This window comes from Cryptomeria japonica, chromosome 8, assembly GCF_030272615.1.
Source record: "Cryptomeria japonica chromosome 8, Sugi_1.0, whole genome shotgun sequence".
NCBI classification, from domain to species: domain Eukaryota; kingdom Viridiplantae; phylum Streptophyta; class Pinopsida; order Cupressales; family Cupressaceae; genus Cryptomeria; species Cryptomeria japonica.
In genome coordinates this window covers 356,248,492-356,392,670 of record NC_081412.1, presented here as the reverse complement: position 1 = coordinate 356,392,670, position 144,179 = coordinate 356,248,492, and the positions used below count along the sequence as shown (strand labels likewise).

The 144,179-nt window shown below is 36.8% G+C and overlaps 1 protein-coding gene across 2 annotated transcripts; it reads left to right on the top strand.

The window, feature by feature from the left end:
- Window positions 1–25,225: 25,225 nt before the first annotated feature.
- Window positions 25,226–106,992, top strand: LOC131045335 (GDSL esterase/lipase At5g62930). Of its 2 annotated transcripts, XM_057978913.2 has the most exons (7): window positions 25,290–25,449; window positions 25,532–25,609; window positions 25,849–25,910; window positions 78,125–78,265; window positions 105,988–106,064; window positions 106,343–106,507; window positions 106,598–106,992. In XM_057978913.2, the coding sequence occupies exons 2-7, from the start codon at window positions 25,573–25,575 to the stop codon at window positions 106,761–106,763; spliced, it is 648 nt and encodes a 215-aa protein (XP_057834896.2). In that variant the 5' UTR covers window positions 25,290–25,449; window positions 25,532–25,572; the 3' UTR covers window positions 106,764–106,992. The 2 variants fall into 2 exon arrangements, with proteins under 2 accessions (XP_057834894.2, XP_057834896.2); XM_057978911.2 differs by lacking the exon at window positions 25,849–25,910 and having other exon boundaries at window positions 25,226–25,449.
- Window positions 106,993–144,179: the final 37,187 nt, after the last annotated feature.

Genomic DNA, 144,179 nt, shown 5'->3' with positions numbered 1-144,179 from the left:
GAGGGAAATAAGGCTAGAATGCCTTTGGGGGGCATAAGGAATAAGGGGTTGAGATTCTTGATATATTTATTGTGCCATGAGGTGGCTTCTTGTTTATTTCATACTTGCAGTTCTCCTCAGGGTATTTGGTCCACTACCACCCTTTGAAAAGATCATCACCAAAGTGTGGTGCTGTGAAGCCAAGTTGGGAGTGTGTTTGAAAATCTGTATGTATTTGTCTTCTATGTGTTTGCCTGTTTGTTACTCGTCTAGGAATTGGTTCTCTGAGCTCGGGGGTGGCTACCAGTTAGCCTAGGCTGGGAGGTGAGCACTCCGTGGTCATATTTGTGTTTTCTATTATGCAGGACAGTCAGGAGAAAGAGAATAGGAACCATGAAAAAACACAGAAGATTATTGTTGAAGATACTTAAATCCAGTTGCAAATATTTGTTTAAATTTGTTATAGAAGTATGCCTCATTCATAGAAAAGAGAAGCAAGTTGTAATTCTTGAAAATAGACTTGAGTTTTATTGTTGTAGCTAAGCAAAGAAACATCCTGTAAATATGCAGAATATCTTAGAGTTGTAAAAGCTTGTTTTATTTCTACTTTTGATTTTTTTTTTAGAAAAAGAAAAGCCACTTTGAGTTGCATGCAAAAGCTTCTTTGTATTATGAAAAAAAAATAGTTTCCAATTAAATTTTATCTATATTCTACTTGATGAAAAATAGGAGTTTATTTTTGCTGAAAGATCCTAAGTATTTAAAAAAAAAAGTTTTAAGTAATTATTTTATTAGAGGAAAAATCACTGAATCTATTTATTCTAGAGAAGTATATTGTATTTCCTAAAATGTATTTCTAAATTGTATTTCTAATTAGTGTTGATTAAAAAGCTTATCAATAGATTTTGCTTCATTCTTTTATCAGCAATTAAAACCAACTAAACAAAAAAAAAGGGCCTAATTCTATATATATATATATATATATATTTTGAATTAACATAATGCTTTTCCTTTGTTATTTTAGTATAAAATTTTTGCATGTAAATCTTATTTAATATATATATATATATATATATATTGGTATATTTTCACCCTTATAACTTTATGATTATATATATATATATATATATTTTGAATTAACATAATGCTTTTCCTTTGTTATTTTAGTATAAAATTTTTGCATGTAAATCTTATTTAAAAATATATATATATATATATATATTGGTATATTTTCACCCTTATAACTTTATGATTATAAATTTATATACATATAAATATATATATATATATATATAATATATTAAAAAAAAATTAAAAAATTAAAAAAAAAGGGGAAATTTGGGTTCCACGCGGACCCCACTGTGTGTATGCACAGTGAGGGCCGCGTGGCGCCCACTGTGTGAACACACAGTGCGGGCCGCTCGGCTCCCACTGTGTGGCCACACAGTGGTGTGAGCCGCTAGCGGTGCCCACTGTGTGGACACACAGTGGTGCCGTAGCGCCCACTGTGCGCCCACACAGTGGCGCCTCGGCCCTCCCCGTCGCCTTCTTCAAACCTGCAACAAAAATGGCCACCGCCTTGGGGTTTCGACCCTGTAAAAAAAAAAATACTCAGTGATAAACAAAAGAATGGATTAAACCCTAGCCCGGGTAGGGCTAGGGTAAATAAAATAAAATATTATGATAGTTTTCAGAGTTATTAATATGTGTAAAAAAAAGATATAAAACCCTAATTAGGGTTGGGAAGCAGATTAACTATTATCTTGGGGAGATAATTCTAAATGGATTAAAAATAATGTAAAATTATATAAATATATATATTTATATATTTAAATATAAATATATATATATATATATATATAAATATATATATTCTGGTTATAAATTGGAGTAAGTTTTTAATAAAGTTTTAAATATTTAAATGTTTTTTTAATAGAGTTTTAAATATTTAAATACCTCCGTAGGATTACTCATAGGAAGTAAAAAGCGAAGTGAAATATATAAATTATAAGGAGTAAGCCTAGCCTTTATAATTTTAAATGTATTTAATGTAATAAATACTTAATTTTGTCCCGGGTAATTTAATTAGAGTATTTAAATTTTAAATTGGATGTTTAGACTATGTGTCTTATTGGGAATTGAATTAAATTTCCTCTCCTATTTTCTTTAACGTGATGGATTTAATAAACCTAATGACTAGGTATCTCGTAGAGATAAAATTAAACCAGATAGCTTTCCGCAAATAAAATTAAACAAAATTTTGATGCTTGGTTCTTTTCAGAATTAGCTCGAGTATAATTATGGAAGTTTCAATAACGCTTGTCGTGTGAGTGAACTTGTTAATCAATTAGTATGTTTTTTTTAAAAAAAAATTGTTTCGTTTTTGCCCTAAATTTTGGGCATGACAAGAGGTTAACATTATCTCTTTGTCGAATTTACCTTTGTGGGTTTAACCCTGACAAAATTCAAAGCCTAAACCTCCGGTGTCTTTGGATTGCTTTTGTTTGCTCAACATTTTATCCAAAGCCTCAGTGTTACCTTCATACTTACTTCTTATTTTTATTTTTTCATTGCTTTCTTCAAGCTCCTTTCTAAGCTTTATTATTTCTACTTCTAGCTCTTGATGCTCCTTTTCTTTCTTTGTCAGATCAAGGGTTGTAGCTTCACTGATCCTCTTAGTTTCTTCCAGCTGCAGTTTTAAGTCACATATGATTTGACCAGACTCTTCCAGAGACTGTTTCAAGAGATCTTGTTCATCTACTGCAACAAGATTAACCCTCTTGAGTTCTCTTCTTGTTTTACTAAATTCTTCAAGTGCACTGATAAGTTCACTTTCCAAATCCACTTCAGCCTCAATATCCTCTTCTTCCTCATCTTCATCACCAGGTCTGTCGAGTGCCATGAAAAGATTTACTTTTTTGTCATTCTCATGGTCATCATCTTCTGATGGATCTTCATCATCTGTTGTGTCATCCTTAATGGTATATAGGTTGTTTTGGTTCTGGTACCCTCTTCTTCCCTGCCGGTAGTCATTCCTATCTCTATCTTTGTCGGCAGATCTTCTAAACTCTCTTGACTCATCTCCGCCGGCTTCTTTGTGAGGACAACTTGCAGCGAAGTGTCCTACTTTCCCGTAGTTGAAGTATTTAAGTGGTAGCTTTCCCTTATATCGGCTGGATTTTCTTTTGAGCTTCCTGACAAAGTTTGCTACTTTAGCATCAGACTTCACTAGATTCTTTATGAGTAATAGCTTCTTTTCCCTTTTTGGTGATGTTGAATGTTGCTTCTTTCCTTATGGAAGTCTTACTGATTGTTCGCATCTCATAGGTTGTTAGGGAGCCAAATAGTACATCCATTGTAAAAGTCTTCAGATCCTTGGCTTCTTCTATGGCTAACACCTTAGTATCATATTTGGGAGTGAGAGATCTAAGTATCTTTTTGACAAGAATCTCATCTGCGATCTCTTCTCCAAGTCCTCTAATAGTATTCACCATTTCATCAAATTTGTGAAGATAGTCTGCAATCTTTTCATCATCTTACATTTTGATGCTTTCAAGTTGGCTCCTTAGCATTTGCAGCTTGGCTTCCTTGACCTTTGCATCTCCCTCAAACAACCTCTACAATTTGTCCCATATCTCCTTTGTTGAAACACAGTGCATGACTTTGACAAATTCATTATTGGATAGTCCACTCAAGATGACATGTTTTGCCTTTGCATTATTCTCATACTCCCTTTTTACATCTGGATCAGTGGGAGGAGTATTGGGAATGACATACCCATTGCTGACCGACATCCACACATCAAAACCAAGAGATAAAATATAGGTCTCCATTTTTCTACTCCAGAAGGCATAGTTGGATCCATCAAACATGGGGGATTTTTGATGTAGAGCCCTCCTTTTTACCTTCCAAACACCTCCAAATGTATGACAATGACCCCCTAGCACATGAATGGGATCCTATCAAGGCAAGGCTCTACAACTTTAGTATAATCTTCTCACCATCTCCAAGACTCTTGCTTACTCAATTAGGGGTATCTTGTTACAACACACTCCATGATACCTCCAAGGGTTACAAATAATTTGCACACCGGTTTTGGGTCATACAAAACTCCCTAAGTTCAAACAAAGAACTGGTGGCAAGAATACATTCTCATTCCTTAAGAAACTCACTCAATTAGGCCTAGTTGCTTGTAGCTCTATTTAGCGGGTAAAGGGACCTTAAGTTCAAATTTTCCCAAACACCTTGGTAAAAAAATTATGGATTCAAACATCCTTTTAGAAGTTATACAAGTCCCCAAAAGGAAGGGTCAAGGTCTGGAAAATAAAGGTCTTTTCCGGTAGGAAGTTGACTATCCTAAAAGGGCTAATTAGGCCTCTTTTGTGAAGCAACTATGCTCAGATGAATGAACCAATGGATTAAAATCCCATGGGCATGTTGGGAAACATAAATAAATAGGGATTCCAGGGTTACATGCTTAGAAGCATTGCCATTTACACACAAGGTGTTTTTGTTTGTTCAAGGTCTAGGTAGCCACATAGAGATGTCTACCTAGGGTCACTCCAAATACTTCTCTCCCTTGCTCCTCCTACAAAAAAATCTTGGAAATATAAAATAAATTGACCATACTTTCCTTTCACCAAATCCCATGAGCCTCAAATTGGTAAAGTGCAAGATATGGCCATGAAGGAGGAAAAACCCAAGGTAAACCCTAGTTTTCCAAGTACCTACGACAAAACTTGAATATCAGGAGCAACACACACAATAAAGAATCCAAATCAAAACCAAAACAAAATAAATCTCTCCTCTCAAATAAATTCACATCATTGGGAATGGATCCCAATCCGTATAGAACCGTACCACGAACCAAAAACTCCAAAATTACAGAAAAACTTAGAATTTTATTAGTTTGTTTGCATCAAAACTCTTCTCTGTACAATAACCCCCTTGGAAATTGGATCCATGAGGTGTATAAGCCATTCCTCAACTTCTCTCAACTGAAAATCAAGAGGTTAGAGCCATTGGAGAAGTTTCAAATTACAAAATGCAAAAAGTCCATAAAAGTTGCTCATGACAACTTTTGACAACTTTTGCAAAAGTTGTCAAAATGTCATCTTTCGCCTCCTAATGTCTTGGGTCAAGTTCAACCCCTCCTAAAACATCTTAAAACACTAAAAACCAACACATTTTATCCCCTATTGTCCAAAAGTCCTAATTGGCTAATAGAAATGCCAAAATAGGAGCTTGGCTCACAAGATGGGGTTCATTATTACAAACATATAATTTATGATTGAAAACCTATATAAAATATCCTAAAGACATTGTTAATGCCTTATACTCCCTCATCAATTTCTAACTTGTCATCTTGAAGGGTTTGATGAGGTGCTCCTACACCATACTCCCCGGAAGAAGAAATCTCAAGTCCACTTGAGATGAGAGTCTGCAGGTCTGCAGCATGATCTTTGATCTATTGCTTTGTCATCCAAACTGCTTCAGTATCAGGTTGTCCTTTCCAAGCCACCAAATACTCCATGTAAACTTTACTCCTGGTTCGCTTGGCAACCTTAGTATCTAGAACCTTGTGCAACTTTGGTGGTTCATGTTTAAGAATGTCATCATCAGCAATATCTTGCATTGTGTCTTCGCCTGCATCAACACTACACTTATAAAGAGTTAAGTCACAAACATTAAAAATAGGTGACAAACCAAGATCAGATGGTAGTTGAAGTTCATAGGCATTTGAACCACATTTCTTCAAGATTTGGCAGGGTCCAATCTTTCTTTGCATCAGCTTTGTGTATCTTCCTTTTGGAAGTCTTTCCTTTTTCAAGCGAACCCACACCAAGTCTCCCACATCAAACTAAACATCTCTCTTCTTTTTGTCAGCATGAGCTTTATATCTCTCTGCAGATTGTTGAAGATGAGTCTTCACTTGGTCATGGATCTCTTGTATGGTAGTAGAAAAGGTTTCTCCATCTACACTAATGGCTTCTCCTTGAGGTATCTCTCTCAACTCCAGCACACCCCTTGGGTGGATGCCATAAAAAATATGGAAAGGTGACTTACCGATACTCCTATTCACTTTATCATTATAGGCAAATTCTACCTAAGACAATGTACTATCCCACCTTTCTCCATGTTGTCTAGTCAAACACCTTAAGAGATTCCCTAGTGATCTGTTTACAACTTCAGTCTGACCATTTGTTTGGGGATGGTAGGCTGAGGAGAAGGATAAATTTGTACCAAGCTTCTTCCAAAGGGTCCTCCAAAAGTGACTAATAAATTTTACATCCCTATCATAGACTATGGTCAAAGGCAAGTCATGTATCTGGACAATCTCCTTAAAGAACAAATCTGCTACATAAGAAGCATCACAAGTGGTTTTGCATGGCAAGAAATGTGCCATCTTATTGAACCTATCCACCACTACAAAAACACTATCATATCCTTTCCTTTTCCTAGGCAATCCTAAAACAAAATCCATACTTATGCTTTCCCATGGTCTTGAAAGTATGGGTAAAGGCTGGTATAAACCTGCATTGGTGGACTTTCCTTTTGCCTTTTGGCAGATCAGACATGTCTCCACAAATCTCTTGACATTTGCCTGTAGTTTGGGCCAAAAATAGTGTCTTTTCACCAAATCTAATGTCTTGTCAAGACCAAAATGTCCTGCCATTGCTCCATAATGTTTTTCCTTAATGATATTTAGTCTCATAGAGCATCTGGGTATGCATAGTTGTGCACCCTTAAACAATAATCCATTTTGAATCAAAAATTCAGAATACTCAACATGAAACCATTCATCAAATGAAGTACATACCTTGTAGGCCTCTCCAAAATATTCATCATCCTTATACATGGTTTTCAAAAAATTCATTCCAACACTCTCCAACTGAATTTGATTTGCAGTTAGGACTCTTCTGCTCAAAGCATCTGCCACCTTATTCTTGACTCCTTTCTTGTGCTTAAGAATGAAAGTGAAAGCTTGTAGGGTCTCTACCCATTTCATGTGATGGTGATTCAACTTGTCTTGACTGTTTATGAAGCTAAGGGCCTGATTGTATGTGAAAACTATGAATTATTTTGGTAGCAAGTAGTGTCTCCATTTTTTCAAGGATTGGACTAGAGCATACATCTCTAGGTCATAAGATGAATATCTCCTCTTTGCCTCATTCAACTTCTCACTGAAGAAAGCAATAGGTCTTCCTTCTTGACTGAGCACTGCTCTAATGGCCATATGACTAGCATCACATTCTACTTGAAAGATCTTGTTGAAGTCAGGTAGGGCAAGGACTGACTGTTGTGCAACTTCCTTTTCAGTGTTTCAAAAGAGTTATTTGCTTCTTCTATCCAACTAAACCTGCACTTTTGTCCTCCCTTTATTGTATCAAGCATAGGGGCACAAATATGACTAAAACCTCTTATAAACTTCCTATAGAAGGTAGCTAAGCCATGGAAACTCCTAACATCATTCATTGTCCTAGTTGTAGGCCAAGACAATATGGCACTCACCTTTTCTTGATCCATTTTCAATTCACCATATGAGATCACAAATCCCAAGTAAATGATCTCTTCTTGCATAAAGAAAAACTTTTCCAGGTTGATCATTAATTATTCTTCATACAATCTCCTTAGGACCAGGTCTACATGCTTTAGATGTTCTCCTTTGGTTTGACTGAAAACTAGAATATCATCTAGGTAGACTATAACAAATTTCCCTATGAAATCCCTCAAGACTTCATTCATTAACCTCATAAAGGTACTAGGTGCATTGGATAAGCCAAAGGGCATGACTTTCCACTCATACAAACCCTCATTTGTTTTAAATGTAGTCTTCCATTCATCTCCCGGCCTAATCCTAATTTGATGATAGCCACTCTTTAAATTAATTTTTGTAAAATATCTAGCACCCCCCAAACAATCTAACAAATCCTCAATCCTAGGCATGGGAAACCTATACCTGATAGTAATCTTCTTGATAAATCTTGAATCGGTGCAAAGCCTCCAAGTGCCTTCCTTTTTGGGTGCCAAGACTGCAAGCACTGCACATGGGCTCAAACTTTTTCCAACCAATTCGAATTCCAATAATTCTTCAATCTGTTTTGCCATCTCAACATTCTGATCTGGTGTGAGCTTGTATGTTGCTTTATTAGGCAATGTGGATCCAGGTATAAGGTTTATACAATGGTTTATGTCCCTCATGGGAGGTAGTGACCTTGGCATGCCATCAAAGATGACACCCTTGTATTTGTCTAGTAGCAGTTGCATTGCAGGGTCAATCAATCTCAATCTATCCTCTTTCTTATCCTCAGACCTCTCCACCTTTGTTACTGTTGGAATAGGGATAAGGACATAACAGACCATGCCTTCATTTTCCATGTTCTTCATGAATTGCTTCCCTCCTAATATCAACACCTTGGCTTCCTTTTGTTTGGTCTCCTCCTCACCCTCCATTAAAGGTAGCAACTCAATCACCTTACCATCCTTGGTAATGGAATATGTATTCCTAGCACCATCATGTTGTGCCTTCAAATCAAGCTGCCATGGTCTCCCAAATAGGAGATGGAAAGCATCCATCTTTTCAATGTCAAACGTCAACTTATCTCTATAGGTTCCAATCTGAAATTCCACCCAAGCCTTCTCTTCCACAACAGCTCGTTGTCCTTGTGTGAGCCATGAGACCTTGTAGGGGCAAGGGTGAGGTAGTCTCCTCAACTTCAGTTTCTCCACCATCTCTAGAGACACAAAGTTCTCAATTGAACCGGAATCTATTAGGACCTTGCAGACCTTTCCACCTGCTTTGCAAGTGGTCTTTAATAGAGACTTCCTCTGTGGGGGTTCTCTATCAGACATCTTCATAGTGGTTACTACTCTTTTGATCATCAAGGATTCACCTCTTTCAGGGTATCCATAAATGTCAGGGGTATTGACACTTTGGTATGTGTTTTCACTTGCCACACTTTGGCAGTCAGCCTCTAAAATCAAGTTACTTCTTCTTTCTCCTATGGAACTAGTAGGTTTCTCTGGGCATCTATTAGCCATGTGTCCTTCTTGATTGTAGTTATAACATCTGACTGGACCTCTACCTTGAGATCTCCCTCTAAATGGTGGTCTTCTTCCTCTGAAGTTACCTCTCTGATTGTATCCTCCATTGTTATTGGAACTGCTCTCTCCTTTAGTGCCTTTTTTACTGGTTTCACTTTGATTTCCAAAGCCATTTCCTTTGCTTCTGAAAAAATTTCTTCCACCCCTCTGTTGTCTTCCTCTTCCTTTATTATTCTGATCTTGTCTCCTTTTGATCTTCTCTTCCACCTTGATAGAAAGTTGATGGCATCTACCAATGGTATCTAGGATAAGAAGGTTCAATTCTTCTTGAATGTTGTACCTTAATCCATTTAGGTACCAGACAAATTTATCACTCTCTTCCTCTTTTGTTTTAGACTTCATGCATAGCCTTTGGAACTCCTCTGTATATGAGTTCACATCCATCTCTTTCTACTTGAGATTTTGTCTCCTCTTATGGAGTTGTATTTCATAGTCTTTAGGTACATAGGCCTCTTTAATTAAGGCAACCATCCTCTTCCAAGAAACAATCTTGGGCTTTTTGTCCTTCTCTCTTTCCTCTTAGACAAAGTTCCAACAAGTTAGGGTTGCTCCCTTCAACTTGGACTTAGCAATCTTCACCTTCTGGTGTCCTGGAATGTCTTCACACTCAAAGAAACTAGATAGGGAGTCTATCCAATCCATCACAACATCTGGTTCCATCTTCCCAGTGAAAGTTGGCAAATCAATCTTCTGCTCCATTGTTCTCCTCTCCATGGATTTGAGGGCATTAAGGAAGTGCCTCTGGTCAGGAGGAATTGCCTCTTCCTCTAGCATAGGGATCTCATCCTCGTCCCCTTCATCACCACTACCAGTGCCTCCATCTTCCTTCCCATCTACTCTGCCTCTCAACCTCTCTAGCTCCCTCTACATTGCCTTGCAAGCAGTGGCCTGCTCTCTCACAATCTTTGCCAATTCCATCATGATACCTCTTCTTCTTGTCCTTCTGACATCTCTCAATTTTCTATCTCCTTACCAAAGCCGTTACTAGCTCTAATACCACAAGATGTAAGGACCTCCTTGTTACCTGCCAAACACCTCTAAATGTATGACACTGACCCCCTAGCACATGAATTGGATCCTATCAAGGCAAGGCTCTACAACTTTAGTACAATCTTCTCACCATCTCCAAGACTCTTGCTTACTCAATTAGGGGTATCTTGTTACAACACACTCCATGATACCTCCAAGGGTTAAAAATCATTTGCACACTAGTTTTGGGTCATACAAAACTCCCTAAGTTCAGACAAAGAACCGGTGGCAATAATACATGCTCATTCCTTAAGAAACTCACTCAATTAGGCCTAGTTGCTTGTAGCCCTATTTAACGGGTAAAGGGACCTTAAGTTCAGATTTTCCCAAACACCTTGGTAAAAAAATTATGGATTCAAACACCCTTTTGGAAGTTATACAAGTCCGCAAAAGGAAGGGTCAAGGTCTGGAAAATAAAGGTCTTTGCCGGTAGGAAGTTGACTGTCTTAAAAGGGCTAATTAGACCTCTTTTGTGAAGCAACTATGCTCAGATGAATGAACCGGTGGATTAAAATCCAATGGGCATGTTGGGAAACATAAATCAATAGGTATTCTAGGGTTACACACCTAGAAGCATCACCATTTACACACAAGGTGCTTTTGTTTGTTCAAGGTCTAGGTAGCCACATAGAGATGTCTACCTAGGGTCGCTCCAAACACTTCTCTCCCTTGCTCCTCTTGAAAAAAACTCTTGGAAATGTTAAATAAATTGAACATAATTTCCTTTCACCAAATCCCATGAGCCTCAGATTGGTAATGTGCAAGATATGGCCATGAAGGAGGAAAAACCCAAGGTAAACCCTGGTTTTCCGAGTACCTACAACAAAAATTGAATATCAGGAGAAACATAAACAATAAAGACTCCAAATAAAAACCAAAACAGAGTCAATCTCTCCTCTCAAATAAATTCACATCATTGGGAATGGATCCCAATCCATATAGAACCGTACCACTGACCAAAAACTCCAGAATTGCAAGAAAACTCAGAATTCTATTAGTTTGTTTGCATCAAAACTCTTCTCCGTACAATCACCCCCTTGGAAATTTGATCCACGAGGTGTATAAACCATTCCTCAACTTCTCTCAACTGAAAATTTAGAGGTTAGAGCCATTGGAGAAGTTTCAAATTATAAAATGCAAAAAGTGCATAAAAGTTGCTCATGACAACTTTTGACAACTTTTGCAAAAGTTGTCAAAATGTCATCTTTCACCTCCTAATGCCTTGGGTCAAGTTCAACCCCTCCTAAAACATCTTAAAACACTTAAAACCAACACATTTGATCCCCTATTGTCCAAAAGTCCTAATTGGCTCATAGAAATGCCAAAATAGGAGTTTGCCTCACAAGATGGGGTTCATTATTACAAACATATAATGTATGATTGAAAACCTATATAGAAAATCCTAAAGACATTGTTAATGCCTTATCCTCCCTTATCAGAGTCTAAAATTTCATCTTGAAGGGTTTGATGAGGTTCTCCTGCACCACTTTTGAGGAAGCAGACTCACTTCTTGCCATTGTGCTCAAAGTCCAGAATCTACCCAAGGTTTAAAGATAATTGGGAACTTGGCTCTGATACCAATTGTTGAACACATAATACTACTGAGAGGGGGGGCAAATCAGTGGTTTCTAAGTCTTTTCTTTTACCAATCTAATTTCAGACAATCAAATATTTACTTAACCACTAAATAGTCATACTGGTAATGCAAGAGAGAAAAACAAAGAGATCATTCACACACAAGAGATTCACAACACCAGATTTACGAGGAAAACCCAACATGGGAAAAACCTTAGTGAGAAGCGTTGTTGGAGACTACTGTTCCAATCCAGCCTCACAGGTAAAACACCAATTTACAAATATTTTGGGCACCAACCCCTGCACCAAGCTTCAACTTGGCGATGTATATTGAAATACTATTCGAATACAATTAAGGCTTCTTGTTGCAAATGAATTCTGCAACTCTTGAATCAAATAACTCTATGTTATCTTTCTCTCCCTTTCACACACAGTCTCTCAACAAACTGTATCACACTAGGATGCTACCTACTCTTCCACACCTTGCCGGTTAGGTTCAACTGCCTGACTATGATACTGCTGGTAGAATCCTCTCACCACTTTGCTCGCTCTCTCACATTGCAACTTGCTCAGATCATCTTCTAAAGTTTTCTCCTTGCCCCCTCTCTCTTCTCTTCACTCCACAATCTTCACAACATTAAAAACGTTCCTGTCTAAAGCTCTCATTACTTCTTGTCTGTTTTCCCACCAAAATGCCATTCAAAAACCTAAGCAGTTAGGGTTTTCTCTTTTCGACACAATATTCATGAGATCCAATCCCACCTTTCTTGGATCAATCACCTGTCCTAGAAGACTGCACCTGCACATTGTTTTCATTATCTAATGCATGTTTTTCTCAGAGTGGCAATCACGTATTAGATCTTATGTCATGAAGTCAGACGACACATAAAGTGTTCCAGAAGTTTTCTTTATGAGAACGTCCCGAATCAGATTTCCTTTGCCTTGATTCAGGCGCCAACTGCTCCCTAATCTTCCTCTATCATTTATTCTTCCTCGATCCGCAATTAGTCAGATGCAATCCCTTGATTTGTGGTTTCTTCATTAATGGCGATTATCTGTTTCATCAACCCTGTTGATGAAGCTTCACCAACCACAACACACTTGCCACCTCAGCTCCACATGGTATCACACCGATCAAGATATGTCCTACCAACATGCAGTCGGTTCAACAAACATATATCGGTAAGACCCTTGGCCAGTAGAGTGTTCTTCTTCTATTAACCAGTAGAGAATCCGATACCAGTCGCACATCTTCACCTCCGATGGTGTGAGACAACTTTTAACATTCTGCCTCCTCATCATGAACAAGCAACCATCCTTCAAACCAATTTGTACTTTTATCCTTTATGCTCAATCTCCACCGGTTGACATCAATGCTCACTGCAATAGAAAGAAGTTGAACTGAGGAAAAAATGCATCTTCTAATGCATGGGGTCAGTTCCAGATTAAGATCAAATAACAACTCACAAAACTCACAACATATTTGGTAAAGGATCATTGTACCACTGTCCATAATCACCTGCAGCAAGTCTGGTGCACTACTTCTGCTGAACCAATCATTTGCAACAAATCCAATAAAGGATTACTGCAACACTATCTGCACTCTGAATCTTCTATATATTCCTTTTCTCATAAAACTGCTTCTCTTACTACAAGTGCTTTTCTATCCACAACCCACACTCCTCTGAATCTACTAAATCATACACATGTACTCTCATCCATCACACCTTACATCTACTAAACGCATACATATATACCAAAAATTTTATACACCAAGATAATGTGTTGGCCAAACACAAATGATTTACATAATAATAAGATACCTAGATCAACATGTTATCAAAAATATGATAACAAAGCTGACCTTCATATGATCTCCTACACGTTTCCTTCACACATTTCATTTATTGATGCATACACCTTAATTATTGGAACAAAACAGAGGTCTACCAGACCCATAGACACAAACCCACAAACTCCAAGCACAACAACTCCTAACTCCAAGATACATATACCACAAATGCCAAAACATAAATCATGATAGATACAACAAATACACAACTAATATGACTGATAGCAATGGTACCAAACCTCACACAACTGATACCGAAACACGATATAAACAAAAAATGAGCACAACATATGATTATGGAGATGAGGATCTTTCGCAAATAACTCCAGTAGATCATCTATGCCTTAATGCTTCATATCGCATACCTTTCTTCCATCGATGCTCGACCAGTAATACCAAAACTGCTTCCAACAACATACCAAATCTGGTCCTAACCAGACAACCAAGTTTGACATCAATGACAACAATGACAACAATGACAATATCCACATGTCTAACACATCTGTCTCAACTATGAACAATACGAATTAGGAAAGCTTTAGAGGTCCTCTTGCATCAACAAGTATCAAGGATTGGGGCTACTAAAATATGGCTCATAGTAGAGGAACTTTCAAGGTAAATCTAGTGGCTATACATGCGATGACTAGCTCATTTAAGAGATATCCCAACCTATAGAACATAGGTTTTTACACATCTGCCATGCAAGAAGGGGATTTTGACTTTTGTCAAGATCACAAAGGTATTTGCATGTAGATACTGAGGGAAACCATTGGTATAATGAAATTGTACCAGTTGATTATGGCTTTTGCCAAAATCATGAATATAGAAAACTGAAAGAAAGTATCACTTGGGTTGTTCCTTGTCACCTGACCTTATTGGCTACTCGGGAAGCAAACCCTCTAAAATTAAAAAAGTAAAATCAAGCATTGCTAACACTTTTCTCTTACACCTAGGACCACTAAAGCCATGGGAGAGGATAGTGTGTATTAGCAGTAGGTCCACTCTACATGCACAAGCATGCCAAACACCAAAAACACTTGTTCTTTTCCCTTATAAAATTGAAGTGTTCCACTAGATTAAACAATAAAATATGATGCAAATTAAAAAAGCATTCAAGGAAAAAATGTTTTCGAAAAGGCACCCCTCTTTGGTGAACCTACAATAAACCGTTAGTGTTTAGAAGTGTGGGGTCTTCAACAAGTGAGATAGTTGCACAAGCATCAGTGAAAATCTAATCAAACAATGAAAGTTAGAAAGTTAGAAATAATCTATTGAAATAAAGATTCAAGAAAATGACAATTAAAACACAGATACCACAAACCCGTAGAAGCATATTGCATTCCCACAGTTTTTAGTGCATTCTCACAGTTTCTATGTGCATTTTTGTGGCTTCTACAAAAAAAAATTCTTTAAATGCAAACCCGTTGGAGTTACCCTCAAACCCATTGGAGTTACCCCCGAACCCGCCGTTTCGGTTACAGAATGCAAAATTTTAATTAAACAATGCAAAAAAATGCAGACATAATGCAAACTCGCTATTTTAACACGCAAACCCACTAGAGTTACCCGCAAACCCATCATTTCAGTTATATAATGCATAATTTTAATTAAATAATGCAAAAAAATGCAGACAAAATGCAAACTCGTTTTTTTAACATGCAAACCCGCTAGAGTTACCCATAAACCCGTTGTAGGATATAGAAAAACCACTAAATTATAAAATGTAGAATGCAAACCCGAGAGCATAAACACATAATAGAATGCATTTAAAGCAAACCCGCTATAGTTACCCACAAACCTGCTATACTGCTAAAATGACTAAGAAGTAACAAAATAGGCGTGAGAGATAAAAGACCTAGAATTAAAATCACCAGTTCAAACCCATAGGAGTTACCCTCCAACCCATGGGACTATGAAAATACAAGGAATTTTATACCTGTAGACAAAATGATGGGAATGTGTTCCCGTTGGAGTTGGTAGCGAATTCGCTAGACTTGACAACATTCTCGCGAGACTGCAAAATTTGACCTGGTGATGAAATGACCTTCATCGAAGCGGAAGTCGACCTCCAAAATCATATTTTTTCCTCCAAACACCAAAAACCTACGATTAAAAATTACTAAAACAAAAAAAAAAAAGCATTAAAATGTCCCATGAAGTGGGTCCCATTGGGCATGCCAGAAATATGTGAGTGAAAATCTTGCACAAAATAAAAGATTGAAGTACTAAACTAACAATCAAAGAAAAACACAAAATCCATTCAAACACTCAAGATGAGAACACTTTAGAAAAGAAATTGGAATACCAAATAACATAAAACAAATATGAATGCTAACCTATATCCCTTTAATTTGATTATTCTTTGGTTTGATGTGTGTTCATGGTGTTGTAGATGCTTAATTTTGCTCCATGATGGTTGATGCAAGGTGTGATTGATGGAAAATGATTGTGTTGAAGTGAGTAATTATTTCTGCATTACGATGGTATGAACATGAAAAAGTGGATGAAATGCAAATAAATGGGAGGGATCAAATAGGATTTGGATAAGAGATGAGAGGGTTTGAAAATGAGACACAAGTGACAAGCCTCAAGGTGCCATGTGGAATGGGATTCCACACAAGTGGCTCAATAAGAAATGACAAGTGTCTTTGGAAAAGACCAACGTGAAAGAGGGGAGTGACAAGGGACACATGTCTATTTGGGAGATAACCACCCAAATAATAGAGATCCTTTTCCAAATATTAAAGATATTAGGAATGTGCACACACATGTGAGGGAAGAGGTTAGAAGGGATAAGGTTGGTTAGTGTAGGTGATAAAATTTGATCTGAGATCTTATGAGAGAAGATTCAGATAGATCAGTCACCCAACAATGAAGTACTTGCAATGAACACACATGCTAACCAAATATTTAAAACTGAAATACACATGCTTGTTATGAAATCTAGTCCATTTCCCTCCTATTTATCAAGATTTCATGTTCAAAATTATTGTTCTTGGACACACTTCTCTGAAAAGCTATGAGAAAATGAAGATTCAAGATGAAAGATAAACAAAATAAAGATAACAAGATCAAGATATGCAAGCCTAAAACTATCAAGATAATGGATGATAAGAAAATAGAGTGCTCAAGAATGCATAAACAACAGATGGATGCTCAAAATTCCAAGATCACAGATAGAAGAATAGAAGGGGGGCTTTGCTTTTATAAGCATTCTCCAAGTGAATCCATTTTGTAGGATGAATATGAGATAAAGCATAGGGTTTGAGGGTTTAATCCCACATGTGTGATTTAGATGAAAATAGGTAGAGGAGAAAGCATAACTGAGTAGTGTTGCATATGTGAAATATGTTTGTGAAATGGAGAATAATAATATAAACACAGAATAATATTTTTAAATGGATAAATAGAATATATGAGAAAATGATAATAAATGACAACGGATAAATGAATGATATTAATAATGGATAAATGAAATGATTTATAATAATATTAATGAATTAATGATAATATTACTAATGGATACTATTGATGATAAATGATAATAGATGGAATAATGCATGAAAAGTGAAGTGGATCCACCTAGGCTTAGGATGACAAATTTTATGTGTCTACAGTTAGAACCCATGGGTTAGGCTAGGATGAGGGTTAGATTGGGGTTTAGGTTAGGAGACATGTGACTCAATTGGATTATTTGAATTAATTAAATACAAATAAAAGGGGGAAAAAGGTGTCATGAACTAAATAAAATAATTATATTATTTTATTTTAAGGGGAATTAATTAATTAAATAAAATTAAATCACTTATAACTAATTATAATTTATTATTGATCTAATTAGATTTTAAAAGTAAAATTTTGACTTTTAATTTGAAAATTTTAGTCATTTATTCATTGATATGTTAGTTAATATATTTATCAACTATTATGTAGTAGGGGTTGAGTACTCACACTCATAGTCATTCCAAGGTGTCTTGAATGGCTAGAAAGTGGAGATCCAAGAGGTAATCGATCTTCATGATTGCGTGATGTAGAAGGATATTGTGATGTAGAAGAATTTATAGTAGTTCTCTCTATTTCCTATTTTCTTGTTTCTTGTTGGTTTGATGGTGGTTGGTGTTGGTTGACTTTACATATGTTTGAGGCAACATTTTGTTGTAATGGGTTTCAAGGTCTCTTCAAAACCTATTTTACCTTCAATCAAAATAAAAAATAACTATTATGTAGCAACTAGTTTTTGTCATTGTAATACAATTACAAGAATAGTTCTTATTAATTATTTAGAGAAGTAATAAAATTGGAATGATTGAATAATCAAATTATTCTTGATTTTGCAATATGAGCTCGAAAAACAAATTTAATCAATATATTTTTTTAAATGAATGTAAATGTATGAAATTTTTATTTTTTCTCAAATTTAATTAAAACATTTATTATATTTTAACTGATAGTTAATTATTGGATGCACTATTAGAATGAGGATGTTGTCCTTTATTATTTCTTTAAGATTGACAAAGATTAATTGACCCTTGTTTAATCTATTCATTTTAAAATAGTATAAAAATAAGAATTTTTGAATTGATATGTTTTGTCATTGCATATTTTTCCCTCCATGTGAAAGATATCACATTTGAATTTTGCATAAGCCAAACAATTCTTTCACCTTTAAATATTGTGTACAAGATCAAAACCATAAAACATGTGTGTTTTATTTGCATAGTTTATAATTGATTCTTCTAAATTTTGAAGTTGGTTCTTCTTCCTAATAATGTTATTCTTTAAAACCCAACTTAATGTAATTAATTATTTAAGAGAATTATTATTTAAGATCCATTGCATACTATCTTTAATATTATTTTATTGGCCTAACCTTGATTTTGTGTCTTGAAAATTTGACATCCTAGTGAATGCCTTTGTTTCAATTTTACTCTTCTTAGTAATCTATTTAATTATTACATCTAATGCAATTTGATGTCTTGATGTATCTTTGCTTCTTAAAGATCTATCCCAGGATATTTGAATATGTTGAAAATTGGTTTCATTTACTAGATATCAAGATTCAAATACCAATGTATCTTTGCTTCTTAAAGATCTATCCTAGGACATTTGATTATGTTGAAAATTGGTTTCTTTTACTAGATATCAAGATTAAAATACCAATAATATTGCATAAGACAGTCTCATTTCAATTAACTACAATTGATTTAGATTATATAGACATTATCTACTTCACAAATTATAATAAGTACTCTTAACAACTTAGTTGAATGACAACTTCTAATTTAACAAAATAAAAATAAAAAAAGGAAAAAGAAAAAACAATACAAAAATAACTCTAAAGTTTATCAAAAAAATATAATTACAAAAGTAGTGATGTAATACAAAAAAGTATTCACTATTGCTCTAACACAACACAAGTTAACTAACATTGTTTTTAGACAAATTTCAAGGAATGGGTGGGGTTACAACTTAACCAAAGAAGACTTTAGTTGTAAGAATATGTTTAATCAATATGTTATATTATAATTAAATGATAGATATACTAGCATTTATGTCACACAATAACCCTCTATAAATTAAATAGTTATGTTTTTATAACACAAAGATCACATGAATCAAGTTTTGCATGAAACATAGTTATGAAAAATTGGTATATGTTCTAACACAAAACATGGTTATGGAAGCACTAATACAATTCAATACTACTGTAGTTTCAAGAAACAGTAGGGTGAAAGATCTATAGTTGGATTACACTTTTTGGTTACCACCTTTATAGAAAAATAAAAAAACACGATGGTGGAGCAAATAATTGTTCACAAAGCTCAACTTTGCATTCTTAGATGAAAAATAGAAGAAGGGTACATGAATTTTCTCGAGGAGATAACTCCTACCAAGAAATAAGAAAAGCATAGGCTCCTTTCTAGTGAAGCTTAAAGAGGCTTTTAACACATACTAGTTGGATATAGTCTTATGAAGTAATTGTAGTGTAGAGGAGTAAATAGATCATAGGTATGATGGCCATAAAAGTGGCTAGAGAGCCTTGTATTTGGTTGAATCTCAAGTCAATAGTAAGAAGGTGATTAGTCCCATAATTTCTATGCACCTGAATTTAATTTAATTCATTATGTGACAAAATTAGCTATTGTAGTGACTATTGATTAAAAACATCTTTACTATAAATCACTAAAAACTTGATTATGGTTGAGGTTTGCAACTTGAATAATCTGAAGCTTTACTAAATCTAGCCATATTGTATTAGAAAATTTGGTTTTCTCAAGCTTAACTCTACTAATGACTACAAAAGGGAATTCATTATAAATTGGTGATGAAATTATCTCTAGCATCCAACAAATTGAAGCTCTAACTTCTACTAAATCCAAGGAAATCATTTCTTAATTGGTTCTCCTAAAATTCTAATATAGTTAGTTTCTTTAAATTTCCAAGTGCCCAGCAAATCAAACCTTGGAGGATGTTGTTATCGTACAATACTCTAAGTTGTGTAAAGCTCCCATCAATTCCAGAATGTTACCAAACAAATTATTGTGTGAGTGTAAGAGTGATGTAGATCAAAGACCAAGGCTCCAAAAAGGAGTGTTGGTCTTTGCAACCCCTATTTATTATGCTCAAAATTTTTGAGAAGCAAATTTTTGCTTCAAAATATATTCTTGCAAACAAAGGAATCCTTTTACAAACACTCGCATAATCAAAGATATACCATTATCTATAGTAAAACGCCTGAATAAATTTTCTAAACCAAAAACCTCTTGATTTATTTCATGCCAAAAAAGATCCTGAAATCCCAACTTGGGTGTTATGAGTGCTTTAAAATATTTTTGCAACTTCAACTTTTCACCTTTTCCATCTACCTCCTACAATCTTGCAACCAGACATTCTTTGATGCAAACAAGATTCTTTTTATTTTATTTCATCCAACCCATTCAAATCCATTGCAGAGAATGATATAAAGCAACTCACTTAAACCACTCACCATTAAAAACATAAAACTATGTCCAAACTATGTGTCTAAACTTCAAGAAACTTAACTTTTCTTCAAATTTTATTAATCAAACAAATCCGAATATGGAATAATACTCAAATAATGGTCTTAAGACCTCATTAACAATAGCTTGGACTCATATAACACATGCATCTAGATTGGGACAACAAATTTTCAAACTATGCAACTTCATTGTAATCTCCAACTAAAGTATTTAAATCGGGTGATCTTCTTGACATGTAGAAAATTGTTCTTTTCAACATAAAACTTCTATTACCCCTTGATACAACAAGATATATATATTTTGTCAATATAAATATTAGTCTTACAAAGTCTTGAATAATGCAACAACAACGAACATCAAACTATATGTTGAAAACATACAATCTGTTGCAAAAATGCATTGCTAGAACTATCCGCTTAAATTTTCTCCTTATATTTTCTTCATGCATGACCCAAATCTGTAATTAAAATAAAAAATATTTTCTTCTTCTTTTCCAAAACCCCTCTTGGTCATTCAAAAACTTTTATCTAGTTTCAATTTTGAATCAAAATTGCTAGAAATGGCTCTCCAATAATAGTCTCATGTGCCCACTTTCTAGCACACATCATTTATTAATTTTAAATACTAAAAATATAATAACAATAACCACCATTTGGACATCAAATATCTCAATTACTTCTGGTAAAAAATATTCTCTTTATTTGATGCTCACCTCTAAGTATTTATTGTAACAATGACTCTTGATTTCTCAATAATTGTAAAGTTTTTTTTTTTTCTTGCTGATGTGGGATTTCCCTTACACCCTAAGGTGCTCCTACATCAAAGAGTCAATGAAGAGATACAAAATTTGATGTAGGAGCACTTGGGATCATTGGCAATCTTCCATCACCAAAAAGAATTACTTTTACTTTTACTTTTAATTTGGTTTGTGTTGTTTGTCCACCCAAAAATTCATTGAATACATCCATCTCATTATAAAATTAATTTTTTAACTTTGGTTATTTAGTGACACTGATATTTTGAAGATAATAGATTTTATTGCACAATAATTTAAAGTTTTATCTTCAAAATGGAGGGGTGAAAATTCCAACACCCAAGCTTGGGAGTAGGCCATTTATTATTTTTTTGGTCTCATTTTCAAATTCCAATGACCTTATTTTTGGTTTGGCCCTATGTTTGGTGCCTACTTGTAGGGGTTATAAAAAATAACTCTTGTAGGGGAGTTACATTTGTTTGAGTTCTAGATTGTAGGAGAGAGTTTCTAAATGTTTTCTAATGCATAGATTGAGAGGAAAATGAGTAGGAAGACAAGATTCAAGAAGAAAAAAAATCTAATTCTTAAAGGAGGAGAATTATAGTAGCTGGAGATAGTTGAATGTTGAATATTTTTAGAGAGGATGGAGATGGAAAATTTTATTGTCTACGTTGAAAGATTCTAGCATAGAAAAACACATTAGATTGGATGTGTGTTGCCTGATTGGAAAGAACCATTTCATATTTATATTAGGTTTCTTGGTGTTTTTAACATAAAATAAAGCATGTCATTGTTATTGGGAAAATTTTATGAAAAGTTTTCATGATTGGTAATTAATTATTTTGTGGGTTCGTTTCTTTGCCTATGAAAGTTTTATCGATTAAAGAAATTTGAGTATTGTGTGATGGTTGCAAAGATCAACACTTCTTGAAATTCTTGATCTTTGATTTGCATCAAAATTTTAAAAAGAGTAATATGACTATGTCACTTATGGAGCATAAGAATTACAACATGCAACTTTCACATGATTGGGTGAAAAAAACCTTATCCTCTTCTTATGTGTTGATTACCATGAAAGGATGAGGAGGTAATTAACATGACAATTACACATTCACCTTAATGACACCAATTTTTTTCTTTCCACTCTCTATATACTTAACTTGCCTTACACATTAAAATCATACTTAAGAGAGAATAAAACTAATGCTATTCTCCAATATTTTATTTGAACAAAAATTCTTAGAACTCTAGAAATATCATCTTTGTAAGCTCATATTTACAAATTTTGATAAAGAAAAGTAAACAAGATGCTATAGATAAAATAATTAATAATATGCTCAACTCTTCATAACATCAAGAACTAAAAGGCAATACATAATAATTGAAATGAAACCAACAAAAACCTCCAATTATTGACAACCAAAGGTTCACCATTTGTGGCTATCAAAAAGCTAAATGATATGTTTTAAAGCTTGACAACTTTTTGAAGAAGCCTCATTATTTTCTAGGCATTAAATATCACTTTGTGTGGTTTGAAGAAATATTTTAATGTAGTCTATAAAAAAATAAAAGAGAAAGTAAGATGAAATAAAGTAATAGATAAAATTTTATTTAGATTTTGTATTGTAAGAGATTTTCATATTTCTTTTGTGAGATAATATGAAACGATTTTTACACAATGGTAGTACATAATTTTTCATTTAAGTTTAGGTGGATATTCTTTATGAGATTTAAAAAAAATCTATATATTAATCTTTTATTGAATCTACAACTTGATGCTTGCTAAATGCCCCCATCTTTCCAAATTAATGTTGTTGTAGTAATATCAAGATTATTGAAAGAGTCGACATTAAGGACACAACATTTATTGCACACATTTAAACTTTACAAAATCAAAAGCAATTAGAAACTCTTACATTCCATTGGTCCTTGCAAGAAAATAATTAAAATTAATAAAAATACACTCATAGAGGACCTTAAATAATCAATTATTCTATTTAAGCTGATTATATATAACCCATATTACTATTTTCCAAAATATAAATATTAGAAGATATTGTTCACACTTTAGACAAAGACAACTTTATTCATTTGATTGGCTGGTTGACTATATTTCAAAGTTGTATGGATTAAAATAGAATCCTTGTCATGATATGGACTTATAACAATTTTTTCAATAGAATCCTTGTCATGATAGGGACTAATAACAAGCTGCCACATTTATGTTTTTATTATTATTTATTAGCCTCTGTCATGACAAGGATTCAAGAATTAAAGTCAACTAGCCAATCATATAATTGTATTTTCTTCTTTTGAAGTATTGACAATATTTTAGTTAATATTAACATTCTATAAAATAACAATATGAGTTATTTCCTTCATATCTTATTGACCTATGTTGAATGGAGATACATATTTGTGTCTTCTCTTCAATCAATTTTCATTTAATCTCAATTTATTATTATCAAAGATGAATTATACGACTTTATTTTTTTTACTAAACTATACAAATTATATAGTTGTATGATTTCTCACCATATTGTATATATTTGAAATAATACTGAAAAGTACTATCATAGTCTTTTGTTTTGTGAGGTGGCAAGTTAAATTAATATGAAAACTACTATTACCATTAAAAGAGTTGTCCTTTGTGAAAACACTTAAAGTTGTTATGCTTTCCCATTATATCTATTGAAGATGACAAATATTGATTTTGTATTACTTTATGCCACATTTTATATAAATGTTAATTCATGAATAAAATTTTAACTCTCTTAATTATCCATATTAGGTTGAAATGACATTAGATATATTTATATATAGTGGTGGTACTGATAATTAATACATTTTATTTCAAGCCTCCTAATATATCTAACATAAGCAATGACATTATTGTTGACTTAGAATATGATTTGGTCCTATAGTTTTTTATCTCCATTTAATATTTAGAAAGGTTGTTGAGATCAAGCTTGAAGAACAAGTTTCTCAGCCTCTCCATCTTAGGCGACATGTCCTTGTCTTTGCTCTTCAACCTTGACATGACATCCTCCAACCTATATATTAAGTTTGGCTCCTCCTCATCTTTTATTGAGAATATTTTCTAGATAAATATTATTATAACTTAATTAAAATTGTAGAAATCAAATTAATTATACTTTCACTCTCTAAATATATTTTACACCACTTAATAAATAAATTTTAACACATCATTAACACTTAAATTTCTAAATTCATAACATATTCATTTCACTTTATTAAATTATTCAAAACTGATTTATTAATAAATATAATAATATATTTTTAAAATATGACAAAATCATATCTTTCTATTTATAAGATGTCAATTAAAAAATAATAATAATCATAAACACTATTCAAAACTGATTTATTAATAAATATAATAATATATTTTTAAAATATGACAAAATCATATCTCTCTTTATAAGAACTCAATTAAAAAATAATAATAATCATAAACACAAACCGTATGGAGAATAATCACTTCTTAACTTAATTATCATAGACCTAAAAACTGCAGGACGACTTACAACATGTTTAGATCGTAGATCAAATAATTTATCAATTAACTTAAATAAATTATCACTGCTTAACTTAATTATCAATTAACTTAAATAAATTTTAATTGATTTATGGATAAAATCTATTTGACGAAAAAAAAGATAACAGGAATTACAAATTTCCTAATATAGGAAATAATCCAAATTACAAAGGAAAAAAAGATCTTACAGTCGCTGTTTAGATTTGTTAGATTTGTTTAGGGTTTGCATTATGGTCCCATAAACTGTTTGAGCTCATAGACATTATTTAAAACATACATTCATTCACTTAATATAAACTTAATATAAAGCGCTTTCTAATTTAAAAAATAGTTAGACAAAAATTTTAAATTTAAGAAATATAAATTAAAGTCTCTAGTACGAATCGGCGCAAGTTTGTTTGAAATAATAGTCTGGACTGAATGCCTGCGTACCATCTTCTTCTCGCATAATATCTGCAGACAAAATCAGGAAAGTGGGAAGAAAGAGAGGGAGAGAATGAGGCCCCATATGGTATTGTTTGGAGACTCGATTACTCAGCAATCGTTTGCAGACGGGGGATGGGGTGCATCCCTTTCTAATCGCTACTGTCGGAAGGTAAGGTAATCACATCCCTGTTGTAAATTTTCATCGAAGGACAGACGGAGCTCATTTTGATATATGGTAATCTGCTTCACAGGCAGACGTCCTTCTGCGGGGGTACAGTGGTTACAACACACGATGGGCTTTGTTCTTGCTTCCCCACGTCTTTCCTCCAGTAAGCGTCGCGTTTACCTTATTCGCCATTCTACTTACTACATTACCCCTGCCACATTTTATTTATCAAAATTCACTCAGCAAAATTGCCACTCAGTTTCAGATTTTTTCTGTTAATGCACATTGCTTACAGTTTTTATTTCATCTTGATCATTGAGTGTGATTAAAATTTTAGACTCAATAAAATAAGGTTCTTCCTGATAAAGCAAATCGTAAGCAAATCTAGTGTTTTTCTTACAGATGATCTCTTTATATTCACTAAACACAGCTCTGGCTTGGCTTCGGATGTGGAAAAGGTCATGGTAGGTCCAAAGAGTCTCATTTCCTTTTAGCTGAAGTGTAGTGGAGATTCAGTGGAAGTATTCAGAAATTTCACCAGTTGTATGAAACCGATTTATCTCAGAATCTCCGTAGTTGTGCTATAACCTGTGGTGTCCTGCAGTAGGGGAATCAAAAATTCGATCTTAAATTTAAGGCTGTCACTATGTGTTCGGGTGGATTTTAATTGCCCTTCGAATCCCTTTCTTCAATTTTGCAGTCTTCCCCTTAAAATATGTCGAACGCCCGGAATGTGAAAGCAAGAGGAAGTTGTCTAATGGACAGATGAATAAGAGTCTCAGTGTCTTGCACGACTTTTCTAGAAATATCTTTTCTTAATTATGCATTGTGGTAGCCTTAAAACTGCTAGATAGATATATGCAATTACGTTAGGATTTATTTGTGTGTGCGTGCGGCTTGTCCATATTGTCTGTGTGCGTGCGGTATGCGTGTGCCTGTCTGTGTGTGCATGTGTTTGTGGGTGCGTGTGTATAGACTATCTGAATGCTCTTTCCCTTACAGCGTCCAACTTATTTTTGATGGTTTTGGCCTTGTTATTTCCTTATCCATCTCTCTTTTCATCGGTTTTCTTTGAGAACCTTGGATGTGAATTTTTATCCTGTTCCGAATATTCACTTTCTGAAATTCTGACAGCACTAGCTTCTAAAGCATTTAAGACTGAGTGAATGAGCAAGATAGCTCGGTGAGCTGACCTGTAGATAAAGGTTGGTGTATGTCTTCTTATGATTTATCTATAAACTTGGCAGAGTAACTGTCTAATAGAAATTAAAATTCCTAAGCAGTTAAGTTGCACACCTTTTTCTCCAGTCATGGCAAACTTTTTTTCTTTTCTTATTTTTTGTTCAGGTAGTTCAACATTCCTCCAGGGTTATCTTCCTACAGGACTAAAATCGAATTAGTGTCATCCACAAACAGGAGCCACCACTTTGGTTTTGTGGGGTAGGAATCTGTAGCCTTCCAGTCTTTACACCCTATTCCTTAAAGCCAAAAAGTGTGGACCTTAAGCACAATTCAAACAGTTTTGTGGTTTCTTGATTTGTAATGTCACTAACAACCTTAATGGCTTCGCTTATTGGGTTTTTCGTGAAAAGTGACCTCACACTGAAGATCTGCATTATCACTGTTGTACACCCTAAGGTCCCTGGTTTTGATGACAAAGTTGAACTTTATACAAACAATGGAGTCTGACCTACCGAAGCTTAAGTTTGTTGGCAAAGAAATTCGCAAGAGAGGAAGTTGGTGATCACCTGGGATTCACAATGGAACACAAAGGAATTTCTTATTGATTTTTGGCAGACCATAAATTCTTTGTAAATCGAGGCATATGAGAAGATCATTTATATTAATAGGTTCATCAATAGAAGAGATTTTAAGTGCAATTAAATCTCCTCCTTGATTTTGCCCATTCGGTTGCCTATAATCCTCCTGTAGCTGCCATTTGTCAGATGTTCAACCAATTTCAAATCATAGACTGTATTATTGGCCTCATCCACCTCTAGTAAAAGTATTTCTTTATTATACTCGAGATTCCCAAGGGATTCATATTTTTCATTTTATATTTTCTCTAGGTTGTTGCTCGTCTTAAAGTCTTTGTGCATTTTGTCTAATCTCTCGGTGAATTCCTTGGGAACATCTCTTACATAAGCTTCAATATTGCAATTGATGTCTTCAAAAGGGATTTTTATATTGGGTAATTGTAAAGGTCAAGCCCTTGAAAAATTACTTGTTTGAGTGTCAAGAACAGGATTGAAAAAGTTTAAAGCTTTTTCAATTCTCCTGCAGCTTCCTCTTTGATCCAAATTGTAGATTTGCCTTCTTTTTGATGCTCACTCCTGGTGACAGCATATGCCTATTAATTCTTGTATCTTTCATTCTGAGAATGGTTAACCACATTGTGATGGTCCCTTACTTCGAGATTCTTCTTTTATTTGACCTATAACTTCATGGACACGTTTAAATTCATTTATCTCATTGTTATGAGTGCCTGGAATTGTTCATGTATATTGTGAATATTGATATGTTGAACCATAATATCTGCACGTTGGCTGTTTTCATGACTGTAAATATTCAATCTATTACTGTCTGGAGATGTTAGCAGTTCTCATGTTTTGCTGTCTTCTATGTAAAATGTTAAGGCTATAACCCTATCCGAGAAGTTTGAGGTAACTAGGTTGCACATGGAGGGGGAGGGAAGAAAGAAGGGAATTCCAATGGAGACTATGTAGCCTAGTGCATTTACTATTGAAATCATAGATGTTAGAAGTCAAAGGGAAGAGGGTTATACCAAGGGAAAGAAAAGAACTACCAGTGTTGCAAAGTTGTTTAATGCATAATCACAATAGCTGGTTAAGTCTTCCATTGCTAATTTTTTTTATGCCCGTTCTCCCTTATTTCAAACAAATATTTAAAGATATAATATTTGTTTGTTCGTCATTTGCCCTATCTGAAGAACATAAGCTATGCACCATCCTCCTTGATACAGATATTTGAAAGTGTGTTGATGGGAGAAATGAAGTTGGATAAGGGATGATTACTCCATCATCATGGATGGGTGGACCTGGATTGATACCAAACATTGACCACTCATCAATATCATAGTCACAAGTTTAGCTGGCTCTTATTTTCTTAGAGCTATTAATTATTTAGGGAAGAGGAAAGATGCAAACGTCCAATTTTAGATCTTGAAGGATGCCATAGAAGTGGTTAGAGCCTCTAATGCTATACAAGTGGTCAATGATTTAGCCCATGCATGTTAGTTGGTTGGCTTGATGGTTGAGGGTGCTTACAAACATATTTTTTGGACCATGTGTTGTAATCATGTGTTGAACAACACATAAGACATTGAGAAGATAGATTGGGTGAATGTAGAGACATACGAATGTTCATCTACAACCATCACACTTCTTTTGCTATGTTTAGGAATTTTTTGAGGAAGATATTCCTAGAGCACGTTGATGCTAGATATGTCTACTATTCATTTTGTTAGAGGGGATTGTTGAGTTTCAAGAGCCTCTACAATTACTAGTGGTTAATTGGGAGTGGGATAGATGACTAGAGGCAAGCATAGCTGAAGGAAAAAATGTGAAACAAAAGATCCTTAATGATGATTGGTGGTCCACAATGAGGTAAGAAATTGCTGGTTTTATTATTAAATCTTTAAAAAATTAATTTATTAATGTTTGTAACTTGTAAATTATTCTCATTTTGTAGTAGCATTTAGTCTGTCATCTAAGTCATAAGTTCTTAATCTCTTTTGAAATTTCAATTTTTGTAACTTGTTTGCACTTGTAGATATGATTGCTTCTTCATCGAACCTATTGTGAAAGTCTTAAGATATGTTGATATAGACTCTCCTAGCTTGGGAGAGATTTATGCGACATTTGATGGCATGCTTTGATAGATGAAGCAAGCCATTCACAACAGGAATCTTGCTTTGGGATATTATGAGGAGCATATTATGTCCATTGTGACGTGAGGGTGGAACGCTATGAACAATCTATTTCATATGGTAACCTATGCTCTAAAATCCGAATGTCTGTAACAAGGTTTGGAAGAGTGCCTTTATCTCATGATGAAGAGGTGAAAGAAGGGCTTATGAAGGCCCTTTGAAAAATGTATGCAAATGAGGAATCTTCAATACTTCTCACACAATAGCTAGCCTTTGTCAATCTTTATGGTTCAACCTTAAACAAACTAGAGGCTGGAATGATAGAGCTGCATTAGCTTAAACCGATCTTATTGGATGGCAGATGTGGTATGGCAAGGATGTACCAAAGTTGAGGATACCTACCTCACCTTCTTTCATAGGTTGCTAGTTCCATTATTATAGAGAGGAATTGGTCCACATATAGCTTCATTTAATTAGTCAAGATGAGCAACCTTTTTTCTAGATGATTAGAGAAGTTGGTGGTCACACATAGTGCCTTGTGGCTACAAAATCAATGGATTCTTATGTATCGACATACTCTAGCCTCATGTTGGGATGTTGATCTAGAAGATGCTATATAGGTTGATGAGGAGGAGCGCATACTCTAGCCTCATGTTGGGATGTTGATCTAGAAGATGCTATATAGGTTGATGAGGAGGAGCACATGAGGGATTGGTTGGGGTTCCATTTGATGAGGCAACTCCTCATAGTGGTAGTGACTCCAATTTAGACTCCAATTTTGATGAAGACTTACTAGAGATTGATGTCGCTTAGGGGATTGATGTCGCTTAGGGACAACTATATATTTTCTAGGTTTTTGTAATTTCGTAGCTGAAACTCGTAGCCTTTGAGCATTTTGTTGTAATTCCCATATGATATGTATGCACATTGACGATGAAAGCAATTGAATTTTGTGAATTTTTTGTCAATTCTTACATGAAATCTCAAATTGGAGTCTAATGCTATGTATTAAGATTCTATAATGTCTATGATGAATCCCTTAATGATGTTATCATATAAATATTTGAAATTTCTTTTATTTAATTTTTTTTTTTAAAAGCCTAAAAAACTACCCTTAATGGAAATGTGTCCCCGCATCTCCTACCGTACCCATCTTGGAAACTTGGTGGAGCATAGATTATTTAACATTTGATCTAAAATATGATATTTGGGAGTTGTTGATAATGAATATAGAAGTCTGCTATTTTAATGTTGAATTCCATGTTTTAGATGTTTAGCGATGTGTTTAGTCAGATATTGCCATTTTAAATAGATTGAATATCTTAAAATTACTACATTGTGTTTATGTGGCTATTTATTACTTTGGAAAAAGTACACCTCTTATTTATTTCAACTAGTTATATTTTGGCCTATTTGTCCAGTATGATCATTAAAGATTAAATTATTCAAAGGAATATACATAATCTTGTATTTGGATCCTAGAAGTTGAATGCTTGACAAAGCCTTTTTTCGTTTTTTCTTAGTTTCTTGTTTTCCATCTAAGCTCTTGATGCATATACCATGAGCAATAAATAGTTTCCAAGGTGTAGTAAAAATATTGAAACCCAGCCACAAACATGTATTAGTTTCATCTAATTTGGTACATTATGTCTCATAATTCCGTTTGGGCTCTTAGATTGAATGTGCATGTGTTGCTTATAATAGCATGAAAATATCCTTTCTCCCTTGTGTATTTGCTTTTAATTAGTATCTCCAATCCTCTCAATGATTGTATATTTTGCTTGTGGGTATCCCACCATGTGGCAACATTGATGATCAAAGTCTCATCAAGTGCTTGTAGTTACATCTCTTCATATGGAAATACTTTTCATCCTCTCTAGGTACTCCCTCACAATTCAATCATTGTGAATTTGGAAAGTTTGTAGTGTAATGCTTCTGTTGTCATTCTTTTGAGGCACTTGAGGGGTGTCAGTGGTACCGTGTTGGAGCTTGCAATACCTTGAGAGGTGTGAGGTGTTTTCCCACCCACATGCATCAGCTGCTTGATTGTCTATATAACTATGTTTCAATATTTGAGTCTATTCTTGACTGTGCCTTATCAATTTCCAAAACTACTTTTCCCTCTGAGTTGGGTTCATGGTTTGTATTTACTTTGGGGACTCTCCTCACAACATAAATTGCTTTTGACTTGCTTTCATCTACTTCATCTCTTCCCATGACTCTTCCACCCAAGCTACAACCATCCCTATTTTTTGGGGGAGGTAAGTTATGATGCTTCCTTCAAAGGTGATTTTTTTTTCTTCAAAATCAAAGAATCCATTGCAATCCATGGACCATTCTAAATTTAGTAGTAGTGGTTAAGAATCTGAATTATTGTCATATATACCAACTACCGCAAAGCCCACTTTCTTCTTTATACCATAAGTTGAATTTCTGCACTAGTTATTACTCACAATGGTCTTTTGGGTGCATTATATATTGAAGCTATCATAAGATGTTGCTTATAACTCTAGTTTCCCTATCATTTCCCTTGTACAATGCAGAATAATTTTGATATCCGCACCTAAATCTTGTAGCCCATTTCTTACCCAAAAACCATCTAGTTTTGCATCCATCAATATAGCCTTCTTTTTTGATTTCTTGGATGTCTTAAATACATTTCTCTTTGTAGGTTTCCTTGTCATTTGTACCCTTCAAATCCTTTTATTCCTTTATTGCTTGTTCTAGCATCTATAAAATTGTATAATTTTTCTACCAAACCCTGTTTCTTAATTAGTTTTACCATCTCCTTTGATCCTTTGACCTCTTCATCTTCAAAGGATGCAACATTTTCTTGTTCTTTAATTTGTTTTTTTTTGTCAATTTTGTACTCTTTAACTTTCTCAAGTTAGAATATTTCTCTTCATTTGACCCTTCTTCCATTATTTGCTTACCTGTTGATGTGTGTTTTATGCACATAACATTTCAGAATAAAATACCAAGGTAATTTACCCTCTCTTGAACAAAATCACCTCAGATGCTAAGGATGAGATCGACTAAAATGATTCCAAGGTTTCTACATGTCAATTCTTGACGAGTGGGTAACTCAATGGTCGATGTGAATTGCTATGTTCACTTGGGGACTTACGCAAATGTTTGGATTATCTTTTTCGATCATGAAGATGCGGAATAGGTGTACTGACAACTTAGGATTTATCAATGAAGCTCTGGACTTAATTCTTACTAAAAAATGGGCAAAAGGAATAGGGTTCAGGAAATCTATTCTAAGCTTAGGAATGTCGGAAATGATGAACAGATCTAGTGGAATCAAACTAGGCAAGGTCTCACAAACAAGTATTGACACAAGCTTAGTGCAATCGTCTAAGGTATACTTAAAGATTTTTCAGGCTATCACCATCAAACGTTGACACCATCCAAGTTGATGCTTGTCAAGGGACACGTAATAGTTGAAGTTAAGCTTACTCAAATCTCTAGTTGACCACACAAGGCGCACTTACCAGCGGCAAGAGGCCAGTGGTATGGATTAAGGATTCCACACAAATATATTCAACAAATCTTTCACTCAATCTAACATACATGAAAATAAATTCTAATCTAAAATTTTAATCTAACTTGGAGGAATTGAGAACCATGAATGCAAAGACAACATTTGAAGAGCAAAATCACCAACAATTGAACAATGATTTAGATTCAAATAGCTGCAACATATACCAACAATTCTACAAAAATCTCCCTTACAAATGAGAGACAAGGAGGTATATATATAGTCTCTTACAAAATGGATGGCCAAGATTGATACAAGATCAACGACCAAGATCATGCCAACAAAACCCTAGAATTGCCCTAATTAGGGTTTACATAAAAAATGGTGCCACCTACATATGGTCCAATAAAAAGATACCTAGTCATCAAATAGGGAATCTTCCAGAAGATTCCTCCCTGCATCTCTCTCTCTCCTAGCAAATTCCAAGAATCTAGCCAATACTGAATCTAACTCCTCCATGGAAATGCTAGGCAAGGTATCCTGCTGCGAATCAATCACGTCCATTGAATCCGAGCATGCGTCCAAAGTGTTCTCCCAATCTGGCATGAGCTTCTGCGAACTATGAACATGAATCAACAAAGAGACCAAGTCATCTATCTGACTCTTCTTCAAAGAGTCCAATTGGCAAAAATACATAAATTTCATCTTGTCTCTTAATTCGGCTAAGTGTAAACCACTAGCATCACTAACATCAACACCCAATAACTCTTCAATTGAGGCAAGGATCTTCATTTGTCCTGAATCAATCCCTCCATCTCCATACAACTCGATTGGGCTTTCTCATAAGTTGATCTCTTCACGGCTAATGAACAATACCAGCCATGGAAATCGTATTTGTCTCCACTGTGCACAATGCTCTCGCTGACCAAGGTGGAATTAGGAATCTTCTTCAAAGCCTGGAGGCGTGGAATAGTCCTCTCCTGAATAGGCCGGAATTCTTCCCAAACTCCTTCCAAATACTGGATTCTAAACACGAGCCCTGTTGTCCTATCATATGCCTGGACAAACTGAGTAAGGAAATCATCTGCCTGCTTTCTTGTACTCTCAATCCACTTTTCCACCTCCGAGAGTGTATCTCTCGCTACCTCATAGTGTGAATGTATTCCATGGTCAACTGCAATAGGGGAAATAAGGGTGGGATTTTCACACCTTATCCCTGCAATATACTCTCTAAGTCTGATATTCTCTTCTTTGTACCCTTCCTTCTCTGCAATCTCTCTGTCTAACCTTGCGTCGATTGCCTTGAGGTTTTCACCAACCTCCTGAAATTCTTGCTCTCTTGATGTACGACCAAAGGCAACTGAAGTGATTTGGAAATCCATAGGAGTAGCAATGTCCGCTGTCACGCCTGCAATAGGAACAACAACCTGCGCAATCCGCATTCCTGTCTCATCTCTAATTATGTGCGACAAAATCTCTGCTCTCTTGGGTTCCTTCTCCTTAGCACTCCTAGCTAGGTAATCATCAATGTTATCAATAGGCTGTACCTCTATCATTTTCTTACTTTTCTCCATACTTCTCATCAGCCAATCAGGAATAGCGGCCATCTCCATACCATCATCAAGACACATTTCTCAATCAAGTCCTCTCAATGCCGAGATAACATCATCATCATCATCAGGATTATTCCTGGTCAAATCGTATATCTCATTTCCCAAACTAACTTCCAAAAGGACAGTAGGGGATCTCGGCTGATCATCATTCTCATTTGGAGGTACAGATATTGCTGTGGCATGTGACTCCTGAATATTCTCTGGTAGTATCATTGTGTTGGAACACTGTTGGGTTTCCTTGTTCTGCTCTGTTATTTCAATCACCTTAATTGATGAGACATTGAGAGGTGGTGAAGGAGTGATAGGTGGAGGAATGATAGTTTTCTGTTTCTTCTTCACCTCCTCAATCTTCTTCCCTTTGGCCTCGACTTCTCCTGACGCGTTCTTCCTTCTTTTGGGAGCTTGACTCTCTTCGTCTGCATGAATCCAGACATCACTGATAGTCCTCTGATCATCTTCGAAAGCAGACTCTTCTGGCTTCATCTTTTCATACGTGAAGGGAACACCCATATCAACTAACTTATTCATCTGTATATCTACCCATGCACGGGAGAAACTCAAGACCTCTCTCATCAATACATTCAGGTCAATCTCTTCTGACTCTGACCAATTTGGCAATAAGATTGCCTTCTTCATTTCATTCTCATACTGTGGATGCGTATGATCCCTGTCATCTAACACTTGATCAGGAATGAGGAAAAGTCCACACTTCCTCATGAAATCCACTGACATTCTGGACCACATTCGTCTCTTCACTGCTTGCTCGTCCATCAGGTTGGCCCAATAATCCTCTATGTCAACTTTTTGGATGAACTTCTCTCCCTTGATCCTTCCAACTTTCTTATCTGGATCAAATCTTTTTCTTTTCTTGAAGGTTGCAAATCGACAGAATGCAAGCTCCTCACTCGCAGTGCTGGCGGCTAGGGAAGACTGACAAACCTTTGATGTCTTCCCAACTGAAATAGGGAATGTCATGCCTGTCCTATGCTTCTCTCTTTGAATGGCATCAAACTCTAGAAGCTGTCTCACCACTTCCAACAAGATCATTCTGTCGGATGGATACCTAGGAAGCTTGTAGGGTTCGGATTGAAACCCATGAATCCTAAGGTACGTGAAAGTGGGAAACTGAATATACCACGATCCATATTTCTCTATTAGCTCTGTTGCCTCCTTGGACAATCTCTTGTGGATTCCGCCTTGCAGCATCCGCGTGATGTACATAGTGAATACATCATTCACTCTCTTATAGTCTTCAATTTTGTACATGCTCAGCTGGGGGTAGCATTCATGACTCCTGAATTGTCCTTGCCCATTCCCGACTTCACCTTTGCATATCAATTCTCTGTATGAAACGAACTGTGCAAGCAGGTATACCAGGTAGGAAGTCATGGCGAATGACCTGGACCGCTCTACATTCCTCAGCCGAAAGTCCAGATTGTCACTTATAACCGTAGACCAATTTACCAATGTTCCTCTAAGACAATCCTGGAAGAAATAGAACATCCATCCATCCATCGAATATTGCTCCCTGCGGCATCCCCATCACTCTGTTGAGCAGGAATATTAAGTCGCTATACTCCTCTTTTAAGTCTGTGCACATGAGTGTTTTGGGAGCCTTGGAATGATGAAGCTTAGGCTCAATCATCCACTCCTTGTTTATCATATTCTTGCAATCACCTATCTTCTTCGTGTACCGCGTGGAATTCCGAACACCTCAGCAATAACATCCTCAACAAGGTAGGCAATGACAACGCCCTTAGGAGTTTTGATCATTCGTGTGAGAGGATCATAACATCGTGCACACTCCAGGATAAACTCATTGCATTGTATGGACTGTGGAAATCCAGCGGCATGAAAAATACCACTCTTCATAATGTTCACATATGTCGGGGAAGGAATCTGATTTTTGATTCCGAACATCCGCTGTCGCATTTGGTTTATGTCCAGGAAATGCATGTTTGTATTTGTGATCTCCTTCCATCTAGATGAAATCTTAGGCTCTGGATAGAATCCAGTTTCCAGTATCTTCAGTAGTTCTTTCCTTTCCTTAAATTCGGACTTAGACATCGCACCTATACGAAGCTTGAAGTTAGAACTTAGGAAAATAAATAAAATTCCTGACTTTCTAAAGATATTAAGCTAATTAGAGCATAAAGTCAGGAAAATAGTCCACACTCTTGGTAGATCTTGACAATTAGATTCAAAATGTGACAACGTTAGGGCATGGAAACCCTCTATAAAACTCATTAATACCTCCTTATACTTAGAAATTATGCAAACTAAAGTGCAAAGGAGTACCGGATCAACGATGACTAAGGAAAGGTGTGAAAGGTTGTGTTTTCACACAAAGTATGTTTGAGGACACCTTCCGCAGTCAACAATGAAGGTCAACAAAATCTGAAGACAACCTGAAAATTAAACTTTTAAAACATGTTGTAATCATCTAGATATGCATAAATTGATGAGAATCAACCTTCCAATGCAAACACAAGGAAATTTGAGCTTGTATGTAGGGTTGGGAATGAAAAATTTAGTCTGAAGACAAATCTGGAAATGAAGTTTTCAGACTTACCAGCACCCTTAGGAATGATAAAATACTCAAAAATAAACTCCGGAATGAAGCAAAAATGCTTCCCAAGTGAAATCACAAGGTAGGTAGGTGGCTGGAAAAAATTGTATTTTGAGGACAGCACCCCTTCAATGGAGTTTCAGGTTTGCAACAATGGAAGATAACTCTGAAGATTGATTGAAAATGTCTGCAATCAGCTCCTTGGATAAAATCTCTTAAGGCACAAAATAGCTGGGAACAAAGTATAAGTCTGAAAATTGATTTTCCAGCCAGCTATGGAGGTTGAACAAGCTGCAACAATGGAGGACAAACTCAGATCTGCAACATATCAGCAAGCTGGGAACGATGGCAGCCACCAAGTGTGAAGGAATCTACCCCAAACAATGGCACAAACACTTGCCAAAATAAAATCGAAATTTCCAGCTATGGCGCCAGTCTTGAAAATTCTGAAAAATTAAAAAATGTCTTCAATCAAGTTCGAATCTGCAACACAATCTGCAATGAAGGTCCGGGACAACAAACAATAATGGTGGAGAAAATCGCCCAAGTCATCAAACACCAAAAATCGCCAATTTCCACCAAATCGTGATTTTCACCAAAATGGTGAACTTCACCCAAAAAATCGAAAATCTGGAAATGATCTTCAGTGGAAGCAATTGAAAGGATTTCCAAGCTGGAAAAAAAATGGAGGCCTTCAATCAAACACTTCACTTCAACACTTCGCCAAAATTCACCAACAAGAGAGAAAAATCGCCAAACATGGAGACACTTGGCAGATTTAATAATAAAATATTGCTGGAGACTCCTCTCTTATACTTGCTTTTATCTCTCACTTTCACCACACAAGCAATGTGGGATAAAACACTTGCTTATATACTTGTTTGGTAAAACCATAGTTCAAAAAATCGCGGAATCGCTGCGGACTCGCCACGGACTCGCCACGGACTCGCCACAGACTCGCGAGTCCTTGGGAGCCGCGAGTCGACTCGCTAAGGACTTGCGAAGCGAGTCTTGGCGAGTCCATTTGAAAGACTCGTGAGTCTCGTGAGTCTTTTGCATGGACTCGTGAGTCTTTCAGATGGACTTGCGTGACCCAGAAAAAACGTCATGCAACCTTTAAAAGTGAGTTTTTTTTTTTTTGTTTGCCTTCATTTGGCGTAATTGAGGGAGTGAAATATCTCATGAAGGGTTTTTTTGCCAATAGAGAAATAACACCCGACGCCTATATAAAATAATAAAAGTATTTTTGGCCTCGTGGGGTGCTGCCCCTCGACCCCGCCCCACTGCCCCTTGACCCCAAATTGGGGGCGCTGCCCCTAAACCCCCGTCGAAAAATATAGGGGGAAACTGTGCTAATGGAAGTAGTGAAAATTTAACCTCCGAGTCTGATTAGGCTCCATATAACAACATAATTAGCATCGAAGAAATCTGGGTATTTGGATTTAGTATTTCAAATTTCAGATATTGCGTGTTTGTAGATCATATGACATGTGTAATGTTTCAATTATGGCTCCTATGTTCTCTAAATGCATTAATTTCTTTATGTTTTTTTGTAAAACTACGGTTTTTTTTTTGTCGAGTCCTTGCCAAGTCTTTCACGAGTCCAAATTCTTGGTTTGCCGAGTCCGTGGCGAGTCCAAGTTTTTGAACTTTGGGTAAAACTAACTTGCTTCTAGAAGGGTAAAAACATTAAATGCTTATTGCAAGCTATTTAATTTTGTTTTTAAAATTTTTAAATAATCGTCAAACATCATTTAAAAACAATTAAAATGGGGCTCATTTATTAAACATTTCAATTTTAAGTCAAAATTGAGCCTTTGGGGGAAAATCGATATAGGTAGGGATTAAAAAATCCCATTAAAATCACCTCAAACGTCAAAATTGGGAAAATCGATATTAGTATGGATAAAAATCCATTCTAAAACTCATCAAAATGCATACAAAACAGGCCAAGGGAAAATTGATATGTGCATGGATAGAGAATCCACACAAAAATTCACTTTATTTGCAAAAAACACTCCCTGGTGGAATTTCGACCTCAATCTGGATGAAAATCTAGACTCAAAACTCATCATATTGCTCTCAGTGGAAAATCGACTTGGGCATGGGCTGCGAGTCTGCACAAAAATCCGCATTAACTTGTCACAAAACAACTTGGTGGAAAATTGACCCAGGCATGGAATCATCCTCAACTTCATCCGCACTCCAGTCTGCACTCCTGGTGGAAAAACGAAGGCAGTCAGGAAAAATCTTGACACTTAGTCAAATTTTAATGCTTCCAGGGGAAAACGACCCAGGCATGGATAAACAGTGGTGGAAAATCATAGCCAGTATGGATTTCAGGGGAAACCCATGTGTAGTGTGGATTTTGAGTGGGGGAAAAGGATGGGTAGTCTGGAATATGAGGGGAAAAGCACCTCTAGCATGAAATTTGACCTTTCAACCCTTAGAAAACGGATTTCCCTTAGGAATTTGACATTTTAACCACTCAAAATTGTTAGAAAACTTTAAAACTTGATAACTTAGGCAAATTTTCCAAAAATTGAGCGAAACACAAGGAAATTTGTCGGGATAAAAGTGCAAAATCAACTTGAATAATACCTTAGGAGTGATAAAACAACTCCCAAAGGTCTGAAAATACCTTGGCACTTTAAAATCACCGATGCGCGTGTTTAAAAACACTTTAACGCTCAAGAAGGTCAACACTCAGACAAAATTAGGATCTTTAAAATCCCAACGTTTGCAACTTGATCCTATAACCTCAAAACCCTAAACGGCACTAGGCATGATCAAAACTTTGAGACTCGGGCACGGGAAACACAAAATTGCCCACTAAGCAGCCAAAACCCTAACCTAACAACGCAGAAAGCAGGAAAAGAGGGGGTCCCCATTAGCAATGGGGCGATGTGTGAAAAGGTCACACCATTACCCATATCCATCTTTCTTGTGGTTTGTTACTGCTACTCTTTCCTTTTTTTTCTTTTTTCAAATTAACCAACTTCCTTTTCTTTGTCAACTCTTGCCAATCTCGTATCATCTTCTAGTATTGTTGCAAGCTTTTTCCGTACAAAGAGCTATTTTGGCCCGTTTTCTTTGTTTATTCTCAGCTCCGTAGGATCTTTGTCACATGGTTGACCCCTCTACTAGACCCAACACTTGCTAGTTGTTGTTCCCTTTTCTTTGCAAAACACACAAAGTACTACTTGTTCTTAAAATCTTGGGCTATATGACCTTGCTTTCCACACATATAACATGTTGGGTTGCCCTCCTATTTTAATCCTCTTTGTTAACGGGTGTTTTGTGACACTCGCCAACATAGAATAAAATAAACTAAGTATTCTATCCTCTCTTGAATAAGGAAACCTCAAATGCTAAAGATATGATCAAATGAGGTTACTACTGTTAGGTCTTGACGTTGCAATGGATAGTCTCAGTGAAATGATGTGATTTGCTGTTTACACAAAGGGACGTACGCTTCTACAAAGCTGAAACCTTGAAGATCTGTTATGGCGATTTGCGTGATGCTTTTCTCCTAAACTAACTCGAACTCTTCAAACAAAAGGACAAAAGGACAAAAGGACAAGGGTTAGAGAAACTAAGCTAAGAGCCTATGAACAATGATGATAATGGATAGTGCTTTAGATAGACGGATTCCTTTAATCAGGCTTTGCTTTGCCATGATAACAACTACACAAAACTGATGCGATCTCCGAAGGTAGTGAAAGATTTTCATATTGTAAACATCCATCCAAATACCCAATGCTGGTGCTATCCAAATGGACATCCACGATCAAACTGTTGCCAAAATGAGGTTCAGACTAACCATGCAAAGTAATTTGCAATTGACAAACTATAAATGGTATGAACCAAGGAATCTATCAAATATCTTCTCATTTCACCATTAAAAATCAATGAACTTTAACTAAATGTTGAGAAGTAGAAACCATGGAAAATGTTGAAACTTCCTACAAATTTTCACCATATGTTCAATGAAAATTATGTATTTGTTCCAGCATAGTCTTGGCAACAATTTCTAGTCTCCTCCTCCGACTACTGCTACTACTACTATTCCTGCCACTATTAGCCTTTACAAATGGAAAGGCCAAGCCTTTTATCGACTTCTTATTACAAATCAAGGGCCTAGATTGATTCTAAATCAGTGGCCAAGATTAAACGATAAATCCCTAAGGTGGGGTTAGTTATTATTAACAGCTCATACATATAATGCCAACCAATGAGAAAATTGGAAGTCTTTGAATACATATCCTTTTAGAGTAAGGACCAATAAGAAAAAAGGTTGTAATATTGCATTTATTGCCTCTCACATGTCCATCTCTTCTTTTTTGGATGAGTCAGGTTCAATGAATCTAGACATGTTGACCATGGATATATTTGATTGGTGGAGTTTAGTAGGCACCACCTCAACTTACATGTTTTGCAAAGTTTCTCCTTTCATTTCTATACCATTATAAAGAAGTCTCATTCTTTATATCTCCATCGGATGGGTTTCTGACATTGATTAACTCTTTTGAAACTATCAGCTCAAGAGCGAAAAGTGATTCCTCAAAATCTTTCCTTGGTCTTCATTATGCATTTCCATCTTCATATTCAGAATCCTCCATGATGTCTTTCATGTTGTGATGCCCTTCTTTGTCACCTTCTTGAATATCTTGTTCTTGTCTTCCCTCATGTTCTTGCCTCTTCATTCTTCATTCGCCATCATTCTATACAATCATTCCAAAAAAGAGAGAAAGTTCCTTGGATTACAATTATGAATGGATCTTAAGTCAATTTGAAAACACTTAGGTGAAATGCAAGAAGATCTTGATAAGAAAATGAAAATTCAACATCTTGCATTCCTAACTCATCTTGAAGAATTTAAAAGAAAGTTCATGACAATCAATCTTCAAAGGAAATTTGTGAAACAAATTGTATCTTATAGGAACAAACTCATTTGGATTTGCACAATATCATCAAGAATGCTTCACAAACCCTCGTTTTCACCTCTTTCATAAAATTTTCTCAAGCAAAACAAAGGGTGATGTTTGGTCCAGCAGGGTTATTTCCTCTTGGGACCTCTTGTAGTTGGAGTAAGGGTTTACATCTCTTTGGATCTCTTCTTCCTTGATTAATCTTTTATTATCTCCTTCAAGGTCTTCATTTTCTTCCTCTTTTAGTTGGGCATATGGATTGCATCTTTTCAGATCTCTTCTTCCTCTTCTAATCTTTAATTATCTCCTTTTAAGTCCTCATTATCTTTCGTTTCTTTTATCTCTATTCTTTCGTAGTATCCATCTCTTTTTTCTCTCTATCCTCTAGTTCTTGCTTTATTGTTTTCTTTATCTCTTCTACTACAATGTTTTCCTTTCTTGATATATAATTTTCTTCTCAACTTTTTAAATTGTTTCTCTTAATCTTTCTTGGCATATTTATGTTTCCACTAGTATTGCTATCACCTATCGTCCATTGTGAGCTAGGGTTCATAAAGATTTGGTCCTTCCTCTGTGTTTCTCTCCCATCATGATTTTCCTCTAAACCATTTCTAGTTGTTTGCCCTTGTCTATTGCACATAGGGATTCCAAAACTCTTGGTTGTCTCAATAATTATTCCATTTTGTCACATCTCTTGTCCTTATCACCTCTTATGAATCTATCTCTTCTTCTATTTCAAACAAAATTTATTTTCTATTTTTGCTGGTGTAGGACATATCCCATGATAGTTCAGATGTTTTGGTTTTAGGTCTTGCATCGAATTCAGTATTTGCAAAATTTTATCATTCTTTTCTTGGCACATTTCATTTTGTTAGAGGAGGCACCTTACATATATTTTTTTTTCTCCTTCGCTTCTTGCTTCTTGAATCTCTCCTTCTGTTCTTTCTTTTATCTTTCTGTCTTTTCGTCTTGTCTGATTTGTTCTTCTTGTCTCTTATTTTTTCCTCTTACCCCATTTCTATTTTCTTAATCTTTTCCTTGACACTTTGATTAATCTTTATTCCATTATATCCCCTTCCCAATCATCACACCTAATTTGTCTGTGTTCACGTATCTTTAGGATCCCCCCTTTTTCCTCATGTCATCCCTTGAGGTGTTTGGTCCTTAAGTAAGTGGGCTTTACCACACATTATTCCTTAGGTTACTGTTGGATTGCCCAGGTAATATTGAATATGTTTACAGTGTACTGAAACCAGAAGTCTATACTGTGAGTCTAGGGCTTGTCATCTAGTGAAAGGAATAAAATCAGATAAGATTGACTAAAAAGCAGAAATACTTATACAGCTAACAAGTTCAAGGGTAGCAATCAGAACAGAAAATATATATGTAATCTGCACTCATCTAAAAGGAAACAGTTAGATCAAATCATCAGAAATTATGTACAGCAATCTGGTATCCTAATCATCTTTGTGATATGCATCATGATAATGTTTTTATGCATAATTCCTCACATATTGATATAGGCAATAATATGTATGTAACATGATAATATTTGATACATAACCTCTCATATATTAGATATACATAACCTCTCATATATTAGATATAGGCATTAATGTGTAATAGCTAGATTCCTAGTCTATTGCTGCAATCAATCATGACAAGGTTAGTAAGGGAGTGCAAGGAGGGAGAGCAGAGACAGAACCTTCTTCTAAGTAGGCTACCTCATGCTGGATGTCCAAAGTGCCTGCAACTTGGGGCCAAGGGGTGCAAAGTCACGTTCTTGGGCTTAGATGAGATGTTTTGGGCACCCTCTTGCGGTTTCCTCCCCAGCCTCTACAATGATTGATTGTGGAGACACACTTATATGCAGGTTAATGAAGTGGCACGAATAGGGAAGGCAGAAATGAGCTTCCTCACTAGGTAGGCCACCCCATGTTGGATGTCCAATGTGCCTGCCACTTGGGGCCAAGGGGTGCAAAGTCACCCCCTTGGGCTTAGATGAGGGATGTTCAGGGTGCCCTATCGTGTTTCCCTCATTCAACCCTACAATATGGTTGATTACTATATTTAAGTATGTTGCCTATTTATTAAGTTCAATATAATTTAATTTTCATTAATACAATTGATTGCATATGGATTTATTTGTCATTAAACCCTAACCCTTTTAGGAATAATTGATCTTATGAATTATATGTCCAATGTTGTCCGATATGATTGCAGGACCTAAACCAGGATTTATCTTGCTTAAAGTTTTTGTTGATTGGTAAAGTTCTCTAACTATTTTATATTTCTTTTTTAAATAGAACTCGTGAATTTAGGGCAATCCCAAAAGGGGACACTACAATTGGTATCAAAGCCTTGATCCTGCCAGCCTGCAGGGAAAATAATAAGCTTGGTTTAAAAATATTAGTTCAAACTTCAAAGTCTACAATGATCGTATAAAATGATAGTGTTATATGTTTTTTTAAAGTGACAGTCACACCACGTTTATAACAGCTATTGACATGCTTTCTAAGAATCAATTGCAGTTGGTCTCTTGTATTGCAAAGTGACAAGAAAGAGAGCCAAATGATTCATGACCTGGCAGTATTGTTCCCTATTGAAGAGGACGGTGATCTCTAGGTTGAATAGGGAATGTATGAAGTAATGAAAAGAGAGTGAGGTGTTGTTCACAATCTGTTGAGACAAGGGCAGTGGGTGTGCAGAGAAGTATAGGAAGTATTTCTTTATGAATAACCATGAAAACTATGAGACATGAATACACCTCACAGACCTCATACATACGAAGGAGTGGTGGGTAGTATCAAAATGTAGTGACAACCTTATGAAGGTACATATGAATAACATACAATAAGCCTGAGATTCACCGTAAAATGTAAATGGCACTGGCAAGACACTAGCAAATCAAAATAAGAGGTTATTGAACATATCAATAATGGCATAGAAACAAGAGTAGTTTGACGTACATAATACAAATTTATGAAAGGTTCATTCACAAGATTTTTGTGCTCCTCCAAATTATGTCCAACACAATACTGCTTATCTTTAGGATGCTAATCCATCTTTGGGCTTCCGCTATTTCCATTTAAACAAATTAACATCAATTTTTCTGAAATTAAGAATATGATGTCACAATTTTTAATCTGTGAAGCCAAACTGTTAGGAGAAGCCCAAGATGAGTTAATAAGGATCGATGGGTGTTAAGGAGCACATTTAGTAGTTGCTGCACCCTTATTTCCTCAAGATCTGGAAACAATTTATCCAACCAGTAAGAACTGATCTCACAGTAAAACTTGAAATATGTCAGCTTGAAATCTCTCAATAGAAACCTTAAGGTTCCTCTGAAAAATGAAGGGAAGAAAACCTTCATAGAACCTTACATAGATGTATGTCATGCTTCTAATCCTCATCTTAATATGTGTAAGACTCCTCTTAAATTTAAAACCTTGCCAACTCTAGATCCTGTTGCGAGTTTTAGTTCAGATTTGCAACTTAAAGTAATAACAGGATTATGGAAGCTAATTATATCATATGGTTTGGGACCTTCATATTGCAAAAGATTTGGTCAACAAACTGTCATTGCTTGAGGAAAAGCAATCTTGGGAAGGGCAGACTGTCATGTCCCCGTCAATAAGTGGAATTGCAACCAGTTAAATAGGGTTGCAGCCGCAAAACTCAGGTGAGCTGAAGCAAAGGGAAAAAAGGATAATAAAAATAAAATATAATTGCAAAGGAAATGGACTAACCTGAAGTAAAGTGAATTGTATTTAGCTGACCAGAGATAAGAAAAAATAAAATAATAATTGATATTTAAATAAGGGCTGACTAGATTAAGATATCAACGATTCATTTAAAGAAGGCCGACTGGAATTATTAATGGGCCCACCCAGAACACCTAACAAACCAGTGGCTTAGTATTGAAGAGGCAACAGTTAGTTTGAGAGGACACCTCTTTCGGGAAAAGGGAAGAGTTGTGACTCATCGTGCTCCCTTGAGGACTATCTAAGGAAGAAATTCATTTAGTGAAAGGGAGAAACAAATGACATCAGATAAGATTGACAAAAAGACAGAAATACTCGTACAGTGAACAAGATCAAGGGTAGCAATCAGAACAGAAAACATTATATATAATCTGCGCTCATCTAAAAGGAAACAGTTAGATCAAATCATCACCAATCATATACAACAATCTAGTATCCTAATCATCTTTGTGGTATGCAGCATGATAATGTTTTTATGCTTTGTTCCTCACATATCAATATAGGCAATAATATGTATGCAACATGATAATATTTGATACATAACCTCTCATATATTAGACATAGGCAATAATGTACAATATCTAGATTCCTAGTCTATTGCTGCAATCAATCATGACAAGGTTAGTAAGGGAGTGCAAGGAGGGAGAGCCGAGACAGAACCTCCTTCTAAATAGGCCACCTCATGCTGGATGTCCAAAGTGCCTGCCACTTGGGGCCAAGGGGTGCAAAGTTATGCTCTTGGGCTTAGATGAGATGTTCTGGGTGCCCTCTTGTGGCTTCCTCTCCAACCTCTACAATGATTGATTGTGGACACAGACTTATATGCGGGCTAATGAAGTGGCACAAATAGGGAAGGCATAAACGAGCTTCCTCACTAAGTAGGCCACTCCATTTTGGATGTCCAATGTGCCTGCCACTTGGGGCCAAGGGGTGCAAAGTCATGTCCTTGGGCTGAGATGAGGGATGTTCAGGGCACCCTATCATGTTTCCCTCATTCAACCCTACAATATGGTTGATTACTATATTTAAGTATGTTTCCTATTTATTAAGTTCAATATAAGTTAATGTTCATTAATACAATTGATAATATATGCAATTATTTGTTATTAAACCCTAACCCTTGTAAATATAATTGATCTTATGAATTATATGTCCAATGTTGTCCAATATGATTGCAGCACCTAAACCAGGATTTATCTTGCTTAAAGTTTTTGTTAATTGGTAAAGTTACATCTGTAACTATTTTATATTTCTTATTTTAATGGAACTTGTGAATTTAGGGCAATCCCAAAAGGGGACATTACACAATCTTGTTTAGGTCCATGTGGTATTGGTCATTCTTCTGCGGTAACTTGTGTCTTCAGAACTTCAATGAAGAAATCTGCCAATAGGATTAATAGCTCATTATTGCTTACTGAGTATTGTGCGAGATAATGTTTAAATTAAAGAATGAGGTGCACTGAATCAATTTCTATTGTCTTTGGTTGAGCCAATCAAATAGTTCCTTTTCACTGTTCTTGATCTCTTATAGATGTCATTAATAACAATCAACATGATGTATTGATATTACATGAGCCTCTACAAAGCCTCTTTGTTATGAATATTCCTGTTGTTGAATGCATGTGAGTGATAGATTTGAGATTAGTTGATCTGAAACACTTGAATGTTTTTGATTTAATTGCATAGGCATGTGAATTTTCAATAGTTTTGTTTGCAGGAAATGTTTATTTGAGAAAAATATAAGCACCGTATATGATTGATAAATCAACTTATCTAGTGGAGTTTAATAAACAAATGTGATGATGATGTACTTATGAGTTGTTCTTGTTTTCTTTGAGTGGTGCTTCCAAAGAGTGTTTTCTATTAATCATCATGACTCACACCTACTTGATGGAAAATGCTTATTATATAAGTTGGATGTATTAGACTCATTATGGATTTCCATTTGTCTTCATCATAGGCTAGGCTTAAGTCTTGAAAGTTCTGAAAATTATGAATGAAGACTATATTTATCTTTGTTGTGCTCTTTATATTATATGATGCAATGATTCTATGCTACAATGCACTCCATTGGATATTTTTGCATATATTTTATTGTTGAATGTAAGGTTCATAGTTTACAACAGTTGTTTTTTACAGTTTCAAATTCCATATTTATTTGGGTGTGTTGGTTGAAAATTTTGTACACCTGGGGGATGTGCAAAATTGTGGTTTCAGCCACAGTGTGCGAGTATGATACTCTCCTAATTTAGGGAAGACTCCCCCTATCTACAAACTAAACTAATCTAATATGGGTGGGACAACAGTCTTTCTTCTTCTTTTAAGAAAAACTATACTCTTTTCTCTTCACATAAAAGTAATAGCAATTGGAAATAAATAATAGCAAATACAGAAATGAGACTTTTTTGTAGAATATTTGGAACACAAAGGGAAGCAAAGTTTCCATGAAAGCACAAAGACCTCCGTCACTTTCTCGGGATGGGAAAACAGAAAGAAAGCTCAAAGTCTTCAACTATCTATTCTCCTATCAACCTTTTTAGATGATTTTCTGCTAACCAAGCACAATATCTAGCAGCTCAAAGTCTAACTACATGAAGCACGTCACCTTACATGCACAAGTCTTAAAAATAGAAGTAGCACAAAGTCTACAAGCTATCTTCCCACTTGAGCTTTCCACACTAGTTTCAGATATGATAAGTAGCTCAAAGTCTGCAAGACCAAATCTAAAAACCAAACATATAACTCTAAATACAATTAGCAACTCAAAGTCGCAAGATTGAATTTAAATCCATCTTTCACAATAGAACAAAACTCACAATCAACTCTAGAAAATGTCATCACTTAACACCTTGAATTGGCACAAAGTCTCAACGCAACTTGCCTCTTTTATTGAAAGCAATCTGATTTACATCTAAGCTCAAAGTCTTAGAGTGCACATACAAACTGGCATAGTTTTGTTGCATTGCCAAAAGATATCCATTACAATAGACCCCCTCAAGTATTTATAGGAGAGGAGCCTCAAGAAAAAGGTGGGAGGATCCTAACTAACTTGAGAAATTCTCTCAACCACCAAGACTTATTCAACAACTAACTATGACTTATTTTAACTACATTCCTGATTGAACTCAACTTGTAGTTGCTTTACATGTAATTACAAAAGTGCAAGTGATGAGTTAACTTGCAATTAGAAAGTTATTATTATTTTTTTACATGTAACTTGTCAAAACAAAATTACAAATGCATAGTTAAAACTATTCTATGTGTCCAAAGACACGACTCTAATTGCTTCATCCTTTGTCTGTGATGATCTTCATGCTGCTTCAGGATGCCAGAACTTGAAGTACTCTGGATCAGTGAAGACATCTTGAACTGTAACGAGAATTTGCATCCTTAATGATCTTTGTGTCCTTGGCCAACGAACTTCAACCTTATCTTCTTGCTTGGGGTAGTACTAGCTTTTCAGGAGGGGAAGTGCTGCCTTCCTCTTTTCATGTCATGACCATCTCTGTCTTGAAAGCATTCTATGCTCTCAACCATGAATTGTTGTTGTATCTCTTCTTTGTATCATCCTTCAATCTTGAAATTTGCTTGCAAAATAAGGCCCATGCCTTAATCCATTGATTTGATAGATCATGTGTGCAAACCGAACTGACAAGGGAAGGGATAAATTGATGCAAAAATGGGCTCACAAGTGAATTTCGGGTTTTGGAAGCTGCATTACATGTGTGGGAGAAACAAGAGCATTAATTTGCAATTGTGGAGAACAAACATGCAACTTCATATGTGTACTGTGTAACTACAAGTTTGCACTTGTAATTGGACCTTTAAAACTCATTTTCAAGTGTTTTTTGAGTGCATTTTGGATCAATTTCGGATCTTGGGGAAAGTTTTACAAGTATATAAGTGGGCAAGAACAAATGTGCAATCGGGCTTTTGAAACTTGAATGCAAGTATACTTGGAAAAAGGAAAATGTAGTAGTGAGTGAAAAATGAGATTTTGACATATAGGAAATGGTGGGAATGGTATGTACGGATAATGGCAATGAATATGAGTGAAAATGGAAAGATTTTGGGAAGATCGTCTTTATGAAAATGGGAAGAACTTTCAACTTGTAATCCGGTTTTAAAAACTCGAAAGGATGAGTATTTTCCAACTTAAAAACTTGGAATTTCACCAAAAGATGGTTAAAATTTTCCAACCAAAGGGGAAGATCAATTATTTTCATTTTTCTTGCAATCGGGTTTTTAAATCCCGAATGCAAGTAAAGAGGGAAAATGGGGAAAGACAATGCAATTCACAAATTGCTTTGCAAATTTGGAACAAAGAGGAAAATCTCTCATAAAACCGATTTTAGGCAAGAACAAAACAAAGCATATATACAAATTGATCAAGGAAACCCAAACAAACAAGAAATAAAAACAAAGAAGAAAGGAAAGAACCATACCTTGATCAATCAAAATGCCCTCCAAGAAGCAAGAAGCAATCCTTGAAAGAGAAGACAATGAACCTCTTAAATAGATACAAGAAGGAGATTCAAACCCTAGCCACGTTTTTCCAAAACGCCTTATGCAGCAAAAACGGCTATCAAAATGGCATGAGAATTAGTCAAATCTTCATCCAAACCCCACGCCTAAGCAAGACAAGCAAAAACGATTTGGAAGAAGTAAGATTCGTGGCACTTAGATGAGGAAAATCGTGGCATTTTTCAAACACGTTTTTGCTGTTAAAACACCATAAAACCAGCGATAATGTCTTCCAAATGGTGTGAAGAGAGTTGGAAAATGCATGAAAATAGCAAGGAATCCAAAACGCCTTCCTCCTAAGATTTCTCCACAAAAATCGGTGCAAATTGTAAACAAAATCCTTCAACAATGCTGGTCGGGTTTTTGGGAAAGAACAAGTTTAAAAATGTATGCAATAAGGAAAATCGGGTTTCTTAAACCTTTTTACATGTTTAAAATGTTCACTTTTCTCGTCATACGGCAAAATCGGGTTTGTGAGAGCAAACAACAAGTTTAAAAATACTTGTAATAGGGAAATAAAACTCCCTTTACAAATTTTTAAACAAAAGACTAGTAAAGAGAAAATAAAATTCCTTTTAAGGGTCATAAAAACAACTTGTAATAGGGAAATAAAATCCCTATTACAACAAAGAGTGACTTTATATGACTTGTATTGGAGGAGAAAAACCCCTACCATAACTTAAATTCACTTAAGTGGAACTTTTTAAATGATTTACAAGTTTTATTTAAACTTTATAATTTAAAGTTCACTTGTAATATGTCTAAAAAGTTCCTACAATGACTTAAAAAGCCAAAAAACAACAAGGGGGAAATAAAAAGTAAGTTACAAGTTCTATTTTTCATAAAGTGCACTTGTAATTAACTAAAAATCTCCCTACAACACTAAAACAAAGGGAAAACATAAAACTTGCAACCTAAGGAAAACTTCCTATCTGCAGTCAGGGAGAAAAAACCCTAAATTGAAGGAAAAACATAGCAAACGAACCCATAATGCAATGAAATTTGAAACGTGGTTTGAGGATGGACTGACGATTAAGACAGTCCAAGGGCGGAGCAAAATTCTGCCTCGGGAAGCATGCCTTAGAGTAAAATTTTCATTTTTTGACAAAAATTTCTATGTTATGGTCCATCATTTTTAAAACAAAAATGAGGACAACAGGGTGAGAATTATTTTTTTCTTTTTGCTCATGCAATGGAGCATGACTTTGAGAATCGTTTGTAGTCCACATAGTTGAAGAAGTGTTAGGAAGCACTTGTTTAGGATGGATACCAAAAAATGGATGGGCTTGTGTTTTGATGATGGCCATGATTTTGTTTGGTGAGTTCTTTTGATGAAATGTTGTTTTGTAGATATTAATCATATCTAGTCTTGTCAAGAATCAAGATGTTCAACTTGGTTATAGCGTAGTCAATAATCATTGATACGTACATCAAAATTGTTGTAACTAATGGCAAAATTTTGAGTCGAGTCACAAATCACTTTCCTTGGGATCAAGTTAGCATGTGATATAATGAAATATTATCATTAGTTGGCTAGTATATTGTAGTTTCGAAAAGAATTGGAATATGACGTCTTGTCAAATCAACAAAGGCTATTATTCTAATAAGAGATTGAGTTTAACCATATTTATCATATGTTTAAGCATCTTATTTACTTGTAAGTCATACAAATATCTAGTCAAATTTAAAAATGATAAATTATGCTATAAAGTATGCACTAGAACTACCTTGACATGTCTTTGAGTGTGCAATCTACATTAAGTCTTGCACAAGAAAACATCAATCTAGATGCTTCTTGTTTTAGTGTTAGTATTTTATATTCCCAAGGATTGGGAGTGTTTGTTTACCACTAAACATTAGATCAAATGACAACTTCTTCATTTCATCATCAAGAACGATAGTCAAAGACTCAAAAGAACATCATTGTAAGGCATAGTTAATTTCTAGGATGTGCATTTGAACCCCACTCTAAACTATTCTCACTTGGATGGCGCTTGTAGGATAATGAATCCCTAACGATATCCAAGTCCAACTCATTACATGCTTGACTTTGAAATCAAGTCCATTTGCAATATAGTCACGTACATAGTCGCATTGGAAATTAGTGATATCTTTCTCAATAAGCCATATGTCTTTGATTGAGATGACATCTACAATGCTAAGCTAGAATTTTGGTCTGTCAAAGTATACAATTGGAGTCTATTAGATCATGAGAAGTTGCGTGTTGCTCATGGTTTGTGTAGAGAACCTAAGCTCTAGAGAAAATAGGCATTGGTAAGATGATTAGTTTTATGTACAACACAACTCTGGCAACTTGATAATGTATGACTATGGAGTTGTTTGTGAAAATCTTGAAGGTGTCTTATTGCATTATGTTGTAAAGATCAAGTCAACTTAATTCTAGGATTGGCTTTACCAAAGATCAAATTTGGAGGACAAGATCTTACATTAAATTCAAGAGCTCATTGGTCAGGGAAAAGATTGTGCCAAGGTTTTCACTTTGTGGCATTTTAATAGTCCTTGTACCAAGAAGATGGTAAATGGCACATATGCATCAACTATTGCATAATTAACAAAATCATAGTGGGTTGGTGTTTCAATAGCCCCACATGGATGACCTTTTGGATTAGGTGCACAATAGTTAATCAAGATCAATCTCAAGCTTGGCTATTGTGAAGTTCTTGTTAATCTTAAATATATTTGAAAGTCAATGTTCAAAACCAAAAAGGGATTGTATGATTGGTTCGATATGTGTTTTTGTTTGACAAATGCATCAACAACATTCATTTTCCATATGAATGACATGCTTAAAACCGAATATCAATTCCTTTATTAGTGTCTATGTGCATGGTATCGTAGCAAGATCAAAGATGAGTGTGACATTTTAAAACTTGCAATTGATTCTTAAAAACCCGATTTGCTCCATAAGGGAAAATAAAGGCATTTTAAACTTGCTAAAGGGTTTTTAAAACCCGATTTTGCCTTGTTGAAAGAAAAGTGAAATTTTAAACATGTAATATGAAGTCCAAAACCCGATTTTCATTGTTTCATGCAAATTGAAACTTGTCATCCACTTCCAAGAACCCGACCAAGTATTTTTCCTCTCCTAAACCAATTTTGCCACAAATTCTTCTCGATTTTTGTGGAGAAATTCATGGATCAAGGAGGCGATATGATTGCAAGGTGATTTTTGTGAGTTTGGAAACACGTTGCATTTGATTTGGTAAACGGTTTACACTTCATTTACTGCATTTTACTTCTTCAAAACCGTTTTTCACGTGATTCTTCCAAGCCACATCTTGGGGTTTTGGTGCCACGATTTCACTTCATCCTTGGGCGTTTGGCTTTTGGACTCTCCTACGTGGTATTTCCTTAGCGATTTGACCCTATTTTCTTGCATCTTCAACCACGTTTTTGCTGCTAAAGACGTTTTTCAAAAACGTGGCTAGGGTTTTCAAGTTCGTTTATTGCTTACTTAAGGGATTGTCTTCTTCATTCAAAGATTGTTTCATCCTTTGAAGAAGCATTTCGGATTGAAGCAAGGTCTGTTTTCTTTTCTTCTTGTTTCATTTTCTTGTTTTCTTGATTTTTCCATTCTAGTTGTAAATTTGTATATATGTTGGTTTTGCCCCAAAATTGGTTTTGTGAGAGAGATTTTCCCCCTTTGCAAAGCAATTAGCAAATTGCATTGTTCTTCCACATTTCCCTCTTTACTTGTATTCGGGATTTTAAATCCCGATTACAAGTTGGATGAAAATAATTGATCTTCCCTTATGATTATAAGAATTTAACCATCTTTTGTTGAAATTCTAAGTTGCAAAGATGAAAAACACCCATTCTTCCAAAATCGGGTTTTTAGAACCGGATCACATTTTGAAAGTTCTTCCCATTCTCTTGAAAATGACATTCCCAAAATCTTCCCATTTTTATCCATTCATATTGCCTATATCCGTACTTTCCGTTCACGTCATTTCCCACAAGTCTAAACCTCATTTTTCACTCATTTCTCCATTTTCCGTTTTACAAGTATACTTGCATTCCGGTTTTAAAAATCCGATTACATGTTCGTTTTTCCCCACTTGTATACTTGTCAAATTTTCCCCAAGATCCGAAATTGGTCAAAGTCAAATTTCCAGCATTCCCATTTATTTCCCATCCTTCTCTCACAAAGTCGTGAAGTGCAAGGGGTGGAGTTCTTCTCATTTGAAGAAGGAAAAATGTTAGTTGCAACTGATTTTGATGTTGCCTTAACACTTTTAAGTCTTCATCGCAGTACACCAGGTTGTCCTTCAATGTCAGATTTACCATCCTCTCCCATTCCAAAGAAGATGAAGTATAAATATGACAAGTACCAGAATGAAGTTTCACCTTCGCAAGTTTCTTCTCCTTTGGATCACATTAAGGACATGGAGATAGGGCATGTGGACATGTCAGAATTCATTAAGAGGGTGGAGGATCCGCAGGATATTAGTATGCAGTGGTTGTTGGACAGCCACATTCATCATGCATCTTCTTTTCCAGTGGCTGCCCTAGAACCTGAAGTTGTTCTCGCTTGCGCCCATCACTTTGACAAGGAGACAAGAACCATTAGAAATGATGATGGTGAGGCAATAATCCGCTTTGATGCGGATACTATTGAGAAAGTCTTCAGAATACCACCAACACCTGTCTATATGAAAATTTCAAAGGATAGTGCAGCTGAGTACTATGTCAAGAGGGAAAAGGACTGCAAACGTCATATTAACAGATGGATTCATGAGCCACGAGCCGCCTTCATGAGATGGGCTAAGTTGTACCGTTGTGACTTTAAGTGGGAAATTGGAGACATCATTACTCTCCTCAGCAGGATGATGGGTGTTGAACATTCTAATGTTTTTGATCAGTTTACCATGTTCATAAAGTAGTCCCATCATATATCATGGGGAGAGATTATCAATGATGCTTTGTGCGAACAACTTGCAGCAGTCCCTACTACCATGACTTTCTACATGAATTCATACTTAGTATATTTGGCAGCATCACTCAGACATTTCCCTGGTCTTTCTACCAAGGGTGATCGCTCGTTTATACCTGTGTGGGAATATCATGATCATTTGCCTTTGAGACCCAACAGATTACATTTATGAAGAGTTCAAGATGCATTCTTTGGTTACTTCATGTGCCAGTTTAACAAGACTCTAAAGAACAGAAGGGTGTTAGATAAGCATGGGAAAGAGTGAATGAGTATGAGTGCTTGTTTTTTCAATTCCCAACCTTTAATTATATGAGAGTCGGATGCTGCCATACATGCTTCCTAGATACCCAACCGATCATATCATTCTTATGGAGTTGGGAAGACAGCTCATGGCTGTGCACGCTCATCAATCTGTCAAACATAAGGTTGGAATGAGGATTTCTACAACAAACCCATTGAAGATTGGTCGGTATTTTCTTGTCACATCCGTTAAAGCCAAAGCTATGGAGATTGAGATGCAGGAGATTAAACTCAAAATGTTTAAGTTCACGACAGATTTTGACTACCGGGGTATGAATGAAAAGATCAAAAGGTCCTTCGTACATGTGCATCGTATTGAGGATATCTGGGTGGATCTCCGTACAGAAATGGAGGCTCTCAAGATGGACTACTGCAGGTGTACTCTTGAGCAGGTTATTGATTTGAATTTGGTGGACATTCCACAAGGAATGATTGATGATGGGAATGTACTTGATCAAGAGTATGTTTCATGAAGGGTTCAAGAAGCACCACTTCTTTTAATCCAATGGTCACATAAAGAGTGCACTTCCATTCTTGAAAGATTTCAGCCTATCTTAGCTAACACCAACACTTGGCTCAAAGGTAATGGTGTTAGACTCATCAAAATCAAGGTTGGAAAAGAAGATGACTCTACGGGGCCTCTTGGACGTAAGTCTGAGATTCAGATTGACAACAAGGAAGATGCATCATTTTCAAGCACTAGGATCAAATTGCGGGTTAGTCGGGCAATAGTACTTCCTCCCGAGGAGGCGACAGTTCGTGGGAAAAAAAGTCCCGGCTTCACGTTCATGTGATCAATCCTGATGATCCAGAAGAAGAAGAACAATCAGATGATGCTCCTAGGTCACTAGCTTCAGAGTCACCTCATGAGATTCCCTCCTCAGTTTCCATGGAGCTGCCTTTATCTCCTCTTGACATAGTAGTGGAGGAGTCTCCTCAGAATTCCGTCCCTATTTCAGCAGTTGAGCCTCCTATTGATCATCAGCAAGAGAGTTTGTTGGAAATCTTCGAGGATACTTCTGCATGCATTCATCTATCAAAGATTGATACCTCTACTTCTAGTTTTGAGGAGTTTATGAAACAGACTTCATGTCTTTTGGTTACCGAGCAAACCATGGTTGCCATCCAGACAGACACTTCCCTTAGGATGACTAGGGTTGCTCAAAGAGAAACTTCGTTTCCTTTGCTTCCAACTGCTACTGAAGGAGAGTTGATGGCTTTACCTCCATGGCTTAGTTCTTTTACCCCAAAGAGGAAGAAGTAGGAAATCTCTCCTGATGTCTTTGATTATTAGCAACTCAAGCAGTCTAGGCCCAAGGTTGCTAAAAAAAGCCAAGACAATCTCAAGAATAACTGTTGACAACAGCAAGATGAAGGTGGTTGAAATTGTTGAACCTCTAGCAGATAAGCCACATGAAGAGATGTCAGCTGTTGATTACAAAGTGACACGGGTAGAATTGGGTAAGCAAACGCATGAGGTAGTAAAGCATGATGCCTAGTATTCTGTAGCTTCACTAGTACAGCGGTATGATGAACTTCTAGCCAAAAAAGACAAGCTAGAAGAGGACAATAGGCAACTTGTTGTAGCTGTTCATAAGATCACAAAACTTGCTTGTGAAATGAGTAATCCTTCAAGTTCTACCGTGGCACGAGAATCAATTCAAGGAGTTGATAGAGCTGCTCAAAAGGTACAAGCATTGAAATCTTGGGTTGATCAGCTTCGTAATCTATGTGCAGAAATCTTGAAGGAGGTTTTCCAAATGATGGTCAAGTTAAAAACTATTGTAGAACAATTGAACCAAGTTTCTGATACTTTCAAACGGAACCTGGAAAAGGTAGAAGACAACTTGACTACTTGGCTTAAAATTCCTCAGCAGAAGTTAAGTTTTCTTCTAGAACATCAGGTAAAATCTTCAAGAGTTGTGTACTTGGAATATCAGGAGCTCTTGGAGAACAAAGCCCTTGTTCTTAAGTCACTTATTGAAGATATTGATGATGCTATGAGGCTGCGAATGGAAGTTTTTCAGGATATGATGTCTCATTGTCAGAAAGCTTCTTGCACCATCATGGGTCATGATGGGGAATTATTGGTAGAAGAAAAGGTTCTTTCTGATCTGTAGTTGAAGATCTGTCAAGAGTGGAAAAGTGAACCATTTTCAGCAACATCCATTCAAGCCTTAGTGACTTATCAAGTTTACTTGCGGGAAATTCAGTCTTCCTTTGAGAGAAATAATGCCACAATCCTTCGTTGCAGCGATGTTATCGTTGAAACCATGATTGTGGCCAAAAATACCAATGAACCGGATCCTGATGAGCTGCAAATGATTATCCAGAAGTTCGAAGGATTCATATCCTCTCACGTTGCAACTTAAGTGTTTTTCAACACTTAGTTGTATTTTTCAGAATTGTAATCTTTTTGTTGTAGTTTTTCTTTTGACAAGTTACATGTAAAAACATTTTGGAAATTTCAAGTCAAGCCTTTACTTGCACTTTTGTAATTACATGTAAAGCAACTACAAGTTGTGTTCAATTAGGACTGTATTTGGAATAAGTCATAGTTAGTTATTGAATAAGTCTTGGTGGTTGAGAGAATCTCTCAAGTTAGTTAGGATCCTCCCACCTTTTTCTCAAGACTCCTCTTCTATAAATACTTGAGGGGTCTATTGTAATCTTTATCTTTTAGAAAGCAAGCAAAAACTCTGGCAAATTTGTAATCTTTAATCTTTATCTTTTAGAAAGCAAGCAAAAACTCTGGCAAATTTGCAGCAAAGAAGTCTTTGAGCTTTTATGTGTAAATTGAAGAATTGAAAAGAATAGAAGAAAATTGCTCAATCTTTGAGTCTTTGTGCTACATTCTTGAGTTTGTGTTCCATATTACCTTTCTTGCAAGTGTTTCTTTGAGAGCTTAATCGAATCTGATTTGCAGTCTTTGAGCTGCAAGTATTGGAGATTAATTTAGTTAAAGTAGAAGTTCTATTAAGAAAAGCTGTAAGACTTTGTGCTTGCACTTGTTCTTAAGAGAGTTAAGAAGTAGATTTTGTGAGAAATAGCTGTGAGTCTTTGAGCTCACACTTGTTCTTGCTGTCTTGTGTAGAAAGAAATAAGTTATTTCAGACTTTGTGTTGTTATAATTTGTTCTTGATAGCATTAGTATAGAAAAGGGTAGATAGGACTTCACATAATCAAGACTTTGAGTTTGATATTGCTGTCCCGTCCCGAAGGAAGTGACGGAAGTCTTTGAGCTTTCAGGAAACTTCATTTCCTTTCTCCCATTTCATTTCAAAAAGTTGTTACTGCTGCTTTATGTTAAATTGCTATCACTTTTCTGTGAAGAGAAAATGATATTGGCTTTCTTGTAAGAAGAAGAAAGAATGCTGTCCCATCCCATTTTATTTTTAAGTTGTAGATAGATAGGGGGAGCCTTCCCTTAATTAGGAGAGTTTTACTCACACACTGTGGTTGAAACCACAATTTTGTATATTTCCCCAAGTGTACAAAATTTTCAACCAACAAAGATAAAGTACTATAAGATTGTTCATTCCATGCAAACTCACAAAGCTTAAAATTTGTTTGGACGTGCAAATTTCTACTTCAAGTTGGTCCATGGATTATCTCACATATCGTAGACATTGAACTAGATAATGCATGCCAAGGTCCATTGGATTTCTATGCAATACCATGCCTTGAATAGTTCAAACAATGTTATTTTTCCATTGCTAGTCCTAATTATGCAAGAGATTAATCATCCCTTTAAGATTGAGATTGATGCATTTGACTATATATTCAATATGTTACACTCTAAATGGAGATCAAGATGCAAGAGTTTTCTTGTACTTGCAAATTTCTATTGCAAGATGGTCCGTGGATTTTGTCTCATCATGTGGATATTAAACTAGATCATGCATATCAAAGATATTTCCCATTGGATTTCTGCACAATAATGTGCCTTTGAAAAGGTTATAATATTCTTTGTTCCTGTCTAGTCTTGACCATATTAGACATCATTTATCTCTTCGTGATTGAGATTATATATGTGACTATGCACTTGACACACTTCTCACTTTGCATGAAAATATGTTGCATATGATTTATAAACTAAAAGTGATATGGTGCAACGAGACACGACTTGTAAGAGAGAGTTGTATGCCATTATGTGGGGTATATAACAATGAAAACATTACATTCTAGGGAAGTGCTGGTGTCTGTTTTATCATCTACCAAACATTAGAATAAAATACCCCAAGGATACTCTATCCTCTCCTGAAAAACCACCACTTATGCTAAGATTGCAAGAGGATCATATGGCGATTCCAAGGTCTATATGTGCGAACAAGCTTCTTTAGTGGGATAGCTTCTTTGGTAGTTTATCCTAATTCTAACTAATTCTAGGAACTCAAAAGATGGTGTAGATTGGGTTGTTTCCCTCGTGGGTTGTGTTATTAATATTGCATATCAACAGTCAAATGATAACCATAGGATAGAATAGTAACCAGAAACTCAGAGCAATGCTTTCATTAATGCCAAAATGTCTAGTACAATAATCATTCTCAGCATCAGTGTATCCAACAACAAGTACAAGAGCATATATAAAGACACGATCGAGGGTTGTAGTTACCACCCGTGGGGAACCGTCGTGCAACGGACAACTACCCTTGACAACACTAACATACTTAACCAACGTAGCTTAACAAGTAGTACAAAGCCCATTTTATGACCAACATCATCCCCCCCCTAAGAAAAGTCGTCTCCGGATGACAAGGACAAAAATCCGAGACTAACAAAACAAAATGGGGATGAAGTACACTGTATACAATAAGAAAATCACTGAGACGAAGGGGCTGAGGGGGCGTCCTTGAAGGAGGTAGTTGCACCGCCGATGAAGAAGATCCTGGAACTGCTGACGCCTGTTGAGCCTGGAACTCATACACCTGTTGCGTCCTGGCCTGAAAACCCTTTTCTGCTACCATCCGATGCTCAAGTGCAGATTTCACCATTATTGCTTCCGCAAGGAGTTCTTTTTTCCTTGGCATCACAGTCCTCCTGTGCCTAAACCAGACTTGTCTGCAAAACATGCTTTTCAGTCTCAGCCTCCACCAACTGCTACTCAAATGATACTGTCTCCCTAGCCAATTTGTCCTCAATAGCCACCCGCGCTGCCCTCTCGGCATCCAACTCCTAGGTACGCTGAGCTAAGTCTCACGCTACTACTGCCTCCAACCTGGTGGTCAGCTCCTTCTGAGCCCTCTGTGCATCCACCAAGGCAACCTCACGTCCAGCCGAGACATACTTCGAGTTCCTCAAAGCGTACCATTCATGCCTGGTAGTGGCCACAACCCTCTGTCACAAAGGCTAGGAGATGCCTCAAATCCTCCATCACACGCCCCAAAGGCTGATAACTGAACTGAATAACTCCCTGGTGCCGTACGACTTCACGTGCTTGCAATGCTTTCCCTCAAACTCTGTTTGATCGCAACCTCCAAATCTATCTCCCTCTACAGCTTATGGCTTCCCTGCCAATGCTTAGCTTCAGGCTTCTTTCTTACAGTACGGAAGAACCCCAACACTTACCATGACTTCTCTGATGCCCTTCGCCCAACTCAAAAGTCTATTGTAGCTCAAAAATAAACTGGGGGTGTGGGGGCAGTGCCCCCAGCGGGGTCGAGGGGCAGCGCCCCCACCGCCAACACTAATTTACAACCTTCAGAACCACACAGAAGTCCATGGCGCACATCATTTTTGTGATATTTTAAGATGCCAAAAACCTTCTTCTTCACTCTAATTTTTTCAGTGTCCCCAGACTCCATCGAATGATTTTTCAATCTGGTCGTCGTATTTTATTTGTTTTTATATAAATTAAATGCATGCTTGTTTGAATGTCGACGCATTTTTTTTCTTTTCACGTGCCATCACCACCGTTTATCCTTGCCATGCCGTGGTATTTTTCCTTTCACCCTTTTTTTTTAATCGCCGCCACCATCGCTGTGCTCCTTCAGGCCTACGGTGGTATTCCACCGCCGGTGACCTCCGTCGACGGTGGTTTCGCCGTGGTGGTTCCACCCCCCTGACGGTGGTTCCACTATACAAGGATCCACTGTACGACGGTTCCACCTCACAACAGTTCCACCGTACGGTGGTTTCGCCGCACAGCGATTCCACTGTGGCCACCGATTTTTTATTTTTTTTTAATTGGTTATTTTTCAAATTTTTTATTTTTTTTAATTTAATTTCCTAATCTAATTGTCCAGAGAGTCTTTGGCTCAGGTCCCGTGCCTCTGGGATCACCCTTCATCCTTCTCGGTTTGCCTCGCTCGGGAGTCTCCCGCTTTGGTCCTGTGCCTCTCAAGTCGCCTGCTCGGCCTCTCGGGTCCCCTTCCATCCTCTCGGGTCCCCCTCTGGACTCTCGGGTGTCCTTCCGGCCTCTCGAGTCCCCTGCGCGCTTCTCGTGGTAGGGTTTCAATTTGGACCCGTTGATGGCAAGTCTATTTTCAATGGCCATCCGAAGACTTGGAACCATAAATTCTACAGGGACCACGGTCTCCTTCCCATACATAAGAAGAAGAAGAAGAATAAAGATTTTGAAGGCTGCGGCCTTCCACACAGGGTTCCAATCGTTGCCGACACGAATGATCTTGGGATTATCTACGTCACCGAGGTTTGTCTCCTTCAATTTTACCTCTTGATACTTGATGGGTTCTTCCTTCAAGAACTGGTGTGCGGTGATGTCACTCACATGGGCGTCTCCCTTCCAATATTCTTTGTATTCCGACAGGTACACCTCCTCTGTTACTTGCTCTGGTTCCTCTAATTCGAGCCTGTAGTTCTGGAACATTTTGTAATCCTCCATCTGCCAGTGGAAGAGCCCGTTCAATGACCTCGTCTCATCCTCAGAGCACTCTCCTAGTTTGAGAATCCCTTTGTCGTTGGGCTCCATGCAGCCCCGTCCTTCGTCCCTCAGGTCGCCTTCTCCTTCACCCTCCGATTCCAAAGATGATGCCAGTTCCTCACTAACCAATTGCGTCCCAAGGTCTATGATAAACATCCTTCCTCCATTCTCCATAGACAGAGTGTTCTTCTTCCAGTTGTGGGTGGCCTTGGCTACCACTAGCCACCCTCTCCCTAAGATCGCATCATACCCTTTTTTCTTTAGTGGGATTACCACGAAGTCCAGTATGAAGGGTTGCGCCCCGATGGTAACTTGTTGGCCCATCAGTGTCCCGATGGGTTTGATTCCATGCTGATCTGCTCCCAGTAGATTGAATGTAGATGGCCACAACGTCGGCTTCCCCAGCTTCCGCTAGGTTTCTTCTGGAAGAACATTCACTCCCGATCCACCATCGACAATGGTATCGGTTAGAATGGTGCCAAGGATACCCATCTCCACAATGGCCGAGTTCCTTCCAATGTTAACTGCCAGCAGCTTGGGGTCTATTGCAGACCCCCCAGGAACATCCGTGCGGTGGTTGGTATTGGTACGTGGTTGGGAGAGATTATTCAACAATGCCGTTTGTAATTGATGCATCGTCTGGAGGAGGTCGTGTACCTTCACAGGCACCTCCAGTTTTCAAATTTGATTTAGTATAGCCTCCTCCGCCTCCGGTTGGCTAGAAGTACCCGTCGTACCCTTCGCCTTCGTCCTCTCTTGTATCTCTTTCTCAATTTCTTCCCATGCTTCCCGTACCCATTGCTTCTCCGTCTTCGGGTCTGGGCACGTTGCTTGTCTGGCTTCTGCGTGGGTTACGGCCAACACTTCCTCTTCTTTGGTTTCCTCGATATTGAGCAAGTTGACGGAGGACTTCGAGCAGGTGGCGTCTTCGTGGTCTCCCGGTCCGCACCATTTGCACAAATATTGTGTGGCCTCTCCCTTCGGACAGTCTCGGGCGAAGTGCTCCCACTGGCTGCACGCTCTGCATTGTATCATCGGTCGGCCTTTGGAGTCGTATTGGATCCGGCTCCTTGTATTGTTATTGTTGTTTCGTCCTCCCCACCAGTTATCTCGGTAGCCTCCCAATGTTGCATTGTTGTTCGCCTGGGAGCTGCCGGTACCGCCAGATGTAGTTGGTTGTTCTTGCGTAAGCACTACTTGTTGGTTTCGTGTTTTCATATTGTAGTGGCATTCCCTGGTGGGATGCCCCATCAACTGGCATATATCACAATAAGCCTTCTTTGGGCAGGAGCCTTTCGTGTGGCTGTCCGTCTTACATTCCATGCACCAAAGCTCCCCTTCGTCGGTCTTTCTCAGACCTCCCTTCATAACCTTCAGCTCTTTCATCATCCTCAGCATGTCCTTCTGCAGGGCTTGCACCTTTTTGCCGGACTCGCCATCGTTGCTGCTTCCCTCGGAAGAGTCATCATCCTCGGACGAGCTATCCTTCTTCTTTTTCTTCTTGGATGTCTTGGTCTCGCTCTCAAGATCCATCACTCTATTATATGCATCTTCGTACGAGGTTGGTGGAACAATTTTCATCTTCTTCCGGAGGGAGTGTTTCAGTCCCTCCACGAACCATCTCTTTTTCAACCCATCCGTTGGTTGACTCTCCATTTTCCTCAATAGTTCCTTGAGCCGTCGACTATAGGCTCGGACCGTCTCGTTCTTGTTCTGCTTTGTGCCATAGATTTCGGCTACTATTTCATTGTCGTCTTTGAGGAGGCCGAACTCTATCTTGAACTCCTTCAGGCTGGGCCATGTGCCGACTTTGACCTTATCCGTATCGGAGTACCAGTTGATGGCCACTCCCCTTAAGGTTGCTGGAAATTGTGTTACCCATTCGTCCTGGTCGGTAACACCGTTCGCTGACCATATGGTTTCGCAAGTGCGGCAATGGCAGATGGGATCTTCCTTCGCGTCGCCGTTGAGCTTCGGCAACTTCTGTTTACTGGCCATTGATGGGGGTCGTGTCGCCTATCGTACACCTGCACCACTCCCACTCGCGCCGGTGGTGTTTCCTGTTTGAGTGACTGGGGGTACGGTGGTTTGTACTCGCGTGCTTGGTGTGATGGGTCCCAAGAGGGGGTCCTGCTTGCCGTGTGCCTGTGCCTCCTCCGCACCTATGGTCGTATGGTTGCCCTCCCCTCCATTCTCACCCTCGTCGTCTGTTCGCTCCCTTTGGTGGTCCTTTGTGCATGGTGTAAGGGATAAATTCTTGAACTGATCTCGGGTCTCTTCGACCAAATTTCTTCGTAGCCTTGTTTCCTCCAAAAATTCTTTGTTGCTTCTCACCCTACGGTGTTCTGGCGACACGTAGAAATCTCCTTCGGCTTCTGCTCCTGCACCCTCCGTGACACCTCTTTGGTCCCCTTCGGGCAACCCTTCGGCAGGTCGTCCTTCGGCAAGTTGCCTCAGCCTCCGTCTACGTTCTACTTGTTGTTCTAGAATCAGGGCTCTCTGTGCAGCCTCCCACTCCTCACTTTGTGCCTTCTTATTTCTATCCTTATTTGATAAGCTAGGCATTAATTCCCGTACATAATGTAGGAGTGTTCTTTATTTTGCCCCTGAGGCTCAAGGTTCAAGTTTCCCGTCGTCGCTTGCCATTATGCTCCTCTTCCCAGCGATGGTTGTTTTCTTTGTACTCCCGGATGACCTATTGGCGTCGCTCCTCACGCTGGGTTTCCTTCCTTCGGTGCTGGTGGGCAAGGGTTGCTTGGGCTAGGAGACGTGGGAGTTGGTGCAACAACCTATTTGCCGCTGGACTGACGTTGAGAGCGTCCCAGACTACACCCTCGGGTACCTCTTCCTGTGTAGCCTCCCCTCGTACGAAAGTCTCTATAGCTGCCTGGAACTGGATCACGAAGTCGCTTGTCAATGCGTTCTCCCCTTTGTAAAGTTCTCTTAGTCGGCTATCATCCCCCTCGATGCTATTGCCAATGGGCTGACCCATTATCCTCCGTAGGCCATTCACGCTCCGTGGCTACCCAGATTCAGACGGCAACGATGCTGGATGTTTCCCCCGTGGGGTGTGTTATTAATATTGAATATCAACAGTCAGATGATAACCAAAGGATAGAATAGTAACCAGAAACTCAGAGCAATGCTTTCATTAATGCCAAAATGTCTAGTACAATAATCATTCTGTGCATCAGTGTATCTAACAACAAGTACAAGAGCATATATAAAGACACGGTTGAGGGTTGCGGTTACCACCCCTGGGGAACCGTCGTGCAATGGACAACTACCCTCGACTACACTGACATACTTAACCAACGTAGCTTAACAAGTAGTACAAAGCCCATTTTACGACCAACATGGGTGAGACTAATAACGATACTCTATTTCGCCACACTTGGGACAACTACACAAAGTATGTGCAATGTGCAATCTTCTAGGATTGTGCTTATGATTTTCACACTTAGGAATAGTACCAACAATTGAACAATATTATTCCAAGTAGAAGTTAAACATCCACATTAAAGGCCCAGGCTAACTTTACACATTGAATGGAAATCATCCATCCAAGGAAAGTATGAGCAAAATCTCACCAATCTATACTATCAAATCTATCATTCATCTAACAACTTCAAAGCAAATAACTTAATTAAATTTAATCTAAGTGTTGAAGGGAATATGCAACCATGCAACCATTTAGCAATAAAAAGATTTCAAGACAATATTGATAATGAACTTTTATTACTCAAATAGCTCTAAGCAACAATTTCATAAATCTCTCCACACTGAAATGAAATGAGAGAATGAGTTTATATAGAGTTTCTGAAAACAAATGAATGGCCGAGATCAATCTAAGATCAACGATCAAGATCAAGACAACCTAACCCTAATTAGAGTTTCCCAAAATAAGATCTAAGGTCAACTTCAAATGAGACAAGTGGCACAAGATGCTATCTTTTAGGATTGTGCCCCCTTCTTTTGATATTTGATGAACCTAGACACAATCTAGTCATTGTGACATGTGGCAACATGTTGATCCTGAATTCTAATCCTTCCAAGTCATCTACACGTAGAGCAAACGAGATTTCCTAGTCTAGTTCTTGCTTATGAAAAGCATCTTTGATGGACAGGAAGTTCGATGTTTGAGCCAAATTGCTCTTCAAGACTAGTCCTGTGATGGTAAAGAAGATGTCTTGTTTTTTGATCTTCAGATTCTTCAACTGCATATCCCTTTCTCGGATAGTTTCTTTCCCAAGTATCTCTGTGACTATAAGGAAAATCTTGTCCTGAATTGCCTTTATTTGTTCTTCTATTCTATCAGCATCAACCTTTACCTTTTCCAAGACTTCATTTCGTGCAACCAGTGTCCAGTGCCAACTATTAAAGTCATAGGCAACTCTTGCTTCAATTATCTTTCCCTTAACCAATTCTTGTGGTGGGACTCCTTTCAGCTCTCTAAGGCATGGTATAATTCTATCTTGGATGTCCTAGAAATCAGCCCACGCTTCTGTCGTGATCACAATTTTGGAAAGTAAAGAAGAGGTTTGTTCATATGTCGATGATATTCCTTCCATAAACGTGGCTGCTTCTTTTCTTTTACTTTCCATCCAATCTTTAGTCTCTTTGGCTGTCACTGCTTTTTCCTCAAAACCTTTGACTACCTGCTGTGAATTCAAGAGTGGAAGAGCTTCCAAATTTGCTTGATCAAGTGGCTTAGCTGTCAAATGTTGAATGTAATCTCTCAGGCTCTCAACTTCCCTTTTATACTTATTCTTCTTTCCTACTTCCCTATCCAGTCTTGCTTTCATGTAAGCAATTGAATTGTCCAGGTCTTCTTTTACTTGGGTCTTCGTGCTTGGCCCTAAGTCAAAGGTAGTAATTTCATAATCATGGGGACCAATATCTCCCTTTGGCTTGCCTACCTTTGGCACTGCAATCTGTACTGTTCTGCATCCTGTTTCATCTCTCTGGATGGTGGAAAACCTTTTGGCTGGCTTCTTTACTGCAGTTTGCTCTAATCTGGCCAAGAAATCAATCATGCCATCTTCTTTTTGTTCTTCTACTACTTGTGTTTTTATTTTCAATCTCTCCCTCAGCCAATCAGGAGTAGTGGGCTGCCCAATGCGTTCTACTTCTTGGCCGCCTTCTATTTCTTGGTTGCTTTCTATACGTGCAATACCCCGAAGAGTGGAAATCATTCCCTCTTGAAACTCTCCTTCAATATCCATTTTATTATCTGATTCTAGAATTTTTGTGCCAGTAGGAGACGGTGGTTGTTCATCTTCTTGATGGACTGATTATGCATTCTCCTCATGGAATGGGGAAGGAATTTCCATATCTGCCAAAGATTGATCAATGGCCAATATATCTATGTTTGCGGATGCGGTAGAACGAGATAGTCCCACCCTTTGTTTCTTTTGAACAGGTCCTTCAATCATAATTGCCTTTCTTTTTGATCTTTGAAGAACTTCCTACTTTTTGTTTTGTATTTTCAATTTGCCCGACACTTTGAGAAGCTTCAGCATTTGAGGAACATTCCTCTGCTTCTCCAATAAAGTCATACGTCAAGTTCACTTTTCTTCTTCTCAGTCTTTGGATCTGCTAATCAACCCACCACCTGGAATAGTTTTCTATTGGTCACATTAGGGTAGCTGGGTCAGCATGTTTAGTTTCTGACCATCTGATAGGAGGGAGAGGCGCATCCTCATCAAAGCGTGGCTGAGTGCACTCTTCACTTTCTTCCACTTGATCAAGCACAGAGAAAAGTTTAGTTATCCTAAATAAACAAATTGGTAACCTAGACCACATCCTTTTCTTGACAGTATACTCATCATCAACATCTGCCCAGTAGTCTTCTATCTACACTCTATGTCTAAATCTTTCTCCATTCACTGATTCAATATTGCCGCAAGGATCAAAGTTTGCCTTGGATTGGTAAAAGGTAAAAGAGTACCACTGCATCTCCAATCTAGCTACTTGTGCTGAAGGACAACATTCTAGCATGTTTCCAATAAAGAATGGAAAAGAGATAGCAGCCTTTTGCCTTATTCTCTTGAAGCTCTGATATGTTTCTAACTGTCTGAGAACTTCCAACATGACCATCTTGTTGGTTGGATAAATTGGCAATCGTTAAAGACAGCCAGTGAAACCTTGGATTCTGATATAAGTAAACTTTGGAAATTGGATAAACCAGGATCTGTACTTGCTGATTAGACTTATTGATTTAGGAGAAAGTCTTTTATGAGTACCTTCTTGCAATGTTCTTGTGATATACATGAGGAACGCATCATTCGGCCATTTGAAATGACTTTTCTCCTTGAGCTGCAATTGAGGATAACAATCATATGACCGGAATTCATTCTCATCACCTCCAACCGTGCCTTTGCAAATCAGTCCTGAATATGTATATGTTGCAGCCAGTAGATAGACTATGTAAGAACTCATGTAAAATGTCTTTGTTCTCTCCAAGTTCATCAACTGTTCATGAAGTTTGTTGCTGATCATGCGGGACCAATTGAATAACTTGGTTCTTGAGGTGATTTCATCTATCAAATAATACATCCATGCGTGGAATAGTGCACCTTCAGGGCTGCCCATTATTCTGTTCAGTGGTAGGATGATATCACCATATTCTTCCTTGAAGTAAGGATGCAACAAATGCTTTGGCACTTTCCCTTGAGGTCTTTTCTTCTCTAACAAAGACTTGTTAACATTCGCAACACAGAGTTCAGACTGACTGTCATAGACCCTCTTGGTTTGCTCCTTAGTCTTGTATGTGGCCTTACTATGGATTGGTATGCCAAATGTCTCTTGAATGGATGATTTTGAAAGATTAGCGAGGACTCTTCCATTTGGTGCAATTATCTCTCTTGATTGTGCGTTATAGTGCAAGGCACATTCAACTATCAGCTCAACACACTCCCTGGCTGGGGGGAATCCAGCTGCCTGGACAATTCCATTGTGCATCATTTTGCGAGCAATAGGCATAGGAATGTGTCCATCGTGCCTGTACATTCTTTTCTTAAATTCCTCCAGATCAACATGTCCGAGGTCTGTGTCAGTGACGTTCTTCCATTTGGATTTGATCTTGGATTTCAATTGTGCTCCCTTGCTGGCGAACTTCATTGGTGCTTCCTTGGTTATCCACCTGAAAAACACATGAAAAATTAATATTATGTTCAGATTTTAATTCTGATTTTTTAATCCTCTTTTCTGAAAATTTCACTTTCAGCCTGTTAAAAGGTTAAGTTTCTGCGAAAAATCAGACTGAAAGTGATGGGTTTTGGCAAGAAATTGATAAAATTGAGGAAAATATGACAGAAAGGTAAGAAAATTCAGTTAAATTGAATCTTTGAATGACTGAAATTTCCCTTTTACTCTAAAAATCTGTCTTAAAATCAGAGAAAGCACTCAATTTCTTGACCTCTTAACACTCAAAAGATTTTCACTTCTTGAAAAATTTCTCTTGAAAAAATTCAAAAATCACAAATTTTGAGAGAACTTCCTTCCAAAATGGAAAGTTTTTTATTTTATTTCTCTCAAAATTTCATCCTTTACAAAAAAGCAAAGAATCTTCTAGAACTTTATTTTAATTTCCAAAATTCTTGAAGTTTTTTGACAATAATTTCAAGTGTTGAAAAATAATCCTTGAAAATAATCTTAATATTGAAAAATAATAAAAAATTTACTTCACGTGTCAAAATTATTTTCCAACTTGCTGGCCTGATTTCATGTGTAATTTGTGAAAATTTGTCTTCTTTTAGGTATGATGAATTTTTATCTTTTGTTAGGCATCTTCACATATTCCATTTATGCCTAGATGAACGAATTTGCGTCTGTGCTTGATTAAATTTGTTTGGACAATTTTTTAGTTTTGTCTTATGTCTTGATTGCTGATATGTCATGCTTTAGGGTTTGTGTCTTGGAAGGAATTTGTTTCAATCTGTACCTTCCATGCCTTGGCATGCTTCATGTCAATTGGTTTTGCTCTTGGATTTGGAATGTTCTTGGATAGTGATGTTCCTTTGTGTTTTATTTGGCAAAACATCTTGCTTTTCTTCCTTGGGTGGAGTTTGGAGGTGTTTGGACAGTCATCCTCATGATAGGCGAACTTCATGCCCTATTATCCTTTGCTCTTATTTGTTTTCTGCTGTTTATTGCGAACTTGGAAGAAGTTTGGATAATCTTTGGATAACTTTGCTTTATTTCCTTGCTGAGATCATGTCTAGCCAAGGACGGACTTGGATGAGGTCCAGCCAACTTTGTTTTGGCTTTGGTTTTGCTTTGTTTTACTCCTTCATCTCTTTGTGTTTAGCGAATTCTAAGTGTCATGTCTTTATGCTTTATCAACCCTAAGCGAACTTTCCTAAACGTATGCCATCCTTGCCAACATGTTTTGCTTTTATTCCTCTCCTTGTGGCGGACTTGGAGTCTTCTTAGACAAGGCAGAGTTCAAGGTTCTCTTACCATGATTTTATGCTTTCATACTTGGCTGAGAAGAGTTCACACAAGTCTAGACATCTTTCTTTATGCCTTGGCTGAGTTTGAGGGTCTCATGACATGGGTGGACTTGGAAGAAGTCCTGCCAACTTTGCCTTGATCATGCTTAGGCGGGGTTCAAGTCATGTTTGCCAATCTTCACATATGCCTAGGCGGACTTGGCACAAGTGTGGACATGTCTTCCTTACTATGCTGTTGCCTTAACCTGATCCTTTTCAACTGCAGATCGAAGTTTGAGTGTTTGATGCCAAAGCGGAATTGGACTTTGTCTTGCCATGCTCATGCCAACCTTTAGTAGGCGGACTTTAGGCTTTCTTAGACAAGGTGGAGTTGGAAGATGGTTTGCCAACTTTGAAATTTGGCTTTGCTTTAATCCTTGCGAACTTGGAAAGCTCTATTTCCTACCTCCATACGAACTTTGCTGTCTCTGTTTGAAGTCTGATAATTTGATCAAGCTCTTTAATGCTTGGAAGCTGTTACTTTGCTCAATTTTGGCGAATTCTGACATAGGCTTAGGCTTCGAACCTTGCTTGGAAGCTGTTTGGCAAATAAAGAAATCTTCAATGAAGTAAAAACTATGTTTTATAGCTCCTTGGTGGAATCTAGAAGCTTTATTCGAACTTTAGAAAGTTCCCTCAATCTTAGCGAACTGTTGAAACTTTATTAAGTCTTACCTAGAAAGCGAACTTGATCTTGTGTTTGTTTGGCATTGCTTTTTTTGTTTTAATTGCTTTCTTCTAGAGAGCGATTTTGGAAAACTCTTGCTTTCTTCTAGAATGTGAATTGGAGAAAGCTTTATTTTTGTTCTAGAAGGCGATGTCATAATGTTTTTAATTCAAAACCCAAGTGAACTTTCTTTATTAGCTTTATTGGCTAATATCTTTGATTTACATTTTGTTATCTTTTTGTGAATGCCATGTCACTAAAACCATTACCAACTTGGCAATTCTCACGCCAACTTTGCTTTATTCCAACATGGCGAGTTTGGGTGATTGCTTGACATATGCATACCAACTTGGAAGGCCCCTAGGCGGATTTGGATGAGCCTTAGGAAAGGTGGTGTTGGATAGAGTCTTGTCATGTCTTGGCGGACTTGACAAAGACTTCGCCATCTTCCTATCTTCCTTCACATTTACATGCCTTAGCTTACTTTCAACTTGATTTTTCTTGCTTGACCTCGAGTAGGAGTTTAACTAACTCTTGCCAAGAATTAATTAACCATTGGTAGGAGTTTACACATCCTTGGACATTTTTGCTTGATCATGAGGCGGACCTTGAAGACTGTTAGACATCTCTGTCTGTGAATGAGCTTAACCTCTGGTAGGAGTTTGATTCACCACTGCCATAAGTTAGTTAACCCTTGATAGGAGTTTACCAACTGTTGGACAACTTCATTGTGCCTAGGCGGATTTTGAGCATGCTTGGACAAGATTCATCTTCTCGTGGTCATGTCTATTTGGAAGACTCTATGCCAGGGCGGACTTGGATCAGTCTTAGCCATTTTTTGAATGCTCGACTTCAATAGGCGAAATTTTCATTTTGACTGCCATGTGCCATCTCCCAATGTTACCTTTATACTTGATCAGTAGTTTATCTGGAATGAAACCCTAATTAGGGTTTCCACTTTGCTTTTTGCACTTGGAGACCTAATTTTCGAAATTTGAGAACATGGGCATTGATAATATGGTTGATCTTCTGGATCAAAAACCTAATTAGGGTTTGCATTTCATTTTTTACCCATAAAGACATAATTTTTCAAATTTGAGAACATGGGTAGTAATAATTTGGCATGAAGATCAAAACCCTAATCTCGGAAAAAAGAAAAAAAAGAAAAACCCTTGCTTTTTATACTTAGAAGCAAAATTTCTCGAATCTGAAGACATGGGAAAGACTGATATGACCTAAAGAACAAAACCCTAATCTCAGAAAAAAAGCAAAAATTTCGAAGCTCTGCTTTTTATATGTAGAGACAAGATTTTCAAATTCCGACAACATGGGCAGAGTTGAAATGACCTAAGGAACAAAACCCATATGCCACTTTCAAAAAAGCAGAAAAAAGAAAAAAAAAGGCAAAAATTTCTAAAAATAGAAAGTTGTCAGAAATGACCCAAAGCAATTGCGATCCTCGTCCTTAAGACCTTCTAAGCACTTTGACAACATTCATACATGATTTTGAGCATGATTTCTCAACTTGGCTTGGGATGACCTTAGAAACTCAAACTCAAAATTCTCTCCGAAAATGGACTTATGAAATTGCAGAGCTAAAACCCTAAAAAGCAAAAAATAGGGGTCCCCATCTGCGATCAGGCGATGTGTGTAATAGGTCACAACAGGGAGGAGATTTTTGTTCTCTTTTATCATAAACTAATATAAACTACTTCAAGTCTTGCATTCACAAATCCAAGTTGGAGAATTTGTGCCATATGAAGTGGATGACATATGCATCATTTCTATCTAGTGATCAAACAAAGAAGGGAAAAATGAATAAGGTTATAGATTGCCGTAGCTGTCCTCATAGCCAAATGCTTATCATTGTGCTTGATACCAAAGATTGCAACTTCTTTCACTAGGTTTCTTTGTATTTAAGACTCGAGAGATACAAATTTGTGCACACTTATACTACTAGCGCATAATGTGAACAAGTTGCCAATTAGAACTTGTTAGACCATCTCATCTAAAATCTTAGACATCTTCATTTTCGAGGTGTAGCATCTCTCCAATGAATCTTTTGGGAATCAAACTATCCCAAGTTGGCGAGATGCTTTGGGATATGCAAGACATTGTCTACACTCCAACAATGCTTTTTTGGGGCTTACATTGGCTAAGACATAGTGCACCATGTCAAATCATACATTACTTGTTGCATTGCAAAATCAACAGACATGAGTTTTGGGATTTTTATACCATTTTTGGTTCTATCCAAGCCTTGAGAATCTAGTAACATAGATTTCTTGTTTGGACTACACATGGCAAAGTACATAAATGATATAGTTTTTTTCATAGAGGAAATATTTTCAAAGATAGTCGTCATGGTTGCTTGTAAGAAAAGTTTTAGTGCACCAAACACTGCATGCCTATTCTTCAACCATTTTCATGTTCACATTTGGATTTCATAATTGTTTTTTTAATATGAGTTAAGGTTTGTCAACAAATATTGGCTCGTGGGAAATGTTGGATGTGCAGTTAGTTTGGTTTAATGTGTTCCTCCCTCAAAACATACAGCTGTCCATTTGTTGTGTGTACAACAGTTCACATCTGCACTCATGGTATGTCAATTTGCCATACTTTTAAGATGCTAAAGAGAGAGCTCTTTGCAGTCCTATGGTCCATAGTACATTCCCAACATGTCCTGGTTTCGAGATAGCTACACTCCTTAGAATTGCTTTCTAGTACTCACCAACATGCACTCTCACATAGTTGAGGTGGACAAAGCAGAGAAATTTCTGCTGCATGTTGAATATGTGCACTAGTAAGTTCAATAGATTCTAACACACCAACATAAGTACAAAGGATGCCATCAGACATCACTCACCTCTTGACTTCACAGTGGGTGACAAGATTTGGTTGGATCTACAGCAAGCACTGTATGAGTATACACTAAAAGTGCACCATTGTCTATATGCCATATTCCTTGCAACTACAGGGAATTCTTTTTTCATTGATCTTCCACCATACTTGAGCCCCTCATCTAGTATTTAATGTGGAAAATCTGAAATCATACTTTTCACGTTTGCTTGGGGCAGCAATGACTAAACTTCCTTAAGAATTGTATCTTAAACATTCGTAAACGAAGTCAAGAGATCAGAGCATTGAATTAATGAGTGCAAACACATGCCATGGCATATATCAATCTTTCTAATTTGCAATGGTAAGGTAATATGTTAATTGGGCTGAGTGCTATAAGTTTGAGCAAGATTAGGTTTGATTTCCTTAGCTAACCACAGACTAGATGGAGACTATTGTTTTTAAAGAAAGGACATGGTCTCAGCCAAGCGTTGATGCCCACTTCCATTTGGTCACATGCCATGACATCATCAACTTTCCAACTTGTCAAAGTAGGGTAGTATAATGATTAAGCAAATGGCATAACTTTCAGCAATTTCAAATTCAGTTTCCATAGCAAGACAAATATGCGATGGGGGTCATTGGTTTTGAGGAAAGAGCATATGATTTGAGCGAAAAAGAGCACAGGATTTGAGTGAAGTTTTTATCCCTGCTTTCACCTTGGTCATGCAGGTAGATGTGCACAGGCCACCACCAAATTCCAGTGCCATCATTCCAGCACATCTGCACTCCTTCAATCAACACTTAAGCTGGCACTGCTCTGGTGTTCATGTTCATATTGAATAGAAGAGCATTATTCTGCAATCTGTCTTCATGATTATACAATTTTTTTAATTTTTAACATCATATTGTTTAGCAAGTTCATTATTATACTACTTGCTTGGTTATTTTATTGCCCTATGTGCCACTGTTTTGGGCTCCAAGGTGCTGATGACTGGATCTCTCATTAAATAGTAAATACATAAACAAAGTAGAAAACACCAGAATTGGTTCATTGCTGCTCGATGGATGCTGCACCAAGACTGACACAAAATATTAAACAAGAGTCTGCTGATTGTCTTCCTCCAGTCCATACCAAAGAGAGAGCTGCAATTATCACTACTGCCATTTCAGAAATGAACGTTCCTTAAAGCCTTCTTATTTTTTCAGAGTTTCATCATTTATTTGATTTCTGCTGTTTTGCAGATATTTCCTACTAATATTTTTTCACAGTTTCATCATTTATTTGATTTCTGCTCTCTTGCAGATATTTCCTCCTAATGTTTTTTGAGGAAACTAGATAGCTTTTTTTTAAGCTGACTGTTTTACAGTTAGTCTTTAAGTCCAATTTTTTTTGGTTATCAAAAAGCGGAGAGATGTTTAAGGTTTGACAATTGAGTTGATGCTGGGTTATGTTAAGTTTACCTTATCATGGTCTAAAGACTCTAAGCATAAGGTTTCTATTTAGGGGAGGCTGGAGTTGGTCAGCCTGAGAATAATCGACATTGGCAAGGGTTAGTGTTGGAACGGAAACCTAATTTAGATTTTTTGTTGGGTAAAGATAACATTGCCTGGAAAGAGAGTTAACTACTCTTTTTAAATTAGATTTGAATAAGTAAAGAAGATCCATTCCCACTCATCTACCAAAAAGTTAGAAAGATGACATCCTCTGTCAGTCAATAATGCTTTTACTGACTTTAATCTTTTACCTCTAATATTTTTTGTCTTTCAGATAGTCTTCTTGTATCCTTAATTTATCTCCAAGAAATTTGTAAAAGTTTGAGGGTTTTAGACAATTACACAGACAAACATATGTGCATTTTCATATATGACTATTTGGTTGTGATTTTAGATCATGATTGCAAACTTGGTTGATACTAGGAGATGCCATAATACATTACATGAGATGTTTTTGTGAGTTTGATCTTTCTGTAGCATGACTACATGGGTCATTAAACTCTGTTGTTGTATTGGGGGAGATTCTTTGTCATTATTGTGATTATTGTTGTTGTAACTGATAATAGGAGAGATTTTCATGTTGCAGTTCCATCAGTTGTCATATATTGCAATTACTATGATAAAATAGTTTCATATAACATGCTCTTGCAAAATCTTAATTTTTGCCAAAGGTTGAAGGCATCCATGGAATGGTTGATGAAATATCTCATTATTTTTCCCATAGTTTAAAACTCGTGGGACTCGCCACGGACTCGCCAATACTCGCGAGTCCATTGGCGGGCTGAGTTGACTCGCTAAGGACTCGCGAGTTTTTTGAGTGGACTCGCGCGAGTCTTTCACTTGGACTCGCGCCATTCACTGAACACGCCCAACCACAATTTTAAGTGTTTTTTTTACTCTTTTCACTCATTTGGCATTGTCGCTTGCTGAAAACAGGTTTGTAGGGTTTGAAGGAGGAGAGGAAACAAGATTAAAACAGCCTCATTCTCTTCATCAGAATATATACATGAAATATAACATTTAAGTATAAGTCCTGACTTATACTTTAAGTTGTATTTCATGTATATATTGGCAGGATGTTGGAGAGTGGTTTCAGATCTCTAGGAGTTATAATGCAAATTCTAGGTTTTAGAAGATCTTTTAAATTTTCAAACAATCAAATTTCAGTAATCAGTAGGCTCCTATTAGCATTCTCTCGCTCTCTCTCTATCTCACTCACTTTATCTGCCCCGAATTTAAGACCTATGTATCTCCCTATCACTCTTCCTCTATCCCCTCTCTCTACCACTCTCTATCTTACTCTCTCCTCTCTCCCCCAAGATCTAGACCTATCTCTCTACCCCTCTCTCTCTCACCCTCAGACCCCAGTAAGTGGTGCTACCCTCAACCTAATTTTGGCGAGCTGGAGAACCCACATCGGACTCCTAGAACTAGACCCTCCCTCTAGTTCTATCTCTCCCTTGGTTTTCACTAGAGCTCGAAAGAGGAAGATGTAGTCTTCTCTTTAGTTTGTTCATTGTTGTTTTTCACATTTGGACATATCATTATATGTAATTTTGTAAACATTTATGAACTTATGCTGCTATTATACATTTTAAAGTTTGAAACTAGGAGTATGAATGATGGAATTTCAAATATTGAGTGTTTGTAGATCATATGACGTGTAATTTTTCAATTATGGCTCTTATGTTCTCTAAATGCATTAATTTCTTTATGTTTTTTTGTAAAACTACGGTTTCTTTTTTTTGCTTAGTTCTTGCCGAGTTTTTGCGAGTCTTTCACGAGTCCGAGTCTGAGTCCAATTTTTTGGTTTGCCATGTCCGTGGCGAGTCCAAGTTTTAAAACTTTTATTTTTCCTCTATGCAGGCATGGATGTTTTATCATTGCTGACATTTCAAAAGCCAGTCTGAAAAATTCCTATGGCTATCAAGTTACATGACTGAATTCAATCTTGCAAAAAGTACCTTGGGCATGATTGACTCATCTAGCTCAACTGAACCTCAAATATCTCCTCCAGCTTGATTGTTATTTTATTACTTTTAACTATTTTGTTTATGCACAACTTGGAAATATGGTAATTTTGATACATCAGAGAATAAAATTCTACTATAGTTTATGTTCGTCACTCTATATGAGGCCTGAACTTCAGGTAGTCATTCTTGATATTCTTTTTTCAATAACAAATGAAGATAAATATATTTATATTTCTTGTTCTTTTTTTCGGACGTTACTACCAAGAGCCTATGTAATGCATTTTCCTTTCTGTGCAGGAGGGTTCAAAGCAACCATCAGTGGTGACAGTATTTTTTGGAGCTAATGATGCAGCTCTACTAGGGAGGAGCAGTGAGCGGCAGCATGTGCCTCTTACAGAGTACAAGTCAAATCTTCACCAGATCATAACCCATTTGAAGGTTTAGTAAAGGAGATTTGAGTGGAATGTCTGAGAATCAAATTTTAAAGGATTATTGGTAGCCTGTATTTGCCTTTCAAATTTCAATACTACATGATAACTTTTGTTCTTAAAGAATGTACGCGCATGATAATTTGCTAGCAGAAAGAATTCAGTAATGTACATGAATGTTACGGCATCACAGAATTCAACAGAACCAATTTTGCATTGGAACATATTCATGGCAATCCTCTTGATGTAAAAATTGGGAAGCTGATTCCTCTTTTAATTAAACTTTAGAATGTTAGGACAGCTTACAAAAATTACTCCATAGCTCTGCAATTTGTAGAACTATTGGAGGTACATGTTTTCAGCTCAACTATATCTGGCTTTGCTGCTGCAAGCCTTAAGAAGGATCTCTAGACCATGGGTCTCAAACTTGATCTGAATTCAATTTTGTTTTTGAAACTGTTTAAAACATATGGAAATTAATAATTGCCGCATTCTAGATATTTGTTAACGGAAATAATAAAATTGAAAATGACCAACAAAAGTGAAAATCTTAGCTTTTCACTTTTCTGTCGTTTGTGGAAACTGCAAACAGAACATAAGTTTACAGAAATGTATTCACCAAATATATAACGACTGAAACAATTATTCATAATCACTTAATGAAATATGAAATTAATGTATAATAAAACGTAATAATAACTCAAAGTCAAGGAGTCAAATCTTTTTTCTCTTTAAATATATAATTGATTCTACATTCATCATAATTAGACTATTTCCCTATAAAAATTGATATTGTCAGAGTTCCACTGTCAATAATCTTGGGTTCCTTAATTGACAAGAAATCCTTAGGTTTTTTGCCCTAGCACTAGTATTTAGCAAATGGAAAATGACAGGGTATTATGTTGCTGTTTAAACACAATCAAAACTGCTGGTTTCACACAAACGATGGTTTCATAAACATAATGGTGGCTTCCACTTTGTCAAGGCGGTTTTGGCTGATGGAAAGTGGCAGTTTCTCCATGACATAGGGAACAATTGTGGGAAATAAATAGTTATGTCTTTTGGCAATTCAGTTCATTTGAGGAGGCTTCCAGTGCACATGAAAGGCTTCCAACATTCTTCTTAAGGGTGTGGAAGTGATATTGATAAGATTTGGAGGTTGTAACACTAGATTGTACACAATTTCACAAGAACTCAATTATTGTTCAGAGGAAGCTTGATAGAGAGCAAGGAGCAACTGCATTCTTCTAGTTCACTCGTTGAAAATATTATTAGGTAGACAAGCTATTGGCTACCACCAGCTGTTTTTTCTTCATTTTGGAGGTTTTTCAAGTTAAAATCTAAGTGTCATCAATGTGTATGCATTTTGGATATCGTTTATTGTTTTTTGTGCAGTCAAACTTGTTTCTAGGACAGTCTTAGACCATTTGAGGTAGATCAAGCACTGAAATTTCAGTATTTCTTCGTTTTGGTTAATTGTGGGATGATATTACAGATCAAGGATAAGTTGCTTTCATTTTAATTGGCATTTGATTAGCACTCTAGCTTGTTCCCACGGATTGAGTTGTGTTCAAGTTTCTAACTCAACTTTTAGCACAAGCAGGGAGTTTGTTGCACTCACTATGGGTGACTAGGTTATGCATATCTAGCAAGGACTAACATGAATAAAGTGTATGGGGTAATGAGTAAAATTCAGCCTTCACATTTCTTGCAAAATCACCATATCTCTTGTTGTTTGAAAGCAAGAAAGGGTAGTGTGATGCTTGTTGTGTGAGGGTTTGAGTTTTCTAGCAATGAATAAATTTAGCAACATGGACAACTTGATTTTTTTCTTTTTCATAATTGTAGACATGTATGTTTTGGCAATGTGTTATTGCAAAAGTGCAGTTTTGGTTCACTTGTATAGGTAGGAAGGGGTGAAATATTAAAAAATGGGTAAACTGGTAACACAGTAAACACTATGGTGTCTTTCTGGGTGTATGCTTCCATTGGTTAAGTATGGGCAGCACTATGAAGTATATTTGGGTGTTGTAGGCATCTAAACTTTCATTGATTGAATGAGGACAGGAGGCTTCTAGCAAGATTGACAATTTTTTTGGGTAGCATGGACAACACTACGAATATGATTTTTGGGTGTTACAAGGATCCATATTTCTATTTTATGGCAATGCAAACATGTTAGCATGTACTTTGTTTCACTTCTTGTTTAATTTGGTGAGAAGAGGAAACTTTTTCCACTTATATAGGCGAGTAAGGGAGGCATTTTGTTTTCAATAGATGAGCATAGGGACAACTAAGAGTATATCAATGATGGATTGCATTATTGTATTGTGCACAAAACTCTTGTCACAGCTGTAGCATGTGCATAGTTGTAGCAAAAGAACTCATCTTTCTATAGTTGTAAACATTGTAAATGTATGGCCTTCATTGTACTTTGATGCAATAAGGACCCTTTGTATCATCTTTCATGGGATTGTAAATTGACCTTAAAATGCAAGAAGGATTATTCATGGCAGAAGGCTATGCTGTAGCGTGGTCCATAGCAATCACTATAGCACAAATATATGTAGCATAGGGGTTGAAAAATTGGTCACCATAATTTAATCATGAGAAGGACACAAATTTAGATTTCAATACAAGATAGAGCATCACCACCTTCTACCTTAACATTCCTTATCTTAAGCATCACTTTGTAGATGTGAAGGGGTTTGTTCCAATCAAGAACAACTGATCCATATGCATAGAGCACTAATACCTTCTACCTAAGGCACTTCAGTGTATAGCATCACTTAGTTTACCCAAGAAGCATGTGAGAGGGTTTTGTTTGAATCAGTTGGACACAAATGTTTGATAGATGGAGGTATAAATTCTTATAATTTTGTAAGTTTCGTGGGACCAAAAACTTTTCAAGAAGGGTGGTGTGATCTATTATTTAATCTAGGGGGAAGTTCCATCATTAGTTGAAGACACAAACAAGTTTTAGGACCAAAAGATATACTTTGATGGTACAAAAAGTTGAATATGTAAATTCTTACATATTCACGTTCATCTCAAAAAGTTATGTAGTTTCAAAACAAACGATTTCTTGTTTAGAGTCCCTATGCAAAATTATGTCTTTTGGAAGGTGGAGTACAAATTGAACATCGAAGAAGCAGTTTTGTTTCTAACAATGGTCATTATGCAATTATCAAGGTGAATAGAAAATCACCACATGTTGAAAACGGTCATTTCATCTTGACAAAAAATAAAGAAAATTTGAAACAAAAACGCAGCCTCATCTCTTCAAATTCCTTGCAATAAGGGTTCCAATGTGTGTATGGAGACTTCCAACAATCTATAAGATTTTTCATACAATTATCCATAGCTAAGGTACTTTGGTCCAGTGCCTTAAGGTTTTGTGCAATAGTGTTATCATGTCAAGTTTTTTGAGAATCTTATATTTAAGAGGTTAATTGTTGTAAGGAAAAGGAGTGGGGTGGTGCCAAGCCCTAGTTTGGAAATTGCCATTATACACGTTTTGGTGGGGATGGCCTATGTAATTTGCCTACCCCTTTATATACACCATATACTTGAATGCTGTATGGTTGAGTTAGTTGTTGTGCTTGTTTTGAAGGCCATGACAATATGGCCATAAAATTGCATTTTGGTGATAAAATGATAATTAAAGGAGTAGAAGGATAGTATAGTACATTGATCAATTCTATTTTTGTTAATATAGCACTTGAAGGTCTTTTGAATGAAAGATATAGTAGTATCAAGTATCAACTATTAAATTAGGAAGTTAATTTGAATCACTCAAAGATGGATCTAGTAAACTTTGAGTTACTAGAGTTTGATCATTAATGCTCTCTTTGGCGGCGCATAGGTGTCTACCTCAGGTTTATTAATTAGAAAAAAATTATATATTAGAACGATTTACATACTAAATACACACACACACACACTAGTATTGTTTTTTCAAAGGGGTAAACGCTTTTGACTTGGAGCAATGAACCAGTAAGGTAACGGGGGACTTCATCCCTACACCAATGGTGTTTGAACCTTGGTGGCAAGAACAACACCACATTTAAACCATTACATTATGTCAATACCAGCAGCACACACACTACTATACACACACACATACGTATGTGTATATATATAATTTTGTATAATAGTGTGGGGTTATCCATATCTATATATATAACAACTCATTATATAATTATATTAAGTATAAATCATAAAGCAATAGCAACATATAATTTTATTAATATTATTTTTCTATTTCTAGTATGCTCTCTTGTAGCCTTGGATTTGGGTTAAAGTTCAATTCATTGTGGGTTTGATTAGGGCAATTTTAGAATGGATTCATCTGGGTATGTCCATGGACTTGGGTAAATTTGGGCAGCAAATATAGAACCAAGAATGTATCCATAGAGAATTCATGGGTTTTTCCATTGTATGACTACCAGTTTTATCATAGTGGCTTGGTATTGTCTAGTTACTATATTAGACTATTTTCCTGACATTGTCGATCCAAATATTTATAAAAGAGTGATTTATATATTTAGTGACATTAGATATATAAAGTACTCTTTTCTAAATGTGATGTTAATCGTTATAACAAAGTATGGCATAGTTTGGTGGTGTGCCATCTTGGGGTGGTGGAGTTCATGGGTTCAAAGCCTATTGATTTGGACAGTGAATATGTAAATGTGATGTTGATCTATATAATTGAGCATGACATAATTTGATAGCATGTCATCTTGGGATGGTGAGGTCTCAGGTTCAAATCTTGCTGCTTTGAAATGAATGGTGAACATGATCATGTAGATCTAATATGTTTTGTAATTGAACACTATTCTTATCCATTTTGAAGGTTTCTATGGGAGATATATTATTTGCATATTTCCATGGAATCAACAGTACTAATTAATTTTTTTTTGGAAAACTAACTTAAGTAACTTAAGTAACACTGTGTGTGTGTGTGTGTGTAAAAGGAACTTAATGACTAAATATCTTTTTATAGTTTATAGAGTTTGACAATAGAAAATTAGATGTTTACACAATTTAGTGAGATTTTTCTTCAATTTTTCTATTTTTACTATCAATATGTCTTGAAACTTAATTTTAAACAAGGGTTCACATAGAGCTTTTGGTAACTAATTAAATGGCCTTTGGAAGCCACTTTATTATGCAGAAAATGATATTGTATGTATAATTATATATGATTATATGTAGGCTTTATCCACTTCAGAAAGGGTTCATTTTGTATCCTTGACCTCATTAATAGTTTCATTTCACCCAAAAATTGGCAAATGTTTCCTACCCAAGAAACTTTTGGTATGATTTCTTAGATCTTGAAGAATATCCCTTACTGAAATAATAGTATGTTTTGAAAAACGCAAACTATATTGAATATGTTCCCAATGATACATTTTGGATACATAAATAACCTCAACATAGTAGATTGACTACCATTATTGGTATTCCATGAACATTTTTCATGCAAATAAGATCTTCTAATCGATAACAAGGACAATGAAACATCTTATCTCTTTCCTGTTTATCTATGATAATATGTTTGCCTTTTTCCATGAGACTTTTGTTGTTTTGTATGCTTTTACTATTTGGCAATCTTGCACTTTTATTGAATTGTTTTTCCGAATTCAAACAATTCCAAATTTGAAATTCTTCATGACGTCTTGGAAGAAAAATTTCTTCGAAAATGAGGACTTGAAATTTTTTCATTTACATCCTCAATAGCTTTTTTAAGCATCATTCAGATTTACATCAACCTCTATCATCTTTAATTTTAAGAAAAGATTCACAGTTTTATGCATGAAGGATGAGTTATTAAAGTACCCTAGTAGAAGTGGCACAAAATATTGTGTTTTATTTCCAATTTTTCAGAAATATAGAAAAGCTGTTCTCATTAGTATAAAAAAACTTTTCAGATACAACATAATCTCCAATAATTTGAAGTCAAGTTCTTTGTTTTCCAATTATGGTGTAATTAGTTGGAAGACAATGGCTTTGTTACCTAGTTTATTTTTGTCTGAGAAACAGGACACATTTCTACCTTTGGAAAGGTTGCTAATGGAGAAATACCTCCTAGAGAAAGCAGACATAAAGATAAAGACAAAGATGAAAAAGGGCCTTTCATATATAATCTTATATAAACCTGGATATTATTTGTTCCTGTACATAGACTAAATAATACAATATAAACAAAAGTTCCTAAATTCATACAAATATAGAACAACCTACAAGTTATCATACTTGCATATTCATTATTTGAGTCTCTATCAATTATTCCAATAAGGCTAATATAATTTGATCAATGGATGAATATGCAAGCATACCTTCTATTCTTTTTTGAGTAGTAGTGATTACATTTCTTAATATCATGCTAAGAATAACTAATATTTCCAAAAGAAAATGCCATTTATTTGATGAAAAATAGAAAATAATATAAAAAGTTCTAGTGGCTAAAGCTGAAGTAACTACCTTTGAAATAATAGAAATAAAAGCAACGACTAGAGTAGTGTAATGTCCCCTTTTGTAAAATACCCTATTTTGCCCTAGATTACAATTCTCAGCCAATAAGGGGGGGTTAGAGAGGGAATACCTTTATCTCTTTAATAGAAAAACCCAGAGTATCGCCTTGTCTTAATGATAATTGCAGACTCGATATTTCCTTTTATGCTCTCTTCTTCAAGGACTGTTCGATGTCCATTACCAATTCATAGATATAGATATAGAGCCTTTTACACAATCACTATGAATATCTAAACTTATCGAAACATAAACATGTTCATTCTGTATTTGTGTTTATTATATTATGGATATGTAAATTTTGCATATTGTTCTATTATGTATTGATATTCATCGTAAAAATTGTTGGTTGAAAATTTTGTACACTTGGGGGAAATATACAAAATTGTGGTTTCAACCACAGTGTATGAGTAAAACTCTCCTAATTAAGGGAAGGCCCCCTATCTATCTACAACTTAAAAATAAAATGGGATGGGACAGCAGTCTTTCTTCTTCTTACAAGAAAGCCAATATCCTTTTCTCTTCACAGAAAAGTGATAGCAATTTAACATAAAACAACAGTAACAACTTTTTGAAACGAAATGAGAGAAAGGAAATGAAGTTTCCTGAACGCTCAAAGACTTCCGTCACTTCCTTCGGGACGGGACAGCAATATCAAGCTCAAAGTCTTGATTCTGTGAAGTCCTATCTACCATTTTCTATACTAATGCTATCAAGAACAAATTATAACAGCACAAAGTTTGAAATAACTTATTTCTTTCTACACAAGACAACAAGAACAAGAGTGAGCTCAAAGACTCACATCTATTTCTCACAAAATCTACTTCTTAACTCTCTTAAGAACAAGTGCAAGCACAAAGTCTTACAACTTTTCTCAATAGAACTTCTACTTCAACTAAATTAATCTCCAATACTTGCAGCTCAAAGACTGCAAATCAGATTCGATTAAGCTCTCAAAGAAACACTTGCAAGAAAGGTAATATGGAACACAAACTCAGGAATGTAGCACAAAGACTCAAAGCTTGAGCAATTTTCTTCTATTCCTTTCAATTCTTCAATTTATACATAAAAGCTCAAAGACTTTTTTGCTACAAATTTGGCAGAGTTTTTGCTTGCTTTCTAAAAGATAAAGATTACAATAGACCCCTCAAGTATTTATAGAAGAGGAGTCTTGAGAAAAAGGTGGGAGGATCCTAACTAACTTGAAAGATTCTCTCAACCACCAAGACTTATTCAATAACTAACTATGACTTATTCCAACTACAGTCCTAAATTAATTGAACACAATTTGTTGTTGCTTTACATGTAATTACAAAAGTGCAAGTAAAGGCTTGACTTGCAATTTACAAAATGTTTTTACATGTAACTTGTCAAAAGAAAAACTACAACTAAAAGATTACAATTCTAAAAAATACAACTAAGTGTTGAAAAACACTTAAGTTGCAATGTGAGAAAATATGAATCCTTCGAACTTTTGGATAATCATTTGCAGCTCATCAGGATCCGGTTCATTGGTATTTTTGGCCACGATCATGGTTTGCACGATAACATCGCTGCAATGAAGGATTGTGGCATTATTTCTCTCAAAGGAAGACTGAATTTCCCGCAAGTAAGCTTGATAAGTCACTAAGGCTTGAATGGATGCTGCTGAAAATGGTTCACTTTTCCACTCTTGACGGATCTTCAACTGCAGATCAGAAAGAACCTTTTCTTCTACCAATAATTCCCCATCATGACCCATGATGGTGCAAGAAGCTTTCTGACAATGAGAGATCATATTCTTAAAAACTTCCATTCGCAGCCTCATAGCATCATCAATGTCTTCAATAAGTAACTTAAGAACAAGGGCTTTGTTCTCCAAGAGCTCCTGATATTCCAAGTACACAACTCTTGAAGGAATTACCCGATGTTCTAGAAGAACACTTAACTTTTGCTAAGCAATTTTAAGCCAAGTAGTCAAGCTGTCTTCTACCTTTTCCATGTTCCGTTTGAAAGTATCAGAAACTTGGTTCAATTGTTCTTCAATGGTCTTTAACTTGACCATCATTTGGAATACCTCCTTCAAGATTTGTGCACATAGATTATGAAGTTGATGAACCCAAGATTCCAATGCTTGTACCTTTTGAGCAGCTCTCTCAGCCTTGGTAGAACTTGAATGATTACTCACTTCACCAACAGGTTTTGTGATTTTGCGAACTGCTGCAACAAGTTGCCTATTATCCTCTTCTAGCTTGTCTTTTTTGGGTAGAAGCTCATCATACCGCTGTACTAGTGAAGTTGCAGAATACTGGGCATCATGCTTTACTACCTCATGCGTTTGCTTACCCAATTCTACCCTTATGACTTTGTAATCAAAAGCTGACATCTCTTCATGTGGCTTATCTGCTAGAGGTTCAACAATTTCAGCCACCTTCATCTTGTTGTTGTCAATAGTTACTCTTGAGATTGTCTTGACTTTTTTAGCAACCTTGGGCCTAGACTGCTCGAGTTGCTGATAATCAAAGACATCGGGAGAGATTTCCCGCTTCTTCCTCTTTGGGGTAAAAGAACTAAGCCATGGAGGTAAAGCCATCAACTCTCCTTCAGTAGCAGTTGCAAGCAAAGGAGAAGCAGTTTCTGTTTGAGCAACCGTGGTCATCCTGTTGGAAGTATCTGTCTGGATGGCAACCATGGCTTGCTCGGTAACCAGAGGACATGAAGTTTGTTTCATGAACTCCTCAAATCTAGAAGTGGAGGTATCAATCTCTGATAGATGAATGCATGCAGGAGTATCCTTGAAGATTTGCAGCAAACTCTCTTGTTGATGATCAATAGGAGGCTCAACTGATGAAATAGGGACGATATTCTGAGGAGACTCCTCCACTACTATGTTAGGAGGAGATAGAGGCATCTCCATGGAAACTGAGGAGGGAATCTCGTGAGGTGAGTCCGAAGCTAGTGACTTAGGAGCATTATGAGATCTGTCCTTCTTCTGGATCATCAGGATCGATCGCATGAACGTGAAGCCGAGACTTTTCTTTCCCACGAGTTGTCTCGTCCTCAGAAGGAAGTACTATTGCCTGACTAACCTGCAATTTGATCCTAGTGCCTGAAGATGATGCACCTTCCTTGTTGTCAATCTGAATCTCAGACTTACGTCCAAGAGGCCCCGTAGAGTCATCTTCTTTTCCAACCTTGATCTTGATAAGTCTAACACCGTTACCTTTGAACTAAGTGTTGGTGTTAGCTAAGATAGTCTGAAATCTTTCAAAAATTTAAGTGCATTCTTTATGTGACCATTGGATTAAAGGAAGTGGGGCTTCCTCAACCCTTCGTGAGACAACTTCTGGATCGAGCATATTCTCATCATCAATCATTCCTTGTGGAATGTCCACCAGGTTTAGATCAATAACCCGTTCAACAGTAAGCCTGCAATATTCCATCTTGAGAACCTCCATTTCTGTAGGGAGATCTATCCAGATATCCTCAATACGATGCACATGTACGAAGGAGTTTTTGATCTTCTCCTTCATAGCCCGGTAGTCAAAATCTGCCTTGGATTTAAACCTTTTGAGTTTAATCTCCTGCATCTTAGTCTCCATAGCTTTCGCTTTAACGGATGTGACAAGAGAATACCGGCCAATCTTCAATGGGTTTGTTGTAGAAATTCCCATTCCAACCTTATGTGTGACAGATTGATGAGCGTGCACATCCATGATCTGTCTTCCCAACTCCATAAAAATGATCTTATCGGTCGGGTATCTAGGAAGCATGTATGGCTGCCCACTATAGCATTCGACTCTCATATAAGTAAAGGTCGGGAATTGAAGAAACAAGCACCCATACCCATTCACTCTTTCCCATGCTTCATCTGACACCCTTCTGTTCTTTAGAGTCTTGTTTAACTGGCACATGAAGTAACCAAAGAATGCATCTTGAACTCTTTTGAAATGTAATCTGCTAGGTCTCAAAGGCAGCTGATCATAATATTCCCACACAGGTATAAGCGAGCGATCACCCTTGGTAGAAAGACCAAGGAAATGTCCGAGTGATGCTGCCAAATACACTAAGTATGAATTCATGTAGAAAGTCATGGTAGTAGGGACTGCTGCAAGTTGTTCGCACAAAGCATCACTGATAATCTCTTCCCATGATATATGATGGGACTGCTTTATGAACATGGTAAACTGATACATCCAGGGCTCAAAAACATTAGAATGTTCAAGACCCATCATCTTGCTAAGGAGAGTAATGATGTTTGCAATTTCCCACTTAAAGTCACAATGGTACAACTTAGCCCATCTTGTGAAGGCGGCTCGTGGCTCATGAATCCATCTGTTAATATGACGTTTGCTGTCCTTTTCCCTCTTGACATAGTACTCAGCTGCACTATCCTTTGAAATTTCCATATAGACAGGTGCTAGTGGTATTCTGAAGACTTTCTCAATAGTATCCGCATCAAGGCGGATTATTGCCTCACCGTCATCATTTTTAATGGTTCTTGTCTCCTTGTCAAAGTGATGGGCACAAGCGAGAACAAATTCAAGTTATAGGGCAGCCACTAGAAAAGAAGGTGCATGATGAATGTGGCTGTCCAACAACCGTTGCATATTACTATCCTGTGGATCCTCCACCCTCTTAATGAATTTTGACATGTCCACATGCCCTATCTCCGTGTCCTTAATGTGATCCAAAGGAGAAAAAACTTGCGAAGGTGAAACTTCATTCTGGTACTTGTCATATTTATACTTCATCTTCTTCGGAATGGGAGAGGATGGTAAATCTGACATTGAAGGACAACCTGGTGTACTGCGATGAAGATTTAAAAGTGTCAAGGCAACATCATTATCAGCTGCAACTAACATTTTTCCTTCTTCAAATGGGAAGAACTCCAACCCTTGTACTTCACAACTTTGTGAGAGAAAGATGGGAAATAAATGGGAATGCTGGAAATTTGACTTTGACCAATTTCGGATTTAAATTTGACAAGTATACAAGTGGGGAAGAATGAACATGCAATCGGGTTTTTAAAACCTGAATGCAAGTATACTTGTAAAACGGAAAATGGAGAAATGAGTGAAAAATGAGATTTAGACTTGTAGGAAATGGTGTGAACGGAAAGAACGGATATAGGCAATAGGGATGGATAAAAATGGAAGATTTTGTGAATGTCATTTTCAAGAGAATGGGAAGAACTTTCAACCTGCAATCTGGTTCTAAAAACCCGATTTTGTAAGACTGGGTGTTTTTCATCTTTGCAACTTAGAATTTCAACAAAAGATGGTTAAATTCTTATAACCATAAGGGAAGATCAATAATTTTCATCCAACTTGTAATCGAGATTTAAAATCCTGAATACAAGCAAAGAGGGAAAATGGGGAAGAACAATGCAATTCGGAAATTACTTTGCAAAGGGGAAAATCTCTCACAAAATTGATTTTGGGGCAAAACCAACATATACACATATTTACGACTAGAATGGAAAAACAAGAAAACAAGAAAATGAAACAAGAAGAAAATAAAACATACCTTGCTTCAATCCGAAATGCTTCTTCAAAGGATGAAACAATCTTTGAATGAAGAAGACAATCCATTAAGTAAGCAATAAACGAACTTGAAAACCCTAGCCACGTTTTTGAAAAACGTCTTTAGCAGCAAAAACATGGTTGAAGATGCAAGAAAATAGGGTCAAATCGTTAAGGAAATACCATGTAGGAGAGTCCCAAAGCCAAATGCCCAACGATGAAGTGAAATCGTGGTACCAAAACCCCAAGATGTGGCTTGGAAGAATCACGTGAAAAACGGTTTTGAAGAAGTAAAATGCAGTAAATGAAGTGTAAACCGTTTACCAAATCAAATGCAACGTGTTTCCAAACTCAAAAAAATCACCTTGCAATTATATCGCTTCCTTGATCCATGAATTTCTCCACAAAAATCGGGAAGAATTTGTGGGAAAGTCGGTTTAGGAGAGGAAAAATACTTGGTCGCGTTCTTGGAAGTGAATAACAAGTTTCAATTTGCATGAAACAATGAAAATCGGGTTTTGGACTTCATATTACAAGTTTAAAATTTCACTTTTCTTTCAACATGGCAAAATCGGGTTTTAAAAACCCTTCAGCAAGTTTAAAATGCCTTTATTTTCTCTTATGGAGCAAATCGGGTTTTTAAGAATCAATTGCAAGTTTTAAAATGTCACTTTTTCTCCATTCTAGGCAAACTCGGGTTTTTAAGAGAGATTTACAAGTTATAATAACTTGTAAAGGGGAAAATAAAATCCCCTCAACAAGTTTTAATAACTTAATACATGTAATAGGGGAATAAAATTCCCATTACAAGTAAAAAGACTAAAATAAGAACTTTATAAAAGAATTACAAGTGAGTTTTTAAATTTGCAATTTAAAATTAACTTGTAACTTATCCCAAAAATCCCTATTATGACTTAAAAAGCCAAAAAGCATCAAGGGGGAAATAAAAAGCATGTTACAAGTTCTTTTTCAATAAAGTGCACTTGTAATTAGCTAAAAATTTCCCTACAAAGACTAAAACAAAGGAAATCATTAAAACTTGCAATTTAAGGAAAATTTTCCACCTATAGTCAAGGAGAAAAAACCCGAAATTGAAGGAAAGGCATAGCAAACGAACCCAAAATGTGATGAAATTTGAAACGTGGTTCGAGGATGGACTGAGGATTAAGCCAGTCCAAAGGCGAAGAAAAATTATGCCTCGGGAAGCGTGCCATAGAGTAAATTTTTGATTTTTTGACAAATTATTTATGTAATGGTCCATTTTTGAAAACAAAAATGAGGACAACAAAAATATATATAGATGTCTGCATATTAAAACTGTTATATTTATTTCAGATGTGCACAAAACTTTGTTAAATATTCATACCACTTGCTGTAGCTGCTTATTGAAGAACCTGCCTGTAATACTAGTGTACTCCTTGCGGTCACTTCATTAATCGAATCCCCATGCATACCACCAAGAACAAGAATGTTACTGCCTGTAAATAACAGTTCTGATCTGATCTGATCAATGGTGTTCTCATTGGATGCTTTGATTCCTTCCCTTTATATCTCTCAATGTGAGGGAGGGGTCACACCTCTTCATCATGTATGCCCTTTGGCTAGAGACACACCTTTTCACCATTAGCACCCTTTGAAAGAGTGCAACTCTTCATTATTTCTGCCCTTTGAAAGGGACACGACCTTTCACAATCAGATCTGCACTTCTTATTTAAATATGATCTGCACTTCTGATTCCCAAATTATCCCCCTCAAATGAGGTTCTCTTCTCCCTTTTATATCTCATGTTTGAGGGAGTCACAACTTTTCATCTCATGCCTTTGACCATTCATTAACTTAATTAAAAATATAATTATATTAAATTATATTTTTTTATATTTTAATTTTAATTTTATTATTATCCTTTATCATTAAATTGTATTTCAAATTGGGGACATTACATTTAGGACAATTAAGAGTCAAAAAGAAGAATTCTTCCTCCTTTCTCTTATTCAAAACCATGGATTAGATGGCTCCTAAGGGTTAAAAAAGATTAGCATAATTGTTTGATTCTCTCTTTTTCATTACCTTATGTATGGATAGGATCGAATCTATTCAATCAACAGGAAAGAGTCATTAATCCTTAACTATTTGAGGAATCATTACTCAGTGGTTCTATGAAAAATTGTTGATTTTTCTTATTTTTAAACTTCAGTTATGAAATAGTCAAAAGGTGAAAATAAAACCATTTGATTTAATGTGTTCTGAATGGTCATGAAGTGCTTATCTTAGGGTAATCTTGCTGTCAACATATGCTTTTTTCAATGTATCTTGGGGACGCATCTCCCCTGTTTTTTCACTCCAAGAAACCGAAACACCTCAGGGACACAGACTAATCACTAAACATGCCTCTGCCGTCCTATTTTTTTATTTTATTTAAATGGTGATGTGAATGTCACCTGGGAACGACCCCCTATTTAGGAACAACAAACCTTCCTTGTCCCTGGTGGTGAACAAAAAATTGTAGTCAAACAAAAATATTTCTTTGATTATTTTGAAACACTCAAAAACCCTAACGTGTCCTTTGGACCCTAACACATCCTTTGGACTTTGAAAGTCCTCTCAGCACATTAGGTTTTTGTTTAGTCTTTATATGGTTTGTTATTTTTCATTTTTCTGATTTCATTCAGTATACACTGTATAGCAGCAATGTGGCAACATTAACAACTTCAGAGACAGTTGTGTACAGGGTTAGCAACTTAGCAGTAGTACTCTGCAACTTTAACAGTTATAAGTTAGCATAGTCAGCAGTCTACAGCAGAAAAGGAAAGCGAAATGTATGCAACATTTTATTCTCAAATTTGTATGATTTTCATTTTTCATTTATAATTTTTCCATTTTTATTTTTGTAGCTGTCTTCATAAAATCCTACAAGATTTATCATTTATGGTTAAAAAATGGTGCATAAAGTAAGATATTCATGTTAGAGTTAGATCTTAGAATCCTATACACAAATTATAAATTTCTATTTGACAGGCACAAGCTACTGAAGAACATGCAAGATCTATCTATAGATCATATCTAAGGATTTGGACTATACTGTAGAATTCTTCTGACTACTTTCACCTTTATGGATTCTCACCAAGCATGAGATAGAAAAGGATCTTGGTGTGAATTTTACTTGGTCCTTAAGAACATAGACTTTGCTACAATCATCTTAATAAAATTGAACCAGTGCACCGCTCAAACAATTCCAGTGTTATAATGAAAATGTCACATTCCTTAAAAACAAGATCACAATCTACGTGCATATAGATAAGACAAACAAATTTCCAAGCACTAACGTATTAAACTACAGTAAAAAATGCTTCATTGAAACTATGATATTCATATTAGAGTTAGAACAAAGAATCTCACACACATAATGACGAATTTCAAACTCTTAAGGATTAAGTATGGTAAACAATAAATATGGCACTAGTGACTATAGTGAGAGAGCCTGTGTCTTCCCAAAACCAACTTAGGTAACAGCATGAAGACATGACTTCAGTGTAGTTAGCATGGTGATATAACAGGTCAAGCCAGAGCAGATAGAAGAGATCTAACTATGCAGCTTCTTGTTTTCCTACTGGAATTTCTATCATTACTATTAATTATAAATTATAAGTCAGTAGCTGAGATCTCATTCACCAAATTTGTGAGCTAAACTCACGTCTCTTTCCCCACATTTATCAGGTTATCAACTAACATCATACCCAACAACTTCACATAATAGCCAATACAAGTTTTTTCATATTCATCAATGACCATATTGAAACCACATAAACGGTAATAGAACAATTATGAGCTGGTTGTTGAGACATTTATTTTTTGAAATTTAATATTTGTTGTGCTTGTTTTTTATTTTTTATATTTATTACATAATTTTCATAGTGTATATTGTTATATTATATTGCATCTGTTGGCACTCCATTTTGTTGTGTCTTATTTTCGCTCTCTTTTGCTCTAATGGTCTATTCTGTCTTTTTGCTTCCCATTTCTGATAATCAATCTGAGAAAACATAAGTGGACGGTATTGAGTGCTTTTGTGCCTTTGGCTATTATACCTAGACCCCATGTTGTTGCCTTGGTCAAAAACCCCAAACTCAAAACCCAAAAATTGCATAAGTAAAAAAAAGGGAAGAAGCTGTTAGCAGTTCATAGTGTATTAGGAACCTTAAGAACCCCCAATGGGTTCCTAATTCCTATTCCAACCTGTTGTGACCATTTCACACATCGCCCCATTAAAATGGGGACCCCCTCTTTTTGTTTTTGTTTTGCCTGTTCTTCTCTCTGCTTTTAGGGTTTTGAGTAAGTGAGTGAGTTGTCTGGACTAGGGTTAAGCCTTAGGGGTTTCTTTTGGATATTTTCAAGCCGAGTCCAGTCAAATTTTGAAAGATTATTAAGCATCCTCCCGAAGATTGCAAATTTTTGAAATAGGATGAGCCTGTCAGAAAGTCAGGTATGTCTCAGGTTAGGTCTAATCAGGATTTTGGGGAAAATTCAAGCTATGTCTAAGTGTTAGCATTTTAATGATGGAATTGTACATTTTTTGTCTGGATAAATTTTGACCAAATTTTTGAAGGTTTGCTAACTGGTCCCTGGCCTTAAAGATGACCTAACCCTGCTTGGTGAAGTGATTGAAGACCTAAATTTTGGATATTTTGGCTTATAAAGGTGAAATCGCTCCTGTCCCTCTCCCAGGGACCAAGGCGAAAATGTCATTTGGTGCATCTTGGTTACTGACTTGTTTAATTGTTTTGTGCAGGGTCTCCAGGGGGGATGATTGGACGAGAATTGAAGATTTTGAGGATTTTGAAGGTTTGAAAAATGATGAAATTTGAAGGATTAAGACAAATCGCTCCTGTCCTCCACTGAAGGACCAGGGCGAAATGATTTGTTTTAGTCAAATTTGGCCTTGGTTGATCAAATTGAAGCATTAAGGACACAATGATGGATGAAATCAACATGATAGAACACCCAAACTTAGTCAAAAGCATTGAAAGGTTGAACTTTTTGTCCAGCAAGATGAATTCGCTCCTGTCCCTCACCAAGGGACTAGAGCGATTTTCTTTGTACACACCTTCTTGGACCTTTTTTGGATTTAGGCTCTCGTTCATGGGTTGTAAAAAGATGATATCTTCCCCAACAAAAGAAATTTGAGATGAAAATTGTAATGATTTGGCCTTGAGGACAAAAATCGCTCCTGTCCCTCACTGAAGGACCAGAGCTTGAATTCCGAATTTGCATTATCCTCACAAGATTTAAGTGATTTCGCGATTTGAAGAGGTCAAGAGAAGTATGTTTTATTCGTTGAATATAACTTGAGTGGCCTACAAAGGAGAGAATCAACCCAAGTTGCAATAGGCGCTCCTGTCCCTCTCCAGGGGACCAGAGCGATTTTCTCACAAGACAAACTTCGGGCAAAGGAAAAGCAAGTTTCATGTTTGAGATGAATGAAGGAGGACGTAATCAATCCATTGAAGATAATTTTGAAAGTTAGCAAAGCATAAGTAAGCTCATAATTGCCAAGGCGCTCCTGTCCCTCTCCAAGGGACCAGGGCGAAAAACACATTATCTAGCCTCCCCCTCCAAATTTGGACGAATCCAGGCCAAGGCACAAGATTGGAATGATATTTAAAGTGCTTCAAGGAAGAATGAAGTTGCAAAGACCACGAAATTCGATGAAAAATGGCTAGGGCGCTCCTGTCCCTCACCAAGGGACCAGAGCGAAATCTTCAAATTTGCCTAATAGCCTAACATTTTGGAATGCTACTTTCGTTTCCAAGACTCAAGATGGAATAAGGAATGATGTTTTACGCCTTGAAGGTAATTAGATATTGATGTGGTTAGGAGATTGTGCAATAAACTAAAAGGCGCTCCTGTCCTTCACTGGAGGACCAGGGTGATTTCTATGAAACCAACAATTTTCCTCCAAAGCCACGCCAAGACAAGGTGATACAAGATGGGAAATGTCTTTCGAAAAATGATGAACAAGGAATTGACCCCAAGAATCAACGATCCTAGGCTCAAATGTAAAAATCGCTCCTGTCCTTCACTGGAGGACCAGGGCGAAAATCCTTGGAAGAGCTCATTTTGCCTTGAGAAAGTGAGTGAAACATGCACTGAAAGGATGAATGAGGATCATTGTTTGCCTCCAAACTTGAATTGGCGACTGGAAAGACAAAGACCAAGGACAAAGGGTAAAAATCGCTCCTGTCCCTCTCCAAGGGACTAGGGCGAAAATGCTTTAAGGCAAGCTCCTTCCAAAGATCACATGGATTAAACTCAAAATTCCAAACAAAAATGCCATTTTGGACGCCAAAGGTGAGGTTTTGAACGTAAAAACGAGAAATGCAAGGTCTAAAGTGCATGATCGCTCCTGTCCCTCTCCAAGGGACCAGAGCGATGTTATTGATGTCCATTATTTTCCCATGCTTGAGCACTTACTTCAAACAACTCGCATTAAATGCCAAATTCGCTAAAACCTTGAAATATTTTAATTAAATTGGCATTTAATAAGGGTGCGTTGATATTTAATAATTAATTTAAGCCTTAGGAAATCGTTTTTTATTATTATTAAGGCCTTTTGAAATTAATTATTATTAATTTAAAATAAAAGATAGAGCGCTTGGGGTATCATTTTAATACTTTTTATAAAGTCGGCCTCTTCTTTTATTAAATTTTTGTTTATTTTTGGTCTATTTTCACCAAGTCGGCCTATAAGGAATGAGGTGGTGAGCGCCTCTATAGTAGGGTTATTTTGAGCGATGTTAATCCATCATTCATCCATTCATTCAAAGTGCGATTTGGAAGAACAAGAAGGAGTGCGAAATTTGATTTAAGAGGAGCGAATTTTATTAAAGGCTAGAGGTGGTGAAGTTGATAAAGGAAGCGCATTTTGAAGACTTCGACCCACATTTTGCCTAGCGAACTTGCCTAATTTTGCATCATTTCTTAGAGTTAGTTCTCAAGTGGAGGTATGGTGAGATCTTCCTAGTTTAATGTTGAAATTTTGAATTTTGAATTTCAAATTGCATAGTTATATTTAGGAAATGATAATTCAAAGATTTATCATGAAGTTTCCTAAATTTAAAACTTAAAATCTAGTCTATATTTCTACGTTGCAAAGTATATTGCTCATTATGAAAGGTTATGTAGGTATCAAGATGGCGACCCCAAAGGGAGGAGCATCCACTAGTCATCCAGCTCTCATGAAGGAAGAACAAAAGAATGAAGAATTGGAGACCAAGATCGTGTCAAAGTGGAGCAACATTGGAGATACCAACTTGGGAAACTTCAGTGTGAAGAAGTTTCGAGAGGTCCCTTACATTGGAAAGCCATCACCTATCGCAAGGAGAATAATTGAAAGTGGCATTATCAAGGCAGCCGGTTTCCCTCCAGCAGTCCAGTGCCATGAGCTGATGATCGAGTGCGCCCGCCATTATAACCCACAATCAAGATCGATCGTGTCCAAGGAGGGAAACACTTTGGCTTACCTTTCAGAGGAGGCTATAAGTGAGGCTCTTCATCTACCAGAACATAAAGATATGATTTACAAAAGCTTGGAAGGAGCTAGATCCATGTACGAAGATGATCCAGACACTTGCTTGAGCATCATCAATAAGAATTGGTTACTCAAAAGTCGTCCTAACCTGAGCAAGATTCCCAACACACCACATAGGATCGACTTCCAGGAGGAGTACAGAGATTTGATAACTTTGCTCAATCGATTTATAGGGGCTCCTCAAGCCTTCTATTTTGAGAAGTGGATGTTCTACTTCATCCAAGTGATAGTTCAAGGGAAAGGAACAATTCATTGGGCTAGAATTATTAGCCATTGCTTGGATGTGCAGTTAAGAAGACTGAAGGCTACCAAATCCTTCCACATGAGCTCGTACATCATATATGCCTTGATCAGGAGTTTTGAATATGCAGGACTACCTCACAGAGGAGTGATCGGAAGAGGACCTGGAGAAGTCAGAGTTTGTGATTCTTATGTCCATTTGCATCATCCACCTGGAAGTGACTACAAGTTAGTCAATGATACCTTCACGATGAACATCACCAGGACATTGCAAGGCGGGATTCACAATCGGCTATCTCAAGATGCCCAGGAGCTTGTGAAGAGGTATGGTGCTTGGTTTATCCAATTCCAAAAGTTTACATATATTAGAGTTCATGGGTGTTCTTCACCTCCATATATGTTGCCAAGATATCCGACAGACAGGATAGTGTTACTTGAGGTGACTAGGCAGTTGGCAGCTTATGCAAAGGCATTCAGACACAGGCATGGAAATGGAATTCCTGTGCCTATCATACTAGGGAATTCAGTTGAGGTATGTCCTAATGCTCTAGCCATGGATGATGCAGAGAAAGAGTTGGCCTTATATTCATTTTCGTTCTTTGCCTTGAGAGAGAACTTTGATCCTTATGGATATATAGAAGAAACAGTTGGTAGAAAGTACAAGCACGAATTTCAGATAGAGGACTTTTTGATGAATCTCTCAGATGATTTAGAAGTGAAAAGAAAGATGCATTCCAGGTTACCTTTGGATTTCATCAGGAAATGCAAAGTTTACAGAGTGGCTGATCAAGCTCAAGACAGTGGCAGACATCTCCAATCATCTTATGACCGAGAAGACAAAGCAGTGAAGATAGATTGGAATGAACCTGAGGTTTTTGACTTAAAAGCTTTGATGGCTCTAGTTTTGTCTTGTACTCGCAGATGGGTTGATGTGCAACATCAAAAGCTGAGAGAACAGAACATACCTATGACTTTTACTTTGGAGGAAAGACCAGGGGAAGGAGGAGCAAGTGTAAGTGAAGGCAATCCTCATCCTAGAAGCACAAGTGAAGGTAATCTTCGAAGTGTAAGTGAAGGCAATCCCCATCCTAGAGGTGCGAAGAGGAAAGAAAGACCTGAGAAAAGAGAGCCCTCCAAGAAGAAACAAGAGGCCAATCGAGATCGCTCATCCGGTACATCTTCTCGACATGAAAAAAAGACAAGTCAGAATGTAGGACAAGAGAAGAGGGTACCTGAAGTTGAGGAATCTATGGAATCAATGGTACAGAATGATACACACGAAGAAGGGCAGGCGTCTCAACGTTCATCAAGTCAATCTCCTCAAGTTAATGAGCTACACGAAGACAAGAATAATGATGAAGTGACATCTCCTCTCCGAGAAGAAGAACCATTGCCTAAAGAGATACAAGTTAGAGAGACAAGATCCGCCATTCCAGATTGGTTGAAGTAGAGGCTAACAAGGGTGATTGTGATCGAAGATGAAGATAATGTAATTGACTTAGAGAGCCTTGTAGGAAATTCTCAGGAAGTAACAGAAAGGAAGAAGGCCACCAACATGTCCAAGATGATCAGAGATAAGACAGGGTCCAGGAAGTTACAGATAGCTACACCGGCAATGGACAAGTATGAAGGTGAAATCCTTGCAGAGGAATATGATGTAGAAACATTTGAGCTTGGTCCACTCACGGCCGAGCAGACACTGGATGAGGCAACTGATTCATTTGAGGCACTTAAAGACAAGCTTAGAGAAGAAATGGAAAAGAATAGAAAGCTTGAGCGAGAGGTCGGTGCTTGGAGAGGCTACTTTAGCCATCTCAATCAGCCTTTGGGATGTCAGGATCCAGCAGTATCTCCTGTGCAAGCACTTCCCCTTGAATCAGTTGGTGAGGCAGAAAGAGTTAAGAGCTTGGTCCAGCTTATGAGCTCTTGGATTGACAAATCCCATACCGTTGCCATTGAGTTCGCAACAAGAATGATGCAGACCACCCATCGAGCTATCCAGGTCCTTGAGATCATTCACAACCTAATGATAACAGTAGCCGCCTTTGCCCACACTAGAGATGTTATCATTCCTGTTCTGCAAGTAATCAGGCAAACACCAAGGAAGATCTTAGCACAAGAAAAGATAATGGATGGAGGAGCTCATAATTTACTCCAATGGTCAACTCTACTTCAGATGAAGGAAGTTCTTTTCGAAGACATTAGTACCAAATGCAATCAAGTTGAGGAGGTCATCCATCTGATTCAGGACAGGGTGTTTGAGGTGTTATGTTCTATTCTTGGCAGAAGGATTGAAGATGAGACAGATGTGAATCTTCAAGAGTTGGAGGAGAAGGTCAAGGTCATCTTTTGCAAAGATGAGAATATTATCAGAGATGAGCAAAGGGATCAAATGTTCGCTACTATGCTCCTGATTGAGAAAATCAAAGAACTCGAACCTGGATGGGATGCAGCTCTTCTCAAGGCTTTTGATCAGGTCATCCACTTGGAGGAACGAATGAGGAATCTTCCAGAGATTCCTATTGCTGAGATCGAAGGAATTGTGTCTAGATTCACTGCATATGCTAAGAAGGAGCATTGGAAAGGGAACAAGGTTCTAGAAGAGAGGTTGTTATAGATGATGTGGCACCTTAATTATCATTGGTCTATGTTTCCTAGATTTTTGTGCCAATTAAATATTTGGCTATGCATTTAATATTGTTCAATAAAAGGGGAACTTTTTGTAATAAACCCTAATTAGGGTTTAGGTGTCAGAATCTCAGTCGTTGATCTTCTTTTGATCTGGGCTGTTCATTGTAATTGAGGATGCTATATATACCCTCATTCATTTTCATTTTGTCATTAGAAAATTAGAAAAGGAGAGATTAGAGAGAGTAAGTTGGAAAGTTATTTTGTAGCAAGATTGAGCATTGAAGAGAGAATTTAAAGCAATTGTTGTCTATTTTGGCTTTGAGATCAATAAAATATTGAAGTTATGGTGTTTTATTGCAATTCTTGTGGCTACTTTCATGGTTGCTTACTTTCTTGAATCATTCTTGGTCGAAGTAGTACTTAAATTTGAAGGACTAAGTGTTGGGCTTGATCTTTGGTGAGATTCACGTTCCAAACCACTAGCTTCTTATTGATTGTAAGAACGCCTTGTGTGGTCAACTGGAGATATTTGGATTACTTAAACCTTCAATCATCATTGAACTATTGATATGTACCTTCATGGTAGTGTCTACGATCCTTGATGAATTGGAAAATCATTAGTCACCTTAGAAGATCGCATCAATTTCAGTTGAGTTGTTATGTTTTGGCAATATTGAAATTGGTAGAATCTTGCCAAGACTAGCCTACATTGAGTCATTCTTAGGATTAGATTAGAATTCATCCCTTGCAAACCCTGCCTTTTGATCCTTTTGAGAACTTGTTAGTTTTAGGAAATCCTGTTCCTGCAATAACGGAAACGTAAGGCCCCTTGATGAAACAGCATTCACAACGACCACTGGTGCTTATCCACACGTAGAGACCCTACATCGAAGAACCTTGGAGTCATCCTGATTGATCCTTTTTTGTGACATCTTCAGCAATCAGAGGCTTTATTCAAGAGAGGATAAGGTACCCTTGGGTATTTTATTCTGTGTTTGATTGTGTACAAAATACACGTCAACACAACCTTGACACACAAGCAACAATTGGCTAAGGCAAAGGAACAGTGGGCGTTTAAGGTAAAGTGAACGTGAGGAAAGAAGCTAAAGCATGTGTCAGGTCTAAATCCCACCTCTGATAGAATAGAGTGGTGGGGTTGCAATTTTTTTTATATTGCTTTCTTCAGCACATGGTAACTAGAATGCTTGACCCTCAATGATTTGTAGGCGGCCAAGTAAGTGTTAATTGTTAAGCACACAAATTAACTGAGAAGGGGTGGGGGTGAATCAATATATACCAAATTCAACTTATTCAACTTCAAATCCAATGCAACATTAAAACCACTACCGGATCTTACTTTATCATCTAATCAATTATGCAAGCAATAAACACATCAACACATAAGAACACCAGATTTACGTGGAAACCCAAAAGGGAAAAACCACGGTGAGAATAGCTGCTTGGATCTATTGCCCAAATCTAGCCTCACAAAGATAATATGCAACTTATAGTATTTTTTAGGTACCAACTGTTAGACAGTTCAAATAACCAGAGGACAACTGAGGGGGGGTGAATCAATTGTCACCAGATTACCGGAATACATAAACCAATTACTGAAATAGCAGATATACCAATTAAGCACAAGCAACAATTAGAGAATAGATACCATCCACATGACACCAAGATTTGTACGTGGAAAACCCGCTAAAGGGAAAAACCACGTGTGGGAAGCCTACCCACAGTCAGATAATACTTCTGCAGTAACTATGTGATTACAAATTGAGGTGCCTGCACTTGCGCACTTGCAGGAAGGCCAACAACCTAGAGCACACTGCTCATTACAAAAAGAGTCTCATTGACTACATAAAAATCCAGACTACAATCCGGAAGGAAGAATGAACTGCAATAATAGCATCTCCTATGCCTGAGTACAGTTCCGGTTAAGCTCAATACTGGAGGTCTTAAACCTCTTGCATAAACCCAACTCGATCACCTATGATCGACCAAATCCTCTGCATGAATGATTATTACATTATTCGCTTGCATACCTTAATCTACAATGAGATCATACACATATATACAAACCCTAGACCTTAAACAATTAGGTCGGCCACCTAGACAATAAAACTTATTACATAATTATAAAACATGTCGGCCTGAGACCAAACAAATATCATCCAACCCATAAGTCATCCCGAAAACACATTGAGAAGACCCAACAACACGTTACATTAAGTCGGTCCATAACCTAGATAGTACCAGACCCAATTTAGGCTCACACACGCTAAAGCAATGATCCCAATCAGTCAAGGCTCGAACACGATCATCATCAGCATCCTGAATCCCTACTAGAAGCCACACCAACACCACTTATGCACAACATCAAAAGATCTTCAACAAAGCTCTGCCGGTGAAACCCTCATCGGATCAACAAACCAGGCTTACCAGCATATAAGATAGCATCCGATCACCAAGTCAATACCAACTGACTGAACATATATCTGAGTAGCATGAATAGCAGATCTAAGCCAATTCCATAAGCCAAAGCATACCGGAGTATACCGGATCAACATGATCATAACAACTAGAAACCAATCAACCTACCGGGACCAAAAGGATACCGGTAAACAACCAAAGCAGCTAGTGTTGACATCAATGCAACACATAATCAATTCCTCCAAATTGCCAACATCAACCCACAGGCACCAACCCACAGGAATTACAACCTCAGATGGAGACACCAATCCCCAATTACATTTGTAGGCACCAACCTGGAAACACCAATCCCTTAATCAAATGAATTGAGCACCAACTTAGATATGAGGCACCAACCTCAATATAGATAAGAGATACAAAGGAGAATATGCGAACCTTCACAATTCAACCTTCAACATCTGTTTGACATGATCTGCATCAGAACATTCTCTCAATGTGTATAACCTGCAGACTCTTTGTTTCTTCTTAAGATTTATTAATGCATGCTAATACTTAGAACTTTAGCGCTCAACGCATATGAACATTTTCTTTTATAGATTCTAAGCTTTCTCTTTGCCCTTGCTCATGATTTAAGGCTTTGCATTTTGCATGATATATATTTTTATGGTAGTTTTGTTAATTATATGAATGGTATGTGGTTATAACATTCTCTCAGTGTGTATAACCTTCAGACTCTTTGTTTCTTCTTAAGATTTATTAATGCATGCTAATACTTAGAACTTTAGTTCTTGGTCTTTAGCACTCAACGCATATGAACATTTTCTTTTATAGAGTCTAAGCTTTCACTTTGCCCTTGCTCATGGTTTAAGACTTTGCATTTTGCATGATATATATTTTTATTGTAGTTTTGTTAATTATATGAATGGTATGTGGTTATTTGAAGTTAATTCATATTTTAGGCTAAAATATGTATTATTCATGTTTTTTTGTATATTTTGTGTATGGATGTACTCAAAACATGTCCAACTCCTCCTCCCCCCACCAAAAATTGTTGTGCTAGTGTACTCAAATCTCTGAACATTTTTATATACTATATATTTTTTGTATTGATGTACTTAAAACATATCCAATCTCTCCCTCCCCCACCACAAATGTTGTACCAGTGTATCCCCAGCCATACCGAACCTTGGATGACATACTGCCAAATTAAAACAGTGAAACCATAACTCACCCTGTACCTGAATCAGTAACTTAGAAAAAAACCTAAATGTTTGACTAACCTCCATGTTTTCAGGTAAAAAACATCATTAGTGGTGACTTCTTGTCCATGGTGCTTACGCTTGTCAGAATTGCATTTGGCATTGCAGGATTTCTAATTTGAGACTTGACTATTGTCAAAGGTTTGATGATGATCCATCTCAAAATCCAAGTTTGGTGGATGCATACGCACTACACAAGTCTTAAGTTTAATTTTTCCTACCCAAGGGAAGAATTCCAAAACAATAAATCCTTGAGTACTCATATTTTCCCTTCTTTCTAATTAGAGTAATATATTGTCACGTTTAAGTCACTTTAATGTTGAGCTATCACATTGCTATCATACAACATTTAAAGAAGAGAGCCATCAAGGAGTATGATTTCATAGCTCTTAAGGTTTTCTTTTGTCCTTTCATGTTTTCTCAATTTCTAACAGGTTAATGAGCCCACACAAGCTGACCAAATTAGGTAGGTATATGATAGTAATATATACTATTCATTATTTACGTTACAAAAAAGTCTGATACATGTGGTACATCAGAGGTAGCATCTTCTTTTAGCTTTATAAGTGGTAAGTAGATCTTCAACTTTAATGTATTTTAAGTGGGACTTTGTGCCCTTGCACACGAACCATTTTAATAGTATGCATATAGCCAATTTATATTTTTAAGTTCTTGTGATACATGGTAACACTCTTAAGTGCACTTCCGTTAGTCTTGTATTTTTTTAATATTAATATCAAAGTAAAAAGTATTTTTACTTTTTGACTAGTTTAAACTTCTGGCTCAATTTTTTTGACATATAAAAAATCCATCATATATTTCATTAGAAATAGAGAAGATTTGAACTGCTCATTTGTGAAACCACATGGATGTTTTCTCATTCTTAGAAACCGCTTAATGTGCCTTACGAATCGAAAACCAACTTGTTTTCATACATTTACTCATAGAAGACTGCACATCCTACTTTGGTAGGCACATGATAAGTATGACACATTTGAAAATGGATATCAGATCTAGTTTTCGTGAACATTATATTAATTGTTAAGAATGTTGACATATATAATGTAAGGTAAGATATAGGTGCAACCTGTATGTAGATATAGGTATACAAGTATTTATGGGAATATATATGGCTAAACACCTGTCTGGCCAAGCGTGCAAATATAAGTGTACGTAAAAATATATACAGAGAAATATGTTTTCTTGTGTATATGCATACAAATATATCTCTATTATAAGTGTTTATAAACAAGTATATGTACCACTTTAATTAAGTAATGTTTTGTGTGAATTTTATTTTTTTTGGCAGCAGCCTCAACCATTCCTTGTAACTGTAATAATAACAATCCAGCAGTAGAGTCAATGAAAATTTGTTGAGCTTTGAAGGGAGCACTTTTCATTTGATAGTATACAAAACTCTTCAACCGGTTTTCAGGGCTTTAATTTCAATTTATTAATTTCCATAAAGATATGTAGTGTTTGAAGATGGGTCTATTGTCAAACTGTAATATGCTAATTTCTACTTTTACTCTTAGCGCAGAATTGTTCACACTCTATGCTGGTAGTGCTGATCACTCCTCCCCCAATTGATGAAAACGGGCGCATGCAGTATGCAAGGTAACTGTTTATGGCTCTTCATCTAGGATTGTGTGTATTCTATTGTTTGGTTTGTGTGAATTTAGGAAAAAAACAGTAATTCTGATGGGAACAATTGGCCAAGATGATCAGGATTTTTCATTTCTCACCTTGTATGATCTGAACATGAAACTAAACCCTTTAAATGTTTGTGCTGAACTAGTTTTATTGCTATGAGGATTCAAATTCTAAGTGGACTCATGAAATTTTCTGAATCTATGTTTTTTATGTATATATAACGGTTTTATTCATTTTCACAGAGCTACTTGCGGGAAGAATGTTGTTGAATTACCAGAACGAACAAATGAATTTGCAGGAACTTATGCCAAATCTTGTCTTGAAGTTGCAAGCGAGTCTGGCGTTCCAGCAATTGATTTATGGTCAAGAATGCAAGAAACCCCTGGTTGGCAAGAAACATATTTGAGGTAGGCAATTAAGTAACAACTAATATCATTATATGGACTAAAAACATATTCCTTGTTGTTGACATTCTGTATTCTGCTGTTTTTATACAGTGATGGTTTACACCTTACTCCAAATGGTAATGCATTCGTCTTTGAAGAGGTTCTCAAAGTTCTCAATGCAAGAGGTTGGAATGTCAGTGAAATTCCAGATGATTTTCCAGATTATTCTATTATTGATACCAGTGATCCCCAAAAGGCATTCAATGGCAGAAAATGATGTACCATTCTTGTTGCACACGAGTCAGAAAACTTTGGTGCAATCACCGTGATTTATTTTCTTCCCTGCTGTTAATGGTTATTTATATTCTGTTCTAAATGGAACTTACTGTGTAAGTAATCAATATTGAGTAAATATTTCTATTGATTGTGAACGATGTCTGACATTTTCCAACTGCTATTACTTTCTATGCTGGCTGTTCTTATCAAGATGTGAATTTTATGTTTCAGACAGACTTTCTATGTTCCCAGTCCTTGAATTGTATACGCCCTAACTTGTTTTCTGTGTCAGGCTATATATAATGATGCATTTATGTAGGTGGAGCAACTAACAATTTATTTGTATTTAGTATACGCAAATTATTTGCATTATCTACTTTTCTAGATGTCAAAAGCAACTGCCATTAACTAGTCAAAGGATTTACATATGAGCTGTGTTATTTTAAAGTTTAAAATGTTGCACTTCTTGGTGGGATAACTTCTAATAACATCAATCTAAAATTGTTTTGAAGCTTGAATAAATACGATTGAATCACAGAGACTTTGCCATGGCCTAAAACTCCTCACTTTCCCCTGAAGCGGTTGGTCAGAGCATAGTTTGAAAACTTGGCTAGGACTCGCAGGACTCACTAATCCATTGGCTCGCTGAGTCGACTCGCCATGGACTCGCGAGCCGCGAGCCGCATCCTGTTGAGTCGCCCCAAAAAACGGCTGAGTTTTTGCAAAGGACTCACACGTGTCCTAGGGTCAGACTTGCGAGTCCCGACCTAGGACTCTTGCACCTGCCTGAAAACATCTAGATGGCTAAAAAAGACATTTTTTTTTTTTTTTTGTTTTCATTTCATTCTGCTGTTTAGTGCCCAAAATAGGTCAGGAGTCCATTTCTTCATATTTTGTTTCAAACTCGTCCATTTTCAATCATCCAAAAAAAACCCACTTCCGGCCCACGGGGAAATGCAAGTGCCTTTCCCCGCACCCCTTCTATCATTGGGTTTTCCTCATATCTAAGACCTTGTGCAGCTTATCATTGCTGCCCCTCAAACCCATTAGGGTCTCCACTCCCAACCCCCCACTAGTTATTGAGTATGAATTATGAATTTCAAATACAAGTGTTTAAAGATCATGACATATGCAATGTTTGAATTATGACAAATTGATAGTCAAAATAGGCTTTTATGTTCTCTAAATGCATTAATTTCTTTTTGCTTTCTGTAAAACTACGGTTTTTTCTTTTGTTGAGTCCTAGCTGAGTTTTTTGCCAAGTCCCGAGTCTGAGTCCTATTTTGGGCTGCCGAGTCTGCGCTCAGTCCGAGTTTTCAAACTTTGGGTCAGATTATATTTTAGAAATACCAGAAATGATCAGTGACAATGGACAATGGGATTGGTGTTTGAATATTTGAATTATAGATGCTTGATTCAGGGACATGCTTGACATGTATTGCTGAAATGATATTTGATTTTTCCATTGATATTTGTGGGCATCAACAAGTGTTACCATTCAAAATAGTGCCTTGAAGATTAAAATCTTTATTAAGGAACTGAAAGAAACGGTAGATGAACCTGATGTTCAATGTGTGGGTGGTAAGAATGTCAATGTGGTCCTAGTGCTGGGACTAAGAGTAGTAAGAAGAAATACTAGGAGCAGAAAAGAGATGTTGAATATTTTGTGTATCTGCACGAGAAAGCTTCTACCAGTAGGAGGTTGAGGCATCTAAGATATTGAAGAAACCTTAAGCCAAGTGTTTTATTTCTTTTTGCTTGTTTCTTGTTTCTGTTTGTTGGTTGTGTTGGGATAGCTGTTTTGTTGTAATCTTGTTGTTTATTAAGTGGTTGTAAAGGGTTCTAGGGCCCCTTCAAATCCTAATTTGCCTATAAAATAAAAAGCAAACAAGTAAGGTGTCAATAAGAAGATTAACGGGCAATGTAGATTTAATATTTTTGGAAGTTTGAGAAAATCTTGATCATCAGGAGTAAGAAATCTGAGGGCAGTAAGAGATGATTATGCAGCCTAAACCAGCCAATCAAATTTGATGACTTTGAGTAGGAAGGAGAAACACGATAAATAAGAGATGTGGAAAGAGGAAGTATGTTTTTTGATATTATCTCAAAGTTAATTAATATCTTCATACTTAGAGAAGGGCCAAGGTATAGAAGTGAAATGGAGACTCAAGGGGAGGAGAAAGTAAAGTGCCCCTGATCTAGGGAAAGAGCACATAGAAAAGAAAGAGAAGGGTAGAAAGCACATGAGAAAGTTGGTAGAGAAGTTAGTGATGAATATTTCATTAAGTTTGGCCAATTCTTAAGTCTTATTTGGTTGTGCATTTGTGTATAACAAACAAATCATAGCCTTCAATCTTGGAACACTATATTGGTTTTCAATGGATTATATGATGTTTTGTGACATTTAAAATTTATAAACATGGCTAGCACTCTAAGCTACTTTGTCATAGGGGATCTCTATGATTAAATTTTTTGAATTAATGGATTATATATGAATATATGTAAGCCAAAAACATGGACTTCGAATACGTACCTTGCAATTCCAGAGGCAAAAACATGGACTTTGAATATGTACCTTGCAATTCCAGAGGCAAAGGTGTATTCACATATATTGTTGTACAATCATGAGGCCTTGGTTGAAAAGGTGGAGGCCTCAACCATACTTGGGATTAGAGCTTTGATACTTTAGTGGGTTCTAGGTGACCATCTAAGTAGATGCTAGATGGGTACTTTTGGTGTCCTTATTTCCTAATTTATTTGAGTTTGGGACCATGTGTTGAAAAAGAGCTTCACTTTCTTTTGTTTGATTTTCATTGTGATTGAAAATGGTCACTAATCTTGCTACATAGTGTTACCGTAAAGGTTGTCTAGTTCTATGTTGGGGTGAAGGCCATTGTTGTGAAATTACATGCGGTAAGGTGTTGCACGGTACTAGAAGTTGGTAGATGACTTTAAAGATACATTAGAGAAATCACATAGGTTACACCATTCAACCTCATGCACATTGTTATTGTTACCCACTTTGGAATGAGATACTCTTTATGAGCATGTTCAGGTTGGACAATAGCATCGTGCATTTTGTTTGGACAATCAAACGAGCACAATAATGTATCAAATGATAACTACAGTGTAGCTTGTATGTTAATGTTGAAATAAGATGTGTGATCTTTTTGGTAACTTTTTGTAATTGTCTACAATTTAGAGTGTCATTGGTTACTAGAAACTAACTTGGATTAGGCACAAAGATTTGGGATTTGCGTACAAGGGGAGAATTCATAAGGAGGATGTACACCATAGAAGTCTAGTGCAGAAGAGAGAAAAGTTTACTAGGATGAGAATATAAATTTTTACCTTGGTGTAAGGAAGACAAACGATTTTGTCTTTGAAGTTTTATCAACTTTCATAGTTAACTATGACATCAACACATCGTGTTACAAGGGCTTTTTACTAGTAATTTATCATAGTGGACATGCTAGACCTTTAAGAGTATTCAATACATGACACATGTCTTTTCAAGTCGCAGGGGAACCTAAGATGAAGTTGCCTAGGTTTAGGTGGAGTAATGCCAAGTTGCACACAATTCTAATAACAAAGAATTTAATCAGTCCTTAACAAAATGGGTGTCAAGTTGTGTGCAATTGCTTAAAGCAAAAAATCTATCAATATTTAGAAATTTTTGTGCTTGAATCCCTTGAGAAACATAAATGTGTATAGGATGCCGAGTTGGAGTAGTGCAAGGTGAATAAGTGCACAATTGATTAATGCAAGTGTTAAGCCAACCGTTGATAGATTTTTACCCTAGCAAGGAGAATCACGTGGATGGAGTTGTGTCAAGTGTAGTTAACTTGTATTCTCGCACAATTGCCAGCTTCAAGTAATCTCTTGGGTATGCAATGATCTTTTGCACATAATATGCCAAGTATTACCATCCCCCTTGCCCACTTGGAAGGAATGCATATGCAATTTGTAACAAAATATCCCTTAGTATCATACAAAGGCACTAGGGAGAAACTCGAAATTGTTGAACCTTTACTTTGCTACAATGATATTTAGATCTTCACAATTTTAATAATTAAACCATAATTTATAAAGTAGGTCACAACAATCTTTAAAACATTCATAACACACCAATCCATGAAAATAAAGAAAATATAGATGGGCTAAAAATAAACAAGCAACAAGAGAGGAGGAACATTTCAAAACCCATAAATAAGGCACATAAACACTTTTTGCCCTAAAGATTGTACATGTTTTGATTGTTGGAAATAATGTCTTCCTATATGTTAAAAAAAGGACTACGAAAAACCTTTCTAAAATAAATAGTCGCAATAAAGTTAACCATAGGGGAATAAGTTGGAAGGGAGCCACTTTTCCAAACCCCTATAACTTACCAAGAGTGCACTCTTTCTCTCTTTACTCTTCCTACCAATGTTGCGCATGGTCATTAATGCTTAGAATGTTCTATGCCAAAAAATCTTGAAATATCTACAAGGATGAAGAAACGGTTTGGAGCAAAACCCTTCGTTGCAAACCTTGGCGCTAAGGGAAAACAGGTGCATTGGAATTAGAGGCCAAGAGAATAGAGAGGAAAGGTGTTGCCAAGGTATTTAAGGGAGTTGGGATGAGTGAACAAAAGTGGTTGCCAAGGCAGAAGAAATAAGAGAGCGTTTGCAATTTGGGAGGCTTTAGTCCCTCCTCCATTGACGTTTTGTATCCCTTTCTTTTTGGTGTTCTTTGCTCTAGTTATGATGCCATTTCTAGTTTCTTTTGGCATGCTTTGTTTATATGTTTTAAGGCTTATTTTAAAGTTTAAAATTCAAATTTATTTCCTTTGTGTTGGGACTAATTAAAACTGAGTCAAGTTTATAGGCCCATTTCAAAAATTTGCCCAACATTTTCGAATGATTAAAATAAGTCAGTTTGAATGGCCTAGTTAGCAAGGGGGTAAAATGGAGCCAGTTGATTTTCAGAGGGTAAGGCTCGGGATTCATGTCCCACACCTTTCATTTGGCCTATTCAGTGATGTGCAAATTTCAGAATTCAATTTGGATAAGTTTATGAGGTACCCAGTTTGAGGGGTGAGCTGAAAGTGCCTTTTAGGCACAAATGCAGTTTTTATTGAGTAGCCTACTTTGAGTGATTACATCTTTTGCCTTGTTGATCTTCATGGAGAAATTCAAAATGGATTCAATTGTATGCATAAATTTGAGTCAGTCTGCAAAATTTCAAGTTCTAACGAATCCATTTGCTCAGTTTTCAAAGCCAAATCTGTTTGCAGTTTGTGTGGTTTGGCAAGTCCCTGTTTCGACAGCTAGTCAGAGCCCTGTTTCGCATAAGTGTAAAAGTTGCCTCAGTAAGCGTCATGCCAAAGTGTTTCTTCCAGGTTGATGTCAGTATAAATGATGAACTACGTTTCAAATTTCAAGCCTCTATCAATCCGTTTGATCGGTTTTCAAAAGAGCTCATTTTGCCATCAAATTCAGTTATCCGCACTCCAGTGTTATATCAGTTAATGTAGCCGTTTTGGTGAGTGCACCATTTGCATCCTGTCAGTCTGGTGATCGAACTGAGAATTCAAAGATTTAATATGTACTTAAAGGTACTTGTGTTCCAAATTTGAGGGCCTACGGAGGTCGTTTGATATTTTTGAGAAAGGCGTCATGTGTTGCCAGGACATTGACTTCATCAGGTCCGCAGTGTCGACAAAGCCAGTTTGTCATTTTCGGAAATTAATATCTCTTCGCTCGGGATTCGTCTTGAGAAACCATTTGGTAGAAGTCATCCTTGTATATCAGAGTACATGCCTGTCAGATGGCGAGCTCCAGAAAGGTGTTTTGACAGGTTTGAAAATTATGTCTTCGCGATTAAATACGAAAATTGTGGCATAATTGCCTGAAGGTTGTAAAATGCAATTTTATGATCCGAAAACGATGTCGATCGTTTCCAGAGGTATGTTTGAGGTTCGTGAAGCATTTTAGGGGTCAATTGCATGAAAACGAAATTTTTTTTTAGTCGGACCCATTTTGGGGCCCGACCTGGCTCATGCCCGCACATTAATTTTGTGGCGGAATGCTTTACTTTCGCGACATTTTTAACCCCTAGATATTTTCAGAGTGGTACAAATGAAGCAAATGAGATAAATATTGGGATATGCTCAGATGAGAGGGAAACATAAAAAAAAATTTAACAGTGAGGAGGCCAGCCGAAAAGACTCTGAAAACACTTGGAGAAAGACTTCCAGGACACGGTGGATTGATGAGTTTGAGGAGGAGGCTGGAGGATATCAAAGTGAGTATGAAGACAATGGAACTAACTCCAAATATGATGTTGATTTAATTCAGATTAAAAGATTTCATTTCGAAAAGAAATCTCAAGAGAGAAGCCAAACTCTCCTTCGTGTGGCTGTTGAGAGGGCTTTCACAGCAAATATAAATGATTTAACAGATGTATTTAAATGCCAGAAACCTTCTACCATGAGCAAATAGGCAGGTTTAATGTCCATTCTCCTATAGCGTGGCATGGGCAAAAAGCTTATTGAAGCATTAAGCAAATGGAAGAAGAGGAGTGACCTTTCTCTCCACATGGAGAACAATGGTGGCAGCCAACATGGGTTTAGTTTTCAAACAAAAGACAACAGCAGTCCAGCATCTCTCCTTTCCTTCACGTGCCATGGCTGGGTGTTGAAGTTTGGAGACAGCGTTTGAAGCTTGCAACAAATTTAGTTTGGCATAAACTTCAGGTGGCATGGTGGTAGGGTCAGCTTCCCTTCTCCAGCAAGCATCTCCACTCCTTTTGCCTCCTCCCTCCTGTGCATGTTTGAAGGAGCATTAAATTCCCAGCAAATGCAAACAAAAACAGCATCCTCTCCTCCTTGTCTTCTGCGTGGATGATGATATGAAGTGTCTTTTTTAGCAATTGGTCGGTTTTCAAAGTATTTTCTTCCTGGGGGCAGCGTTGAAAGGATAATGTAAGCAATTAAGATTTCAGCAAATGAAGATAATAGTAAATGTATCCATTTTCCATCCTCCCTGTGGCACATGGTGTTGAAAGAGGGCAATAAAACTTTCTGTGAATGCAATGTTGTAGGTGTGAGTGGTTTTCATAACCATGCCAGCAAACCCCCTCCCACATGACAGGTTCAAAGCCAAAATCCTCTTCCTGCACAGTGGCAAATATAAAAAAGCATTAGAATCTCTCAAGCAAAGACAATGAACTTTAAACAACAAATGGAAATTGGCATGTGTTTTCCCTCTGCCAAGCAAAGTTGGAAATGGTGGCATTGGCATTTAAAAGGCAGCAGAAATTTGTAAATGAATTGCAACGCAATCTGCAGTTGTTAGACTTACAAATTCCCCCTTATGTCATGGAAGTAAAATGAATTTTTTTTAAAAATGTTTAAAGCCAATGTAATTGGCAGGCTTGAGGCCAGCTCTCCCTCCACGTGAAGTCTCCCAAGTCTGAAGCCAACGTCCTGCGTGGTAGAAGGAGATTGAAGGAGACAATGTGGAATTTTCCATAGCAAATGCAAATAGCAGGAAATTGTGATAGAATGGGCAATGTTCAGCAGAAGCAAAAAAATCAAGCAAATACAAAGTCTTTAGCAGCCCCCTCCCTCACGTGCCCTCCAAGCATCCTCCCTCTGCGGCGTGGTGGAATATATTGAGAGTTTTTAGAAATATTTTGCAAAGGCGCCATTAAAAAGCAATAAAAACCTTCAAAAGTTGCAGCTCCAGGCATAAGCCTTAATCCCACATTGGCTGGGAAATGGTCTTTTTAAATATTTATATGCTAATCCACACAATACTAATATGTCTAAGCCATAAAGGCTTTTGACAGATGGTGCCTATGGGCGCCCAAGGCGGGCCCACGCGTGAGCACGCTTCCCGAGGCGACAGAGGAGTTGACTGGATGGTGACTAGGTGGACCCCACGTAGGCACGCTTCCCGAGGCAGACAGGCGAAATTTTGCAGAGAAAGGCGGGTTAATGAGTGAGCAAGTTCGAGATGGATCGACGGTGCGTGCTATTTCGTGAAAGGAAGATGCACGCGAGTTACACCCTGCGAAATAGCGAAAGTGAACGAGAGCCGTCCACGTGTCGTGATAGGTGGTAGTCCAGCAGGCGGGTCCTGGTGAGGTGGCACACAGTTGGTGCACAGGTGGCAGTCCAGTGGCGATGACATGGCGGCCAAGTGGCAGTGACGAAGCAGATGACGTGGCGGTGATGAGGTGTCATCCCAGGGGGCGTCCGATCAACCCCATCGACCAATCAGAGGCCGCCACGTGGCAAGGCGTTAGAGCACAAATGGAGGCAAAAATCAAAATTAAAATGAATAAATGATATAGTTTTGACTATATTAAAATTCGAAATATTTAAATGACTGAGCACAAATGGGAATTAATTCGCCCAGGGTCTAAATTTTGGCCAAAATATAAAGTATTATATATCGCCAGAAAGCTCTCGGAGTGAGGAATTTGATTATGAGGTTAATTTTGACAAATGTGGGATATTTTGGAGGCAGTTTCCACGGGAACAAAATTCAGTTAGAAAGGAGACATTTGGCAATTCAGTTGCAGATTTGATTTTCTTCCCTCCTCTTTTTATTCCGAATTCTTCTCAGTTGTAAGGGTTCCAAAAATTTGGAAAATGCTCCAGATTTGATGGCTTCCATTTTCTGAAGATCTTGACCCAAGTTTGTAAATGCTTCTGTTTGGTTTTAGGGTATAGAGATTGCAGTGCACTGTTGTAAATATGGTTTTAATTACAGGTCTTACTTGTGTCAGGCATGAGTAATTTCCCACAAGATTGTCTCTGTGATATGTTTTTTCATTATTATGAATTCAATCCTCAAGGAGGATGAAATTTGTCATCTCAAGGAGATTGTATGATTGTTTGTAGGCATTCTTCAATGAAGAGTTTAAATTCTATAGTCAGTCATAAATAATGAAATATGTATCCAGATCTGATGAATTTGTGAATGAATCAAATAGTGCATTAATATACGGTATTGATGCATGAATATCTTGTTTAAGGAAAACAAACTTGCATCTATGATTCATATTTGTAGTTCTGTGAGTGACTCTGCTGTCCAATGAACAAGGCACTAGTCTTTGACAGATTTGGGAATGGTCTCAGATATACATTTTAAAAGACAAATCTATTTCCCTTTATGTTTAGGGGTTAATGTTCTATCCTTCCAAAGCTCTATTTCACCTATTATTTGTATAAGATCCAACCCATCTGTACATGTTACCTAATTTGGTGAGCTTGTGGAATGGTTTGTCTGCTCATTGTTGATGCAGTCTTATATTTGTGATTGTTGTATTCAATGCATCAAAAGGGTGTCCCCCCCTAGGTCTAGCAGAACTTGAAGTGCAGGAGGATCATTAGGATCCTATGTTATGTTGTCCTAGCCCTGAAGTGTTTCATTGATTGAGATTGGCTATCTCATAGATAGATTTACAAGTGTCTTGGGTTATCACTTTTGGTGAACAACACTTTTTTTTTCGCTCTAGATTTCTTTCTTGTCGTCCCCTATTTGTTTGCATTTATTGATACCTATAGTGGGTACTTGGTAGTACAAGGATGGAATGAAGGAGGGTGACATTGCACCCGGTGATCCTCTCGATGGCCCAGAAGGAGCAAATGGTAGTAACTGCGAAAGTGTTGGGATAGATCACTCCTTTCAATACATTGTTGTAGATAGTGTGGTGTTAGAGTTTTGCCCTTTGCTAAGTTCATAATGGTTAATAATGTAAAAGCCAGTGGATAGGAGTAGGCTACTTGTGAAGAAGGTAAGTTCTCTTCGTGTAGCCTTAAAGAAAGATTTTAGTTTCCCCAAACATTGAGATCAAAGTTGCCATGACTTGTGAAGAAAATAGGTTAAGTAATGTGGCTATTTTTCTCCCCGCTTTGTATTGCAATAAAATTCCTACAAGAAAGTATGTGAATGAATGGTTTGAAAAACTAGGGTGTCAAATTTTGTTTTGCATAATTATTGAATGTGGACTTTTACTATTTTTCTTCAAACAACACTCGAGAGAAGAAAAAGTTGTATAGAGGCAATATTGGAACATTGGCAACACCATGTTTAGGGCACTTGCCTAGTCCCCAGGTTCCTTAAATGAGGATATTCTAGCCCTTTCTTACCTTAGATGGGTAATTGTAAAGGATGTCCCTCCTTAATCATGGGCATTTCTACAACAATTTCTATCCTCGATAGAAAATGTTATGAGGATTGAGGAAACCAAAATCACACTCTACATATGGATGCAAGACTATGAGTATTTTTATCCTTGGGAATAGATATTCCAAAGGAGAGAAAGTCTTCTTTTGCAAAATCGAAATCCTTAGGGGGTCTAAATGCATGCAAAAAGGAAGGTCACATTAGAAGAAATTGTCTAATCTTAAAAACTAAATCAACAGTGTCCAAACTCAACCAAAAACTTGTAAACTCTAACGCTAGGGACATCATAGGAGGTAAGGCTAATGTTGATATTGTCAAAGATCCTATTTTAACCTCTTCTATAACAAAAAACGAGGCTATTCAAAGGACTAATGTGGTTAACGCTATTTAAATTGTTCTAGACCCTAATTTGGAGGACCCTTAAAAAAAGATGCAAGCTTTAGCACTAAAAAAGATTTGCTACGAATCAATAGTATAAACCCTAATGGGAATCCCAATGAAATAGCTCTAAACCCTAATCTAGAAAGCCCTAGCAAAAATGATGCAAACTTTAATTAAGAGAAATTATTGCTAGGAGTCCCTATGAATAGTCCTAAAAGTGTAACTAAAATTGCTAATATCAATGTGGTCAAAGATAAGTTAGAGAATCTAACTATTGATACCATATTAAAAAAAGCTGATGATGCTAATAAGCACATTAAAGATATCTCTCCCTGAATGGAGTAGGAAACAATTCTATTATCAGTCCCTAATACTAGTCCTGAATGGAGTAGGAAACAATTCTATTATCAGTCCCTAATACTAGTCTTGGACATAAGAAAAATGTCCAAGAACTAGCCTTAGACAAGATTAAACAAAGAATTTTGTAAAACAACAAAAATAGAAATTGCAAAAATATGGTGGAACCTTTAAAAGATGAAAATCCCTTATCTAGTAAGGAGGCTCATATAAAAGTAAGAATGGAAAATTGGCAATGAAGTAGTGAAGGAGGAAAATAGCCCTCACGGGACCAAAGTGAGGTCCTCTAAAATTATGAATATTATACAAAATTTTGAAGTTAAAGATGCAAAGGCCAAAAGAAAAAAGCTATTCATGTTTCTCCAAACAAAAGAAGCCTCAACTTGGAACACAATTTTGATTCTAGCTCCTCTATGCTCCCCTTGCCTAATTCTAATCATGGGCATAATGATGCCCATTGGTTAGTCTTAGACATGAGTAAGCATAGTAGGGAAGCTAACTATAGTGAGTTTAAAGGAGACAACATTGAGGAACTTACAAATCACAATGTTGCCTTCAAACCTAATATGATCCCCTTGTCTATTTCTAACCATGGAAACGATGATAATGCCCAATTGATCGTTTTGGACAATCTCAATCAAAGGATTGGTAATAAAATTGATAATAAATGATGGAACAAAAAGGAGGGTCCAACAAGGAATACATGGTGGTTGGACAATGATAAGATAATAGAAAGGGAAGTAATTCTTGAATTAGTTCTCCACAATCTAGTGGACATACCTTCCCAAGTGAAAATGTAACTTTACACATAGGGAATGTATGGATAAGAGTAGAAAAGAAAAAGAGAAAACAAAGTACAAAAGACCTAGAACCCTACGCCAAAAGAAAATAAAAAAATGATAGACTTCCTAAATGCTTTGATTCATTTAGGATCTCTAAATAATACCTTCATATGATGGGTTTTGATGATTTTTAGTTGCACTTGTTGGAATGTTAGGGGAATCGAGTCCGAGATAGAAAGTACATTGTGAGGAGATGCCTGAACCTTGATAAGCACAAATATGCCATCCTTCTACAAGAGGTAAAGGCTGTCAATTTCACTCTTGAAACCAACTTCAAATTCATATGGAAAGAATCTTCTCATTATTTTTGTGAACATGGTAAAGGTAAAGGAGGCTCGACCATTTCGTTTTCTAACAAATGAGCTCAATATATGTCTATTTCTAGAATGCCTCCATGCAATAGAGCTATATGGATTACTATTGAAAAAGGCAATAAAATTTTTGGACTGTTTTCAATCCATGCTCCTAATGAGTATAGGGAGAGATCATATCTTTAAAAATGGGTGTGTAATCTTCAATATATCTCTTGGATTGTAGGGGGAGATTTTAATATGATTGAGAACAAAGATGATAAATTTGGGGGTATGGAGATGGATTGGAAAATAAATGAACAGTATATCTGATATAAAATAAATAATAATCTTAATCTTTTTTATCCTCTTGAGGGATTGAAAACAGAAAACAAAAACATATGGTCGAGCTTCCTTTACCTTTACCATGCTCACAAAATAATGAGAAGATTCTTTCCATATGAACTTGAAGTTGGTTTCAAGAGTGAAATTGACAGCCTTTACCTCTTGTAGAAGGATGGCATCTTTGTGCTTATCAAGGTTCAGCCATCTCCTCACAAGGTACTTTCTATCTCGGACTCGATTCCCCTAACATTCCCACAAGTGCAACTAAAAGAATTTATTGTAGACTAGACAAATTCTATACCCATATGGATTTTTTAGTTTTGACCAGACTGAGGATGGGGGTATAGTAAGAGTATACCCCTTCTCTCTATATGATCACCATCCTATCAAAGCTAAAATCTTGATATCTAATGAGAGGCTTAAGGTTTGTAAGAGAGATGAAAAATTCATTCTTAACACGAACCTGTTAAACGATGAGGACTGTAACGAGGTTGTGTTTACTCTTAGAGAGATTAGCATATGGATGTTAAAAGATATGCACAATAGGAGGACTAAAAACATTCTTCAAGAGGAACTGCTCAGAAAGGAATATGAATTACAAAATGATCCAAATAACATAGAAATGAATGATACATTAATCTTGATAAAAAACTCAATGAGGAATCTGCAAGCTACCAAGACCCAAGGACTAACGATAAGAGCTCAGATGAACTGTAATGTAATCGAGAAAAAGGTTTAAAATTCTTCTTTAAGTATATTAAGGAGAAAGGAATAAAATAAAAAATACGTAATGTTTGGGCTGGAAGCAATCTCACAAGTGAACCAGAAGAAATCAAGTTTCGATTCTACTGCGTTTACAAAAATCTATTCACTGCTGAAGGCGACAACACTTAATGTCATAATATCCCTGAAGTTTTTGAAAAAAATTAATACGTAAAAAAATATCTAAGGAGATACATAAATGTTGAATAGAGAGATCTCTAAAGAGGAAATTACAAAGGCCGTTTATCGGTATTAAATAATGATAAATCTCCAAGGGCAGATGGTCTACCTATAAAATTCTACAAGAAAAATGTTGAGTGGGTAAGTGATAATTTATTGCAGATTTACCAAAAAGTATTGAAAAAGGCTTTGAAGTTAGTAACATCAACAAAGGGATAATCAAATTATTATCTAAAGAAGGTGATAAGTCTCTAATTAAAAACTAGAGACCTATTACACTTCTCAATGTTTCATACATGATTTTTGCAAAAATTTTTAGTGATGAGATTGGTGGATATTTTTCTGTCTTTCATCAGTTGCATTCAAACCCAAACCTATTTCATTAAAGATAGATACATCTTGGAAAATCACCTAACCAGGTTGGAAGCCATGCTTTGGGCAATGCTTTGGGCAAGGTGCTCTATGCATAATATTGGCATACTCCTCTTGGATTTTTTAAAGGGTTGTGATAGAGTAGAATGACCCTTCCTTATGATGACTCTTGAAGCCTTTGGATTCCCATAATAGGTTATGTCAAATGTTGAACACCTTAATTGTCATGTCCCCTAATAAATGATTGACAAAAGTATAAAAATATATTAATTATTTTATATAAATCTTCCCATTCATTTATATAAATAACTAATATTTAAAAAACTGTCTTTTAATTACATGTATTTGTTTAACATCGTAATCAATCCTAACTATTACGGGATTCTTAACCAACTGATGATAATAAAAGGATGGGCAACACCCGAGATGAAAACATGGAGTTTTGATAAAACAAATCATGGAAGAGTTTATTGGAAGTCTGCATATGTTAATACACATCCCAGAATTTCTTTGCCTTTCGTCAGTCTCTTAGACTGACCTATTGGTCATACGTTACAAGAGGAGAAACCATTGGTTATTCCATAATAAAGTCACTGTGAAACCTGCGGAGGACGTAAAATTGCAAACTCAAATCGCACAGTGTAGCAGAATGCATAAATGGTAAAATCACAGAGAGTGGTGTCCATGGTATTGTCCACACGAAGCTACTGGAACACGGGAACTCCTCACGTCGACGATCCTCTGCAACCCGAACACAAGACTCACCATAGCATAACAAAGATTCATTTTATCGGGCATAGCAGATACATACGAACCATTCCCGCTCATGTAAAACAAGACCCGATATCGGGTGTTCTTCTGACTTCCCCTGCAATCGCGTAGGCAGCGTCACCAATGGGTAGGAGACGTGACATATTTCAGTATAGCGGAAGTATCGGTAGAAGGAGAATATTGATGTAGCGGAGATATCATACCGTGGAGCAGTAGAATCGAGAGTATTGTGAACGTGGTAGGAAATGTGCAAGCAACACATGATTAAGGAGGTCTGTTTCCTTATGCTCACAGCGAATCCATTCTTTGATGATCAACAACACAAGCATAGCATCAACAGTTACAGAGCAGTTACAGGTGCACTACGCATATATATTTTGATTTTTGAATACCTAGTTTTGTCAATTACTGAAGTAACAACAAGTAGGAAGGAAATTGAATTTATGTGAATGAGAAATATCCCTGCCTGAATGCTATTCATTGTTCTGCCATATCTCACTGGCTATAATGGAAAAGACGTTGCTAATAAAAAGGATAAATGTCTAATAAATAATTAAGGAATTTTACAGTGGTATCAGAGCTTTTGAATCCTGCTAGCCTGTAGGGTATTGAATCTTCACAAAAACTTAATGCACAGTTGAGTATGCACTAGGGAAATTATAATTTCCGAAGTACTAGGGCCCGTCAAAACAGATTTCCAAACTCTCCTTTAGCACAGAGTAGTTCATCTATTCCGTTTGAAATTGAGGATAGCCACACAAAAACCGACGAGGAATTTATTTTTGAAACCAACATGGGAGACCTGGATAACAATAGGGACCTATTGGCTGCATTGATCAGAAGTCAGCAAGATATGCAAGATAATGTTAACAAAATGACCAACTTGATGACCCAGTTTATGGCTAATAATATAAATCAACACCAAAATAATGGAAGATAGAATAATCAACATCAAAATAATGGGGGAAACAATGGGGGTAGAGATGAACAACCGGTCAATAATCAGCTAGAAAGAACAGGAACATCTAGACCATTTATGCCCACATTTACTGCTAGAAACCAACCACCTGAAAATGAACCTACAATAAGAGAAATACAAGAAGAAATACATCAGGATTGGTTAGGTTATGGAGAAGAATTCAGATCAACAATGACATTTAGAGAATATTTAGATGTCAGAATGAAACATAGGCCAAGAGGACAGTGACGAAACAATAGTGAATTGCAAAGGAAAATTGAAAAAATGTCCATTCCTTATTTTGATGGATCAAGTAAGACAACTGCTCGGGCTTGGGTGCAAAAATTAGACACATACTTCCAATTAAACCCTATGATGGAAGAGGAGGCAATTAAATATGCTGCGTTACATCTTGACGGTGTAGCACATGAATGGTGGCATCATGGACAAATAACCTTGGGTCATAATTTAATAGGCACTTATGTTGAGTTCACTGAGAAACTTATTGATAGATTTGATTCTAAAGATCTTGAATTACATCTTAAGGATTTGACTCAGCTTAAGCAAACTGGAACTGTTGAACAATATATTTCTGAATTTGAAAAATTGGCTGTCTTAGTTACTGAAATTTTAGAAAGACACAAGCTTGTAATATTTATAGATGGATTGTCTGATTCCCTCAAAGGTTGGGTTAAGTCCTTAAATCCTCTGACCTTACAAACCGCTGTCAAAAGAGCAAGAGAATTAGAACCATCTTCAAAGGGAATCTTTTTTAACAAAGGACCACCCCCTAGACTAGAAAAAGACAAACAACCTCTCAACAAAGATAATTTCCCTAAAAACAGGTTAGATAAAGAGGAAAGGGAAGAGCTCAGAAGGAAAAAACTATGTTTCAGTTGTAGAGAAGCATGACAGTCTGGACATAGATGTTTAGGGAAGGGAAAAAATCATTATATTAAGGTTATGTCTGACAGCGAGGATGAAGAGAATGCTGATCCTAACATAGAACGGGCACCACAGAACACAGAGTCAGAAACATGTACCAAACAAGGAGGAGTAATAGCATCCATGATAGGAACTCCCCATTATAATATTTTCAGAGTTAGAGGAGTTTTGAATGGACAACGTGTGATTGTTATGCTGGATAGTGGTTCAACACATAATTTTATAGATGCAACATTTGTGGAAAGACGTGGCTTGTAGACTGAAAAACATGAGGGATTTGATGTTAGAGTAGCAGGTGGAACTAATTTATCTAGCACTCATAAAGTTCCTAAATTGAATATTACTCTTGGCAATTACACTATTACTGATAATTTTTATGTGATCGATTTGGCTGACACTAATGTTGTCTTGGGCATACAGTGGATGGAAACATTAGACAAATATACACAGAGTTTTAAAAGAGTGGAATTCTCTTTTAAAATTGATGATAAGAAGGTAGTCCTTCGTGGTATGTCTAACAGTGGTTCCAGGATCGTCAGTGCTAAAAGAATGGAGGCTATTTTCAAACATGGAGATGTGGCATGGTCAACACAATGTTTAATCTCCAACAAGGTATCGGGATTTGAATCTAAATCTTATCAAGGTGATTTTTTAACAGTATTAGATTCACATCACTTGGTTTTTAGTGATATTCCTCCAGGAGTCCCACCTGATAGAGGATTTGAACATACTATTGAATTAGAAGAAGGTGCTAAACCAGTTATCACTGTTCCTTATAGACACCCTAAAACATTCAGGGATGAAATAGAAAAAGCAATTAAGGAATTATTGGATATGGGGCACATCAGACCTAGTTCTAGTCCCTTTGTATCATCTGTAGTATTGGTAAAAAAGAAGGATGGAACTCTTCGTATGTGCATTGATTATTGAGCTCTTAATAAGAAAACAATCAAAAACAAGTATCCAATTCCTCGAATTGATGAATTGTTAGATGAATTTTATGGTGCTGTTTATTTTTCTAAAATTGATTTGAGATCAGGGTATCATTAGATTAAGTTAAGAGAACAAGACATTCATAAAACTGCTTTCCACTGTCATTATGGTCATTATGAATTTTTGGTTATGCCGTTTGGTCTAACAAATGCCCCGACAACATTTCAGTCCTGTATGAATCATATTTTTAACAAACAGTTAAGGAAATTTTTGCTAGTATTCTTTGATGATATATTGATTTATAGAAAAACTTGGGAAGAGCATTTGAAACATATTGATATAGTTCTTGGTATTATGGAATCACAATCACTGTATGCAAAGGCGTCTAAATGTGAATTTGGAATGACTGGAATTTTATATTTAGGGCATATGATCAGTGCAACAGGGGTACGAGTTCATCAAGAAAAGATAAGAGCCATTTTGGATTGGCCACCACCACAGAACCTTACAGAATTAAGGGGATTCTTTGGTTTATGCAATTATTACAGGAGGTTTGTCAAAGGTTTTTCACATCTTGGGGCACCCTTGACAGATCTTACCAAAAAGGGGGCATTCCGATGGACTTAGGAAGCTCAACAGGTATTTGAGAAACTTAAAGAGGTAATGAGTTCTTGCCCAGTACTTGCCCTTCCAGATTTTAATCAGCCTTTTGTGTTGGAATGTGATGCTTCTGGGGATGGAATAGGGGCAGTTTTAATGCAAAACAAACATCCTATAGTTTATGAAAGCAGGAAACTTAATAAGCTTGAGAAATTGTATTCTCTATGATAAAGAAATGTTGGCAATCATGCATGCACTGACAAAATTTAGGCAATATTTAGTTGGTAGCAGATTTGTAGTGAAAAATGACCATAATAGTCTGAGATATTTCTTGGGACAAAAAGATTTAAATGACAGGCAATAGAAATGGATCAATAAGATTCAAGCTTATGACTTTGAGATTGAATATGTAAAGGGTAAAAATAATGTTGTTGCAAATGCTTTATCTAGAAGGCCTGAAATCAATGCGATATCTGTAGTAATAGCTTATTGGAAATCTTTATTGCTGGTCGAGTATTCAAAGGATTCTTTTGCATGTGATTTGCTAGATGGTAATATACAAGATGATAAATATAAAGTTGTTAATGATATTATTTATTACAAGGACAAGATTTATTTAATCCCAGAATCAAAGTTGAAAGAGAAAATTCTCCAATCTATGCATGATATTCCTCTAGTAGGGCATCCTGGATACTTCAAAACGTATTGTCAGGTAAGAGAAAGGTTCATTTGGAAAGGATTAAAAAATGATGTCCTACGTTATGTCAAAGAATGCACCACCTGCCAACAAAATAAAGCAGAGTAAACTTATCCTGCAGGGTTATTGCAGCCACTACCTATACCAGATCAGAAATGGGAAAGTATATCAATGGATTTTATCACAGGTTTACCGAAATCCCAAGGTAAAGATTGTATTTTTGTTGTGGTTTATAGATTAACTAAATTTGCACACTTCTTTTCTATCACTACAAAATTTACAATAGTTCAGATTGCAGAGTTATTCTTCAGAGAGGTTTTCCATTTACATGGTTTACCAAAAACTATAATCAGTGATAGAGATAGCAGATTTTTGAGCCTATTTTGGGGGGACCTTTTCAGATTGTCAGGTATAGAGTTGAATCATAGCACCAACTATCATCCGCAAACCGATGGACAGACGAAAATAGTAAATAAGTGGATCGAAGGTTATCTTCGTAACTATGTAGCCAGTCATTAGAAGGCTTGGGTTCATTGGTTATATTTGGGTGAATATTGTTATAGTACTACCTTTCATATGTCAATTGGTATGTCCCCTTTCAAAGCATTATATAGCTATGATGTACTCTCTTTTCTTGACCTTGCTTTTGAACAGAGCAATGTACCTAAAACTCATGATTGGCTTCAAGAAAGCCAAGACATTTTGTCAGCTCTTAAGGAGAATTTGCAATGTGCTCAGAATCAACAGAAAATCTATGTAGATAAAAAGCGAGTTGAACGCCATTTTGAAGTGGGAGATTTGGTATTTCTCAGGTTGCAACCTTATCGGCAATCTTCTCTCAAACGTAGTGGGTCTGAAAAATTAAAACCTCGGTTTTATGGTCTCTATCAAGTAGCCCGGAAGGTTGGTACAGTTGCCTATGAACTTGATTTACCTGTGGATAGTAAGATACACAATGTATTCCATGTGTCTTGTCTCAAGAAAGCTTTGGGACAACAAGTGTTAGTGTCCAAAGATTTACCTCCTTTGAATGATGAAGGGAAGCTCGAAATGATACCAAAAGTAATTTGGGAAACACGGGACAGGCAACTGCGGAACAAAACTATCAGAGAATATCTCATCAAATGGAAAAATCTGCCTCAGGATGATGCCACCTGGAAAAATGAAACAGTTTTGGAGTTGCTTGAGGGCAAGCAACACGAGGCAGGGGAGACTATCATGTCCCCTAATAAATGATTGATGAAAGTATAAAAATATATTAATTATTTTATATAAATCTTCCCATTCATTTATATAAATAATTAATATTTACAAAAATATGTTTTAATTACATGTATTTGTTTAACACCGTAATTAATCCTAACTATTACGAGATTCTTAACCAACTGATGATAATAAAAGGATGGGCAACACCCAAGATGAAAACATGGAGTTTTGATAAAACAAATCATGGAAGAGTTTATTGGAAGTATGCGTGTGTTAATACACATCCCAAAATTTCTTTGCCTTTTGTCAGTCTCTTAGACTGACCTATTGGTCATATGTTATAGGAGGATAAACCATTGGTTATTCCATAATAAAGTCACTTGAAACCTGCAGAAAACATAAAATTGCAAACTCAAATCGCGCAGTGTAGCGAAATGCATAAATGGTGAAATCGCAGAGAGTGGTGTCCATGGTATTGTCCACACGAAGCTACTGGAACACAGGAAATCCTCACGTCAATGGTCCTCTATAACCCGAACACAAGACTCACCGTAGCATAGTAGAGATTCATTTTATCGAGCATAGCAGATACATACGAACCATTCCCGCTCATGTAAAACAAGACCCAATATCGGGTGTTCTTCTGACTTCCCCTGCAATCGCGTAGGCAATGTCATTAATGGGTAGGAGACGTGACATATTTCAGTATAGCGGAAGTATCAGTAGAAGGAGAATATTGGTGTAGCAGAGATATCATACCGTGGAGCAGCAAAATCGAGAGTATTGTGAATGTAGTAGGAACTGTGCAAGCAACACATGATTAAGGAGGTCTGTTTCCTTATGATCACAACGAATCCATTCTTTGATGATCAACAACACAAGCATAGCATCAAAAGTTACAGAGCAGTTGCAGGTGCACTACGCATATATATTTTGATTATTGAATACCTAGTTCTGTCAATTACTGAAGTAACAACAAGTAGGAAGGAAATTGAATTTATGTGAATGAGAAATATCCTTGCCTGAATGCTATTCATTGTTCTACCATATCCGACTAGCTATAATGGAAAAGACGTTGCTAATAAAAAGGATAAATGTCTAATAAATAATTAAGGAATTTTACATTAATAAACGATGCTATTGCACAAATAGATGTAATGGTTCATTATTAGAACAATTCCCTTTGCAAAGATCTATAAGATAGGGATGTCCTCTTTCCCTAGCCTTGTTTGTGTTTGTTGTAGATGCTATTTTCTGTTTTCTAAGGGACTCATCCATGAACCCTAAGATCAAAGGACTTTCCCTCCCTAACAATGAAGACATCCTCAACATTCAATTTGCAGATGGCACCAGTCTTTTTACTAAGCTTGAAGAAGATAACTTTGATAACCTAATGCAAAAAATGAATCTCTTCTATGTTGCCTTTGGAGCAAAGTTATCCACAATGAAATCCATTCAAGTTGGGACAACACCCCTTGATTGGTTTGCTAAAAATGATTTCTGATGGGGAGGTTCTAATAATTAAGTTAGATATAGGTATTCCATTTGCTAGTAATCCATGCTTGAAAGATATGTGGGAGCAGATCAAAATAAAAATTGACAAAAAGTCAGGCAATTAGAACACATAGTACTTGTCTTTGGTAGGAAGAATTCAAGTTTGCCAAAAAATTCTACCATCATATAGTTTATATTACTCTTCTATGTGGTTATTTATCAGTTATCAAGTAAAGAAATCCAAAAGAAAATTAGATAATTCTTATGCTATGATGATAAAGGAGAAAAGAAAAAAGAAAAAACACTTATTCAAATGGGAATGGTGCTAGTTTAAAAGGCCGAAGGAGGTGCAAGATTAAAACACCTAAAAACAATGGCATAGCCTTAGCTCTGAAGTGGATTCTTAAATTCTTGCATGTGAATGAGACTTGGAAGGTACTAGATAAAAATAACATCCAGTTAGTTGTTTAAATGCATGCTAAAGCATGGAAACAACATTCCCTATATAATTTATTATTTGGTATCTTCCCTGTATCCCTTGGTGGATCAAATGTATTTTAAAATTTGTGGAAAGCTTGGGAAGAAGTTAGAATCAAGATACAAAATAATGACCCCTTAGATAAGTGTAGGAATAAAATATCCACATTTAATTCACTATGGTGGAACCTATCTCATATAGGTAATCCCCTTGTTCTACTTCAATATTTCTCAACAAAAGCATGGTTTAAAAAGATATTATATGCTTCAATGATGTTTTTAATAACAGACAAATCAAGTCATGAGCCTCCTAAGTATTGAGTATGGATTGCCTCCATCTCATTGGAGTAGATACTCAATACTCAAAGAGCATTATAGAACAATATTGTTCCTTGTGTATTATGATTCAGATAGTGAAAATCTTGAATCTTTCAAATGGATTGATAGTTATGAGTTACATATAGTAAATACCAAACTTATTTAAAATTCTCTGATCAATAACCAAGGCATGAACATGTATCTCAATATGAAATGAAACCTCAATATGTCTAATAAATATTGGTCCAATATTTTTAATTTCTTGTGGTCTAATGTGCTTGAGCCTAAGAAGACATGTTTTATATTAAAAAAAATACCTTGTTCCGTTACTTCCACTAGCATTAATGTATGTAGTATATGCAAAAAACCTGGAACTATTAAACATATATTCTTTGAATGGTTATATGCTAAAGAAATTTGGAATATTTTCTACTAAGATTTGGGGGGTTGGGGGGACAAAGGTGGAGTAAAATGGAAGGAAATTCTATTTGGATTTGTAAGTGAGTTGGATAAATCTTATAACCCCTTTTGATTTACTTTATCTATCGAAATACTATGGTTCTTACGAAAAATGAGAAACAAGGAATTTTTCCAAGGTAGTAGAAGAGCACTTACTGAGTCTATTGGGAGACTCATCTTCCATGATATTTTTGTGTCGGTTATTATGATGATGGATATTTCACAAGATAAGTTTGTCCAATTGCTGCAAATGAATACTGTGAAGGTCAATAAAATATAAATAAAGTATGTAGTACATTGGCCATTTAAAAAACCAGACAACATTCCATTCCGGAGAGGATACTTGGAGTTTCAGAAGAAATACAACAAGAAATATCGTATTGAACAATTATAGAGAGACTTGGGTCTGCAACAAGGAGTACAATATGGGCTAGGGGTCTTGCTCGATTCATGAGAGCTTCTAGTGGTGAAGCATGAGGTCAAGAGGTCTAGTCTCCCCCAAACCATGTGGTACCAAAGGACGTGTTATGCCAGCATTACCAATTACATTAAAAAGTTTACTCGCCGTAGTACAATTTATAGGGGGGTGCTTTACCCGATTCCTGTAGTCTAAAAAAAAAAGAACACAATATAGTGTAAACCTAGGAGAGGACTTCATAGTTGAAGTTGTAAGATGCAATGATAAATTTTCTTCTATTGATCCAATGCATGGGTGGAATGACATGGATACATATAGCGAAAGCAAGAATTTCTAATTGATAGTTACATTGTATGGATAATATAGATGCATTAATCTTGTTTTGATTAAAAAGAAGTAGCGTTAGCTAGGGCATCGACCCTTAACATAGTCAGAGACTATCAAAAAGACAAAACAAACCAAGGGAGCAAGCCCCTTTACAACAAACAGATCAAAAAACAAACTAGACCCAACTTAAGGAGGGGAAGAGACACCCAAACCTTGAGAGGGAGAGGTTAGGACAAGGGGTGAAGACCTCCCCTTTTGCCTTCGATGAACCATAGTCCAGGCGATACAATCATTAGGAACAAGAGAGAGATCAGGTGGAAGTGATTCAACAGAGTTGTGATCAGAAGTAGCTGCAAAGTGTTGCTATAGAACCGCAACAAGAAGCTAAGAAACAACGATAGATTGTTGCAGGGTAGGCTTTTGAAGCAGATCAACACTAGAAGCAGGATCAACAGTAGTAGAACAAGCCTGTTGAACAATAGTGAGAGGATCAGTAGAAGGTTCAACAATAGTGAGAGGCTCTTCATCGCAAGAGGAAACATCATCCTCATGAGAGGAACAAGTAGTATCCAACGTATTGACAGTCAAATGTTCAGTGGTGGCATCTTTCCACCAAGTAGAAGCACCCTTATGGCGAGGAAGAGAACAGTCTAAAGCAATATGCCTTGTTGAGAAACATTTTTGACAACAGAAGGGCAGGCCCTCATAATCCAATGACTGAGACCAAGGCCTATCCCCAACCATAAGAACAACATCCTTGAGGAGAGGTGAGGAGATGTCCATGTCAACCAATAAGCGAGCAAAGGTAGAGTGCCCCATAGAAGACGTGGCCTCATCCACCTTCAAGAAATGACCAATGGAGTTGCCAATGGCCTCGTAGCATGAGAGTTCCCAAAAATGGAGAGGGAGATTAGGAAGGCAGACCCATATTGGACACACAGACAATGATTCAGTAAGGGGATTAAAAGAGGTTGTCCAGTTCTTGACAGAAAGAGAGTTATCTCCCCAAGCCCACACTTTATCCAAAACCAAGTTTCTATCCAAGGTAGAAGTAAAGGATGCAATAAAAAAACCCTTCCCACAAGGAAAGAGCTCAATGCTATGGGCAATTAGGGGTTTCCAAGAGTTACCTAGCGATGGAGATCTGGAAGAGAGGGTCAGAGTCCAGAAAATATGCACACCAAAGCATTACTTTGATAGAAGTAAATATTGTCCACAACATCCTGGCCACAAACCACCACAGGAGAATATTTGGCATAGGGAAGGGGATGAACCCCCTTAATAGTAGAAGCCCTAGCCACATGAGTGTAACTTCTTCCACCAAAAAGAGGAGGAGGTCTGGAAGCATCCACACCTTTGCCAATAAAAGTAGTATCCAAAGAAGTAGCAGTGCCCTTAGTAAAGGGAAGACCCCCCACACTAGAGCCCACGAGAGGAGGGGGAAGGTCTGGGCCAACCAAAGCATCAATGGGAGAGATAACATCAGCCGAAACATAAAAGGAGGGTGAGGGAAGGTCACCAGCAACCCCCACGCTAGGGAGGGGGGGGGGAAGTCTGCAGATGAGGGCATGTGGGTAGAGATGGACGGAGAAACCCACACACCAAACCCAACACTAGTAGCAGAAGCGTCGATCGTGATCGAAGCAAGAGAGCCGTTGTTGGGGAGTGAGAGGAGAAGGAGAGACATTTCAAAAACCTGATACGTGTACATTATTAATCTTGTTATGGAATAGTATAATTGACTATTTCTACAGTCTTTCCATAATTAGACATTTAATATGAATATTAATTCTCTTTTTTCCTACCATAGACTCAACACAATCCAATATCTTATTACATAGACCCATAGGGCCTTCATTGGCTAGGAAATATTATATCATGTGCGTTCATATTGGGGGTTTAATATCCCAAAAATTGAAAACAATATATTGCCTATTTGGTGAAAATAGGGGGGCTTTTAATTCGGGTTGTGTATTGGGAGGGGGTAACAAAAAAGGAGTTTAGGCCAATATTTTTTGAAAATAGGGGGATTTTTTAGTATGCCATGAACGCACGTGATATAACCTAGGCTCACTAAGTGAAATTGATTAATGTCCTAGTCTTAGGGTAATCGACTGAGCAATTTACATGTCCTAAGCAATATCAACCAAATCATCATCACGTCAGTGAAACTTGGTCATCCAATCTGAGTCAGTCACCTGTCTTCTGACTACTGAAGAGTTTTATCACTGAGTACACAAGCAAAACAACATTACTAAAAACAATCACTAAACAATTTGGGCTATGTATAAAATTTTCTTTGTGTGCTCTCTTTTATATTTGTTTTCGATTATTATCCCTTTGAGTAGCTTGAGGAAGTCTATCTTGACTAAGAGGGGCAGGGATTGGGGGCATAATATTTTCTTTGTTTTCTACTTGTAGGAATGATTTCGATGATCTAGAAACATCTAATCAGCTAGGTGTCTGTGATAAGAGCCTTCACATCAAGGTGAAATTACCACACATACCTCGACTTCGCTTATTTGTATGCTACAGGGAGGTTCACACCATTTCTTTGTCTATTTTGAGGGAATTTCTTTATCATGCAATTCGGGTCCCTACGAAATTTGTCCAAGGATATGAACAAAAAAAGGCTCATTGCATACAAGATAATTAATATTGCACAAGAAAAGAAAGGAATTCTAATCTGCCTGCTATTTTTGTTAATGCTTAGTGATGAAACTTAAGGATTTCAAATCCAATGACTAGGTTTAGGTTGCATTTCATTTTGCATCTCATTTTGTATTTTGTGAATTTAGAGTGATTTCGGTATGATAACAATGATCTCTTTATCTTCTGAATGAGAGTTGGAAGCATCATCATTTCTTAGCTAAGAGGTCTCTTTTTCATCATTTCTCCAATCGAGTACTTGTGTAGTGAGATGTTAGCTGCATACATAAGCATATTATATAGATTCATTATACATGCTTATTTGCATTCATCTTATTGCATAGAAAAATAATTTTTTTTTGCATTACTGGTTACTCATTTTCATCATTTATTTGCATATGAAAAGAAACTAAAACAAGCATTCATATTCATTTGCATTATATACATCCATATTGAAAAGATATGCATACATATAGAATAAAGCATATAGAAAACATCTCATAAATCAATTGACACAAGTACAATGAAATCAAATCAAGATCTCATATATATAATCATCAATATCTTGGGGTACAAGTGATATAAATGTCATATACAATCTCCCATTGGAGCAAGAATCGTATGGCCTACAAAAAATGGGCGTGTCTACAAAAAAATCTAAGAGCTACACAAAAAATATAGCTCTCTGCCTCTCCCTCATCACCAGGTGGTGGAGGAGGTGGAACCTGCTGACCAGGGTCCTGACGAGGTGCCCGAGCTCCCTCAGACCATGCCATGTACTGCAAGTAGGGAACAACCTACTGCACTACAGGAACAACTATGCTATAAGCCACAACGTAATAGGCCGCCTGACTAGTCTGATGGAGAAATTCCTGCTACAAAGCGTCTCACTTTGCCCTCATCTCTGCGACCAGAAGATCGCACTCATCCCTAAGCTCTGCTAGCTGTCGGTCTCGCTCTGCCAGTAGTGTCTATGCCACTGTCAACTATGACTGCAGACCTGCCAACCATTCTCTCATCGACCGCGCTGCATCCACCCCCTGCTCCCTCACAGGCTCTTTGCCTCCATCGCCACCTCTATCTCCACCTTCGACTCCCCCTGCTCATCTCTCCTCTATTTGACCTTCTTGGGAGCTACTCACTCCTCCTCACCTCCATCCTTTGGTACCCTAGCTCCACTTAGTCTGACACCAATAGCCCCTAGGGATCCACCCTCTCCTCTCCATTGTTGCCTACCACCAGCTGTTACCCTGCTATTGCTAGCCCTAGGATCACCACCCGCTCGCCTTAGAGCCTTGGCTCTCTAAACCTGCCTCTTTCACTGTCCCTGTGCCTACACAGATGCATCATCCTCAACCTCCTCTATCAGAGGTGCCTGCTCTGTTGGATCTGTGAATCTAGGGAATGGATGTTGCTGGAACCAATCCTTGTACTGGGGAAATATCCCCGCATCTGCAATATCCTCTAAATAGTCCCACCTGAGCCACTGCAACCCAGTCAAATCCTGCATGCCCAGGGCGTATGATAACCTGGGTCCCAATCCCCATCTCTCCTCTTCTGCATAACGCGCGTATGCAGTAAACTCTTGCGAGATCTCTTGAGGTCTACCATACTGCCTCATCACTTGAGTAACCACAAACTACTCGACCACTATCGTTGATCTTCCAATGAGAGACCGAGTCATAAATAGGTCTCTGTGCACAACACTCCAGTCATCCCAAGACTCAAGACCCCTGTAAGGTCTCCATACAACAACTATCAAATTATCCAGCTATCGTCTCCAGTACTTTGTCTTGCCCAAATGGGGCTGAGTAATGTATCCATAATATCTATAAACAATCACCTACTATGGATCTTTGGCATCATCCATAATCGGTTTGGAAATTGGGAGGTGCTCCCAGGCCCATACCTATAATATCAAAACCCCTGCAACCATACTCTTCCCCTCCCGGTAAACCACCTCATGCATCTCACGATACATGTGTGCCAGAATACAAGAACCCCATCCTAATATCTGAGGGTGCTCCACAAGCCTCTCTAGCATCCTACCCCAGCCACATAAGAAACCTTGTTGTCCCCTATCTGGCATAAGAAAACAACCGATGAATCTTGCTAGGATGCATGCCAGTGGAAACTGATCACTATACCTGGCCATCATGTCATCCCAACTGATAGACCGTGTCAGAATGTCTGCATCATGAAATACCTGCCTCAGAGCTAGTAGGCCAGGATGTTGTGCTGAATCATAATCCACCTTATCCCTAGTGAATGGAATCCGAAGAATCCTATATACATCCTCGGGAGTGATAGTCATCTCCCCAACTGGAAAATGAAATGTGTTATGCTCAAAATTGATTCTCTCTACAAGTGCAGTGAGAATTTCATGATTCACACATATATCTGACATCTGTAAAAGGTGGGTTAATCCATACAAGTCAATATGTGCTCTATCAATTTCAGATAACTCACGAACTAATGTCATAGTCAGTGGATAGACACATCTGAAAATAACATGAGGTAGTCGAACCTGCAAGAATCAAACAAAAGATCATCATAAAACATTTCAAATTATGCTATAAGACAAGTAAAACATCGCGCAAATCCAAAACAATCAATTGCAAAATCAAAATTTGAAGTTTGCACCCTTAAATATGCTCATTGTTTTTCAAACGACATAACACAGTAGAGGTAGAAACTTGTACGAGTTAGGACTGCGTATAGGACGACAAAATACTATGAAACGACACAAAACAAGCCCTCAAATGACAAAATGGTCTCTTTTGAACAAGCTCATACGATATAAGGGTAGGTGTGAAATGACAAAACTAGTGGGTTTAAAAGAAAAAACAATTTCAAGCAGTTTGTTGTATGACACAAGATGTCCTCTCACACAACAAATCGACAAAACCCGACTTTTACATGTCTAAAAATTCAAAAAATAAAAAAAATTCAAAAATGAAATGATTAAGAGGCTTAAGATCGATCACTTACCACTGGCTCATAGTTCCGAGGTCAATTATGTCATCTCTGGCGCTCGAAATGATGCTCCTGTGTGGGAACCACCATTTTTCTTTGCAGAAGGCTTTTTGAATTTTCAAACTTGGAGGGTTTAAAATGAATTGAAAATGACACTTCCACCCCTTATATAGCCAAAACCTAATTTTTCAACTTGCTCTGATGGACATGAAAATTGTACCCTTAGCTTATTTGCTCGTCCTGATTCCATTTTTGGGATCGAAATCGAAATCCGAGATTGTTCTTCTAGTCAATTTCATACAATTTGGACCACTTAGCACTTTCATCACATTCTCATTCTTTTCTTCAATTGGCGCTCAATTTCTCATCGATCATCGCTAAATCTTCAAACATTCCTTCGACTCAATTTTTGTGCTCACATCATTATCATCGCTAAACAATTGCCTTAAATCATGTACCCTCACTATCTTTTGATTTCGTTCCTGAGGGGGCATACTCATGACCTTATGACCTCACATCTTCACAGTCGAGAAATTTTTTGAATCTTCATCAAAAGTCGACCAAAAATATTTTCAACTAAAGAAAATCAATCAAATTCGTATCGCTAAGGGGCATCTCAGCTTCATCGCTTCATATCAAGTTGAGATCTCCCGATCATCTGAATCAAATCAATCGCTAGGGGCATATCAGTTTCATCGCTTCAAATCAAGCTGATATTTGTCTTCATCTGAATCAGTCTCTTAACATCAATCAATTTCATCGCTTTTCATCAAGCTGATTATTCATTTAAACTCAATCAAAAGTTTAAAGAGTATCTTTGATCACATGCTCAATCTAAGTAGGTGTTCAGTTTCATCGCATCAAATCAAGCTGGACAATTTACCTTCACTCATAGTGTCTTGATCCATCAAGTTCAAGACCAATTTTATCTTTGCTCACTGTGTCTAGATCAATCAAGTTCTAGATCAGTAAGATCTGCTTCTTGATCAATCAAGTTCAAGTTTGGTACCTTTTCTCTCTATCGTTCCTAGTTCAATCAAGTTTGGGATCGGGTTCACTTTAATCAACTCTGTTCAACTTCATCGCTTCAAATCAAGCTAAACACCTTGCTCTTCATCTGGTTCGTGATCAATCAAGTTCAGAACTGGCATCTCCTAGACATCAACTATTCTTTGAACCAACGTTCTGCTCGCACATTAATTCAAAGAGGGGCAAATGTAATACCCTAAAAATGGTCACCTAAACCATGGGCCCCTAATCTCGACAACATCACCAAGGTCCTAACCAAAGGCAATTAAATCAATCTTGAGCACATTATTAATTCTTCAATCATCAAATATTACAAAAGAGGAATTAATCACAAAGGAAGAGTTAAATTGAAAATAAAATAAAAGAATTGAATTGAAAGAGAAATCAAACTTGAGATATTATTTCTTTCTTCTAAATAGAGAACTTGAAATCAGAAAAAGAATTAAAAGGAATTTAATCATTCTCTAAAATTGGAACTCAAAGCTTTTGAGAAAAAGAAGTCCAGTTGCATTGAAAAGACTCTTTTCTTGAATAAATCAAAGAATTACCTATTTTTATCTCGAGTACATGGATTTAATTGAATTATATCTCTAATGCAAACTTGAACTTATAATCTGAATGCATTTCAATTAAACTTCTTTTCTGAATGCATTTCAATCAAACTTCTTTTCTAAATGCATTTCAATTAAACTATAATTGAAATCTATCTCAAGGTTAACTGAATCTGATTTCTCAATTATTTCAATTAACCCTAAATTGTGCTTTTTCTTGGTCTCTCTTGTGATTCTCTATAAAGCCAACCTTCTGCTCTCATTCAAAACACCCTGGAGATTTATTATTATACACTTTTTGCTCTGGAGTCATTGAATATATTGTGCTTGCTTTTTGAGATTATTTGCATCTTATTTTAGCTTTTTGCATATTTAGTTTATTCATATTGCTTGAACCCATGATTTCTTGAATCCATATTGCTTGAATCTTTCATCCATCTTGCAGCCATTTAGCTTAATATCATGCTCATATAGATTAAATCCTTCATCTTAGTGTAGTCTAGTCACTAGTATTGCTTATACAAATCTGAGAGCAATCTTATACTCACATCTTTTAGAAGGCAATTAGTTGATTTGTTATGGTTTTATTATTCATGCTTATATTTGTCTAACCATACATGTAATGAATTAATTGAAGTGTTGTGTCTTGCAGCTTACAGATTCTTATTTCACTTTTTCACACACACAGATCCCAAAATTGTTCACGTGGTATTTAAATAAGAAGATATCATGCTTGGAAAAGTAACTGTCCCCAAGTATGCTAATCTAGGTAGCTCTATAGTTGTAGTCATCATCAATGTTATGCAAATAAAGAACAATTTAATATAATTAGGCACAAAAATTAATGTGATGACTATAAAGATCCTGCAACAACTAAATATTGCCAATCCAAGACCCATTAGCTTGCTGATAGTTCTACTATCCAACCAGATGGTATAGTGGAAGATGTAGTGGTTACTCTTATCCAACAAATTTCATGATCCTTTCCCCTAAATCCACATTAGGAGGATATCCTATTATGTTGGGAAGGCCATGGTTGGCCACAACAGATGCTTATATAGGATGTTGTTCAGGAGATATGACCATTTCTAATGGTAATAATACTAAAAAGTTGCTTCTCTATCCACTTTCTCAACCAACCCAAGACATAGATAATCCTATTTGACCTAATGTTGGAGAGGAAGTTGAAGACATTAATTCAGTGGCTAAGCTCATGATGATAGATACAAGTCCTTTATTTCAACAATGTGATGCAGATGAAATTTTGTCCTAGATAATCCAAAATCATTAATGAGGCTCATGCAGAATCATCCAACCATGCATCTAGTTTAGAAAGCCCTTTGCCAATGCTTCTCTCGGTTGTTCCTACTGCAACAACATATTATGCCCACATTGTTACCTAGATAATTGAAAATGACAATTGTTAGTGAGACAACCATGATATAATTGACTACACAAGTACAAGTTGGAGAAGGGAAATATCTGAACATCAATAATCAACTTAGCCACGAGCAACAATTATCTTTAAAAAAACTGTTAAAGAAGCATAAGAAGGCAATTTATTGGAGTTACCATGACATGAAAGGTATTTATCCTAAATTATGCACTCATAGGATCTATATCAAAGATGATTGTGCATCAGTGAGGCAACCACAAAGAAGAATCAATCCGACATTAAGGGAGATTGTGAAGGAAGAGTTGTAGAAGCTCTTGGATGCAAGATTTATCTACCCAATCTCAGATAACCAATGGGTATCTCCTTTGGTAGTTGTGCTTAAAAAGGGAGGAAAATTGAGAGTTTGTATTGATTACAGGGAACTCAATGCTGCAACTAAGAATGATCATTTTCCACTTCATTTGATAGATCAAGTATTGGATTCACTAGCAAGAAAATAATAATTTGTTTCCTAGATGGTTTCAGTGGCTACAATCAAATATAAATTACACTAGAATATCAGGAGAACACAAATTTTACTTTTCCATGGGGAACCTATGCCTATTCAGTGCTTCCATTTGGTCTCTACAATGCACCTACAACCTTTCAAAGAGAAGTGATAAGTATATTTTCAGACATTTCACAGGAATGTATGGAAATTTATATGGATTATTTTACTACTTATGGCACTAATTTTGCTGAAGCATTACAAAGACTATAAAAAGTGTTGTAAATATGTGAAGATCATAATCTATCCCTGAATAGTGAATAATGTTTCATGATGATGCAACAAGGAGTGGTCCTTGGCCACTACATCTCTCAAAGAGGAATATAGGTAGATCCAACCAAGATTGTAGTCATTTCTAGTCTTCCTACACCTGCAAAGAAAAATGATGTGAGAAGTTTTCTAGGACATGTAGGGTATTATAGGTGATTCCTAAAAAAATTCAGCAAAATTGCAACACCACTATATAGCCTTTTGACTAAGGATGCAAAATTTCATTGGATAGAGGATTGTGACAAAGCATTCTCTAATCTAAAAGGAGCATTAATACAAGCACCTATTCTCAAGGGTCTTGACTGGGAACTTCTCTTCCACATACATATAGATGCATCTGATTATGCATTAGGATCTATTTTGGGCTAGAAAGAGGCATCAGTTGAACATGCAATCTATTTTGTCAGCAAGAACCTGCAAAGGGATGAGTTTAACTACACAGTCATAGATAAAGAAATGTTGATAGTCTTATATGACCTCAACAAATTCAGGCATTATATCATAGGATATCAGATATTTATCCATATAGATCATGCAACAATCAAATATCTTATGAATAAGCCATTGATCACAGGAAGATTGGAAAGATGGTTACTATTGATGTAGGAATTTGATATCACCATAATTTACAAGCCCGACAAAGCAAATGTGGTAGCATATTTCTTATCTAGATTGACTACATCAGAAGATAATCGGGTAATTGATGATGCTTCCCCTGATAAACACTTGTTTTGAATCAATGTGCATACACCTTGGTATGCAGACATAATGAACTATTTGGTAGCAGGGAAGGTGCCTCCTCACTTCTCTCCAAAAGAGAGGAGAATTCTCATTGAGAAAACTTTTGCTTTCTCATGGATTGAAGGATTTTTATTCTACACTGGACCAGATCATGTGATGAGGAGATTTATCAGAGAAGATGAAAGTTATGCCATTTTGCATACATGTCATGATGAACCCTGTGGAGGACATTTTGTTGCCAAAAGGATAGCAATGAAAATTCTCAACACATGTTATTACTCGCCCACACTTCATAAAGATGCAAGCACGTACACAAGGAATTGTGATAGATGTCAGAGGATAGGATGACCAATAAAATAAGATGAGATGCCCCTCTACCCTCAAGTTGTTATCACACCATTTGATAAATGGGGCTTGGATTTTGTGGGTCCAATTGATCTACCATCGAATGGTAAGTCCTATATCCTAGTATGTACAGACTATGTCACTAAATGGGTGGAAGCTAAGGGTATGAAACATGCAAGGGATAATAAGGTTTCATAATTTATTTCCGAGGATATCTTCACAAGATATGGAGTTCAAAGGGAGATAGTGACAGATCAAGGAGCTCATGTAGTGCCCCTCCCTCTTTTGGCTTGTCAGACTTTGTGATTTGTGCTATGAGTGGTTTGACCCCGATTTTGGTATTGGTCGATTTTGGTTTTAGAGTGTGAGGGTTGTTTATGTTTCCTTGATTTCTATATGACTATGATTTTACATGTTATGTGTTGGGTTAGTATAATGATGTTATGTGATGTATCTTCGTTTAGTATGTGTGTTAGATGATTATAGATGTATACCTGCCTTGATCTTGTGTTTCTTATTATCTATGATGTGTTTATGTGGTTGTTATCATTATTTGAATGGCATTGTCTCTGATGGAAACATATGATGTAGTTTATGATGTGATTATTAGATGTATTCATACATGATATTTCATTAGTTTAATTATGAGTTTCATTATATTTATCGATGTATACTGACTTGATGTTCATTGCTTCCATGTTTGATGTGCTTGGGTGAGGGGGAAAAGCACCACACTGCTCTTTATGGGAAAGCTATGTCGCTTCCATTCCCTACTCATGGTATGACATTTTGTGGTTCATATATATATGTGTGTGTGTGTGTGTATGCTCGACAGTTTATTTATGTAGCTATAGGTATCAAGCATCGACTCCACCTGAATCTTTAGGTATGAGGGTGCTCTCTAACCCAATAGTAAATTGGACAAGGAGATATCATTTAGACCCTATTAGGCACCCTAGTCGCCTGTTTGTCAGGTCTTCTTAGTCATCACCCTTTTGTTAGTACTTAGTATTTTGGGTTGCCATAAATTGTCGCTCTTGCTTATAGCTGATAATTTTGAGAAATGATTATTGTTTTAACCCCCTCTCAGTATTCGGGAAGTAGTTAATTAAATTATTTAGTTAATTAATGTGATGGAATTGGTAGAAATTTAAGATTTAAATTATTCAACTAATTCAAAAAATAATATTTGTGAGTTTAAAGATTAAATAATTATAGTTTTTCATTTGACTTATTTAATTAAGTAATTTTAGGACTTTGAATGATTTTTTAATTGGAAAGATTAATTGTATAGAAATTGTAATATTCAATTAATAAGTTATCAAGAGTCAATTAATTCTTATGGTTTAAAAAAAAAAAAAAAAAATTAAATCTAAAAAGAAAATGGTAATTATTTATTTAAATAAATATATTTGCATGCGTGTGGGATTTACAAATTAATAAATTCAATAATTAATGGATTTCTTTTTGGGAAGGAATCTGCATGTCGGGAGTTATATTTTGGAGGATATTTTATTTTGCAGCTTGCTTTTTGAAAAGGGGAGTTTTGCTGTGAATTTGGCCTGCATATTTTGTTCTCCTTTTTTTTCGGGGGGGAGATTGGAATAAAATCTAGTAATTGGGGGGAAGGGGGGGCTTTGCTCTAAGAATTTGGAGTTGAAGAATTTAGCGAAGGATTTGGATTGATTTTGTGTGGCTTGGCGTGGATCTTCTGGAAAATCTCCGTCTCCTTCATTTTATGATTGCCTCCCAGATTGATTGAAGAGGTAGGGAGTCTGTCTCTTTCTCCTCTGTAGGTCAAATTTTATGAATATTTTAATGAAGTTTTACTGATTTGAGAAAATATAAGGATTAATTTGTCTTTGTAGGATTGTGTGGTTAGGTTGTTGAAAACTTGAGTTCCTATACAAAAATTGATATCTAAAAATGAAAACTTCTTGGCTCTAGTCTTGATCTTCTCTATATATTTTTTTCTTTTCAAAAAATTTGGGGGTTGGATTATATCATATTGGGAAAAATATGTCAATCTTGAATTTGGTATTTGATTTAATAGTTTTGATAATACCTATGTTCTATTCTGTTAATTATGCCTGATTCACTGTAGTTTTCATATATAAATATACATGTATTAATATTTATCTTTATAAGAATTTCCCCGTGTATCTATATATATAAACATGCATGTACCATTTATCATTATAATTGGATTGTATTCACTGTGTTTTGGCTTAGCGTAGTTTTCCCTGCGATCTCCTTGCTTGGTTTATGTTTATGACAGTGACTGCCGTGTGGGGAAGCCACTCACGCGGTGGGTGGGATCTCCCCATAGTCATGGGGAGACCCATGGCTGTGGGGGGGAACCCTCACCATCGTCGTGAAGCACGAGTTATCTCACAATCCACTGTATGCTCCATTCCTTTGTGCACTGTAATATTTGGCGGATATAGATTTCGGTTCAGGTTTTTATTTCAATTTTCTTTGGTGTTTATTGATATATATATATATATATATTTGTATGCATATAAAATCAAGTTAAGGTTTAATTTGAGTAGTAATAAATTTATAACTATAAACTTGTTATGATATAATATGGTTTTGGAATATTAATGTAAATGGGATAATATATATATATATATATATATATATATATATATATATATATATATTTGAAAATTTTGAATATCCTTTGGCATTTGATATGGGGAAAAATAATGGTATTGATATACGATGTTGTGCTATTAGATGAAAATGAATTGATTGTCTTGTCTTACAAATGAATTGTATAAGAATTTAAGGACTACTTAATAAATTGAACTTGGTTAAAAATTAATTGAAGTTAAATTTGGACTATGAGAATAGACCATATAATGTTGATTGGAAAATTGAAATAATGGATAGCTAATTTTAAATTTGCATTAATAATTTGGATTAATCTAGTTCTAGGTGTTATTTTTGTACCCTTGAATTTTGTAGTATTTTTGCTCTAGTTTGAGACCATGGTAATTGTATGCATTGTTCATGGTAATTGTATACTCGAATACATTGTTTGAACTATGTTTAACCCTCAGAGGCTTGGTCTATGTTAGATTCCTTAAGCACAATTTTACTTCTCATCCTTGTATGTAGAAGATTGGCATCTTGCTAGGCTACCCTGATAGGTGAGTCTTTATTGTTGGCTTTGATGTACTGTTTACTTTTGGTTTTGAGATCTTTTCTAGCATGTGGTTTAAGCCGTGCTATGGATGGAGCCCTCTCACCTTAGATATCATGACCTTGAGTTTATTTTGAATCCTAGGTGCAAGTAGTGAGAGTGGCTTCTATTGGGGGTCGGAGCCCAAAGTGGTCGCTAGGGTAACCCAATAGAAGTTTGGTAAACAAGTGTTAACTTAATTTATAACTTGGGTGGGTAGTTAGATCACACTAAATAAGATAATTCTCCGATGCCTCCTTATCCACAAATGCTCGTACAGGTTTGAGGGTAAGTGGATAAGGGCTTGGAATGACTTCCACCAACCTTGTCTCCTTGAAAGGTTGGTGTGGTCCATTAGTGAATGTATGGGGGCTGGGGGTCGAGAGAGGTCACTAGGCTAACCCAAG

Bases quoted from the DNA above. Each gene is read 5' to 3' on its own strand.
- LOC131045335 (XM_057978911.2), top strand. From the start codon at position 25,351: ATGAGGCCCCATATGGTATTGTTTGGAGACTCGATTACTCAGCAATCG. The intron at 25,610-78,124 runs GTAAGCGTCGCG...CTTTCTGTGCAG, and splicing joins TTCCCCACGTCTTTCCTCCA to GAGGGTTCAAAGCAACCATC. The intron at 106,508-106,597 runs GTAGGCAATTAA...GTTTTTATACAG, and splicing joins TGGCAAGAAACATATTTGAG to TGATGGTTTACACCTTACTC.